The 144179-nt window shown below is 36.9% G+C and overlaps 1 protein-coding gene across 6 annotated transcripts; it reads left to right on the top strand.

Annotated features, from left to right (window-relative positions):
* Positions 1-39976: 39976 nt before the first annotated feature.
* MME (membrane metalloendopeptidase) lies at positions 39977-133778 on the top strand. Of its 6 annotated transcripts, none has more exons than XR_013991956.1 (24): positions 40486-40825; positions 45086-45255; positions 45991-46026; positions 74837-74998; positions 75948-76028; positions 76116-76211; positions 76340-76458; positions 78167-78232; positions 88906-89040; positions 91034-91135; positions 92974-93110; positions 93220-93313; positions 94462-94590; positions 95355-95453; positions 98015-98095; positions 99431-99534; positions 113305-113363; positions 118868-118987; positions 120429-120562; positions 120693-120758; positions 124105-124200; positions 124537-124613; positions 130257-130445; positions 133494-133778. XR_013991956.1 is itself a non-coding variant. In XM_081028907.1 (23 exons), the coding sequence occupies exons 2-23, from the start codon at positions 45096-45098 to the stop codon at positions 130354-130356; spliced, it is 2253 nt and encodes a 750-aa protein (XP_080885033.1). In that variant the 5' UTR covers positions 39977-40567; positions 45086-45095; the 3' UTR covers positions 130357-132455. The 6 variants fall into 6 exon arrangements, 4 of the variants coding, with proteins under 4 accessions (XP_080885033.1, XP_080885035.1, XP_080885036.1 ...); XR_013991957.1 differs by lacking the exon at positions 40486-40825 and adding an exon at positions 40926-41286; XM_081028907.1 differs by lacking the exon at positions 133494-133778 and having other exon boundaries at positions 39977-40567; positions 130257-132455.
* The last annotated feature ends 10401 nt before the right edge of the window (positions 133779-144179 follow it).

Below are 144179 nucleotides of genomic sequence, written 5' to 3'. Positions count from 1 at the left end.
AACAAGGTATCATTTCCTTTATCAATCTAACTAGGTTTTTTAAAGGTAGTCACAAAAATCCTACATATTCTATAACTATCTCATTAAGTGTCTTGTTATAACCATATGAATGAGATCTTTTCTTCCTTTTCTCTTAACATGTTATTGTTTACTGTTAAGTAAGGTTCTGACTTTTGTATATTAATTGTGTGACTAGCCATATTGCTAAAACTTATCAGTAAGCACACACATACACACACACATTTATTAATTGTGAAAAGGTATTTTTATGATTGCTTTAAATTTTCTAGAAAGACAATCTCACCTGCAAATGATAATTTTCTCCCTGTTTTCCATTTCTTTTTTTTCCTTCCAGTACCTATGCCTTTTATTTCTTTCTCTTGTTTAATTTGTATTGGCTATTACTTCTTGAACAGTATTAATGATAGTGGTAATACTACGAATCCTTGTCTTTATTCTAACTTTAATTGTAATGTTTACAGTGTTTCATCATTAAGTAGTTTTAGTATGCAAGGTATTTGTCAAATATCTTTAACACTTATTGGAAATAAAATAATCATTTTCCTCTTTTAGCCCCATATCACGAGGAATTATGTTAATTTTCTAATGTGTAGACAACTTTGCATTCTTGGGATGAGCTTCACCTGTCCAGGAAGTAATATTTCTTAATTGATCATTTAATACTATTTGCACATGAAAAAAAATTTGTGTCAATATTATGAATGAAAATAGTTTGTAATTTGTGGGGGAAAGCAAAGTTTGGTATCATTTTTCTGCTGAATTAGTAAATAAAAGTTGAAAGCTTTTTTTGCAAATTTGGTTTGATTTCTTCTTTAACAAAAGGTCTTTTGAGTAAAAGTGTAAATCTTTACTATTTCCTTTCTTCTATGCACTTGGGATTTATTAATATTTTGCTCCTTTTTATCTTATTAAGGTGGAATGTTAGGCATTAATTTTAGATATTTCTTCTTTTCTAGTATCAACATTTACGCATAAAGGTATAAGTTTCTCTAAGCACAGCTTAGATATATTGTCTTTTGTTATATTGTCTTTTCATTACAATTTATATCAAAGTATTTTCTTATTTTCCTTGTTTTCCATAGTATTCTTCAAGTTTATCCTGTCTGGCGTTTACTGACCTTGAATTTATAAATTTATGTCTTCAACCAAATGTGACAAGTTTCAGCCATTTTTCTACTTTATTTTTTGGTGCCTCTATATTTCTTGCACTGACTCTCTGGAACTCTATTTACATATGTTAGACCTTTTGATATTATCTCATGTTTCCCTGAGAGCTGAATTTTTTTTTCTTCGATATTTTTCTCTCTATTCTTTAGGTTGGATAATTTCTGTCGGTTTATGTTCAAGTTTACTGTTTTGTTCCTCTGTCATTTCTATTCAACTCATGAGCTTATCTAGCAGTGTGTTGTTTGTTTGTTTGTTTGTTTGTTTAAGACATTACGTTTACCATTTCTAAAATTTCCATTTGGTTCCTTTTAATAGTCTCTCTCCACTTATCTCATGAGACTTTCTCTCATTCCATTCTTTTCAGGAGTGTGTTCTCTACATCAAGTTGCATAGTTATTTAACAACTGCAATTAAATTCTCTGATAGTTCCAATACCTAGGTAATCTCAGGGATGACAGCTATCCATTGTCTTTTTTTCTTTAGAATTAGACACATATATTTGGTTCAGTTTATGTAAAGTAGTTTTCTATTGTATCCTGGATATTGAGAAAGTTAAATTGTGTAGAATGTAGGCCCTATTGTAATTCTCTGGAGAAACCAATATGATTTAAACAGTAAGATCTGTCTTATTTCTGTGAGTGGTAATTCAAATCTCAGTTCAGTTTTCTGAGCCTTTGCAAATCTCTTAGATCTGACCCAAGGATTTGTAGTTCACGGATTGGTACAAAAATTTTTTGAGTAGTCCGTTTTCAGTTCAATTCATTTAAGCCTTTATTTGAGTCTTTCTTGCATAAACATAATGGGAGGGAGCATTATTCGTGCATTAAAGTTGAGACGTGCATACGGTTCAAAACTCAGTTCCATTTTGAAAACCTTGCTATGTGTTGGTTAAGGTCTGAACTGTGCATGCATAGATCAGGAGTTAGTCTGAGAGCTGTGGGGATATATAGGTATACAATTAGAAATCCCCTTCTCTGTTATTTTTTTCCTTTCCACGATTACCCCCTTAATACACAGTGTTCAGCATGTGTAGGCCCCTGTTCCTGATTTCTATGGAGGCTACATTTAGAGCAGAGCTACAAAGGAAAGATAAATTCATAAATAAATGGGAAACTTATCCTATGTAGAATATTACACTCAGTTTTTGCTCTCCTATCTATGGTCAAATCTATCTGTTTTTGTTTTTTTTCATAGTCCTTGACTAGTTCAGACCATTTTCGTTGGTTGGTTGTTCAGAGTTTTTTCATTGTAATCAGTAGGAGAGATGGGTTGTATTTCCTGAGATTTTTACATTTGTTTAGAGATGCCCTCTTACATGATAATACTTGCATAAATTTTTGTATTAACTCTTTCCTCAGAGTTCAATAGAGATTGCCTCACTATAAAATCAGGGGAAATCTCAAGTTTCCTGAACAGAACTTTTTTATACCTACATTCTTGCAGAATTCTTTGTCCTTGCAATTCAACAAATTCTTCAGAATATCCCCTAATAACGAACCCACTGTATCAGCTTTTTCTAGAACATGGTAGGCCTTTTAATGTGTAGTTCCAGTGCTTCCTTCTTCTTATAAAAAATATTCATTTTTCTATCTTTAAATACTTTTTCTATTCCAGTGTTTAGTTTATATTATTCATAGATACTGCAGATCTTTGTGTGGAATTGGTTTTGTTCTCCATGTCTATTACATGCCCTCTAATTGCTTTAATCGTTGTCTCTTTCATATCAAATCACTGTGATTATCCCAAGCTTTTCCTCCATTTCAGAAACTCTGTTTTTAACAAGTCTCTTCTAATCCCTACTAATTCTAATTTATTCATTAGTTCTGTATTAAGCACGCTTTTTTTCCTTAGCCCTGAAATTTCCCATTTCACCTTTTTATGCTGCTTCATTACTTTAGTTTTTATTTTATTTTTTTTACTCAATTCACGTTCTTCTTAATTCTTCTATGGTCAAATCTCTTATGACATGTGTAATGTTGAAGTATTTGTAATGGAAATGGTATGTTGAATAGTGTCCCCTAAAAATTTATGTCTGCCCGGAACCTCAGAACATATATAACTTTCTTCGGAAATAGGGTTTTTGCAGATGTAATTAAGCTAAGAATTGAGATAAAGTCATGCTGGATTAGAGCACTCAATCCCATGAGACTGCCCTTATGTGAGACAGGAAAGGACAAACAGCATTACAGAGAAGGCCAGCTACATATGGATGCAGAGGTTGGAATAATGTGTCTATAAGCCAAAGAATGCCAAGGATTTCCTGCAACCATCAGAAGCTAGAAGCAAGGAAGGGGAGAGTTTTTCCCCTTCCCCTTTGAACTCCAGAAAGAACCAATCCTGCTGATACTTGATTTTGGATTCCTGGCTGCCTGATCTATGAGAGAATGATTTTTTTCTAAAGCTACTCAGTTTATGGTCATTTGTTATAGCATAATTAGGAAACTAATACAAAATTTGGTAATGGAAAGTGGGGTGCTACTGTAACAAATATCCAAAAATGTGGAAGTGACTTTGGAATTGAGAAATGAATAAAGGCTAGAAGAATTTGGGGGCACTTCACTGAAAAAGTGTAGTTGTCTTGAAAAGATGGTTGGTAAAAATATGAATGTTGAAAACAATTCTGGTGAGGGCTCAGAAGGAAGTGGGAAGCATGGTTGAGAAAGCTTCTATCATCTTAAAGAATACATACATCATCATGAACAGAATATTGGTAGGAATACGAAGATCACAAGTGCTTCTGGTGAGGTATGGGAAAAAATATTTATTTATTTGTTTGTTAGGTTTGACTTTGGTAGAGAAAAGAACAAAATGATCGATTCTGCCCTATTTCTACTTGGGGAAAAAAACACTGTTTATGTGGTTTCTTTCATTGGTTTATTTTTAAAGAAATGGGATGAAGAAGAAAAAAATTTCCTCCTCCCCTTTTCTGGCTCTTGCTACCCCCCTTTCATCCTGACAGCCATTCTCTTACCATTTTTGTTCTATTTTGTTGTTGTTGTTTTGCTACAAGTCCACATTCCTATTTGCAATTCTCGGTTTGCCTTTGTTTGTTTGTTTGTTTGTAGTAAAGTCTCATTACAAACACACACACACACACACACACACACACACACACACACACACCAGAACTTATAAGCAATGAACTTGTATAGTTAGCTGAAGATATTTCCAAGCAAAGTGTAAAAGGTTCATCCTGGTTCCTCCTTCCTAGTTATTGTATAATAAGAAAGGAAAGAAATAAGTTGAGGGAAAAAGTATTAAAAAGGAACCATAACTTGATGATTTGGAAAATTCTCAGCCCACCTAGATAGCGTGCTCTAAAGACAGGACAAAGGCGTCTGGATCACCTCATGCTGAAGAGATTGGGCATGTAACATATGTAATGCATTAATCCAATCAACAATTTCACAGAACCCAATAATAGAGATAGAGTTATCAAATAAAGATCTGTAAAGGAATTTCTTGTCTGATGGCATGAAATTCTGTGAATTGCATAGGAGACCACTAAGGCTTTTGAGAATGTTATGCCTGCAGAAATACTGCCAGCCTGGACTGAAAGTGTCAGAGATGGAAAAAAATGAAGAAAGATTGTCAGACTTCTTGGATTCTATAAGCAAAAAAAAGGGGGGGGGTGTTAATAAACCTACTCAGCTGTAAATATGTGCTAATCTTTAAGACAAAGGAAGAATGACTCAGATGCAATGGCAGAGCCACAGATGAAAAGACAGAGCACAGAGAGAACAGGACCACTGCCACAGGCTGAGAAGTGAGGCCACTGCCGTATGCCCAGAGGGAAGAGCATTAGGCTTTAGAGAATTATTCCCAGGTTTTCAACCTGATGGAACTTGTCTTGCTGGATTTGGACTTGCTTGGAACCAGTGAAAATTTATTTCTTCCAATCTCTCTTTATCAGAATGTTGTTTTTATGCCTGTTCCACCATTGCATTTTAGAAGCAGATAACTTGTTTTCTTGTTTCACATGTCCACATATAGACAAGATTGCCAGGGATTGCCAAAAATCACCAGAAGCTGTCCTCCAGAACTGTGCGAGAAAAAATTTATGTTGTTTTAAGTCACCCAGTTTGTGGTTATTTCTTATGCAGCCCTAGGACCCTAATACAGTGTGAAATTTACTTTGGGTTTTTTATATGATAGATTTCATCTGTTGGGGTTTTTTAAATACTATGTTCCTTTTTTCAATGTATTTATTGTAGTGCTTTTTAAGTAGATTTCATGCCATTTCTTCTTGTCTTAATTATTACTCATTTGAATTGTTCCATCAAAACCTTCTTTTGGTCCTAAATAATTTTGGTACCTTCTTCTTGTCTTCATTTCACGTGTCCCAGTTTTTCATTCCTCAGAGCTTTGCTATGAATGCCCTCATTTTCCTAATTATGCACGAATGAGAAGAGCTAAGTCCAGCTCTGGGCAACCACAGGTAGAAGACCTTCACTATGCACTCTCTCATAGCAGGTTGCTAGAAATTTACTATATAAGAAAATGGACTAAAGACTTCAGGGAGCATCTCACAAAAGAAGATATTCAAATGGTCAAGAAACATACAGCTAAAATAAAAAAGACAGTTTGCAAGGATCTGGAATAATCGGAAATCTCATAGATTGCTGTTATAAATTCAACCATCTTGAAAAAAATTGTTTGGCAGCATCTGTCTAATAAACCTGATCACATGTATGCTCCATGACCCAGCAATTCAACATCTAACTATATACCCGACAGAAGTGTATTCATGTGTTCACCAAAAGACATATGCAATAGGTTTATAGTATTTCCAACCTGGGAACTGCTCAAATACTTCAACTATAAAATGGGGAGGGGGAGTGTGATATGCTCACACAATGGAATATTATACAGTAGTAAGAATTAATAAAATAAACGTGGCCGCATCTGTGGTGGTGGAAACACCTACGGCATCTGCAGCTGCGGAGATGCAGGGGATCCCAGGATGGAACAGAGAACACAAAAGCCAGGAGGTGGACTCTTTCCCTGCGTGGGCTCTTTCCACAGTTGATCTCTCGTGCCGAGGGGGCAGCCAGTTGGGCCCTAGGTCGGACAAAGGACACAAACTCCATATCTGGGCCCCTCCCACACCCGCTCTTCCAATCCTACCTCTGCCCTTCCAGAGATGTAAACTGGCCCCTGAACTGAAGAGTAGTGTCAGATTATAGAGGAGCCTTAATACTCAGGCTCTGGGAAGGCTGGCTGGCAGGAAGCACTGACCCAGGGAAGAGGCTGGGAAGAGTGTAATTTTTGCTGGTCTAGAAGAGAAGAGACGCCTACACCCCCAGCTACCTTTTCTGGCCTGCGGGAGGAGTGTGACACAGCTGGGCTGGGAGAGAGAAGACCCCTCCATCCCCAGCCCCCACCCTTTCTGGCCTGCCTAGGGTGGGGCAATTACAACTGCGGAGGCACACCCAGGGATCAGCAGTAGGTGGCAGAGGCAGCTCTGGGCTTTCAGCAGCTCAGAAATCTCCCGGCCGCCACACACACACACACACACACACACACACACACACACACATACACACACACGGAACTGCCTTAAGACTCAGGAGAACTGGACACAGGGCTGGTGATGCTACCCTCCATGCACATAGGTGCATGCAAGGGCAGAAACTGCACTGACTTTGTAGAAACTATCACCCAGAGCCCTCAGCCCCACGCATCTAAATCTGCAGTCCCAATGTCACTCTGGGCACCAGGTGACCGGCTCTGCCTGCACAATACACAAAGGACTCTTTGGTACAGCAGAGGACAACCTGGAGATTACTTGGTGGGCTTAAGCCAAGATTGGCGCTGCTTTTTTTTGTTTTGTTTTTTCATTTTTTTGTTTTCTGTTTTTTGTTCTTTGTTTTGTTTTGTCTTTATATCTTTGATATCATTGCCTGTGTTGAGTGGGGGTTGTCAGTTGTTTTCACATGTGAATGTATTTGATTTTTTCTTTGTTGTTATTGTTGTTGTGTTCGGTGATTTGCTTTGTTCTGAAATTGCCCTACCAGGGCCCAGCTTAAGAGGCACACGATTCAACATACCCAGAGGTCAACTCCAGACCAAACCAGAGTACTACCAGGTTTGACCTACAAGTGACACACCCAGAGGGAATTATCTACAGGCACAAGAGCCCATAGAGGCCAAACCACAGTTACGTGGTCAACCATCACATAACAGAACACCCTGCGGTGGGCAGAAGAAGTTTCACAACTAGTCAGCCTAGGAATTAACCCCACCTACTCACAAGCGAAAAGCAATTAAAGATCTTCTTTAACAGGACAATATACACAACACAAGAGTCACATTTGGAGCACACGCAGAGGAGAACGAAGTAGTGCAAGTCAAATATAAAGGACACATACTACATAAGATAACCCAGCAAGAACTAAGAACTCTAGGGGATCTACCTAATACATCGAAGCAAACACAGAGAGTCAACCAGAATGGGGAAACAAAGAAACATGTCCCAAATAAAAGAACAGAAGAAACCTCCAGAAATGGAACCAAATGAAACAGAGGTAACCAACCTATCAGAGACAGAGTTCAGAACACTGATGATAAGAATGTTTAAGGAGCTTAGAGACAACATAAAGACGGATAGAGAAATCATAATGAACAACCAGTTAGAAATAAAAAACACAGTTACTGAAATAAAGGACTCACTTGAAGGAATTAACAGCAAGTTAGATGAAGCAGAGGATCGAATCAGCAACTTAGAAGACAAGTTAGCAGAGATCACCCAAACAGAACAACAGAAAGAAAAAAAGAATAAAAAATAATGAAGATGGTTTAAGAGACCTCTGGGATAACACCAAGTGCAACAACATGCGCATCATAGGAATACCAGAAGGTGAAGAGAGGAAGCAAGGGATTGAGAACATATTTGAAGTAATAATGTCTGAAAACTTCCCTAACCTTATGAAGGAAACCAACATAAAAGCCCAGGAAGTGCAGACAGTTCCAACCAGGATAAACCTAAACAGGCCCACACCAAGACACATTATAGTTAAAATGGCAAAGCTTAAAGACAAAGAGAGAATCCTAAAAGCAGCAAGAGAAAGACAGAAGGTTACGTACAAGGGAACTCCCATAAGGCTATCAAATGACTTTTCTACAGAACCATTGAGGGCCAGGAGGGAGTGGCAGGAGATACCCAAAGTGATGGAAAACAAAGGCCTGCAACCTAGATTGCTTTATCCAGCAAGGCTATCATTTAAAGTTGATAGAGAGATAAAGAGCTTCCCAGAAAAAAAATAAGCTAAAGGAATTTATTAAAACCAAGCAAGCATTGCAAGAAATACTAAAAGGACTTCTGTAAATAGAAGAAAGATGAAAACAATCTAACTACAAATTGAAAAATGGCAATAGCTATGTACCTATCAATAATCACTTTAAATATAAATGGATTGAATGCTCCAATCAAGAGACATAGGGTGGCTGAGTGGATAAGAAAGCAAGATCCTTGTATATGCTGTATACAAGAGACTCACCTTAGATCAAAAGACACACACAGGCTGAAAGTGAAGGGTTGGAGTAAGATATTTCATGCAAATGGAAATGAGAAAAAATCTGGAGTTGCAATACTTATATCTGACAAAATAGACTTTAAAATGAAGAACATATTAAAAGACAAAGATGGGCACTATATAATAATAAAGGGATCGATCCGACAAGAGGACATAACCCTAGTAAACATCGATGCACCCAACATAGGAGCACCTAAATATATAAAACAGATATTGACTGACATAAAGACAGAGATCAACAGTAACACTATCATAGCAGGGGACAACAACACACCTCTGACAACAAGGGACAGGTCTTCCAGACAGAAAATCAATATGGAAACAATGGCCTTAAATGACACATTGGACCACTTAGATTTAATCTATATTTTCAGAGCATTTCACCCCAATGCTACAGAATACACGTTTTTCTCAAGCACACATGGAACATTTTCCAAGACAGACCATATGTTAGGCCACAAAACAAGTCTTGATAAATTTAAGAAAATTGAAATCAAACCTATTGTCTTCTCTGATCACAGTACTATGAAATTAGAAATGAACTACAGGAAAAAAAACTGGAGGACACACCAATTCGTGGAGGGTGAATAACATGTTACTAAATAATAAATGGGTCAAACAGGAGATCAAGGAAAAAGTCAAAAGATATCTCGAGACAAACAAAAATTGAAAACATAATGACTCAAAATCTGTGGGATGCCGCGAAAGCAGTCCTAAGAGGGAAATTGATAGCATTGCAGGCCTACCTAAAGAAACAAGAAAAATCACTAATCAACAATTTATCTTCACACTTAAGGGATCTGGAAAAAGAATAGCAAAATAAGCCCAAAGGGAGTACAAGGAAGAAGATAATAAAGATCAGAGCAGAAGTAAATGAAATAGAAACCAGAAAAACAATACAAAACATCAATGAATCCAAGAATTGGTTCTTAGAGAAGATAAACAAAATCGACTAACTAGCCAGACTCATTAAAAAAAAAAAGAGAGAGGACCCAAATTAATAAAATCAGGAATGAAAGAGGAGAAGTGACAACAGACACAGCAGAAATATAAAAAAATTTAAGAAACTACTATGAGCAACTATATGTCAACAAATTTGACAATCTGGAAGAAATGGACAATTTTCTAGAGGCGTACAACCTTCCAAGGCTAACTCAAAAAGAAACAGAAAACCTGAATAGACATTACCACCAGGGAAATTGAATCAGTAATCAACAATCTCCCAACAAACAAAAGCCCTGGACCAGATGGCTTTACAGGTGAATTTTACAAAACGTTCAAAAAAGAATTATCACCTATTCTCCTCAAGCTCTTCCAAAAAATCCAGAAGGAGGGAAGACTCCCAAACACTTTTTATGAAGCCACTATCACCCTGATTCCAAAACCAGACAAAGACTCCACAAAAAAAGAAAACTACAGGCTGATATCTCTAATGGACATAGATGAAAAAATCCTCAACAAAATATTAGCGAACAGAATTCAGCAATACATTAAAAAGATCGTACACCATGATCAAATGGGATTCATCCCTGGTATGCAAGGGTGGTTCAACATCCACAAATCAATTAATGTGATACACCACATTAACAAAATGAAAAATTAAAATCACATGATCATATTGATAGATTCAGAAAAAGCATTTGATAAAATCCAGCAGCCACTTATGATAAAAACCCTTAAGAAAGTGGGAATAGAGGGATCAGATCTCAACATAATAAAGGCCATATATGATAAACCCACAGCTAACATCATACTCAATGGGGAAAAGCTAAAGCCATTCCCCCTAAGATCAGGAACAAGGCAAGGTTGCTCACTTTCTCCATTTCTATTCAACACAGTGCTGGAAGTTCTAGCCACAGCAATCAGCAAGAAAGAAATAAAAGAAAAAATAAAAGAAATAAAAGACATCCAAATCGGTAAAAAGGAAGTAAAATTGTCATTATATGCAGATGACATGATACTATATGGAGAGAACTCTAAAGACTCCACCAAGAAACTATTAGAGCTGATAGATGAATTTAGTAAAGTAGCACGATACAAAATTAATATTCAGAAATCATTTGCATTTGTATATACCAATAATAAAACATCAGAAGGAGAAATTAAAAAAAAAATCCCATTTACAATTGCTTCAAAGACTATAAAATACCTGGGAATAAATTTAACCAAAGAAGTAAAAGATCTGTACTCAGAAAATTATAAGATGCTGAAGAAATGAAAGAAGATACAAATAGATGGAAACACATACCATGTTCATGGATAGGAAGAATTAATATAGTTAAAATGTCCATACTGCCTAAGGCAGTATACATACTCAACTCAATTCCTATCAATCCACCAACGACGTTTTTCACAGAAATAGAACATACAATCCTAAAATTTATATAGGACCATAAAAGATCCTGGATAGCCTCAGCAATCTTGAGAAATAGGAACAAATTGGGAGGTATAAAGATACCTGACATCAAATTATACTACAAGGCTACAGTAATCAAAACAGCATGGTACTGGCATAAAAACAGACACATAGATCAATGAATAGAGAGTCCAGAAATAAATCCATGCCTATATGGCCATTTAATCTACGACAATGGAACCAAGAATGTACAGTGGGTTAAAGACAGTCTATTCAATAAATGGTGCTGGGAGACCTGGACAGACACATGCAAAAAAATGAAGCTGGACCACCTCCTTACACCATATATAAAAATAAATTCAAAATGGCTTAGAGACTTAAATGTAAGATCTGAAACCATAAAATTCCTAGAAGAAAATATAGGAAGCAACTGCACAGACATTACCTGGAGTAAGATTTTTACTGATATATCTCCTTGTGCAAGGGAAGTAAGAGAAAAAATAAACATGTGGGATTACATCAAACTAAAAAGTTTTTCACAGCAAAGGAAACCATCAATAAAACAAAAAGGGATCCTACTGAATGGGAAAAGATATTTGCCAATGATATATCTGATACGGGGTTAATATCACAAATTTATAAAAAACTCACTCAACTCAACTCCAAAAAAACAAACAACTCAACTAAAAAATGGGCAGAGGACATGAAGAGACATTTTTCTAAAAAGGACACACAGATGGTAAACAGACATATGAAAAAATGCTCCAACTCACTAATCATTAGAGAAATGCAAATAAAAACCACAATGAAATACCACCTCACCCCAGTTAAAATGGCTATCATCAATAAATCAACAAACAACAAGTGTTGGCGCGGATGTGGAGAAAAGGGAACCCTTGTGCACTATTGGCGGGATTGCAGATTGGTGCAGCCACTATGGAAAACAGTATTGAGGTATCTCAAAAATCTGAAAATGGAATTACCTTATGATGCCGCAATTTCACTCCTAGTTATCTATCCAGAGAAATCCAAAACTCTAATTCAAAAAACTTTATGGACTCCTATGTTAATTGCAGCTCTATACACAATAGCCAAGACATGGAAACAACCAAAATGACCATCGACAGACGACTGGATTAAAAAACTGTGGTACATTTATACAATGGAGTATTACTCAGCCATAAAGAAATCTTACCATTTGCAACAACATGGATGGACCTAGAGAACATTATGTTAAATGAAATAAGTCAGACAGAGAAAGACAACTACCATATGATCTCACTTATATGTGGAATCTAAAGAAAAGAATGAGTGAATGAACTAATCAGAAACTGTTTTGGAGATATAGAGGAAAAACTGAGGGTTGCTAGATGGGAGGGGGGGTGGGGATAAGGGGGAAGGTGAGGGGATTAGAAAATAGTCAGTAACCACAAGATGGCCACGGGGTTCTGAAAATTAATTTGGGGAATGTAATCAATAATGTTGTAAAGATTTTGTAGGGTATCCGATGGACACCTGTCCCATTAGGGAGACCACCTCAGGGATGATGTAGATGCCTTATCACTGCATTGTACACCTGAAGCTGAAGCTGAACAATAATGAATGTCAACTAGAAATTTGTGTGTATATGTATATATGTGTATATACATATATATATATATATATATATATATGCGCATATGTGTGTGTGTGTGTGTGTGTGTGTATGTACTTACAAGAAGTGGAGTACAGCATCAGAATAGAGACAGTGGAAACGTAGTGGCCCTGTGCGATGTCAGAGGGTTAGTGGATGGGGGGAGCTGGGTTCACACAATGTGAAGGATATAAAAGATAAACGTATAAGTATTACTTTGTCTTGTGCACCTGAAACTAATAAAAAAAATAAAATAAAATAAAAAAATTTAAAAAAGAATTAACAAACTAAAACTACGCACAATAGTATAGATGTTATTGTCAGCAAACATAATGTTAGCAAAAAAGAGAGAATATGTTTTAGACTGAATGTTTATGTCCACCCAACGTGCATATGTTGAAACTATTGTAACTATATTTGGAGATAGGATGTGTTAAGGTTAAGGTTAAATGAGTGGGGCCACAATCCGATGGAATATGTATTTATAAGAAGAGATACCAGAGAGCTAGTGCTCTCTCTCTTTCTCTCTCTCTTTCTGCCATGTAAAGACACAGCAAGAAGGTAGCCATATACAAACCACAACAAGAACTCTTACCAGAAATGAAATTGGTTGGAAACTTGATCTTGGACTTTGAGCCTTCAGTACTGTGAAAAAATGAATTTCTGTTGTTAAAGACACTTTGTCTATGGAATTTTTTTATGGCAGCCCAAGCAGGCTAATACTACCTATTACATGGTTCCACTGTTTATATCCAGTTCAAAATCAGCTATAGAATTAGAAGTTATAATAGAAGTGGATAATGACACGAAGGGAGCCCAGGGAGACCTCTGAGATACTAGAAAATGTTCTGTTTCTGATGGAACTGCACAGATGTCTTACCTTTGAGAAAATTACTTCTGATTTATGTGCATTACACAAAAAACCATAACAAAAATTTGAGATTTTTAAAGGTTTAGTGTCTTAATTCACCCCTACTAGTCAGGCCATAGATTTTTGGTGGGTTTTTTTTTGTTTGTTTTTTTAACATAAAGCTACTCTTAGGATATAGCTCATTTTCCCCAGTTCAGCAATTTCAAATAGGGAGTTCCAGATCAATTCTTTATTATCTTTCACCAGCTGTCATTCACAATCCCTTCAGGTTTTTTTGGTTTTTATTTTTAACTATAAAACATTTGTTGATAGAAAAGAAAATTGTTTGGCTTTCATTTGCAGTTCCCCAAGTGTCTCCTCCCTCGGAGGATTTTATCTTCTTTTCTCATTTGGCGCCCTTTATACTAGATCTAAAAGCACTATTGACAGATCAATTAATTTAGGTGATAATTTTTCAGACTTCTCTATACAGCTTGCCTCCCAATGGGTGAGCCCTGATGGGCTTCCCTGCCTCTGGTGCATTGGAAGATAATGGTTTATATAAGTTTGGGAAGAAGAATGGTCGTATCTAGTCACATCTGAGTCTATGCATGTCTCTCTCAAATATGACATTCTAGTCAAAGCCGTGGTAATACAACTGGATTCCTATTGTGTCCTCTTATAAGGTGAATAAATTCTTATTGAATTTATGCAAATAACAATATTGCCATGAAAATGAGAGCACTTACTGTGAGTTTCCAAATTCTGGAAGGATCAAGTAGGGAGACAAAGACAAATGCTTCAGTTCTACTTACAAAGGTATAATTTACCAACTTGCTCTAAATCATAGCTCGCTTAAAAAAAGTTTTCCTTATATCTGGAAAAAAAAAATTTAAGAACTAGCAATGTTTCAAACAAAAAGTCTTAAAAACTGTAACTGTTCTTATAAGTTTATTCAGTCGTATATAATTAAACTTGATTCCAGTTTTTCCATTAGTTCTCCCAGCCTTGCCTGATAATTGAGAGTGATAGCGTCAGTGATAATTCCAAGATGTTTGCAAGGCTGTCATCAAGGCTTGTATGATTCGCTCAGGGAAGTGGGTGCCTCAAATCACTAGAGATTTTGGAAGGCATAACCCAAGTGGGAAACACAGTTTCTTTGACACTGTGAAGACATCAGCCTTTTTCGGCAAGGGAAGCCATACAGAAAACATAAACACAAGTCCATACTGATAACCCAAATTAAGTGGCGTTGAATGAAGTCTAGCTTAAATGTACGTACTACAGTAGTACCTCGGTTTTCAAACGTCTCCATTGACAAACATTTCGGTTTACAAACACCCTAAACCCGGAAGTAAATGCTTCAGTTTTCAAACATGGCTCAGAAGTCGAACATGTCACATGGCTTCCACTGAGTGCAAGATTCTGAGGCCTAGCTCTCGGCTGTTGAGTCCTGAGCACCCGCGCAACACGGAGGTGGTATTTGGGCTTATTTGGTGACTGTGTGCAATCAGTCTGTGCTCATCTCATCTCAGGAGCCCTCTGCCAATTACCCCTTGCTGTGAGAAATGGATAAAAGCTGCAAAGCCAAGAGAATCATTAATAGAACAACAATAAAAGTGAAGAAGGAAATTCTTTCCAAACATGAAAGTGGAGTCCATGTACGTGACGTGGCAATGCAGTTTGGTATTGCTAAATCTACAGTTTTTACCATCTTAAAAAATAAAGAAACTATTAAAGGAGCTAATGTTGCAAGAAGTGTTAAAACACAATACAAAGAACACAGACAATTGAAGAAGTGGAAAAGTTGCTTTTCATATGGATAAATGAAAAACAGTTGGCCAGTGACAGCATTTCTGAGAGCATAATTTGTGAAAAAGCTTTATATTTGCATGCTGACCTCATCAAAAACACCCCTGGAACAAGTGCTGAGAGTGATATTTTCAAGGCAAGTAGAGGGTGGTTTGAAAAGTTTCAGAGGAGAAGTGGCATACACAATGTGGTGAGACATGGTGAAGCTGCCAGTGCCAACAAAGAAGACGCCAGCCAATTTGTTTTGGAATTTCAAGATTATGTAGAGGCAGAGGGTTTCCTTCCCCAACAAGTTTTCAACTGTGATGAGACAGGCCTCTTTTGGAAGAAAATGCCAAAGAGGACCTACATAACAAAGGAGGAAAAATCATTGCCATGAAACAAGCCCATGAAAGACAAGCTAACCCTTTTATTTTGTGGGGATGCAAATAGGGATTTTAAGTTGAAGCCTTTGCTAGTCTACCATTCTGAGAACTCCAGGGTATTTAAGAAAAACAATGTGATAAAAAGCAAATTGCATGTGATGTGGAGGGCAAACAGCAAAGCTTGGGCAACCAGGCAATTTTTTATGGAGTGGGTTCATGAAGTGTTCGGGCCAACTGTAAAAAATTACCTCCAAGACAAAAATCTTCCAATGAAGTGCCTGCTTGTTATAGATAATATTCCAGCTCACCCCCAGGCTGGGAGGACAAGTTGATGGAAGAGTTCAGTTTTATCATTGTAAATTTTTTGCCCCCCAACACGACTCCTCTCATCCAACCCGTGCACCAGTAGGTCACATCTAATTTTAAGAAGCTTTACACCAAAGCACTGTTCCAAAGGTGTTTTGAGGTGACCTTGGACACAAAGCTAACCCTCAGAGAGTTTTGGAAGAATCATTTCAATACCTTACATTGCTTATGTCTCATAGACAAAGCATGGAGGGATGTGTCTCACAGAACAATGAAGTCAGCATGGAAGAAACTGTGGCCGGACGCTGTCCCTGAACGTGTATTTGAGGATGTTGAAGAGGACGCTCCTATTGTTGCGGATATTGTGTCTCTGGGAACGTCCATGGACTGGGAAGTGAGCAGTGATGATGTGGAGGAGTTAGTGGAGGACCACAGGACTGAACTCACCACAGAACTTCAACACATTCTGACGGAGCAGCAACAGGCGGCCACTGAGGAGTTGTCTTCAGAGGAGGAGGGAAGAGAAAGTGTTTCTACAGCACTGATCAAAGAAATGTGTGCAAAATGGGTTGAAGTGCAAATCTTTGTTGAAAAATATCACCCTGATAAAGCTGCTGTAAGTCATGCCACTAACACTTTCAATGATAATGCTATGTCTCACTTTAGACAAATTTTAAAACATTGGAAAAAGCAAATGTCAATTGAAAAATTTTTAGTGAGGAAAAGATCCAGTGAGTCTAAACCAGGTGTCAGTGGTGTAAAAAAACCAAGGGAAGGAACGGCAGGAGAGGAGTCACCTACAGTGATTATGGAAGAAGGCGACAGAACACCTGAACAATACTCACCTATTGTGATTCTGGAAGAGGACCACAGAACACCTGAAGGACAGTCACCTATTGTGATTCTGGAAGAGGACCACAGGACACCTGAAGGACAGTCACCTATTGTGATTATTGAAGGGGACCCCCCATCCAAACCTTGACTATCATCAGTGCAGGTAAGAAAAATTACGTTTTCATTTTTATCATCTACAGTACTGTTTTTACATTGTGTTTACTTATTATTGCTTTTACTGTACAGTATATTGTGTTTATTGCTTTCATTGTGTATCATTTTATGGATCTATGGTATCATTAGATATAGTAAAATTCATGCTAAATTGCTGTTTTGGGGGTTGATTTTAAAGGTCTGGAACAGATTAATCCATTTTGTATTACTTTCTATGGGAAACTGTGCCTCGGTTTTCGAACGTTTCAGACCTCGAACAGTCTTTTGGAAGGGATTACATTCGAAAACCGAGGTACCACTGTATGGTGGATGAAGGCATGCAAAAACTGAAAAAAAATGAGGTTTTCCAGGGAGCAGTAAGAGCAGTACAGAACCAAGCAACTGTCTTGGGTTTCCCATAGCCCTGACTGTTCATGTAATTTACAGCCATCGTTTACTTAGGGTGTATTACATGGGATACATGTAGGTGTATTACATGGGTAAACAATGGTTGTAAATTAAATGAACAGTCAGGGCTATGGGAAACGCAAGACAGTTGCTTGGTTCTTTACTGCTCCCTGGAAAACCTCATTCTAGGAGCCCTTCTTTAATACCTCAAAGTTACTCCCAATTACTCCCAGGTTAAAACTCTATTTATAATTTGAATTTGGGGAAGTTTGTCCATATTTATCAAAAATTTTAGATATTTGAATAAATAGGATTGTAAGTCATTATGAAACAATATTAATTATCCATTTAACAAAAGTGACAAAAGATTTCAAAGACAAATCCTGAAGTTCACATAACTGTTAGCAAAACATAGTTCTTAATATTGAGAAAAAATCAATTTTCTCAAGTAATCAAAAACCTGATTAAGACAACATAAAACAAAATTATTTTGACGAAACACAGAATCTTTCCTTTCTAGACAGAAATCTTTTTCACAATATCAGTAGCAGACCAACAGTCCAAAAACACTTTGTCCTTTTAGCAGAAAGAGAAAAACAAATTCAAATTTTGTATCATCTTACCTTTGATATTTAAATTCATTTACTTGATTAAATTTATTTCAGTTCTATTCAGATTGACTGCACATAAAATTTCCTTTCTCAAGATTCTGTTTTATATTCAGATTTTTGTTCTGTTTTTTCTCTTTCCCATTCTGAAATAACCAGCCTCACTTTGGGACAAAATTACTTTTCTTTCTCTCAAAAGTATATCTCTATATCTCATACCTATTTTTAAAGCCAAAACATATCCTATTTTTCTTGAAGATCTAGAAGGTGTCTGATTTTCCTATTATTAATTTTGTAGCTTTAATTACACATATTAGAATTCTTAACCTTTAATTTCTAGCAAAAACTAAGAAGTAAACAATTGTGAACTGCCTGTTACAGCAGTATTCTTTAGATTGACAAGTTTATAAACATATATCATAATTTCTAGAAATATATATTTCCTCAGCACATTTTTTTAATGTGGCATAAGACATGTTTACTAATAGACTCAAATATCTTATTTCCTTTATAATAAAAAGCAAAACATAGATAAATCTATATTAAGTAATTAAGGTTTCATTATTTTATCTTATTTGGAAATGGTTTACTCATTCAGTGAATATTCAGCATTTAATTTAGCTAGCAAAACTTTAAAGTTTCAAGTTAGGAAATGAAATTAGCCAACCATTTTTAAATACACATCCACTGTAATTATTGCCAAAGAGTTAATCTAAAAAGAAAGATTTTATCCCACTTACTTTTATTTAATTTACTTGTTCTTAACAATTAAGTTTAGATTACATATGAAAATTTTATTATACCAAGTTTTTTGTTGTTGTTTTTCTTTTGTTGTTGTTTTTTGGTTTTTGGTTTTGTTTTGTTGGGATTTTTTTGCTGACAAATTTTGCAAAATCGATAACATGAACTTGTTTGAATAATAAACTCAGGTAGAATAAAAGTATTATTTAAGGCTGATGACTCTATAGACATGCCGATTTAACCAAACAAAACTCAAACCAGCTCTAGTATCTTGTGATTCTGAAAAGCATTTGGGTTAGTATCTGTTATGTTTTTGAGAATTCTCAATAAGTGCTTATTTGTTTAAGTCAATTTAACAGAACTCTTTTTATACATTAACAATACCAGGCAGAGGTAGAAAATACCACATAACACACATGAACATATAGACAAACACAATCAGACACCTCCTAGTCTTCGTTTTAAAATTACTGCCATAAAATGGGTATGGCAGTGTAAAACAACAGTTGAAGTCAAACTGTGTTTCTGGCAGACGGAATAAATTAGGGTTACCTGGTTAGATAGCTAAAACTTTTTCTTATTAATATTTGTGGAGAAAACAATTTAAGGTTTGTATTTGTTTTTTGCAAGGAGCGTTGGAGCCAGAGTAGCAATGTGTGCTTAAAAAAAAACACAAACAAACAAAAATCCCTCATTTACTTTTTTTTTCCTTCAGTCTTAGGAATTGGGGATGATAAAGATAGGTGGGCTTTAAACTGCTTCTAGAGTTGCATTTCTGGTGTTGCAAAAAGGTTAGTAAAATAAAGACAGCTAGTCCCAATTCTCCCAAAGAATTAACTTAAGTGACATCACAGGTTGACCTACCTGTCTAACTACGTCATCCCTAATTTCCTTCTTTTCCTCTGGCTATATAGTTTTATTTTAACTTAGGGAGGAGGGTTAGAATTCCAATTCTGCCAAATTTCTGATCAAAAAGTTGTTAAATTCTTTCAAATATCTAGTCAGGTTTCAACTGAGACAAACAGTAAATACTTCTAGCAATATTAAACACTTCAATAGGCCCAAGTGGGCCCAAAGTTGACTGTCTTCTAGAGTCTTTCCCTCTGATAGCCAAAAGAAAGACCTTACAATCTTCCTGTTCCAGTTCCCTAGAGAGACACAATGTCTATTTCTACAATACACTCAGGAAAAAGAGATGCAATCAATTAAACTTAACATCACTTTTTTAAACATGAAATCTGTTTAAACATTTCAATTCTCATAGTCATGTCAGTCCTTACATCTCTATAGTTTTTGAATATAATGGCAATGTGAGTCAGCAGTCTGTTTTGGTACCACAGTTCATGAATTCCCATATCCAGGAGTTCCAGAAATTTCTCTCTTCTACTTCCTGAGCATTTTACCCACTCTTGAGTTAAAAGTCTTTGGGTCCCCAGTGAGGGGCTAGCCAAGGACCCTGGCCCTATTATCAATCTTTAACTTGATGTAACCAACTGTTGCCCCAAGAAATTGTTGGGCAGGTTTCTCATTGCAACCTCTTCCTTCCAGTCTTTTAAACTTGTCCGTGCTGGGATAAATAGAGCAGACTCGTTTGGGGCCCTTTAATGTTGGGGAGAGGGGGCATCAGGGGTTCAGTCTGGCCCATTCAGCCTTTAGTAGTGCTGTACTACAACTGTTGTTTTAACCCTATCAATGTCCATCTTATTTAGCCCACTTTTATTTTTATATTAAATGCAGGATAATTGTACTTCTGACATCCTAATTTTTACAATATCTGCAAATATCGGAAATATCGGAAATAGGAGGGGGTCTGAGTAGATTTTGACTTTTATTCTAATTTCTGTCCTTCCATCATATTAAGAGAATATTAATGACCAGCTATTATAAAAATTTGAGAGCTCTCTAAGGAAAACAAATTCTTTTTTTTTCAATTTATAAGTTTCCTTTCAATTAAAAAGATCCATTGTCTGGCCCTGACAGTAAGATCTATAGTGACTCCTTTTATGGTTTTACCTTTTATGGTTTTACCAAGGAAGCAAGAAAATAATCAGAGAAAACAAGGTCCTTTGTTGCACAGGCGTTAAGGATACTATACAGGTGCTACTGGAATAGGATTTTCCCAGTAGGAACAAGCAGCCAAAGTTAACAAAGACCCCTTATGGTCTGGGGCCCCTTCTGACAAACTCCCCCGAGAGTTGGCAGGTCCAGGCAAAGAGGACCAATAAGGCTATTATGGCTAAACTAAGGCTTGGAACCCCAGTCTATTTGATGGGCCACCAAATGCACCCCGGTAAGTGCACCTTCCTTCTGGAGATACCAGAGAAAATATTCTATTTGGTCATAAAAGCCAAGCTCTCAGGACATATATCAAGATGCAAGGAGAGACATCAGACAGAGACAGAAAAAGAGAATTAACAAAACCCATGAATACTCATACCAAATACCAAGAGTCAGTAAGCCCCAGAAACTAGTTTCACAAGTATTTTCTCCTGCCAATTTAAATTTAGAAGAGAGGAAAAGAGTCTCACCACTTCCACTTCCACTGGATCCTGCAGACAGAAATTGGTTGTGCGTTAACACGGTAAGAACCCTTACCTTCTGCTGGTTTGTGTCAGACACCCCAGGATCTCCTCATCTGCAGTAGCCCCATGGGGAAGCATGGGGGTCCAGCCAGTGACTTTATCTGGCTCACAGCACCAACTGTGGGAGAGGGGAAATTTCCTCTACCCTCAAGGTTCTTCCGGCTGGTCTAATAATCAAATAGACATGAGACAGGTTAACAAGAAAAAAGAATCAAACTTAATCCATACACATGTATGGGAACCCTGTATATATGAGACAGTCAGAGATCCCACATGCACGAGAGGTTCAGAGACAGAAAGGGAAAAAGAGTCTGTAAGACATTCTGACCCATTGCAGGGAGAGCACATGTTCGATAATTATTAGTTTGCCCTGCCATGTAGATAGATAAAAAGTCATTTCTGGTTTTAACTAGTATCATCAGCCAGGCTCCTAATTTAAGTTTTTCTTGATAGTTAAGGGGAAAGAGCAGAAGTGTCTCCTGAGGCTGCAGGGTCTCAGTTGCCTTTAACTCAAAATAATCCACATACCACTGAGGCCCAGCTGAGAGCGGCTCATTAGGAGCCCCTAAAATTTCATACTCTCAAAAAATTTAGTATGTTTTCCTCAGGGTGATCGTCCATGCATTTTTCTTCAAACTGTGGTGACTGTGTGTAGGAGGAGAAGAAAAGAGCGAAGGGGTGGAGATCAGTTATATATTTTAGGCTTTAATTCATCTTCCTTCCCTTACGACTTAATGGATAAGTGGAGGATGGAAGCTTCACAATGACTGTCATATTCTGTCTCTCTTTCCCTGGCTCAGTTGTATATCTATTTGTTTGACTCCTGCTGCCATATTAAAAATCTCTTTCATGCATGTCTGTAATTGTTGCCGTTTTAAACTTATTTTTAACATTTTTTTCTTTTTGTTTTTGGAGAAGGAAGAGTTGATCATATAACTATGTCAACCCAGAAAGCTCAGGCCAAGTTTACTTAACTACAAACTGATTTAGCTACCATATATTTTAAGATGCATCGGTACATAGCTAATTTTCAAAAAACGTGTATAAACCCCTATAAATAATCATAATAGTACACGTGCACAGTTAAGTTTACACTATCGAAATCTTTAATAAAGACTCCTGGTCATAATTGACCCAAAATGTTATTTAGTAGAATTCTATCAGTTAGAACCCTAAAAAAGGAAAAGAGCATTGCCTCTCTTCAAAAGATATTTAACTGCTGCATTTTTTCTTGTTGAAGGCAATGATAATGTCCTATTTGCTGTTCGCTGCCCAACCCCATCACCAGCAACATGGACAATGTCCAGTTCTAAATAAATATTTGTGGATGAATATATGTTAATGGATGGGGATGTAATCAAAACAAATAAAATATAAATATAGCATGCTAATGTTTGAAAAAGAGAAGAATCATCTCTTAGCTATTTCTTTACACTATTTTAAAGTAGTTTGCCAGCATTGTACCCAAGAGCAACTAAGCATTTAACTTAATACGAAAAATTAAAATTCAAGACAAAAAAGTAATTTTTAAAATGGCACCAGAATTCAATGGAAAATGAACCAGTAAAGAATAAGTAGGTAAACAAAACCATAACCTGACTCTTAAAATGCCAAAACATGAACAAATATTTTTTAAATCTCATCACCTATTTCCAATACTACTCCAAGAAGAGGAAAAAATGTGAACTTGTTGAAACACTATTCACCACAAAGAATAAAGGTTTCATAACTCAGTTATTTCAAATCCTCAAAGAATAAATGATTCTTCTGTCTTTTAAGTGTTTCAAGATTATAGGAAAAGAAGCATCACTTCCAAATGTATTTTATGAGATTAGCATATTGATATCAAAACCTGGCCAGAATGACATTAAAATACCTAACACTTATAAAGAACTTTTTGTATAACAAGCACTATTGTAAGTGTGCTGGGAATATAAATCCATCTAATTCTCATAAAACTCCTATGAGATAGATACTATTGTTATCACCCTTTCCATGTAAGAAAACTTAGATACAGAGAAGTTAAGTAACTTCTTCAAGATCTCACAATTAATACATGGTAGATCTGAGATGGTACCCAGATAACTTGGTTCTAGAAGATAAGCAAATAGCCATTATACTGCCTGCCTCACATAGAAAACATAAACTACTGGCGTATCTCATTTATGAATGAACATGCCAGCATCTGAGATAAATTACCAGCAAGTTTAACTCAAAAGTGTATTAAGTTACACACACACACACACACACACACACACACACACGCGCGCGCACGCAAAATCTGACAGTTAAGTTCGTAAACTCATCCTAGAAAAAGTGCTACATAACTCATTGCTGAATATCACTGTTGTCACCTTTGAAGTACTTCCCTTGGGAAACTATGAACCAAAGCCAGTGCCTAGCCCACCTTTTAAAGCAATTTTGGAACTCTTTTTCGGTAATGGCCATCAGAGCTGCTGTCATATTACCCTTGATGTCCTGAATGTCATCAAAATGTCTTCCTTTGAATATTTCCTATATCATTAGGTAGAGAAAGAAGTCATTGGTGGCCAAGTCATGTGAGTAGGGAGGGTGTTCCAATACAGTTATTTGTTTACTGGCTAAAACTCCCTCACAGACTCCCTACAGTGTGAGCTGGTGCATTGTCATGATGCAAGAGCCATGAATTGTTGGAGGAAAGTTCAAGTCGTCTAACTTTTTCATGCATCGTTTTCAATACTTCAAAATAGTCAACTTGGTTAACTATTTGTCCAGTTGGTACAAATTCATAATAAATAATCCCTCTGATATCAAAAAGGTTAGCAACATCATTGCAACAACTTGGTGAACTTAATTGTCAGTACATGTGTGTCTGTGTGTGTGTGTACGTACCAAAGTAGGGTTTATTCAAGAAAATCAAAGATAAATAGTGTAAAAGCTAATTATATAATTTAAAAATTCTGGGTAAATTGAAATTTTTATGTAGTCAATTCAATCAGCAAAGAGAACAAAATAAGTCATATGTATGTACATATTATCATCAAAATTATCATCATTCACAGATTGTATAGTAAATACAGAAAATAAAATGAAAAATATTTAATAATATGAGATTTCAGTAAAGAGGTTGTTGGATAGATTTGGGCAGAGGGCAACTAGACCCAGAATCTCAAATATGGAATTGTTTAATCAGTTGAGAACTCTCTTGTGCAATAAAGATAAGAGTAGAAGGTGGCCACAAATACATACCACCTAAAATTACTTTGGGCCACTAGGTCATAGGTTGCTGACTCCAGGAATAGACTTTCATATCTGCCCTTTGGGAGACTGGGAATAAGAATGATGTTCTGAGAGGTTGCGGCAAAATTAAATAATTTCTTACATGTAACACAGCCTCTTTAATCTGTAAATCTCTCTTTGGTCTGACTGAAAGTTGAAACCCCATTATTAAAGATCCTTCTCTTTAGCTGGAAGCTTTCTTAATGTATTAAGTGAAATACGTATGGTTGTGATGGCTTACTAACTTTCAACAGGCATTTCCACCTTAGTGCAGGTAATTTAAGGCAAGTATGTTGGACATTAAGATTGCTTCCATATCTTGGCTATTATGAATAGTGCTATAATGAACATAGGGATGCATATACATATCTTTTCAAATTAGTGTTTTGGATTTCTTCAGATAAATACCCAGAATTGGAATTACTGGGTCATTTTTATTTTTTTTGAGGAACCTCCATACTGTTTTCCATGATTACTGCACTGATTTGCAATCCCACCAGCAATGCACAAGGGTTTCCTTTTCTCCACATCCTTGCCAGCACTTGTTATTTGTTTATTTATTGATGATAGCCATTCTGATAGGTGTGAGGTGATCTCATTTAATTTGCATTTCTTTGATGATTAGTGACATTGAGCATCTTTCCATATGTCTATTGGCCATCTGTATGTCCTCTTTGAAGAAATGTTTATTCAGGTCCTCTGCCCATTTTTAATTAGATGATGATGATGATGATGATGACGATGATGATGATTATTGTTAAGTTGTATGAGTTCTCTACAAATTTTGGATATTAACTCCTTATCAGATGTATCATTGGTATCTTCTCCCATTTTGTAGGTTGTCTTCATTTTGTTGATGGTTTTGTTTGCGTGCCAAAACTTTTTAGTTTGTTGCAGTCCTATTTGTTTATTTTTTCTTTTGTTTCCCTTGTCCAAGGAGATATAGCAACAAAAATGCTACTAAGAGCAATGTAAAAGACAATGTGAAAAAAACATTGTCTGTTTTTTTCTAGGAGTTTTATGATTTTGGGTCTTACATTTAAGTCTTTAATCCATTTTGAGTATATTCTTGTATATGGTATAAGAAAGTGATCTAGTTTCATTTTTTTTACATGTATCTGTACAGTTTTCCTAGCACCATCTATTGAATAGACTGTCTTTACCCCAATGTACATTCTTGCTTCCTTCATCATAGATTAATTGATCGTATAGGCATGGACTTATTCCTGGGCTCTCTGCTCTGTTCCATTGATCTATGTGTCTGTTTTTACGCCAGTACCATGCTGTTTTGATTACTATATTATAAGGTAGTATAGTTTGATATCAGGTAGCGTGATACCTCCAACTTTGTAAGAAGAATACAATTTAATATTTCTTTTGCCGTGGATCTGTTAGTAACGAATTCTTTTACTTTATCTTCATTATTGAAGACCATATTTTTTAAAAACTTTGAAGACTATCTTTCTACTCACTGCCTTTGGGGCATCTATTCTTTATGTTGAAAATTCAGGTATCAGCCTAATTTTTAGTTATTTGAGTTCAAGAGTGTAAGTCCCAGTCATCTGCAAGAAACAAATGTAAGTCCTGTGGAGGAAGGTAATATACTAGGCTTGTCACAAATTTTTGTGACAAGCACTCTCCAGCACTCAATCAAACGTAACCAGGCACATGAGAAAAAAAGAGAATAGAAACAAAACTTGAGAGTTTTAGAGCTCTAAACGTTGGATATTTTAGGCTTGTCTGATACAGCATTATTGGTGTATTAATCAGCTATTTTTTTTTGAAGACTCTATCTTATAACCACACTTCCTATTCTCACAGACCTACATTTAACAGGACATATTTTGTTAAGTTCAGCTTAGCATCAGTGACATTTGAGACAAAAGAATTTTACAACAGCAAGGAGTTATTGAAAGTTTTTGAACAGCTGAGGAGTGATATAATCCAAGCTTCTGTTTCAAACAGTCAGCCAGGAAGTAAAGTGAAATTGTGGTTTCATAAGGGTAATTGTTAAAATGTTAGTATACTAACATTTATCATAATATAACAAGTTAGTATAACAATCCAGAAAAATAAGAAAAGAGTGTTCATGCTGGCTAATTTTGGCGTTGGGAATGGAATATGGAGGAAAGCTCCAAGAGATCTTGTGGAGGTAAACATGTTAAGACTTGCAAACTGACTGTATGGGGAGTAATGAAGCAGTCATTAAAGACCACTTGGATGTGTGAAGCTTAGATGAAATAGGGCAATGATGATTCCACAACATTTATGGGTTCACAGGAGCATGCGTATGTGAAATGTCCTGAAAATGAAAGGAGAAATGCATCTACTCAGGAAATACAGTGGACTCATTGATGTAGGTAGTTTTCTGCCATGAGATCACAGATGAAATAAAGAGAATGGGTAAGAACAATCAAGGAAAAAATAGTAGAAAGATGAAAAGAGAAGGAAAGATGCTTTACTTACATCGATGTAAGAACGTTCAAACCTGTAGAGAATTTTTGTAAAAATTTATTTGAATCAAACAAAAGATATGCCTGGCAGCAAGATCTCAACAGACTGAGAAAAATGCTTCTGAGAATAACAGTTTGCAGTTTCTTTGATGCATTTGAGATTAAGGAGGGAACATAAGGAATGTTATTGGAAGGTGGGAGAAAGCATGGCAGGGATCGGATTACAGAATATTATGTGTTCTCTTGAGGGTGGTCACTCTTTGGAAGGTAGGTCAAGGTGAAAGGGTGGTCAATATTGGAAGGAAAGGTCTGAAAGGGGGCACTTCAAAGGTGTGTTCACCTAGATACACAGAAATACCGCTTAAGGCAAAGATAAAACTTTTATTAAGGAAATTATAGGACTGGGTGTGACTACCACCTTGACCTGCCCAGGTAGAAATTTATGATCAGATCACCTTGTGAGATTACTTTACATAAAACCCCTTTTACATCCACATTTAACAGACACATAGAGGAAAAAGAGGACAGCAGAGGCCAGTGTTAGCACAGGGACAGCAGTGTTTGTAGAAGCTGAGAGCTGCAAGTTCAAGAAATATACATGTCAAAGACTTTCAAAGGTCATAGGTCTCGAAATAATAGGATACATTAAAGAAGATTTTCCGTAAGAAAGGTGAGAGGATTAGACAGCCTGGGCCGATTGAGACTTAAGAGAGGTTCGTGCAGGCCCAGGATCAGGCTGAGCCTTCATGTGACTGACTTGGAGGGAAGATGAGCCTCTGTAATTGAAGAGAACTAACCTGGCCCTTTCGCTTTGAGCCACCTTAGAATAATATTAATCATTCCCTACAGGAATGTGGAATTGTGCCTTAGTGATTTATTGGGGATATTAGAGGAGGAAAAAAATTCATACGTCACAGGAAAACCTTTTTTACTTTTATTAACACCTACTTCAAAGAGTTGCTGGAGAAATTAACCTGACCCTGAATTTCTTAGCAGGAAGAAACTCACTGAGTTTTAAATGTGTAAAAAGCAACACGGTGAGTTTAATGGACTAGGAATAGGCTCCACTACCTTCATCTATTTTATTTTATTTTATTATTTTTGTTTGTTTGTTAATTTTTTTAATATTTGTTTCAGGTGTACAAAACCATAGAATGATTAGACATTACACCCCTCACAAAACGGTAACACCCCCCTACTACCCCTCTGACATATATGTGCGTGTGCGTGTGTGTGTATATATATATATATTTAATATGTACATATATTTAATTATAGTTTACATTCAATATTATTCTACATCAGCTTCAGATGTACAGAGCAGTGGTCAGGCATTTGCACAGTCTATGAGGTGATCCCCTGGTAAGTGCAGTACCCGTCTGGCACCCTACATGACCTTTACAACATTGTTGATTACACTCCACATACTGTATTTCACATCCCATGACTATTTTGTGACTACCAGGTTGTGCTTTCTAATCCCTTCATCTTCTCCCCCATTCCCTAACGCCCACTCTCACCTAGCAATCCTCAGTTTTTTCTCTGTGTCTCTGAGTCTATTTCTGTTTTGTTTGCTTGTTTATTCAGCTATTTTAATACCCTTATACTGGCTCAGTTTGGCAAGAATAAGACCGAGCCTATCCCTTATCTTTGTGATGTCAGGCCATCCAAGCAGAAACACCTTATTGGGACCTGCCTCCCCACCCAGCTCCAGAAGCAGTAGAAAATGGACATAACAGAGGGAACAGTAAAGGATTATTTTCCCTCAGGAATGTAACTGTGCCTCTACCAAAAACCACCAGGTATCACAGGTGGACTAGGAGAACAGATAATAACTCTTCTATAATAATACAATTAATACGATAAGAGCTAAAATAAGACAGACCACATTTTAAAATATTTTTGGAGCTATCTTTCAATTATATGCAATTTTGCTCTAGTCAAATAGATCCTGTTAATACTTTCACTTCTTTAACTTTTCTGGCCTTGTTTCAAAAGTTCCAATGTATTAATGTGTGTTGAACAAACTGTTGTGGAATAGCATTCCCAAATCACTACACTTGAAAAGATTTTTTACATTAAAAAGCATCTTGTAAAAGTGAGCAGTTAGTGTTCTTTAGGATTTAACATTCAGACATTTTAAACATTCTAATAAAAATATACACTGAAAGCCATTGTCTATATACATTTGCATGTACAGATCAGGTTATGTTTTAAAGAATTTTCCTTTCACTTGGCTTTAAAGAATGCAGGTGAATGTAATAATCTGCATTGATAAGAAAGTCTGATGAAAAGGATTAAAAATGATGGGGTTAAAGATAAGTTTTACCTTTGCAAATGGATTGGTATAGTATAAAGCAGAAAACATAAGAGTCTATAATGAAGGTACTTTTCTTTCACTTGGCACTTTTCCTAGAAACATTACGTATCCAAGAGAAGTTAGAAATCGATTACATTTAGAATATGATGGTATCAAGATAAGAAGCAAACTTTCCTACTCAGAGGTTGCTTAGAAGCCGCATTTTTCTTTATCTTGCTTGTCCTAGTTTTAACTATTTGTAATCAGCACCCCCACCAAAGGTCAGAGTCAGAAAGAACTGGAGATTTACAGGTAAACTGTGCCAAGGTTGAACAGCTGTCCCCAGTCTGGGTTCTTCCTGTGGCTGCTGTTGTGTGGTACTCAACTCACCACTCTTACCAGCTGTCCACAAGAAATGCATCAGAGAGGTCTCATGGGAGTGAATCAGACGCACATGTCCCTTGGTATGTGTTGATGGACATCTTCAAAGAGCCTGCCACAGGCAGCCCTCCCTCCAGGCCAGAATTGATTCCAGATTTGTTGAATGCCACGTGTCCAGCAAGTTGTGCTATGAAACATTTCTTCCTTCCCCTTTCTCTAGATGTTGTCAATGAGGAGTTTTGGAGTGTTGCTAGGATGAGACATGCAGTCATCTTGGAGATGTGGGGCAATGAGCACATCCCTGTAGCTGAGCTTAGTCACGTCCTCATAAGAAAGGAAAGTACAGCCTGGCTCCATAAGGAATTTCCTACGGGGCAGTATCACAGCTATGAAACACTTTAGCCAGAGAATAGGCTCTATTCCATGTTTTGACTTTTAATTTTCAGTCAGTCAGTTACAGCCAATCAAAACACTGCTTGTTGAGTGAAACTTGAAGTCACAGTGTTTCTGAGTCTTTTTGTCCCATCATAGTTAATTATTGCATTTGGCACATAACAAATATTTAGATGTTTTGCTAGATTGTCAGAAGTAACAAATGTCTCATTGTTATGTTCTATCATATGACAAAAATGCTACAGTTTCAACAAGATGTCCAACATCCTATCCACACCTCACCGCCGCCACCACCACCACCACCACCACCAAGTGTCCCCTAGCTCAGTGAAGTGACAGATACACCTAATTGTTCAAAACTAGATTCTAGATTCCTTCTTCTTCACCTTCAATATTTAAAAAAATCACTAAGCTCTGAGGATTCCACCTCAAAAAATTGCTCCTTTAATTGCCTTAGATGATTTATTTATTTATTTATTTATAAAACAGCTCTTGTTATATTAGCATTTTCTTTTTAAAGTTTTTTTTTAAATTAACAAAAAAAGCTAAAACAAAATAGTTTGATCATGTGCTAAACGATCATGGTAGGCAAATGGTCCTTTTTTGATTAGCTGCTTGATTTGTTATAATAAAATTAAACTATTTAATCTGAATATAAATTATTTTTGTTGACAACTATTAGAAGGGAAAGAGAAATTTGGTGGGTAATCTCCTCTATTTTCAAGTTGTTCTGATGATTAGAAAATTTTTCCTCATGACCATAAAAATGAATCACAATACTGAAGTCTGCTGGATGCCATTTCTCAGCTTTCAATATGCATTTCATATTTTTAAGATCATTCATCTTTTAATATTGGCCTGGTTGGCAGACAGAGTTCATCACTGGCCCCAGCCCTTACTGATGGTGCCAATCAAGACACTGTGTTCAGAGGATTCTGAGACGACCTTAAGACTCATACAGTATTTTTCTAAAAGATCTTTGCTCCTTCTGTCCACGCCCAATGTTACCATCAATGTCCCACAGACATCCTCATGTAAAACACTGACTTTATTGCTCCCTTGCACCAATTCCACCATCACTTTCGAATGCATGCAACAAAATGGAAGCCGTTTGCAGGGCATACGCATTTCCTTACTATCTGGTCCCTACCTCTTCAGTCTCCTCTCAAGAAACTACTCCCCATCACTCTTCTGTCCCCAGGCTTTTCATACTTGAGCAATACCAAACCACTTGAAGTCATCAAAATATTGCAGTGTATCTCATACAATATTCAGTGTTCTCTATGTTATTTTTGTCTTAAAGGCTCGTATCCTTTCCTTTATCTAGCAAATTCCTCGAAACAAATAAAAAAATGTGTTAGAGGTGAAGTATTCTGATATACCCATTGATAAAAAGTTACCCTGTCACATATTTCAAATGAACTTTGTATGTAACTCAGTTATGAAGATTTCCATGTTATGTTGTAAATGTTCGATTGCATTTCTCTTACGCACTAAACTATGGCTTCCCCGATTCCATAATCATCCTATCTCTTCTTTGTATCTACACAATCCGAAATACGATTTGCTTGCTTTCTCTCTCAACACTCTTTTTTGAGTGATCCATATTGGTTTGTTTAGCTGTAGTTGGTTATTTTGCATTCTGTGCCATATTTAGTATTCCATTGTGTGCATGTCATACAATGTTTTATCCATTCTTCCCTCAATGAACTTTAGTGTTGTTTCTAGTTTTTAAATTATTATTATAGACAATGTTGCTATGAGATCTTGCACATATCTCCAGGTGCATACATATAGGCTTTTTTTCTAGAGTATGTATCTAAAGGTAGAATTGCTGGATTAAAAATCATGTGCTTCTTTAGTATTTCTAGACAATGTTTTCCAAAACCATTGGCTAAAGTGCAATTGGCCTGTCAAAACTTATATTGGCCTAGACCAATAAAATGTAATGTCTGAGACTATCTATTCAATGAAAATCAGTAGTATCTCTGCCAGAAAACTTTCTACCTTTTCAGAGTTTAAAACAGCATGGTTAATAGGAAGTCTACCCAAGGAGTGCACCCCAGTAGAATCAGATAATCCCTAGTACAGCCGGCTAGCCAAATCCAGTAGCGGTCAGTAACCTGCTTTTGCAGAGCCCTCAGGCTAAGATTGTTTTTGTTTTTTACATTTTTTAAGTGGTTGTAAAAAAAAAAAATTGAACAAACATGTGTAGACAAAAATATTAACTGTGTGGCCTTTTACAGAGCTAATTTCCCTACCTCTGTACTAGCCAATGACCAAAATTCCATTGAAAAGATAGCCAATAATCTCTTTTGCCCTTTACGAGGACATTTTTTTTCACTCCTGGCAGATTGTATAAATTTACACTTTACCGGTGGTGTATAAGAAGTCAGGTGAGTAAAACTTGGTTTTGTCTTGGAGTTTTAACTGACACTCACCTATTAATTAATGAGATTGTGTATTTTGTATGTAATGGTCATTACTATGTAGTCTTCATTTTAATGCCTGTTTGTCTTTTCCATTTTGGGGGGATTGTTTGGCTTTTATTTGCAGTTCTTTATGTACTCTAATAATTTTCCACTTTTATGTGTTGGAGTTGTCTTTTCCTAGTGCATTGCTTGTTTTTCTATTTTATTTTCAAAATTTTTTTTGGCAAACAGAAATACAATTTAATTTGTAATTGAATTTATCAATCTTTTTATGTTTTGAACTTTTGGGGCTTTGAAATCATTCCTTATTACAAAGTCATAAAGCTCTCGTTTCTTTATATTTCTAACTTTCTTTCTACATACTTTTAACACTGTAAAAAAATTTCCCTTATCACGTTTAAATCCTTAGTTCATGTAGGACTCATTTTTTGTATGGTGTAGAAATGCAATACTTTTTCCATCTGCAATTCGTATCACTATTTTAAAAATTTTAAGTCCTTTATCTATCTGTAATGTCAAATCTGCATATATCAAGTTTTCTTTTATGCATGAATCTCCTTTTTCTATCCTTATTACATTCCATTGATCTATTTTCTTTGAATCAATAAAATACTGTGAGTTAGTAAATTACCATGAACATTATAAGTCTTGTTATCTAGTAGGTTAAATCCCTTTTACTGTGTTCTTTTTCAGGGTTAACCTGTCTATATTTTTCCCTCTGTTCTTCCATAAGCATGTTATAATCAGCTTATCATATTTCTAAAAAAAAAAATCTGTTGGGATTTGATTGAAATGTAATTTAATATTAAGTTGATGCAAAAGTAATTGTGTTTTAAATGGTTAAAAATAATTTCAAAAACCGCATCACTTTTGCACCAACCTAATATATAGACTAAGGAAAACATTAAACTCATATTGAATATTCAACTCCAGGTACCTGATTTGTCGTTCAAGTTACATAGTCTTCTCCAGTATCTTTCAGTGAAGATTTGTAACTTACACATTTCTTACTGATGATCACTGTATTTTCAAACAAGTGACAGTTTTGCCATTAATTACTTAGTTCTTCCCTTCTTTTTTCTTTTCTCTTCCCTCTTTCCTTTTCTTTCTCTCTTTCCTCCCTCTCCTCTCTCTATGTTTCTTTCTTTCTTTCTTTCTTTCTTTCTTTCTTTCTTTCTTTCTTTCTTTCTTTCTTTCTTTCTTTCTTTCTTTCTTTCTTTCTTTCTTTCTTTTCTAACTGCATAGTCTAGGCTCTCTAAATATAATACTTACATTGAATCAAATTTGTATTCCTAGCTTTTTGAGCCATTTTTGTACATTGCCTACATTCAGTTTGCTAGTATTTTGTTTCAGCATTTTTTGCTTCAAAACTTATTAGTTTGATCTTAATTTTCCCTTCAGATACACTTCTGTTACTACTGTCAAGTTTATATTAATCTCATAAAATGAATTAGGAAATATTCCTTATTCTATTCTTTAGGAAAGTTGTGTAATAATAGAATTACCCATTCCTTTGAGTTAAGGTAGAATTTACCTAAAAAAATATCTAGGCCTGTATTTCTTTTCTCTCTTTATGGTAAGATTCATAATTGTTAAATTTATTTAATGATTATAGGATTATTTAGGCTCTCTATTTCTTCTTGAATGAGTGTGTGTGATTTTTATTTTCCTAAAAGTCTGTCCATTTCATATCATTTTAAAAAAAATATTGGATCTAGTAGCCCATAACATTCTCATTATCTTTTAATTTCTGTTTTATCTGTAGTTTCTTCTTTAGTTCATGCCTCATAATGTTTGATTTCAACCTTCCACCTATCCATCTTAAATAGTCTTGCCAATTTTATTTGTCTTTTCAAAGATCCAACTTTGGATTTGTTGATCTTCCCTATTGTGTATTTTTTTATGAAGTTATTATTTTAAGAAAAGTTATTCCTTTCCTTTTACTTTCTTAGGATTTATTCTTTTTTTTTTTCTAACTTTTTAAGTTAAATGTCCACCTCATTAAATTTCAGCTTTTTTTCTTCTACAGTAAGAGCATGGAAAACTATAACTTTCCATCTAGATACTTAAGTTGATATCGATATGCAATATGTCATTGTTATTCAGTCATAAGTTTTTAACTTTCATTATGATTTCATCTTTGAGTCACATCTTATTTGTTAAAAAACAAAATTCAACTGAGTAAATTTTAAAGATCTTATTATCTGAGGTTTTACTTTCTGTGGTTTCAGTTACCTGCAATCAACTATGGTCTAAAAATACTAAATAGAAAATTCCAGAAATAAACAATTCATAAATTTTAAATTTAAATCATCTTGCTAAACTGATTACTCTCCTTTCTTGTAAAATTTAAAATCTATTTTATCTGGCTACAATATTGCTACATCATCTCTCTTTTGGTTAACATTTGTCTGATCTATCTTTTTCCATCATTTTGCTTTCAACTCTTTTAAGTCTTATGTTTTAGGTATGTCTCTCAAACAGAAGATAGCTGGATTTTGTTTATTTATTGTATTACAAATCTTTGTCTTCTAATTGGAGAATTAGGTCCAATTATATTTATTGTGATTAATATATTTCTACCATCTTATTCTGTACTCTCTGTATGTCTTTTTCTAATATTTAATTTTTTTCTCTTTTCTTATCTTCCTTTAGATTGCCTTTTATTTAATTCTAGTTTTTTTCTCTCTGCAATATTTGACCTTATGCATTCCATTTCTTCTTCTTCTTTTGTTTTTTAGTAATTACATTAGTAATTACACCTCTCTTACTGATGATCACTGTATTTTCAAACAAGTGAAGTTTTGCCATTGTTTGCTTAGTTCTTTCCTTCTTTTTTCTTTTCTCTTCCCTCTTTCCTTTTCTTCCTCCCTTTCCTCCCTCCCCTCTCTCTATATATTTCTTTCTTTCTTTCTTTCTTTCTTTCTTTCTTTCTTTCTTTCTTTCTTTCTTTCTTTCTTTCTTTCTTTCTTTTCTAACTGCATAGTCTAGGCTCTCTAAATACAATACTTATGTTGAATCAAACTTGTATATGTAAAGTCTAAAATTAATATCATTATCCTCCTTTCCAATGTTTGGGATAAAAAAACTTTTCTCTACCTTTCTACATTCTTCCAACTGGTCTAATAATCACATCAACATGAGACAGATTAATAAGAGAAAATAACCAAATTTAGTGACATACATACATACAGGAACCCCACATATATGACAGAGTCAGAAACCCCATCTACATGGGAGGTTCAGAGACAGGAAGGGAAAATGAGGTATTATTTGTTAAATGTCATAGGGCTGAGAGAAAAAGAAAGAGGCTGACAACTCCAGCATTACATCAAAAGTTAATTGAGGGGGGAATACATATGAGGTACGTCACTGAGATGCAGGTACTAAAGCATTATATAGAACAGGGCAGGATAAATATGGGTACTGGAGCGTGACTTGTCTCAGATAAGGGAAAATGCTTACCTTGGGCAGGGCAACTGCCTGTTCCAGGAGTCAGCATGCCATAGGAGATAGAGGAGAGGTCAGTCAGACAGTCTCAAAGGGGATTTACAGGAAACAATCTCTGTCTAGCCTCTATCTAGTTCAAAGGTCTGGCAGTTGTCACGTCATAGAACAGTCTCTCCTCCACAGGTATACATGACATTCTGAGCTAAGGATGCAGCAAGTCACCTTGGGGCTTCAGAGGAGGAGGAAGTTCATTGGCAGGATAGGAGGCGCAGATGTTCAGTAATTAGATGTTTGCCTTCCCCTATATAAAGGTCATAAAAAGTTATCTCCGGTAGTAACTCTTCTTATGGGCAAGGCCCCAAATTTAAATTATCTAAGAAAGAGGTAAAAATTTTCCATGAGCCTGCAGAGTCTCAATTGCCTTCACCTCAAAATAACACCAAAGTGGCACATCTTGGGGAGGCCTGTTTTGTACCCCTTCACAAATAACAGAAGTAAGCGCTTTAGAGTGTTTTAACTTTAATTCATACTATCTTGAATTACATACCACGATTGTCCAATACTTTTTATCCCGATACATTGTTTTATTCAATGTTTGCTTAGATTTACCTATGTTGTTACTGTATTCTTTGCTTATCATTCCTTCTTTCATATTAGATCTTCTATCTAGTTTCATTTTGTTTCATAAATTCATTCTCAAGAATTTCCTTTAGTAAACGTTAAGTGGTAATAATTCTCTAAGTTTTTGGCATAATCTAGCTGAGACCACTTGATTATACATTTTTGCCTTGGAAGTTTTCAGGCCACAACAATTAGAATAAATTCTACATCCTAGACTAAATCATCTAAAGTCTGGCTTGCCATGAATTTTCACCAGAAGCTTTTTGGTATAAATGTACCTGTCTGAGTCAAGGCATAGGAAAGCAAATATCTTTATGTTTGTGGGCCAGGGTATGGGGAGTAGGAATGGGGTTTGAGTTTTTCTAGTTCACCTTTTCACTGCACGTGTTTCTTTTCAGTGGGTCAGTTTTATGTAGGAATCTCTGATCTGACTTTTCGCCTTATTCTGTGCTAGACTCTGCATGAAGCCCCTGTGGCACTTACAAATCCTGTGAAAATTGAAGTTCTAGGTCTTCTAGGTTTGGTATGACCTCCTGAGATAGGTAGGTGCCCAAGGGCGGTGACATCTTTAGCACTCACATACCTTTCTGGATTTCTGGCTCCCCATGTTTAGGGCTTCTGAGGTTTTCTTTTACATTCTGGCTGGCTCAGTGGTGCATTTAAAGGGCCTTTTAAAAATACTTTATCAAGCATTTGTAAATGTTGCATACAAAGGCAGCTTTTAAGGATCTACCCTGCATCTTGCCAGAACCAGTGCATTCCACTCTTAATAACTCATACGGGACAGCCATGAGGACTATTTTCTCCTCCATCCACATAACTCAAAAAACTTCACAACCTTGGACAATATCTGTAACACCGGTTTTCTGAGTTTCCTTACTGGGGGCTCTTTATTTGATTTCTTTAAAAAAACAAAACAAAACAAAAAAAACTCTTCTTAAGCTTGCAAAACTTTCTTCTGAAAGAGATTTAACATTCTTGATTAAAAATTCTTAAATTTCTGTAAACTTTAATGAGATTAAGACCAGCTGAAAGTCAGAGTCTAAAAATAACTTTATGCATTTTCTTTTGCTATATATTCTATATCCATTTTTCCCCCTGTGAAATATCCCTTCCAAGAGTGAATCTTTGAATTGACTTACTACTGGTTTCTTCTCTTGCAACAAGATAAAACTGTAAACCAAAATTAATTTTAGAATGTAATAAGGAATAAAAGCATTTATTTGAGCAAAAAGAGCTGCAGCCTGGAAGACACAGATTCAGGTAGTAACCTAAATTGTGTTCCGCAGAGAGAAAAGAGAGGTTCTTTATAATTTTCCTGCCTACAGTTCCCTTTTTAGTCTATTTTATGTAAATGAATTTTCCAAATTATACACTTCTGGTAGGTCTAAATCGTGCAATTCTAATTGGTCTGTACTGATGCAAATAAGGATATAATTTGTGTAGTTCTGATTGGACAGAGCTAGTCTCAGTCCATTGGTCAAAAGAGGAAACCAGGGCTTTCCTGCAGTGGTTGACTTAGACTGCATAAACAAGCATGGTAAAGTGCCGGAAAACTGAGAGTTCAGTCTGAGGCTCTTGCTGGTGTACAGAGTACTGAGGGAGCCCCTGTCAGCAAATGGCCACTAGACTTTTATTATTCATAAAATTTGGGCCCTTCGTTGACCATGGGGATTACATCTCAGCAGATAAATTCCTTTTCAGGGTTCACATCAAATGAATTTTTCTTCTCTGGGGTTCACAGTACTTATAACTGAATAGTCTGATAAGTTTTCATTAACAAATCTTTAAAAAAATTTAAATCAATTTTTCAACTTTCAGCTCTAAGTCTAGAGGCACTGTAAACAAATCAAACCAACTTATTTTCCACTGGTGTTCATGAACTGCATAGATATATTATTACCTTTCAAAGGAACTTTTTCTGTTTAAATTTTTCTGCATATAAGAAAACAAAACCTTGTTTGAAAAGTTCAAATTGAAATGTTAAGACCAAGCATATGAGTTTATTGCATTTCCTGTTGATATGCAAATTTGGGGATTATTCTGGCCATGGCATTCCCCCACCACCAATATTCATTGTTATGTTAATCAGAGGAAATGTATTACATTTTTAATGCATCTGACTCCTTATGAAGAAACTGAGGACTGGCTACATAAAAAAAAGAGAAAAGAAAGGAAGAAAATACATTTCTAATTCATTCTAATTCATTGCTGATTATGTAAGGTTGAAATAACATTTTGGTAATTCAGCTGAAGGGTAATAAAAATGAAGCATTGAAGTGTTAGAAGATCTAGATTTCTCACTGAAAGAAAGTATTTTAGTAAATCACTGTTCCATGCTTCAATCCCTTCTGTAAAATGAGGATAACAATAATTCAGCATTTGAGTCCAAATGAACTGGGTTCAAATTCTAGGTGAGGCATATCCCAGTGGTTTTAATTTAGCCAAGCTCCTTATGTTCATTTGTGGGGTAATTACACTCATATTTTCGGTTGCTGTGAGGATTAAGTGGTATCTGCAACACACACCACGAAAGAGTAAAGCATAGAGTTATGGAGAGAGTGCTTTTGAAGTCCATTCATTGGATTTCTCTATATTAATCTAATGATTGTTTTAACTTCTTTTAATGTCTCTCCATTGCATTCTATTAACTATTTCATTAGCAAGAACCACTTTTTCTCCTTGCTTTCAGCTTTCTCTACTATAAAAAGGATGTAAAACTTATGAGTGCAAAGGGTCTCTTCTCTCAAGCAGTGAGTCGTTTTGATGTTAAAAGCAGATAATTGCAAGTTCAAGAAAACCCACCAGTATTTCAGTATGTTGGCAATTATATGTGATTCAGAGAGGGAAAAGGATCAATGATAAAGCTACTTATATACTTGGCACTAAATATTGAAGCTAAAGATTAAAGAAGCAAAAAAAAAAAAAAAATCAGGGGAAGTTCCGCTCTTCTGAGCCCCTTGACACTCATAGTTATTTAAGGCAGCTTTTGTAAAGGAATAGCCCTTGTGCAAAAAGTTTGTGTGTGTGTGTGTTTTTTTTTTTTACCCCCCTTGAGAAGGAATCACAGATCTTACATGAAAATATTGTGCTGCTTGGCTGCATTAAAATAACAAGGGTCCAGACACACTTTAGCTTCTTTTTCTCTGACTCTCTCACTCCCCATCCCAAAGCCCTCAGGTACACTCATTACAAAATTCCCTAGAGTCAGGAGGTGGGAGTAGCGAGTTGCAGTACAGACTATAGCTCTTGACATACTGGTCTGACCAACAAAAAGAAAGGAAGGGAAGAAAGAAGAGAGGGAAAGCAAAGAGGGAGGGGGGAAAGAAAGGAAGGACAGAAGGAAAAGGATAAAGTGGGGGGGGCAAAGAAAATAAAGAAAACAAAAAGGAGGGAGGGAGAGAAAAAAATTAAAAAATGAGAAAGGAAAATTGTTTGGATGACGAGAGGAAAAGGAGCAAGAAAGAGAACGAAAGAAGACTGTGAGAAAAAGAAAGGAGGTCCAACAGGAAAAGAAATAGAACCTTCACCAGCACCACAGAATCTCCCAGAGACAATGTATTGTGTTCTTGAAAGCCCCGAAGCTAAGCAATTCCAAGAATGTTTGGCAAAACCCTTTTGGGAAGGGTGAGGTGGGGTACGGGGCGGAGGGTGTCTTTCTCACACACACACACACACACCCGGCCCCCACACGCGATGTGACAAGATCGGGGAGACCTAGCGGAAACCTTCAGGTCACTCAGAGAACTGCTCCTCGCGCTGGTCCTGCAGCGGCGAGGCGGGTGGGGGGTGGAGGGGTGAGAGCGCCGAGACGCGCGGGGCGCGGAGATGAGCAAGTGGCGAAGCTTGACCGAGCGCAGGCGAGAGCAGCCGCCCAACTCCAGGCGCGGGATCTGCTGAGAGGCCACGGTGAGTCGCTCCGGGTGCGGGTCCGAGGGATGCCCGGGGTCCCCGTCGCCTCCGGGCCCGGGCCGAGGCGGGCCCGTAACCTTTCCGGAATCTGGCCTGGGCTCGGCGCTGCTCCCCGCAGCCTGGAGCCGGCGCCGCTCGGGGCGCGCCTGGGCGGACACACGGACCGACCCGCGCTCGGCGGGGCTCTCGGCCCCGCGCGCTCATTGGTGGGGATGTGTCTGCTCAGCAGCCTCCAACTTCTCCCGAATCCCACTGGTGAGTCCCAAGAGAGCGAACTGGCACCTGGGAGCGGGGGGAGAAGGGTCCGAAGGGCGCGAGAGCCGGGGGGAGGTGGGGGTGTGGGGGGGGTGGGACCGGAGCGGGGAGGGCAGAGCAGCCGGGGGGAGCGTGTGCCCTGGAGGCGCGCCGAGCAGGGTCAGCGGACCAGGTCCTGCGCGGTCCGAGCGCCCGGGACTCCGCGGCCGTGGGCGAGGGAGGCGTGCCTGGAGACAGAGCCGTGCTGGGACCTGAAGAGTGGGGGAGAGGGGCCAGAGGGTGACCTGCAGGAGGGCTCTGAAGTGCGGTCAGGTCCACTCTTCAGGTTCATTTCCGTAGCTCTCGCCTGGGTTATGTTTGGTTGCCGAGATCAGCGCTACCGAATTGCAGAGGGGCTGATTAGGAGGCTGGAAATTTGCCATTCCGTTGAACAGACACTGGTTTATTTTTTTTTAAGCAAGGTTTGTTTTCATTTTGATTTCTGTCGGGTTTTCTCCTCATTTGTAACTCACTTTTCCATTTCTACTTTTCCTAACCTGAAGATCTTTTCATTATCCCACCTCCGCCTCTTGCTTAGAATTTTAGTTTCCTGTTATATAATGTATGCGGTTAGCGTACTTAAATCACACAAGGGTTGGTTGGCAGGAGTAGGGGGGGAGTGCTTTTGTGGATAAAGTTTTCCTTACTCGGTCTCAATCTATTTGTAGTATGGGAAAGTAAGCGTAATTGCAACCTAACGTTCTTTAGCCACTTGGTAAAGTCTGTGTTTCCCCCGTATATGATGCAAATGGTAAGTTTATTAAACTGAAAAGTAGTACCTGGCTTACAGTCTCAGTATTTGGGAACTCCTGATGGGAAAAATGGGCCATGAAAGCGTGTAGCTTCTTCACTGTGTTGCATTATTGCTGGCTTCCATCACTTTTAAAACAATTGTCCCATAGTTTCTCAGATTCAATGCAGTGACTTTCGTTGTTGCACAGCTATACTGCATTTGGGAGTAGTGTGATTGGGACTTTGTGTCCAGAACTTCATATTCCGGGCCCACAAAACACCTACAAATTAATGTCCAGGGGAAAACAAGGAGATGATTTCTCTTGAGTACCTGCCTCCTTACTTACTTGGTTTAAATATGAAACTTTTTTCTCCTGCTTTCTGTGCCTCAGTTTCCATAATACAAACTATAATTGCATGGCGTACCTTCAGGCACTTGCCGAAATGTTAAGGTGGTAATGTGCTGTGAAGATGAAAATTGCTTAGGTTTATAGACTTCCCTTTAACAAACCAGTGATTCTCTAAGTTCTTTGATTTGACTATACGGTAAAGTGATGTGTATACTCAACTGGTATAAGCACTGCTGCTTTGTACTGCTTGGAAATTCAGCTTCTATATAAGCAAATCATGTTTTCTTTCAGTGATGTTGTCAAGCTGAAGTTTGCAGGGTTCTTTTTTGGGTTAGATCTCCTAATTCTCTATTTTCTCCTTCTGTGGAAGTGTCTACTATTTGGTTTACGCTTTCTAACGTATCTCCAGTTAAGCTGAAATATGTTGAAAATGTAGGTATGTTTTGGCATATCCTGTTTATTATGGGACTACAAGTATCTGTCTATCTCTATCTCTCTATCTCTCTAATCTCTCTCTCTCTCTCTCTCTCTCTCTCTCTCTCTCTCTCTCTCTCTCTCTCTCTCTCTCTCTCTCTCTCTCTGTCTTCTTTTTTGTGTGTAATTGCTCTCATTTCCAGCGCCTCTCTCAAATGGGGTTGGGTGTGGTTGAGTTGCATATTCAAGTATCTGAGGGGTTGATGAAATGTTTCATCCTGAGGTTCAAGATTCTGACCTCTATTTTCTTAAAAGAAAATACTGAATCCACTGCAATTAACTGGAAATGAAGAACAAAGTTAATTTGGGAGATTCAGTTTGCATCATTTCTGCTTTTACTCAGTGTTGTTGAAAAGGGTTGCTGCTTAGAAGCAAATGACTTAGAACATTTGCAGAGGGTTTAGGAGAAGGGCAGATGGAGAGTTTGCAGGTGATTCAAAGATGGCATTTTTTTGACGTAGGTAAAAGGACTAAAGAGCTTCAGTCACTGCCTTCATTTCCCTGTAACAATTTCTGCAGCCTTAGGTGCAGAACCATTAATAGCCCAGATGTTTTCCTGCAGAAGCCTGATGGTGCTAAAGAGCACCTTTAATTTAACCCCGTGGCTGCCCTGGTTCCTGGCCCTCAGTTTTCCTGGAGAAACTGAATGTTGTTTCTAAGAAAGAACTAAAAAGAGAAGTGGGTCATATTTATACCAATGTTTCTTTAGATTGTCTTCTGAAATATTATTAGAGTAGTGAGATAAATACTCAAGAAAGGGAAATATTTGTGCAAATGTGATTAACATTTAGATGTTCTTTAGGTCAGTCTTGACTTCTTCTGTGGGAACTAGGAAAATTATTCTTTTTATTATTTGCCTCTCTGTATGGTGTCCAAGTGTTAACTTTGTTCCCATCTTTTCTTTCCCCAACCACCACCCCTATTAAAACTACAAGGACTACAATCAATGTAATTCCATATCATAACCCCAGGGGCTGTGAAACTAAGCCAGCATGAGATACATAACCATTAAGGAAAACATTTTAACATTCAGGTACATTGCATTCCACGTTTATTGAGCAGACACAGTTTTCATGATCTAATAAAATATTTTTGTTTGATAGTCTGTCCTTGGTTATAGCCTCACGTAATCAAGAGAACAATATGCTTAAGACTTTGTATCCAGAACTTTAAAGCCCAGCTGTGGTTCACTTATTCATAACTCATTGGGGAGATTAAATTCCTAGTTGTCTGCTGGATCTCCCATGGCACACTTCACATGTAGATCCTGTTTCTACTTCATCCTTTGCCTCAGTTTCCACCAAACACACCCTCTGGGAATTGTGTATGTTCATCAAAGATCTTCAACTGTAAGAGCATTTCTGAGCAGTCATTACACCTAGTAACTAAATTATACGCCTAATATGGAACTAAATTATATGTTTAATTTGTATCATGCTGTACAAAGCTAATCTGTTAGTTTACAATGCTCTTTACAGTCCTGCAGAAAAATTGAAGTTGTCCGGGCTTAGGTGGATGACCCGTAGAGAATCAACAGGCCTCTAAAAGAAACATAATGAAATCTGATATTTTGGCTTATAACCCCTAAATTTTCCCCTAAACTTATGCAGTATGATCTAAAGTGGCTCTTATTATATGATGATACAATTGTGTTTCAAACAGTGACCAAATGTATTCTTTAGAAAGAACATTTACTAGTTGTGTAGCCTTGGGCAAATTACCTGACTTTTCTGTGCCCCAGTTTCCTAAGACATGGAATTGGAATGTTAATATCCACCTTACAAAGATTAAATGAATTAGTACATGTAAAACACAAAGAACTATGATTGACACATGGGAAGTACTCAATAAATGTCAGCTATTATTAGAAGTATTAATAGTAATTTAAATACAAGTTAAATATCTTAACCACCATTACCCTGACCTACCAGGTAGAATTTTGTAAAATTACATATTTTTTATCTTATTCAGTTGTGAAAAGAGACTATGGTTAATATTGTTCTTCCCTGGAGGTAAACCACTGACATTTGGTCCAGTGAGTGACCTTTTTCAAAATGTTGTCTAAACAGTTAATAGATACCCATATTGGCACTAGTCATAATTCTGAACTGTAAAATCAAAAGTTGTTTTTAAGACTAAACGATCACAAGTGTTTGTTCCTTTTTGTTTTTATCTGTATTCCTATTTCACATTATTGCTTAGTCAAAGCCTCAAAGAGTTAGTCTTTGATTTCCAAGCTTCTAAAGTAAGCTATAAGGAACAAGATATAAAATTCACCTTTGACATTGTCCAAAGTTCAGAACAGTGAGTTTAAAACTTTCCTTAATGATAGTACACTAATTATTTGCTTATAAACTGCTGAAGGAATCCTACGTGAGTATTTAACTGAGTCTCCTTGTCTAATTTTGCTTGGATCTTCTGTCATATATGAAAACAAAAACAAAAGGTTGTGACGGGAGCCTGTCAGATTCATCTAGCTCTATATTCTTCACTCTCAGAATCAAGATTTTGACTTTCGACAAAAAACTTTTATTTCTTATTTAAAATAAATTAACCTTTTACTTTTATTCAGCCACATTAAGTATTTGGAAAATTCTATATGTATTTTCTCTCTCTTTATTAATTTGTTATTAGTATTTTAAAAAAAAATTTTAATCTTTTGCAGATTTTAGGTGATGGGCAGATCAGAAAGTCAGATGGATATAACTGATATCAACACTCCAAAACCAAAGAAGAAACAGCGATGGACCCCGCTGGAGATCAGTCTCTCTGTCCTGGTTCTTCTCCTCACCATCATTGCTGTCACGATGATAGCACTCTATGCAACCTATGACGGTGAGTTCCCCCGATACCAGTGCACACGGAAATGCACAGGAGAGTGAAATCTCCATCTTGTGCTTTTCCTGTCTACCAAACAAATGTGTTAAGGAGAAAGACAATGAAAGACAGAGCTACAAAGATTCATTTATAAAATGTGACATCAATATGTCAAAACAATTAACTTGGACTAAAGTACAATGTCTTTTATGTTTGAGCTAACTTATCAATTGCCAAGTATATTTAGTGCACTTATACTTACTTTATGAGAATTATAATGTACAGTTTTATTTGATTAAAGTATACACAATTTTATAACCAACTTCAATTAGTCAACTTTTATTGTGTCATTGAAATTCAAAAGGGCTTTGTAGGAATTCTAAAGGCCTTTTGTAGGATTTGAGTCTTAAAAGTTTTTCACAATGAGGATTAGAAAAGATTGGTTCCTTAATGGCAAAAAAACATGGTTACCAGACTAAAACAATAGAATAATTTAAAAGACCTGTGGCTGGGTGGGTAGAGAATGTAATAAATACCTTTTTCTTCATAATAAAAATTTTAAACTTAGGATTTGCCTGTTTTATTTCTCTATGTTTTTTTGTCTAACTACGGACAATGGTATATATTATTCAGGTTTAGTTTTTGCTTCAAGGAATTGATTATTTAATTGGCAGTTTTTAGAAGAACAAGAGATAGGGAGAAATTAGAAAACTTGTATTGCAAATATTTATGCACATACCCTTCTTTTTGTAGATGGTATTTGCAAGTCATCAGACTGCATAAAATCAGGTAAGAAGATGACTTTTAAATAGTTTTATAATTAATGTATAACATTTAAATATCGAATGCTAATATATATCTCTCCAAGTTTGCTTTCTTGATGTTTTTATTCATTATAGATCACTCATTTATAGTGAAGAAAAATAAAAATGTATTTAAATAGCAGATTAACTAACTTGTTGAGTCTAAAAAGGAATTCACTGTATTCAGCCCTGGAGTGTACGGTAGGGTGATAGAGAACTCTATCGCTAGCTCTATGGAGTTAGAAAAAGAAAATCAGCTTGTATGAAATAGTGGGCATCATATCATTCAGTATGAAATTTCTCCACGCAAATCAGTAGAAGGATAAAAAGGGAGTAACAGTTAGTCACTTAAGCTACATGGAGAAATTGAGATTTGGGAGGGGCCTTGTAGTAGAGCTAGGATTTGGAAGTGGAGATACAGAAGAGGGCATTCCAAACAAGGAGAAAGAACAACAGGAATAAATCATATTGTGGAGATGCAGTGAAAATGTAAAATTGGTAGAGAGGGGCACATTACTGAGAGCTTTGAAAGTCCATGTTTAGTCTTGATGTTGTAATAACAGAGAAATGGTTATTTTCCTGATGAGATCACTCAACAAGGCAAGAGTTGAAAGATGATTCTAGGAATGCTAGGCTGGGTAGATCGAATGAGAGATAATAAGCCAGGGAGAGTAGGCAGGTAGGGACTGCCTACCTAATTCAGGTGTGAGCTGAGGAGGTCAGCCTATGGTGGGATGAGAGAGCTATGGGACAACATGGAGGCAGACTTGGATGGCTCCACAGAACTGACTTGCTAAATGAAGGATGTGGAAAATTTGAAAACCATGACGGCTTTTAAAACCTAAGGGATTCAGGAGAATGGTGGCAGTGCACACAGAAATAGAGAAGGCAGGATGTAAGTTTATTTTAGGGAAGGATGTGGTTAATATGGATTTGGCCATGTTGAGTCTAAGCTAGAGTAACATTTAGGTGGGGACAGACAGCAGGAAGGTAGAGATGGGGTGTTGGAGAATCTCTCATGTGGTAGATTTGGCATCTGTCAGCCCAGAGGTGACAGCTGAAGACTTGGGAGAATTTGAGTTCCCAAAAGGAGAAAAAAAGCTGAATTGAAGAGGACATCAGAACTTAGAGTAGAAGGCAAAGAAAAGTCAGAGAAGGGAACAGAGAAGTGTATGGAGCTACAGAAGTCACATCCATTAGTGTGTGGTGAGACAAAAAAAGAAGAGCATTTTGAGAAGAAGAAAGGTATAGCTGGACACAGCACCCTGGATGTGAACACAATATTAATGCCTTTTGGCAAGAGATTCTAAACTTCTTTCCTTCCAAGAAATAACATGCTCCAAGTGATGTTTAACCATTTTCTGTTGGATATTTTAAATTGTGTTTGTGTTATTCAGACCTTTGTAAAATAAAGATGGCTAAACATCTTGGGATTTTAGGTTATAGTCTGATATCCCAAATATGTGCCCTTTCCTTTTCAATATTGCGTAATGATGATGATCTTCCCTACTCGATCTCAAGTATACTAGCCAAACTCCTGAGACATCATGTAGGTAGATTGGGATATCAGCAACATAATAACAGGCACTTTCCCATCTTTGGGCTTTCCCAGAAAGTTTCTCTGTTACCCCGGGAAATGGTTGTAGAGGTACCTTGGCTGGGAGACGTCCATGGTCTCTATACCAGAGTTTTATGTGCCCAAATCGGCAGTTACCATTTGCTCTATCCCCAAATCCTCCTCCTCCTTTCTCTCTACCAGCTGCCGTACTATATGCTCATACCTATCCTGTTTTGAGACTTCCAGTTGTATAATGAGTTCTATGTCCAAGTTTCTCAGTTCTTAATACACTTGACATGTTTAAGTCTCTTAATCTATAGGTTCTCTTCCACACAGTCTCTTCTCCCTCTTACTCTTTTTTTCTCTTTTTGTTTTCTTGCATTTTGTTTTTGAAGAAACTAGATTCTCTGACTAGGTAGGTAGGCCTAAAAATCTGAGCAGATTCCTCTAGTGGTACCCACCCCAACGAGCAATGTGATATTTGGAATCTGGAATCCTAGATGTGACTTAATGTTTGGGAGTATGGCTTTTTTGTTTTGTTTTGTTTTTTTTATACTGTTTAGCAAGTCTCAGCTCATTAAAGTGTATTTAACCTGTATCCTTTAATTGTAGCTTAGAAATCATACCAAATGTAAAACACCTCCCTGAACTGTATCTTGGCAGATGAATGTATACAATAGAAATAGCTTCAGTGGTAAACAAGATTGCTGAATAGCTTTGTGTTTTTCTTCATTCTGCTGTGTTGGTTCACAATCTGTTAGAATACTTTCTACTCATAGTTCTTATTCTTCCTGGGTGGAAAAATGAAATTGAAACTCTCCCTTATGGATGCACGCACACACACACAGTTCTCTGCTGGTTAAGAGATCTTGTCTGCCACAGAAAATAAAACTATTGCTTTTGGAAATTGCTACAAATTAAGAAAACTCCAGGGGAAGTCTTAGAAAAACGCAATAAAGAAAGGGAGACAGTGAGAAGAGTGGAGTGGATGAAAAGGAAAAGGAAGGTGGAAAAAAAGATGTTGAAAAACATATAACGTCTCCTACTAGCAATTCTGAAGCTTACTTTAAAAGAATGGGAGAATTCAAACCTGAGCGCAGAAGTTCTTGAGGATTGGAAAATTAATTATTGAGACCCAAGGTCCTTACTTTACGTGGAAGTTGGTTCTAACTTAATTCTTTCTAACAGGGGAAAGGAATATCACAGTAAGTTCATGTAAGTCTTTTATCCTGAAAAGTCAAGGGATAGAAATCAGGCCATACCAAGGCAAAAATAAAATATTGCCGAAGCCTATGGGTCACCTTGTGTTAAGCACTTGAATCTGAACACCTATGAATTTAAATATTCATAATATGCATAAAATGATGTTTATAACAGACACTTTAAATTAACTTGTCTGTATGTGACATACAGCAGTAGGAAAAACTACACCTGACCTAAAATAAAACACTACTTAACAAATAACAAGTTAAGGCAGTGTTCAAAACCATGCTACTAAAGTATAAATAATATTATCCATCTCTTATTTACTAAGATTGTCAAAAACATGGAGTTGTAGAGCTTGTATGTGATTTCTCAAACTTCTCTATGTAAATCTAAATCCTGGAACCAGCTTCTATTGCAATGTAATCTTACTAACTCAGAATATTTCAAGGAATTTTAGATGCTTTCAATCAGGGGTTCTCAGCTTCATCACTGTCGACATTTTGGGCTGGATAATTCTTTGTTGGAGGCAGGCAACTGTCCTGTGCATTATAGGAGGTTTAGCAGTGTCCCTGGCTACTACCCACTATATTCCTAGTAGCAACCCGCCTCCCAGCTGTGACATCTAAAAATGTCTCCAGATATTGTCAAATGTCCCCTGGGGCAGCATAATCACTTCTGGTCAGGTACCACTGGCTTAACTGATCTCAAGAGATCATCTACTGTTTTTCCCCATGTAGTGACCAGTATAACGCCTCCCAGAGGTGTCCGTGTCCTATCCCAGGGGATCCTGTGAATGTGTTATTTTATGTGACCAAAGGCACTTGGCAGATGTGATTACATTAAGGATCTTCACATGGGGAGATTATCCTGAATTATTTGGGTGGCGTTACATAGTCACACATATATTATAAGGAGAAGGGAATACGAGGGTCAGAATCACAGAAAGAGATGTGGAAACAGAAACAAAGAAAGGAAAGGTGGCAGTGATGTGGCCACAGGCAAGGAATGTGTGGAGCCCCTGGAATCTAGAGGGGGAAAGGAATGGTTCTCCCCTAGAGTATCCAGAAAAAACACAGCCCTGTTGACCCTGTTTAGACTTCTGATCTCCAGAATTATAAGGTATTAAATCTGTGTGGGTTTAAGCCACTAAGTTTATGGTTATTTGTTATAGTGGCAATAGAGAACTAATAATATACCTCCCATAGTTCCTTTATTTTAAGACTATCTTTGAAGAGTTAAACACACAGACACACACACACACAGTGTTTCCTGCCAAACTGCTTTTTATTACTAATTGAGTTGTGTAATTTACAGGTATAGGGAAGGAATGTTAAATGGATTAATAGAGGGGTATAATAACAGAATGCCGGAGACTAATAATAGGATAGAATAAAATAAAAACAGAAGATAAATTGAATAAATATAGCAAACACTTTTTTGACTGTTTCTGAGTCTGGCACTGTTCGAAGCAATTAGCATGTATTAACATATTTGATCCTAATAATGACTCTGTGAGGTAGGGACCATTATACTTTCTTTGTACAGATGAAAAAACTTGGGTTAGGATTCCAGCACAGGAGGCAGCCTGGCTCCAGAGCCGGTATTCAGGACCACTTCTCCATGTTGTCTCAAAGGAGCTGAAAGTCTGTAACTTATAATACCCTACTCCTGTACAAACAGTATAAGAGCAGATTGCTTTCCCTCTTGATAGAATTTGGAGCTAAAAGACAGAAGATGACTCTCGAAGAGTTGAAATTTTTTTTATTAGTTTCAGGTGTACAGACAACATAGTGATCAGACGTTTTCATAATTCACAAAGTGGTAATGCCAACAAGTCTATTGCCCACCCGACACTGTACATAGTTATTAGAACATTATTGACTATATTCCCCATGCTGCATCACACATCCCCATGACTATTTTTTAAATTATAGTTGACATTCAATATTAATTTATATTAGTTTCATGTGTACAATGTAGTGGCTAGACATTTATATAATTTATGAAGTGATCCCCCCACTAAGTCTACTACCCATCTGACACTATACATAGTTTTTACAGTACATACTACTGACTATATTCTTCGTACTGTACTTTACATCCCCGTGACACCCTGTAACTAGCACTTTGTACTTCTTAATCCCTTCACCTTTCTCACCCAGCCCCCCAACCCCTCCCATCTAGTAACCATCAGCATCTAGTAACCATCAGTTTGTTCTCTGTGTCTATGGGACTGTTTCTGTTTTGTTTGTTCTTTTATGTTTTTCTTTGGATTCTACATATAAGTGAATTCATATGGTATTTGTCTTTCTCAGGCTGACTTATTTCACTTAGCGTAATATTCTCTAGGTCCATCCATGTTGTTGCAAATGGTAAGATTTCATTTTTTTATATATGTATGTACCACAATTTCTTTATCCAATCGTCTGTTGATGGGAATTCTGATTGTTTCCACATGTTAACTATTGTAAATAGTGTGGCAGTGAACATAATGGTGCATGTATCTTTTCAAATTAGTGTTTTGGATTTCTTTGGATAAATACCCAGGAGTGGAATTGCTGGGTCATAAGGTAGCTCTATTTTTAATTTTTTGAGGAACCTTCATACTGTTTTCCATAGTAGGAAAACAGTTTGCAATGCCACCAACAGTGCACAAGTGTTCCATTTTTCTACATCCTCACCAACACTTGTTGTTTGTTGACTTATTGATGATAGCCATTCTGACAGGTGTGAAGTGGTATCTCATTGTGGATTTTATTTGCATTTTTTGATGTTTGGTGATATTGAGCATCTTTTAATATGTCTATTGGCCACCTGTATGTACTCTTTGGAGAAATGTCTGTTCAGGTCCTCTGCCCATTTCTTGATTGGATTATTTTTGGTGTTAAGCTACATAACTTTTATGGGGGCCTTTTATGATTCCATATGTATATTTTAGGATTATTTGTTCTAGTTCTGTGAAAAATGCCATTGGTGTTTTTCTGTTGATTGTTTGGGGTAGTAAGGATATTATAATGCTATTAATTCTCCTATCCATGAGCATGACATATACTTCCATTTATTTGTATCTTTAGTTTTTCTCATGAATGTCTTATAAATTTCTGATCATAGATCTTTTACTTCCTTGGTTAAATTTAATCCTTGGTATTTTTCTGTTTTTGTTTTGTTTGGGTGCAGTTGTAAATGGGATTGTTTTCTTAATTTGTCTCTCTGATAGTTCGTTACTGGAGTATAAAAATGTAACCAATTTGACTATTCATTTTGTATCCTGCTCCTTTTCATTTATTAGAACTCTAATAGTTTTTGGATGAAATCTTTGGGGTTCTCTGTATATAGCATGTTTCTTGCACCTCTCTAGTAATCATCCCTCCTCTGGGTCCCAGGGTGAGTGCCTGTGAGTGAGTGACTCTGTGTAGGCCCTTTATGAGGATGTCTGGGTTACCAGCTGCCCTCTGTCTCACTGGGACAGACGAAGGGAATCCCCACTGATTTTCACTGCCAGATGTTATGGGACTCCTCTTCCCCACACAAGACTCCTAAGCTGGGGAGCCTGGTGTGGGGCTGAGGCCCCTCTCTCTTCGGGGGGGGGGGAGTGGGCCTCCGCTGCCGCTGCCGAGATGTCCCTCCCAGTGCTCAACCACTACCTGTGAGTTTGGTGTCAGACTGTTTCATGTCTCCACCCTTCCTCCCCGTCCGGATGTGGCCTATTCTTTATTTCCTTAGTTATAGAGATTTGTGTTCAGCTAATCTTCAGATGATTCTCAAGGTTGATTGTTCTATAATTTAGTTGTAATTTTATTGGATCCTGGGAGGCAGTAGGCATAACGTTTACCTATTCTGCCATCTTGGACTTTCCAAGAGTTGAAATATTTTAAGCCAGACTGAGAAAGAGGAGAATAAATATTGCTTAGACCCAGAAACCAGTTACTTTACTGAAAGCAGTGAGCAGCTTCATCGGTGATTTTAGTACATCAAATACAACATGAAACTGAGGGGTTTAAAAAGCCAATATTAGCAGTTTAGTCCTATACTCTCCAGGGGATAGAGAAGCCAAGGTACAGGAGTAATACAGTTTACAAGAGAGAACCAGACCACCTGTAGTGTTGTGCACGTTGTACACTGCACAATTGGGACATCCCTGAGAGACAAGCTCATGTAGAATCAAGGCCTGGATTAAACTTCTCAGAACTATACATTTCCTTTAATTCTCTACTAATCAGGCAAACTTTTGATGAATAGTTCATTATTAATATAAGGAAAGGAGGCATTCTCTTCATCTGAAAGAAATGTATATTCAGCATGATGAATATATTTACATTTTGATTTATCACCTTTGTGTGGCTTGAGCTATGACCCTTGAATTAATTGAAAGTTCCAAATATCTGGTCATTTCTACAAGGACTAGATCCTGGCAATGCCTCAGCAAAGTATCTTGGCACTGATTGGTCTTTTCTTGAGCAACAGGGAATCTCTGTCTCCCTGTGCAGCATGGTCTCCCATTTCTTGCCTATAAACACCACAGAAGCCTCCATGAAGAAAAATGGCACAACTGGAAAAGTACAGGAAGTACTGCAGACTGACTCTTGAGGGCTGCCAGCTGAGTTACAAACTTTCAGAGTAGGAGATGAGGTTATTTTATTACGTAATTAAGTTTGAAAAAAAGCATCCTTCAGGCTATAAAAATGCAGCAGGTATCTCAGTGGGAAGACTGCTGAAGCACACCTTTGTTAATTTAAATGTGGCAATTTGCTTCAGGCAGCTTCCCTGACACCATTCTTCTGACAACTGTATATCAATATTTGCTTTAAAAATTCCCCAGTCAAAATTAGCATCTGTCAATCAAATTCTTTCCAAGAAAGGGAGTCTATTATATGATAAATACACACATACATAACATACTTTTCTTACCTGCTGGGTAGTTTTTAAGCAGCAGTACACCATCATTTTTTTTTAATGCATGGTATGCATAAGGTATGGAAAAGATAGATAAGTTGAATTAAGCGGTTAACGGGAAAGAAAATTAGTCATGCATTGTAAACTTATTAGAAATCCAAAGTTTTGTTTTACAGCTGCAATAATTATCTATATGAAAAGGGGAGTAGATATAAACTGGAATTTAGGCTGGGATGAGGACCCCGTCTTTACTTTTAACATTTTAGAGTGTGAGATATGGGAAAGCTCCTCTGTAATTGAAGGGTCTTGCCCTGTCATGCTTATCATCAAATCTAAGCTACTTTCCAATAAGCCTTTGACATAATATGAAGCTCATGTCGATAAAAATTTATGGACTATTTAAGAAAAATTAAAAAAACAGAATTAAAAAGACCATAAGGGGGAAGTTGCATAGCCTTTGAATGGAAAAATTTCCTTCTCTGGGACTATTCAGAAAAAGAGATATGGGGTGCCTGGGGGAAGGGCTAGTTTTGATCCCATTTCTGACTGAAAACTTGAATAAATTCTCTCTGTTCAAAACCCCCTAACCCTATACCCACTAGGAGGGCTATCATAAAAAAGACAGACAATCTCAAATGTTAGAGACTGGAACCATCATACATTGCTGGTGGAATGTAAAATATTTTAATACGTCCCAGCTCAAAATGTAGAAAACCATTTTGGAAAACAGTGTGAACATTTTTTGCGAATTAAACATATGCTTTCCATACAACCCAGTACTTCCACTCCCAGGTATTTACCTAAGAGAAATGAAAACACATGTTGTCACAAGGACTTTTATGTTATTGTTCATTATTGCATTATTCATAGTAGCCAAAACATGGCACAACTCTGATGTTTATCAACAATAACTAAACAAAATGTAGTATGGCTATAAACAAAAATACTACACAACAATAAAAAGGAGAAGACTATGACACATGCAATAATATGGATGAAACTCAAAAACATGCTAAGTGAAATAATCCAGACACAAAAAACTACATGTTATGTAATTCTATTTATATAAAATGTCCAGAAAAGGCAAAATTGTAGAGGCAGAAAGCAGAATAGCTGTTGCTTAGGGCTGGGAATGGAGAAGGGATTGCTGCAAATGGGTACAAGGGAATTTCTGGCTTGATGAAAGCATTCTAACACTGGGTCATGGTAATGGTTGCACAACTGTACAGATTTATTAAAAATCATTGGGTCAATTTATGGTATGCAAATTATAGCTCCATAAAATGGTTAGGAAACCAAACCAAACCACTCTCATCCCTTTTATTCCATCTCTAATGTCCACTTATCAGTAATTATCTTGTAGTTTGATCTCATGCTTGCTATTTAATGTTGAGTCCATTCATTCCCATTTTTGCAATTCAAAATATGTGCAGTTTTCAATGCCTAACAAATCTTTGCTAAATAATTCAAGCCTCTCACTTTGAGTGAATACCTATTATTTGATTATATAATGCTATACTGATGAAAAATCTACGGAAAATAGTAAATCAACTAGGAAGTTAAAAGCGTTTCAGCATTGGACATTGGAAGCATTATTTGCATGCCCCTGGGTTTCACTTTCAGAAGAAGACAGAGATGTATGTGGGATAGGAGGACAAAGAGGACCAGCCATCTCTGAGTCAAAGTCAGAATTCGGGATCTACCAGAGAATAGTTACCAGGGATAATTCTGCTTCTGGACAAATGTGTTGTATTTTCATGCAGATTCTGTGAAATGTTTCCATTTTTACCTTGACTGCTAGTAAGTTGAAACTCAAATTTGTTTTGAACCTGTATCTTTTGGACCTCTTTGTGTACATTTGATTCACTAGCATTATTCCTGTTCATTTATTTTCTTTCTCATTGAATATATATGAGTTAATTTACATTATGTATTCCCATAAGGCCACTTTGAATTCTTTTACCAGCAATGTAGGTTAATAATTGGATGACTAGCCTATAGATAAATTCCACCAATAATATATGTGCAAGAGAAAGGCTATTAAATAGTAAACTTTATTTCAAAGACATGCACGTGTTATGAATAATTAAGGCACAATCTTTTGAGAGATTACTGCTTTTTCTTTTTCCTACTAAGCCTACTGAGCATGGGAGCACGAAGATGTCAGTTTTGGCCATATCCTGTGTTGGTAGTATGCGATCTTAATTAAGTCCGTTTAGCGTTCTGCATTTCATTTTCCTTATCTACGGAATTGGAATTAAAAGTGTCTCACTTTATAGAGGAACATTAAAGACGAATGATAGCCCATTTCATGTTACACATCCTTCAGGGAGATGTACCATAGGTATAATGCACAGATGTATTCCATTTAATGTGTTCTTCTGTGAACGTTGCCAATGCCCCCATTTAAAGCTATTTATTGAGAATCAAAAAGCAGTCAGTATATTTTTGAGGAGGAAGTTATGGCCAAAAAAAGAGAGAGGGGGAGAGAAGAAGAGAGAGAGTAGTACATTTTAGATATTCTCAGGTAAAAACGTGTCATTCCTTAGTAACATTTTCCTTGACGACTGCACTCTATCTTAGCATGGAGGGTGACCGTTTTGCCTGTGAGTCTGTACAAAGGAGCACATTCAGAAATGGGCACTTCGGATCCATGTTCCCTATAAAGCAGGAAGCTACCGACAGGCAACCCTGGATTTGAACTTGTGGCTATTCTGTGCTTGTCCTTGAAGTCTCCCACCATTAATCCTTTCCTCATGACTGACTAGCCCCTAAGAGTAAATAAGCCAGAGGCCTGGAGCAAGAGAATGACTAGATCCTTACTATTCAGAGTGTGGTCTATGGACCAACAGCCGCGGTATTAGCTTCAGCTAGGAACTTGCAAAAATGCAAATTCTCAGGCTCCATCTGAGACATATTGTATTGAATCTGCACCTGCATTTTTAGTCAAGTCACCCAGAGAACAGTGTGCACAATAAAGTTCGAGAAGTTGCTGAAGAATAATGATTCTCAGCTATGGCTGCTTATCAGGTTAATGTGGGAATCTTTAAAAATATGCCCATGCCAGATCTTCTCTCCTCCCTGACACACCAAGTTCCTATTCCTTCAGGGGTCTGGTTTCTGTTAGGTGTTGGGAGGAAAAGCAATTTCGGTAAATAAATGGACATTAAGGTATATAGGCATTCCCTGGACATTTGCATTTTTAAAAGAAGGTATATGTCAACTAACATCGTTTCAAGAGGTACAGACTATGCTACTCACTGAAAACTAAGGCTGAGTGGGTGAGACACTGGGCCTGTTTAACTGCTAGTAATGGAGAAGCTGAACCTGAAATGTCCTCCTGAATTTTTCCAGTATAATGCGGGCATGAATGCTTTCAAGGAGACTTCAGAACAATGTCTTTCCTCATCCATTTATTAATTAATGCATTTGTTTTTTCCCCCAAAACCATTCATTGAGCACCTTTTAAATACTGAGTACTTTTTGAGACACTGGGAATATGAACTAAGATACCCCTACCCTCAGGAAAGTGATAGTCTGGTAAGTATAACAAACCAAGAAACAAAATTACCATGTGGTTTCAGTAGTGCTATGGTAGCAGTAAGCATTCTGTGCTACAGGCACGCTGAGAAAAGAGCACCTAAACCACCTCAGTCACGGCAGTGGGCAGCTCGAGTAATTGTATAACCGGGCCAGAAAAGCCTTCTCCAGAGGACATGTCACCCCACTAAATTTGGAAAGATAATCCGAGATTGCCCGACCAATGGAGCAGAGGGCAGCATGTGCGTAGGCTGGATGCAAGACGCAAGTGAGGGCTTGGTGAGTGCAGGACTTCAAGTGGTCCATGGTGGCTGGAGTGTAATGCGGGATGCATCAGGCTAGCAAGACTTGAGGCCGGAAAAGTAAACAGGGGCTAGGTCATCTGCTTTGTGGGTTGCAGTTCCTCCTAGAGTTTATAGAAAATGAATATATTACAGGGAGCATCTGAAGGATGGTAAGCAGAGGTGTAGCATTTTCAAGCTCCCTTGCCATCTAGCTCAGACTTGGTGAAGTGGAGGCAAAGATTCACCAATAAAAAGGAACAATATTTCCATGTCCAAAGTGTGAGGGAGAGCTTGGCAAGATTGAAGAACTGAAAGAATAGCTAGAGGGCTAACTCATAAAGGGTATTTAGGAGGTTGTGAGAATGGGGCTGAGATAAGCAGGAGTTGGAACTTATAGTCCGTGTTAAAGTGTTTGGACCTGCTACTAATAGCAATGAGAAGTTATAGAAGGCAAGGTTTGAAGTGAGGCATGACTTGATCAGAATTGTTGAGAAAGATCACTAAAGAATGGCTGCAGGCAGGACATTAGGCTACTGCCCACTTCGGGATGAGAGCTAATGGGTGCTTCGATTTCAATGGTAACAGAGTGGAGAGAATGGATGGGTTTGAGAAATATTTAAGAGGTAGAATTCATAAGATAATAGTGTTTGTGTAAATACAGCAGGTAGTGCAAAAGAAGTGAATAAAGTATAACTCAAATTTCTGTCTTGGGAAACTGGAGATAAAGTGTGCTACCCACTGAGCCAGGGAACACAGAGCAAGAGCTGGTTTGGTAATGGGCTGGGGCCAATGCAGTGATAGATTCCCTGGGAGACAGTGTAGATCTGAGACACTGCTAAGTTCCATCTGTCAAAGCCCAGGGAAGTCAGGTGGGAAATAAAGATTTAGCCATCACCAGCATATGGACGATGTGGTTGAGATTTCCCAGGAAGGAAATGGAGATTCTCAAAGGGTACTGAGGAGGAGTCAGGAAAGTAGAAGGAAAATCAGTAAAGTGCAGCTGACAGGTTGAGTGAGATACGAAATGAAAGAAGAGAGGAAAAGTTTGAAGATTCAGGTGGAAGATGGAAAAATGGGTGGATCTTGCTCTCGGGATGTAGGAGAGGATATACCCAGAGAAAAGATGGCAGGACTGCTCTTAGACGGAGGAGGGCATCCTCTTCCTCTGTTACCTGGAGGAAGAGGCAGTGATGGTTTGGTTGCAAATACTGCGTTTGAAGGTTAGGAAGAAGAGTAAGCCATGTGGTTCATCATCCAGTTACTTCTGTTTTCTCTGTGAAGTCTGAGGCAAAATCTGCCCCTGGGAGTGAGCTGGCAGAGAAAGGAAGGAGAGTATTGAAAGCTGAAAAGGGGCAGTGTGAGGAGGAGTGGAAATGAAGGCTCACCGGGGCCATGTAGAAGAGCTGTGCACGGAATTGATGACCCTGTTGATGTTGAAGGCTATACTTTGAAATGGCATTAAACCAGGCTGGCAAGGGACTTTCCCAGCATCACGATTAATATCTTCAACAGATACTTATTGAGCACTGTTCTAGGTGCTGCTGATGCAGAAATGAACAACACAAGGAGCTTACAATCAACAATGAGACAATCAATCAATCAATCAATCAATATATAAATATCTTAGTCTAAAGTTGGAAGGGAAAAGGAAAGCAGCTGGATAGAGTCGGGGTAGGCTCATTTGCAGGGGGTAAGAGAATGAAATACTTAGGTGAGATGGTGATTTAAATGATGGCACCACAGGATGTAGCATAGGAGGTAAAAGAAAGGCAAAGAAGAAGTAGAGTGAACATAGGGTGAGTGTTCTCAGTAAAGTTGAAGAGGAGGCATAGAGACTAAAGAAATAAATTGAAAAAAAGAAAGAAAAACCTCTAAGGATTGGAAGGTCAGAGCACAGGTTACTCAAGTCAAAGAGTGCAGAAATAAGAACTGTTCTGGGTAATACTTTCAGGAATTACCATGAAAATTCATGTTACAATGTGGAGTAGAGGCGAAGGTCATGAGAGTCTAGAAACTTAAGAAATTCGTAAACTAGAGAGTAGCAGAGGATTTTTTGTCCACACGGTCCCTGATATTAGCTGGGAAGATGGTAGAACTTTCACAGAAGGGAAGACTGTGAGCGAGGTGTTAGTCTTTAATAAAGAGAAATGAATGTCAAGGAAGTTAGGAGATGACAGAGGTAAAATAGTCGAATCTGGGGTGGTCAACTGGCAGATGGCGTAGAGTGATGATTTGGGTGCTGCAGAGAGTGATAATAGAAGGCCCACGTTGCCTTTCAGTGTTGCGAAGTGTTAGAGGGAAAAAGAGCTTCAGGGGAAGGTGGTTTAGGTTAAATCAGAGAGCTGGAGGCAGCATTCTGTGAGTAGGCTTAGGGCTTAATACAGTCATGTCTTCTTGCCCCAGAGAATTCCAGAAATGCTCTTCTAATCCTGTTTTCTCTCATAACTTAAGCAACTTAATCCCTTTTCTTTCCTTCTCTAAAGAGATAAGTTTGCATGGTATACCCTTCTGAATGGAGGTAAATGTTTGCTGACAAAAGTAAGATTCTAGAATCATAAGATGTGCAACCCAATCTAGAAATTAGTTCAGACAGGTTAGGGTTTTTGGCTCTTATGTTGTCATATGTAATTATATCACCCAAGTGGGTAAAAGCAACCAGCAAGAGGAGATGTTGTCTTCATAAGTTGTAAAAATAAAAAACAAAATGAAAACACTATGCTGAACACCTGAAACTAGTATAATAATATTGAATGTCAGCTGTAACTGAAAAAAAAAACTTTTTGTTGTTGTTGTTTTTAAAAAGAAGAGATGTAGGAGGGCCACCTGTCTGGCATATTGTTGTTGAACTCCATTTGCTAGAATTAGAATTATTAATGAATTCATTTTTATTTATCTTTTCTGGCCTATTGTTGTTGAACTCCATTTGCTAGAATTAGAATTATTAATGAATTCATTTTTATTTATCTTTTCACTAGCCTAGATAAAAACTCAAAGTGAATCAATGGGTTCATATCTTAAAACAAAATGTTTGTTAATCATTCCTGAGAGGCAAGATCTTCCTTCAAAATTAAAAAAAAAAAAATTGTCACATTTCAGATATCAAAATGTCTTTTTAATAAACTCTTCAATCCAGAGTAGTACCTTAATTGTGAAGCTAATGAAAAAAGGGTTTGTTCACAAACAGACTAGATGACTGGAAAGTCAAACTGGAGTCAGTTAGGAACAACCACTAGTCAGGAGCGGATCTATTTTTCTATGCTTGACGCTTAAGGCAAAAAGCCAGCAAGCCAACTATGAAATGGTGGATATGGCCCAGGCCATATCTTTTATGTAGTTTCTTTGTTAATCGAGACTTTCCTGAACTTAAAAGAAATTCTTTTTTAAAGAATTCCTAAATCATTAAAGACTTGTGCTTTAACATGTGCTTGAGGATATTTCCAGAAAAGAAAGCTTTTGTTAAATCCATTCGCTTAATTTTCTAGTATAATTGAAATCAGGATGCTTCTGATACCTCTGCAGGCTGAAACCAAAATGAATTCGTTGTCCCCAAACACGTGTATATAGCAATTAATGACTTCACTAACTGAGAAACCAAGAAGCAAAATAATAATTTATTTTTTTCAGAGAAATAATTAAATTATATTTGAGTGAATCAAATAAAGGACACAACATACACAGAAGGTCATTAAGCGAACCAAAAATTTCTCGAAGCACTGTATATATTTTGTAGCAAGGATATGACAATATTGAAAAGAAATAGCTCAAGTGAAACCCCAAAAGTCCCCTGAAACTCACATCTATGCAAATATGAATCTTTTAAAAGAGAATATAAGATAGTAGCAATAGATGCTATGAAACTTCTCATGATATATTTCAACTGTGGTAATAAAAGTAAAACAAAGAAAATACATGGGAAGATTTGAACAGTTAACAAACTGGGTTCGTTCCATGAAGGGCGTGTGGCAGGATCGGGCGTATGGCAGGCCCAGGCACTCACTAAGGCTAAGGTCAGTGTCTCTGGCTCCATACCCAGTCAGTTTCACACCTGGTGAACTGCCTCTGATCCTTGCTCTGGTAAGTGGGTTCCTACCTTGACCCTTGGGATCTCACTTCTGGTTCAGTTCTGGAAACTGAGCTTCTGCATTTCTTCCATCTTCTGGGACTGAAATCCAACTTAGCTCTTAACCTCAACACCTTTTGCCAGACCCTGAAGAATTTTCTGGGATCACCACACACTGTCTGCTGTTTATAACTCCTTCATCACAGCTGCCTGCTGGCTTCATACTGTGTAGCTTCTTTCCATTGCTGTTAGCTGGAAGCTTCCTGTTTCTGATCCCTTGAAGTCTAAAATAAGATTCAGTCTCATTAGACTGGCTCAGACTACTTCTACCTGAGCCCAATTTATGTAAATGACAAGCATTTTATATGGAAGAAAAATGTTTCTTCATTTGCGGAGGAAGGGACGGCTCATTAATTTTGTTTGCCAACACACAAAGACAAGGATCCTGCTTTTCCCTCAACCACCAGCCACTACACCTATTAATGTGAAAAACTTAGGAGGGAGGAATCAGTTATCTTGTTTTATTTAATACAAGAAAGTCTAATTATGTGTGAACGTTCAAAATTTTTCAGATATTGCCTACCTGACTTTAAATGAACAATAAAGCCCTTTTTAATTCAAGTGTAGCAACAGAAAAAGAAACCAGTATCAAAATATTTAAAAATTCTGATATAGGACTTGTTTGATTTTTTTAAAGCTTTGAAATAACAGATGGTGATAAGTTACTTTAAGAAGACTTAATTAAATGAGAATGAAGGAATCTTTTGGAAAGTCATTATTGACACATCATTGTGCAAGGTGTTGGAAGTAGAATTTTTGCTTTGGGTGGAGGGTTACAATTATCATTGCTTTTATATTCTGTGGGTTACCTGGAAATACACTTGGAGCTATTTCTCAGAAATTGCGTGTCTCATACTGATAACTCATTGCATTGTTGATGGTCTAAGACTCCATCTCTCACCCACCCATGTGGTCATACAAATGATGCCATGATGTATGAACCTTACAGAGGAGATCAGAGGTAGCTTAACAAGTGCAATCCACAAGAATTCTGTCTGGATTTGTAAAGGGAACTCGTCCAAGTTAGGGCTCATGAAAGCCTAAGTTGACTTGACGGATCGTGTATTAAAGGGATGATTTAGAACTTTGTGACCAGCCATAAAGATAGATTGAAAATAAAATGACAGCTGTTCCCAGGAGATGGCCATGATGAGAATTTCTAGGACAAGACTGGCTGTTTCCTTAACTCTCAGCCAACTTAAATTGTCTTCCCTGTGATCAGATCCCTCCACTTCACTGGACAAGGTGACAAAGGCCAAGCCCCTGCTTATTAGTTCCCACACGTCTGCTTCCACCAATCAGACAGTCAGGGCTTCTCCTGAGGAGCTGAAGCCTTGAGAATGTAGCACTTCATCTTTTATTCATCCCGTATCCTTCCTTCAGAGGATGGCCTACCTCTCCCCACTCAGAGAGAGCCATTCTTCTCTCTAGTCCTCTTTCAGTTGCCTTTTTTGTCAAGGCCATTACCCACCTTCTCTGCTTGGAATACAGCTCACTACCTGACTCATGTATTTGTTGGATGGATGGATGGATGAAAGAAATGCTCTCTGTCTCCTCCATCTTTGCCTAACTAATTCCTTCTTCACTCCCAGCACACCCTATCTACTGCACACAGAACTTACATCTCACTTGTAGTCAGTTGTCCAATGTCTAGTTTTACCCACTATCATGTGTTGACTGTTTCTATCTTATTCATCATTGTTTCCAGCAATTAGCTAGGTGCGTGGCACAGAGTAAGTTGTGAATAAATATTGATTGAATAAATGAACATTTTATTCATTTTTTTAATATTCTCAGGTTCCTTATCTTGAGGTCCCAAAACCATTGTTATCAAAGCAAAGTGATTCCTCAGGGCACCTGGTAAATACAGACAACAGTAAAGAAGTGTTTTCAGTCTGGCTTTCTCCCACTTATACAGTCAGATTTTTTCAGTTCTGTATTTCTCTGTCAAGTCTCCTCAGTTTAGCCCTTTTCTGTCTGATCCCTACTGCCTTTGCTGGCAGTAAAGTCAATTATTCTCTTTTCAGGTGTTGAATTTACCTTGCAAATTCTATCCTCTCAAGCTAGAACTAGGTCAGCAAGGAAACAGTTTCTATATGTATTTCTCTTTCCCACTATTTTCCTGTTTCAGGGAATATCTTCAACTAATTTGCTACCCAGGTAAGTATTTCCAGCTCTCTGGGACTAAAATCTCCATTAGTCTGGCCTTTCTTTTCCGTCTCCAGTTCTCTTGCAGCTTCTTCATTCTCAGTAACTCATTTCTGCGCTCTTTTAATGATGCCCCTGTGTTCTCCTTCTCTTGGATGCCACTATTTAGTGAGTGTTGCTTTTCAACCATGATCCTCTAAGGCTCCTCCATCTCTTGTTGCTTCCTTCGTAGCATGCTCCTTCACATCCTAGTCAGCTCACGTGTACAAGCATAAGCTCATTTGCAGAAGCCCACTACAAGTGACTCTTTACCACTAGTTTACATATAAAATAGGAACTTTACTTGTCATCTGAATACTGGGAAAGTTTGGGAGTTGAAAATGAGAACTGAGTATAACAACTCTGCAGATATAAATACAGTTACCTTGTAGGAGTCCAGGTACGTTATGAAAGAAACAGCCTTATTTCAGAGGAAAACCTGTAGGCTCTGTGAGGGCAGGGGTTATGTCTGTTTTTTCACCAGGATATATCCAACTCTACATAGTGTCAGACATAGAGTGGTACTCAAAACTATTTGTGGAAATGAAATGGAAAGTTTCAGTCTTTTCATGCTCCACAAAGAGAAAATCTTTTTGGAGGAGGCAAATGATTTAGCACAATCCTCTCGGACTCCTATCATAGAAAAGAGCTATTTGTTCATTAAAAAATCTAAACATGTGGAGCCAAGACTACCTTGTGTCAACTAAATGCTTAGTTTATTGATATGTACGAAATTTAATAGCGCTCACTAGAAAAGAGACTTTTTACAGTTTTGACTTCATTTTAGGAAGCATTCTAAAATCATCATTGACCCAGTTTATCCTTCTGCTGTGACCTTTTTGCGCCAATCCCTAACCATAAGGAATGCAAAGGCAGAGGCTTTGAGTTACTCTCAGTAATTACATATTATTGAAGCCGGTCTGATTATGCTCATTCAGCAACATGTTCCAAGAAAACAAAATATTTAAGTGGGAAAAACATGGATATGTAATCTCATTGTTTCCCTTTCAGAGACATCTGCCACTGTCCAGGGACCTTGGGATCTACCTGAGAGTTACTAAGGGAACAACGTAGCCTTTTCATAACCGTCTATATATTCCCTTTAAAAAAGAACATGATTATTCATTAACATTATAATCAACACAAAGCCCTGATAACTAATTTTAAGTGATATATTATATTTAAATTGCAATGTAACCTCTAATAGCTTCTTGCTAGCAAAGAATCTTTTAGGATTCAAAATGCAAATTGGACCTGAAAAAGAAAAATTATTTTTAGACTTATAGGCACTTCAACCTAACTGTAACACAGTTTCGGGGTTTTCATTTATTAGCACAATATGTTTTTGGTTGTGAGAATTGGAGGAATTCCCTACTGGAAAATTATTGACTGTCCTCTCTTGGCTGTGAGCCATTCATTTAAATAGGGTATGAGATAAGACTGAAGAATTTCACTAATTTGGAGAGAGCCAACTGAGGATTATTATTGTGGGTCCATTAGACTTGGGATTTCTGTGATTATCTCAGCAATTTCTAAAATCCGGGGCCAAGTGAAGTGAAAAAGATTCATGTAGCTATACTCATGTTATGGCGCAATTAAAATTTTAATTGAGCATCAAAAAAAAAAATCCAAAACAAAACAAAAACACTGGTTGCTGTATAATTTAATTTGGATTCTCTCCCTCTTATTGGTGTTATTTAGAGTTATGCAGAATGATATTGTGAAAGAAAAAAGAAAAAATCAGCTTAAAATTAGACCTGAGCACAATCTAAACTCATATTGGTGACCTTGAGCATGTAACAACTCTGTACCTAGATTTCCTGAAAATAGGGGTAATATGTCCTGCTTTATAGAGTAGTTATAAGGAAGAAAAATAATTAAAACCAGCATCATAGTTAAGAGCTCAGACTCTGGCCACCAGGTTGGCTGTTTGAACTCAAACCTCCACTTTGCTTAACCATGTCACTTACAGTCACTTAACCATGTGACTGTAGGTACCAATTTCTACATCTCTAAAATGGGTACAAAAATATAGTTACCATATCGAGTTAAATGATAAAGAATTTAGAAAAGTGCCTCTCGTGAGTGACACATGTCAAACATTGACTTCATTATTATTATGATTACAGAAGTACCTTTGGCTGAACCCCAATGAAAAATCGTCTAGTTAACATTCTATATGTAAATCTGATAGAGAGTTCGTCTCTAAATATGATAGTGAATGTATTCTAAGTTAACTATTTATAGTCTTGTGCCTGTGCATGCATGTGTGTGTGTGTGCATGTGTGTGCTTGCCTATGCATTTAAGGTAAATTGGTAACATGTATATAAGAGATATAATTGTAAACTAGTTATTCATCCAGCTAGAGTGCACACAAAAAGGTCTCCTTTCTTGAGAGTTGTAGTTCTACAGAGTAAACTCACTGTGCTTGAAAACTTCCCTCAGGTTTACTTCTCTAAATCTACAGACAGTTTCTAGACAGTTGTACAGGATGGCTTTTCTTGGTGCTGATCAGTCAGACCGGTCTAAGACTGGACCTTGGCTTAGCTGAAACTTCAACAGAGGATGACAGAATGTTTGAATTAAGTGATAAACTAGAAGTCCAGATTACATTCAGCATCAGGTATTCCTCTGCCCTACCCTAACCTTTCTTCAACCGGGATATCACCAAAACAATTTGGGGAGAGGGATTTCATTTAAAAGTGAGGAGTGGGTCGTGGAAGAATCCAGGATGTTTATAATGAAAACCATTTGGTTTTTATTAGCATTAGTCTGTGTGCTTGCTAATTTTCAGTCATTTTCTCTTCAGAAATGGTCCCCCAGATTCTAGTTTCCACATTACTACCTTTTGAATGGAGTCCTTTGTGACCCGTTATGATTACATTGCATTTTCCTTGTGTTCTTTCAAAATGTTCTGACTTTGCCTTAGTTTTAGTTGGGAGATGGTGGGAGGGAGGAGGATGGCAGCAGGGGAATGAGGTCAGCAATACTTTCAGGGTGTTGTTAAAGGAGATTTTTAAATTGTCAAAAATTGCCTAGTAAGAAACATCAGGCTTAGTGTCTGTTAATAAAGCAAACATTTAGGATAGAGGGTTGGGTCAGAAATGGCTGTCCTAGGGTCTTGCCAAAAAAGCATTTGCTTCTGGATCTCCAACATTTCTCTGACCTCTCCTGGACACTTCCCGAGTAGTCATAAGCCAGACTGATTATAGTGATTTTAAGATACTGAAATGAAAATGGTGTATCGTTGGGGTCAAACAGCCAAGGGCTTAGTCAAGTTAGAGAGACCAAGTTGAAAACACATTTATTCACATACCATTCCCTAAACCTTACTTCCATGCAGAGCAAGAATAGTCAGTGAAGAAATTTTGCGTGAAACCGGGTATGTGCTGTATGCATTATAAATAGATGCCTAACCTATGTAAATATGTCTGACACTAAAATACATTGTGACCAGGAGTTTTAAAAATACAGTAGTAATTGAGAAAAACATTATTTGTATGCCATTTCCACTTAATTTTGTTGCTTGTGTTACACATTTTTCTGGATATTTCAAAAAGCCTCAAACTGAAAATGGACAAAAGTAGAGAAGATCCTAATTATTTACTAATTGCCTATTAGTTAATTTGCCGACTGGCTAAAATTTATTTGTGATCCCCAATTCAGTATTTGTGGTACAGACATGCTCAGGTTGGTGAAAGATTTGAATTGCTACACACACACATACCCAGCTGAGGTCCAACGAGGAGACTTAAACATGCATCCTGCTCTTGGTCGAGTTAGTGCCACATTTTTCACATTTTCTGTGCTTTTTGCTGGTGATTTCACTGTTTAAAATGGCTCTCCAGCACAGTGCTGAAATGTTGTCGGATATTCCTAAGCACAGGAAGGCTGAGATGTGCCTTCCAGAGAAAAGTTGAGTGTCATATTAACTCTATGCAAGCATGAGTTGTAGTGCTATTCATTGTGAGTTCAAGATATAAGTAATATGTCTTTAAATGAAACAGAAACACACATAACATATGATGATGTATTGACCAGTTGATGAAAATGTCTTGTGATCCGAAGCTCATAGAAACCTAACCTTGTGTTTCCCCAGGAGTCAATGATTCAGTTTTTGCGAATTCAGTGTTAGTGGTGACTTTAGAACAAAATTCCACTGAATAATGAGATGTGACTGTATTTGTTTTGTAATTCCCATAAATTATATTGCATTCTTACCAAAAGCAACAGTGACCTACTAAAGTAGGACAGACCAAGGATTGTCTCTTCTTGAGGTAGCCATATAGCAGGGTTCCATGGGAGCTGGAATTCCACCATGTCTAACCAGGTTCTGGTGACTGGTGGAGTGGGTGTGCTTCAACTCCTTTGTCTGTGGGGCTCTGGAGCCTTCTGAGGTAGAGAGAGCTCATCCTAAAGGAACAGAAAGTCAAGCTCAACAAAAGCATGCCTTGAACAAAGCCTTGGCCATCAAAGAGAAGTGATGCTGAATATAATGGAGTATTTGCCATTATAATCTCCCCCAAATCCTGGCCTCTTGGTCCTTGTGGTTTTTGGTAGAGGGAGGCATAGAGGTAAAATCTGAAAGAACTCCTCACCTCAAGGCATAAGGAGCTCTCCTTGGGACTCCTGTAAGACAGTGAAAAATGGAAGAGAGGCATTTTCCATGTATCCAACAGCTCCAGCACCAGAGGGAACTAGGTCGTGGATGGGGCCCGGGCAGGAGGTTGTAGAGGCCAAAGTCAGTATACAGCAGAGTGAAGGCCTGGGGAAAGTGGGATTGTACAGCAGACACATGTGTGGCTCCCTGTAATACTGTGCCAGGGACTCATACAGACTAAGGTGCACTTAGAAATATGGGTTGTCATGATTTGAGCCCATTCACACTCGCAGGCTGGAAAGGCAAGAAGAAATATGCCTGATTTATCTAAATATGGGACCATCTTTACTTTCTGATATTGAATTCTCTTGTCCCTATTTTCCATGTTTCTCTATTGTTTGTTCTGATCGTTCTCTCCTGACTGCACATTAGACCCACCCAGGAAGCCTTAAAAAAATGCCTGGAACACCTCAAAGATTCTGATTTAATTGATCAGAGGTGGGTCCTGGGCATCTGTATATTTAAAAGGCTTCTAAAATGATTTACGTGGTTAGCCAGGGTTGAAAAGTACTGCTCTAAAAACTTCACTGAGATTTTTTCCCTCCCCCTAATCCAGTGTATTCTATCCAAAGGTAGGTTAGTCAGAAACCCTGCTTCCATGTCTACCTTCTGGGTGTATCTTTGAGTACGAATGGCCTCCATGCCACTTTTCTGTCTGCTTGTCCCGCTGTGAGGAATTCATCAGTTTTTTCCCTTTCCTTCTTCCTGGTCACTACAGACCCTCCAAGTGTTGATGTTTTCTCCTGCCTATGACCCAGCACTAGTTGCTTGTGATAAGTCTGACACTGGGGAAGGAGGGCAGCTGTAACTATGAGAGTGCCAGGAAGAAGAGGAAGTCAAAAAGAGGCAGGGCTGGGGGAAAGAAGGGATAATTGGGAAGCAATGGGAAAGAGGAAAGGGAAAGAGAATAAGTTACTGTTTTTCACATGTTTCCATCTGCAGTATCCAAAGTATGGAGAGAAGAGGATGAGCTCAGAGTCACACATACCTAAGTACTAGTACTGGTGCCCCATCGTGTTTCCCCAAAAATAAGACCTAGCCAGACAATCAGCTCTAATGTGATGGAGCAAAAATTAATATAAGACCCATCTTATTTTACTATAATATAAGATGGGGTATAATATAAAATACCACGTCAAAAATTAATATAATATAATTAATTTATATATATTATATAATGTAATTATATAATATATTATATATAATTATATAATATAATTAATATAATATATGGAGCAAAAATTAATATAAGACCCCATCTTATTTTACTATAAGACGGGATATAATATAATATAATACCTTATATTATATTAATTTTTGCTCCAAAAGACGCATTAGAGCTGACTGTCTGGCTAGATCTTATTTTGGGGGAAATAGGGTAACTACTTGATCTTAGGGAAATTACTTAATCTTGTGCAGTAGCCCCTTCTTATTCAGGGGAATGTGTTCCAAGCCCCCAGCGGATACCTGAAATCATGGATAAGTATCGAACCCTATAGATACTGTTTTTCCTATATTTACATAGCTTTTTACTTAAAGAACTTTACAGCTTATCTTTGGCATATCCGAATTGCCGGCATCACTAGTCTTTTGTTTTGGGGCCATTATTTGGCAAAATAAAGGTTACTTGAGCACAAACACTGAGATAGGGATACAGCCAATCTGATAACGGAGATGGCTACTAAGTGACTTGTAGGCAGGGGAGCGTATCTACTGGACACTGATTCACATCTGGTCGAGATGGAGCAAGACGGCGCGAGATTTCATCATACTACTCTGAACAATGTGCAATTTAAAATTTATGAATTGCTTATTTCTGGAATTTTCCATTTAATATTTTTGGTTCTCAGTTGATTTCAAGTAATCGAAACCAGGGAAAGCAACACCACAGGTAAGGGGGGACTATTGTACAACTAAAAAGTGGTGATGCTGAGGGATTCAAAACGACCTGCCTGATTCAAACACCCCAAACATTTTGCCAGCTTATACCACATGTCCTAATCCATACCCACACAATAGACCCTTGGTAATGAATACAGTAATTAATAACTTCCCAGATGGGAGTTGAGCTTGTTTTTAAATTCCTATAGTCAAATAAGTTGGGAGAATGTTACAAGAAGATTAGTTTGGAAAATAATGGTATGTCATTTACTATCAGCCTGGAACATTCAGAATTGTCATTCATAAGAAATAAGCTCATTATTAGTAGAAGATTACTTTTTCGCCTTTATGTGACTATTTCCTTAAATTAAAAATAGACTTTTTTTATTATTGCAAAAGCAATACGTGTTTATCTAATACAAATTGGAGAGTAAAGATAAGCAAATAATACAAAATTAAACACACTTACAATTTCTCCACCCAGCTATAACTGCTGCACATGCCCTTTAGACTTTCTGGGCTTTTATGCAGATTTTTTAAAAATCACACTAAACTCTTTCTTTCACTTTACAAACATCTGGTCCGCAGCATTCCATGTCAATATATTTGCCTTTACTACATCAATTTTTATATCTTCTTATTAAGGTGAGTAATTTTATTTTTAAACACCACACTTGTTTATTCAGAAGTCACAGACCCACAGACAAGGAAACAACTGAAGAGCCCAGATGTGGCTATGTAGAGAGGTTGAGTAATTCAAAACAAAGGACAAAACATAAAAACAATTACAACCAGTTTGACAGTTTTGCGTCTGTTTCCTATGGCCTTTCTACCCACAATTCTACCGCTGACTTCAAAGAAAAGTCAGCACAGAGGAGGTCCGGAGGATAAGGTGCAAAGCCTGAATCAAACCCACGATAAGAGATTAAAGGGAGGGTGATCAAAGACCCAGCATAAAAGTGCTAGCCCGTGACTTGCCTTGGCCCATGGCCCCAAAATATTCCTCAGAACAGAGAGCTCTCTTTGAAGTGATTGGAAGCTCCCATGCCCAGATGAGTTCCCTGGTCAGAGGGAGATTTAAAACGTGGCGCAGGAAGGAGTTTGCAAAGTTGCCTCTTCCTATCTCTTGTCTGCATCTTCCTCACAAATTGTTTGAATGCTGCTTCTTTGATTTGTAGTCCAGAGATAAGTGCTTTAACTGTACTGGGTATCAAGTGAAGAATTCAGCCTAAGAGGAGAAGGATCATCGTCTTGTTCCTATGGGAGATCTGGGAAGTATAGATGCATTCACGTTGCAGTGGATTTGCACTCGTGAGCATATGTCTGAAACCACCTCTCCTCCTTTTTGTTCAGGGTGTTTAAAAGGGCAAGTGTTATTTCCAAATAGACAGTAAGATTTGTTCATTATTCTTGTTCATTCTACTTGTCCACTACTTGTCCATTGCTCTCTCAACTAAGTTTATTGCTCTTCATGATGTTAGGACATAAATCATCCATTTCCCCAGAGAGGGGAAGAAACTAAAAGTATTCCCCAAATGGCAGTAGCCTTTACAACGTTCAGCTTAAATTTTAAAAGTATTTTGAAAGACAAGAGTTACATAAAGTTGCTAAAAATGTATGCTTAGTACGTCTTTAGTTAGTACATCTTTCAGGCTCCAATTTTCTGGTCTTTCATTTTACATGATAATCTTTTATGTATTTAAGGTCTTTTTTTTCACTTCCTCTGTCATCATATTTTCATTCCCTTCAAAGTTCAAGAGAATTACTTTTTCTCTCCATCTTTTCATAGGTCAATTTTTGTAATCGTTACCCGAGATTTCAAGTGAAAGTTTTTACCGACAAGTCGGGATTGAGCACAATGTTAGGGTCTGTGAGAGAATGGGAATGTGCCTCCCCTCCTTTACCAGAAGCACAGGCCAGTTGAGGAGATAATGAGTTTTCCAACAACAACAACAAAAATGAAAATGATGCTAGTTGATACAAGCTTCTTCATGAAGAATGAAGATTTGAACTGGGCCTTGAAAATGCCTGAAATTTCTGAATGTGGAAAAATAAAAAACGATGTTTTAGTAGGAGTTGAGGCACCATGGTCAAAGGTGCAGAAGCAGAAAATTATAAGGCATTTCACAGCAGAAACTTAATACATTCATTTAATTGGGTCAGATGGCTCATATGAGGAAGGAATGAGAGAGAAGCTTCACTAGATATGTTAGAGAACCTGGATTTTATAATGAATGCAAAAGGATTATATTAAAAACCTTGAAATGGAAAATGGCATGCTGAAATGTTATGAAGACATCAATCTGACTGGAACACAGGGTGGGTGGGGTGGGGAGAGACCTGGGGCCATAGCTTGGGTGAAAGGGCAAGAGTAAAGCCTGAGAGAAGGAGGGAGGGCCTGAAAGAATGGAAATGGTGAGGAATGGAAGGATGAGATGGACTCTGGAGTTCATGAAATGAGAATTGGTCTCATCTGCAGGAGCAAGGGAGGAGAGTGTGTAGGAGGAAAGATTAGAGACGATTCAGGAACGTTGTCACACATAAACATAGTTGCACACCTTTTACTGAGGTGCAAGGTGATGGGACTACAAAGAGGTTAATTAAGTTCATCAACAGAATGGTTACGAAGGCAGAGTAACCCAAAGTAGCCTCCTCTAAGCATTAAAGACTAAGTGAGGCAATGAGCTCTCAGTTCAGAGAAATATTTCCTGAAGTTTGGAGTAATGGGAGCTTCAGGGAATAGATTGGACATAAGCTGAACCTTGAGTAGTGGATAGAAATTGGAGAGAGTGGGAGGAGTTAAAAGAGTCAGGTGGGGGCGGAGCAGAAGCAAAGGCACAAAGTAGGGAAATACAGGAGTGTTTGTGGCACTTGCCCTTCAGGTTGGAGTGGAGAGTTTGTATAAAAACAGAGAGGAAAAGAAAAGGGAAGGTGGTAGCTTTTGATTGGTTTAGTAAAGATTTAGAGGCCAAGTTAAAGTGTTGTAATTTAACCTGAGCAATGTCAAGCCCCTGACATTTGAGTAAGGGAGTGGCCAGTGCAAAAAAGAGTATTTGGGGAAGTTTAATCTGTGAAAGACAATGTGGAACCTGTGGAACGTATAAAAGCAGGAAGATAGTGCTAGCAAGATGAGTAGTTGGGTGACTTCTAGTCCAAAGAGAATGAAGACGTAAAATAGGTTGACACTGATTGTGGGAAGAGAACAGAAAAGAGACAATGTTGTTACTGATAAACCCAAGGGCAAGGGAGACATAGCTTTTTACCCAAGGTTTTAACCCTGGGAGGCCATGATAACAAATGTGCTGTATATCAAAGTATCAAAGTCCAGAGAAAACTAGTTTGGAGGCACCCCAGAGAGTTGAGTACTAACGAGATGGTGCCTGAGATGGCAGCTAAACAAGCAGGTCCAGAGGGTTAGAGGTAGGAGCTGGAGGCTCAATCGATTTACCATCCCAAGTTGAAAAATTCCACATAGCTCAGCAGTTGTGTGAAGTATTTTTAATTAAATAATTTATTTATTCAGAAAGTGAAGTATTTTTAAAAGCTCGTTTGAGAACTTACACTCTCTCGATACAGATGAATTCTCAATTGCCCTTTTGTTTTCCTTGCAAAACACTTGAAGTTATATGAGAAAGTGGAGAGAGCAGTGGGAGGGTTTTTTCACTATTCCAGGTGTAGAAATTGTGGGCATTGGACCTCTTGTACATAATATTCTCCCCTCCAGTGGTAATAATTCATATTTTATATATCTTCCTCTCAGTTGCAGCACCTAGTACAGTCTCAGTGTTTTGTATGTTGTAAGTACTCAATGTTGGTTGATTTGCATTTTCATTGCAGTTCTCAAAGATAAGAGTGGACATAAGAAAAACTAACAAGCTTTCAGCCAATTTTGTAATGACAGACTCTACATAAACGAATGCAAATTTGATGTCAAATTTGAATTGCAAAAATTTTGTAAGCCAGGTCCAAGAAGTAATAACCTTAGCATCAGATCTTTACTAAAATGAAAAAAAAAAAAATCCATTAACGATCCCTCATTCCTTGGAGTCTCAGAGACATTCAAAAGTCACAGCCTCTTGAAGAGCAGAGTCAGCAGCTAAAGGTATCGGAGTGAAGAGTGAGTGACTTTGTGTTAACCCCAGGACCAGGATGGCCAAAGCAGACCTATGTTCTTTTTTTCATCTGAGAGAGAAACTAGCAAGGACCTCAGTGATTTGGGAGAGGGGGTAAGATACAGGGTAGTAGGACCCAGACTTCTCAAGAGTAAAACCAACCAACAATATGGTAAAGGAGGACTGTGCACAGATAATATGAATCATTCCACCTTGAACTGACAGTTACATAAGAAAAAGGAGCATCAGGCCAGTTAATTGCTCATGAGGGGGAAAAAACATACTTGTTTTTTTTCTCAAACTATTTAAGAAATACACCCTTTGTTTTACCTCATCCTTTCCCCGGTCTCTCAGCTGCTCGACTCATCCAGAACATGGATACTACTGCTGAACCTTGTTCAGACTTTTTCAAATATGCCTGTGGAGGTTGGTTGAAACGCAACGTCATTCCTGAGACTAGCTCCCGTTACGGCAACTTTGACATTTTAAGAGATGAACTGGAAGTCATTTTGAAAGGTTAGTGGAGTTTGTGTCTCTGCATCACAGATTTCCCTCTTAATATATCCATTTTTTAAGAAACGCTCTTAGCTATTACAAGGAACATTGCACAAAATTGAAGTTGATAATCCCTCCATGTTTTATATACCGCCACCTGGTCACTGTGAGCGTAGTAGACACTGAAATGGATATGTGGGCATCTCTAGGCTTTCCTGCTTTCATTTGTAGGTAGACAAACAATAAAGCCCTATCCTCCCTAGAGATGGCATCTTTATGCCATTATACAGAAGAAGAAATTTAAGTGATTACCACTAAACACCACCTCCATGAAGTCACTGTGCTGAAGTCACTGTAAAACGTTATTAGTAAGACTTGCCTTCCCAGAGGTGGTATATTTTTTCTAACCCAGCTAAGACATTCTCCCTGGGAAGTTGAGAAAGTGATGTCTAGTCCTCTACTGTTCTCCACCCTCTGTCCTCCTCTTCTAGAAGTTACTTTGTCGAAAAAACGAGTTTTGCTATTTTTTATCATCCAAAACAAGAACAATTCGTTCAATTCATTTGGAGCATGAATAGTACAGCTACACAAAGGTAATTATTTTTCAGCCATCTAGAGGACTATCATATTAAATTCCAAATTCCTCTGCATTATTATTTCTCTTTTTAATCTCAGTTCCAAAGAAAGTAACTTCTCTATGACAGAGCAGTACACATCATTGTTCACAAAAAAAGATAATCTAGTCTAAAACACTTTCTTGTAACTTGGCTAATGAAACTAACTCCCAGTTTTGCGCTAGGAATAATGATCAGGTAAGGGGTTTGTTGTTTCCTGTAGGGTTTCAGCACAGGGAGGGAGAGAACATACAAACAAAGAAACAAGTTAGTTACTGAACCTGTGTTGAAAATGTTAATTGCAGCTGCAAATGAGCCTTTTATATTGATGCATTTTATTAAATGCCCGATTTCAGATGTTCTTCAGGAACCCAAAACTGAAGATATAATAGCAGTGCAGAAAGCAAAAACATTGTACAGATCGTGTATAAATGAATGTAAGTGCTCTTAATTTTATTTTATTAAGAGTGTCTATACAATCTACATACACTTCTTAATGAATTTATTTTAATTGTTTTCAAAAGCTGCCATTGACAGCAGAGGCGGAATGCCTCTACTCCAACTTCTACAAGACATATATGAATGGCCAGTCGCAACAGAAAATTGGGAGCAAACCTATGGTAAGGCAGTTTTCCTTCTTTAAAAAAAAAAATAATTTCCAATCAAATCTATGTTATTATTATGTTATAGTATCATATGAATGCACTAAAGCATCTAAAGATATATATTTCACCTTTCATTGCTTTAGGTACTTCTTGGACAGCCGAGAAATCCATTGCACAACTGAATTCTAAATATGGGAAAAAAGTCATTATTAATTTTTTCATTGGCACTGATGATAAGAACTCTGTGAACCATATAATTCATGTAAGTTCATGTGGCTGTCAGCCAAAGTTATCTTTAAATTGTAATAAAACTTCCACACACGTTATTGATATTTAGAAATAATGCTTATTCTCATTTGAATTGCATGAGCAAGGTGGTAATAAATTAATGCTCTGTCCCCGATATCTGGGTTCCCCATTTCTAAAGTATTTTCTTAATACTATGTTTTAGACATTCATCTCTTCTTCCTGCTTCCTTTGTTTTAGATAACTCTCCCTTCATAAAAATAAATGGTAAGAAATGAAAGACTTCAGGCCTGTCCTATGTAGAAAAAGCACCAAATTTCTTTGTATGTTCACATAAGGAGCATGGTCCAGTGTACATAAGTAATGCAGGTCTGGAAACCAGAAATTCCTAATTGCTTCTGAAAAAGAACATAGAGAAGGGATTTTGGACACAGTTTTGCTTCTCACTAAAGAATGTTTGTACTTTTTCCTCAATTAAGGTAAATAAAATGCCATTCTCTTAAAATGGCTTTGGTTAGATTTTTTTTAAGTGTAAACCATTCATTTAGGTTTATCTGAAGTGTCACTTAAAATGAGATTAATACTTAATGAGTACACTTGGATTGGATTAAAATACCTATAAAGCTTTTACACAGTCTCCTGTAAAAGAAACTAAACTAAAAGTTGCAGGTCATAGAATCATATTTGTGTCACTATTGCGTAAATCTTCATGGCCATTTTAATTAAAACCATGAAAGACATTGAATCCAGCTTTCGTCTACAGTGGACCCCTTTTCTGCCTTCCCACATTCTCTCCTTGGGCTCTCAAATGCGAACATCCTGCATGATCATCATGAGAGGATTTTTTTAAGAGGGTCAAGAGGTTGGGAAAGGAACAGGGCCCTCCTTGTAGAGATGTCTTTTGGCTCTTTCCATGCCAGTCCTCTGGATGATGTTTCTTTTGGCCCTGCGAGGATTCTCATTTCAACCCATAAATTCTGATTTGCCCCTGTACCCATCTTCTTACCTTGCAGTGCATAGGAAGTGACCTCACAAAGCTGTGAGTGTGTCCAGGTAGCTCTCACTCGGTATAAAGGTGGGCTAGACACAGTAGAGCAGACCTGAGTCTCCTCATTCACACACTCAGCTGGCACTGGCTCTACTGAAGTCTTGAGCAAAGCAGCTTTGGAGAGAACCGAGGTGTCTCCTCTATCCCTGTAGAGTAGAGGACCTCAAAAAAAATTCTGGCAAGATTCCACTAGCCAAAAAGTTCTAGAGTTACCATAGAGGTTTCCCATCTTTTATTTTTCTCCATCCCAGTTTAGCGTGAGGGTGGAAGAGAATGTCCCCCACAGTATCATATAAGAATCTCAAGAAGCGGGAACATCCTGGAAATGTGTAAAGTAGGAACTCCCCAGTCCTAAACTGTCACCTGTTTTTGTTTACCTGCACCATCAGTTCTGCATTAAAAATCCTTCCCGGTATAGTTTCTGTTCGTTTTCTTTGGTTTTCCTCAAATATCTGCAGCACAACTTTCCAGATTATCTAACTACCCATCAGTTTAACACTTAGAAGTAGTGTGAAAACCATTTTCTGATTATATATAGTCACTCAGTATCTAATTGCTGCATTTATGAACAGCAAGGACACTTGGGATCTTGCTCAGACGTAGGCATGCTTCTGTTTTGTCCAACTGTCTGTATCAACTGAATGGTTTGTTTTCACCTTTTGTACATTTTTTGTAGATTGACCAACCTCGACTTGGCCTCCCTTCCAGAGACTACTATGAATGCACTGGAATATATAAAGAGGTAAAAAAAAAAAAAAAAAAAAGTGAAATAAAAATAAAACAACAGAATTATTTGGTATAAACTGATATATAATGAAAAAGAATAAGGCTGAGGATAAACTTTAACCCTCCATGTTCTTTACTCTAGACAAATACTTAAAATCACACAGAAAAGTGAACTAATTCCCTTTTCAGTGGTAGAATGAATATTTTCAGTGAAATGAATAGAGGAATTTTAAGAAACAAGGAAACTTGAAATTCCTTATTTGTGTCTTTAGTCTTTGTATTTGTCCTATGACCCATTTTGGAAAGTCAATTTTACATGCTTTAATTCTGCCTATAAATTTGATCTTTTGAAAAATGAACTTTAATCATGGTCTAGAGCGGCACCAATGAGGACCAAGAAATGGTCCAGTCTGAGCCACATTGTACTCTGTGGCATGCTTCCAGAGCCTTCTGCTTTGACATTCACAGGATGCCGTAGGTAGGGACATCGGGTTCAAACAGACCTTTGCAGATACCTTCTGACTCAGACGTTGGTCAACTAGCCCAGCCAGGGTGCTTCTGACTGTCTTGCAGCCTTACCTCTCTCAGGCTGGTGTTTATGTGCTCCTGCTTATTGATGTAAAGGGACAAAAGAAGACAACTCAGTAATATAACATATTATCATATATCGGGGAAGGTTTTGGCTCTATAAATGTTTTCTTCCTAATTATTTAGTAGCTCAGGAGTAAGTGAAGTTTCCCTTTGACGATCCTAATGGGTCACAGTAGTGGTGTGGCTGAAATTACTCCCTAGTTGAAATGATTAGCTAAATAGGTTTATGCTAAGTGTTTATTTTGCATAATTAAGTTCAAGTAACATGGAATAAATGAACTATAAAGTGTCTTTTTGAAGGGCTACACAATATTGAAATGAAGAAAAAGATGTATTATAAAAGACCACAATTAATAGTGCAGACAAACAATTAATAACACAGACAATCAAATGGGTGGGGGATACTTGAGTTTATTATAATCTAGTTACTGTGTGGGTTGCAACTATTGGTTTTACAAGCCTTCTTATTGCAGAGTTGAGGGTGATTGAGGAATTTTGGCTCATTCTACATTTTCATCATCATCAACTGGATGCCTTTCATATTTAAGATCATGTCCTAAAAACATATCAAATGTTTTCAATCCTAAAAATATACCAATATTTTTGTATTTTAACATTTCTGATGTAAAGATACCCAGCAGTCAGTATATACATTTGATGTGGTAAAGTTTCTTTTTTGTTGCTGTTTTTTGCACAAGCTGTGAAGATGATGGTGTATTTGTGCATTTCGTATTCAATGCTACCTCATAACCTAGAACAGGTCACAGACTGGCAGTCATAGGCTTGAGTCTGATAGAGAGGCACTTTTGTGTACCTTGCAGTTTCTTGTTTATTTTCATTTGGATTAATTGCCAATATTTTAAAAAGTTGAAAGATTTCACTTGAGAATCTAAATTTCTTGATAAATTAGTAGCACTGGAAACCCTGGGCCTGCATTGCCACTTGGTAGCTGTTGGGCAGAGCTATGTTGTATTTGCCCCCTTCGGGTAAGGCATTTGTTCTCATCTGCATCCATATGGTTCATTGATTTATGTTGACTTCCTGGTTCCTGAAGCATTTAAGTTTGTGATTTTCTTGGGTCCTAGCTAAGCTGCAGTAACAGAGACCTCAAAATACTGTAGCTTAAACAAGAGAGAAGTTTGTTTCTGTTTCCCGTTACAGTCCAAAAGTCAGCAGGCAGTCCAGTTGAGGTAGGAAACTCTGTTTCATGGGAATGGCCAGAACCACAGCTTTCTCTGACCTTGTTGCTCGAACATCAACCTCTTCTAGTGTTTTATATTAGTCTAACGGGTCGAAATTTGTTCAATAGTGCCTTGTTCACATTTCAAGCCACAGGAAAAAGAAAAGAGGGAAATTGTAAACAAACGATTTCTTTTATGTAAGTGACGAAGAAGTGATGAAGAAATTGTATACATTCCATTGGTTAGAACATTGTCATGTGGCCACAACTAAATGTTAAGGAGGCTGGGAAATAGTCATAAGCTGGGTGCCACGTATGTGCCTTATTCAAATTGGGTTGATGGGGAGAGAGGTTCCATTACTAAAAAGAAGAAGGGGTGCTTAGATATCAGTGACATTTAGCAATCTCTGCCACAGTTTGCATCTACTGGCCTGGGAAATACTATATCTATAGCCAAATAACAGTGGTGATCAAATCTAGGGTCAGTAATACGTTTATGGAGACTATGGGTAAGAAATCTGACGTTCAGAGGTTTGCCCTAGAACACTCAGCAAAACAGTAGTAGAACTTTTGTCCCTGTCTATTGCTCCTTCCAGTTCATCTTTCCAGCTTCATAAGAATAGTATTTCATACTAGTAGAGTTCTTTAAATAAGAAAATGATTTAGAAAACTCAGCAGCATTGGCACTTACAGTCTGGAAGTTATTATCAGCTCAAATTAGGTGCCCTCACATGCTCTGAATTAGACTTGCAAACAGAATATGCTTGCGGCCTTGCCGTCCCTCCACAACTATGGCTATTTGGTCACTGCACTCTTTCCTGCTAAGCTCAGACCTCAGAATCCTTCTCTACTTAGTGCTCCAGACAACCTCCTTCCAGTTGAAGGCAGTTGGCATATAAGAGAAAATATAATTGTCATCCTGGAAATGCGTAATTACTAGAATATTTCTGTACCTTATGCAAAAAATTCATTCTTTTGGGGTTGGGGGGAAAAGGGAGAGATTCATGGAAAAAATTCCAATTTTCTCCTTATATACCCCATGATATTTGTTACTCTTTCCCAAACACTACTACCTGTAATCCCTCATTTGGTTTCCTCTGCATTCCCAGCCAACTATCAAATAAAAATTAATTCCAGTTTTCAACTATTCTGCTATCTCTGAAAGAAGTCAACTCTTTTAAGTATTTTTTCTTAGTATTTTATTGCTTCATGGAGAAAAAAATGGTAAAAAGGATAGGACAACAACAAAACAACACTGAGTGTAGAAGTTAGAAAGCTGGAAGAAATCTTATCATCGATTCAGGATATCACTGGTCTTCATTGATTTTCTCACCTATAAGCTTTTATATATGCTGTTCCTTTTGCCTGGAACATTTCACACACACACATGCCCAGCTCTCTTCCTTTTCTCTTACCCTTGAAATCTAAGTTTGAATTTTGCTTCTTCATGAAGGCCTTTCCTGTAACATTTGACTAAATGAAGATACCTGTATGTTTCTATAGCACATGGGTTTCTGTATACTTTTTTTACTTAATGTCATTTTTTTTTTCTAGAAAACTGTAAGTTTAGTGGGAGCACTGTCAAGTCTCACTTATCCTTTGCTTTATTCCCAGTACCCACATTGGTTAGAAATTATCAAATAAATATTGCTGAATCAGTGGGTGAATAGTTAAGGGGGAAATGGCAGGGAAGAGAGGGAAAAAAAAGAAGATAGAAGAACCCAGTCTCTTAGGGGTCCCTCCTAGTTCCTCACCTTGATTCTTGGGGAAGAATGAGTTCTAGGGCATCCATAGCTAATGGAATATCTTTCCTGAGCATCTTTCAAACATCTTATAAGCCATGTATCCCTTCTCTTCTTTTCAACCTCCAGCTGTTTCTCTGCTACAGTCAATTTGCCTGAGATAGTTACACATTCAGTAAGTTTTATACTTTTGCATTCCACTTTACTTCATTGAAAATAACCAAGAGAAGCTTTGAGATCTGACATGAGTTCACCAACTTTTACAACAAAAGAGGTGCCCTGTCTTTGACTCAAGAAGCCTGGTTTCTTTGCCTGTCATTCTAGCCAATGATTTTCAAACTATGTGGAGTGTAGAGTCTGGTTCTGCAGATGTGCCTCAGGGGTTGGGGAGAGTCATTGATCAAAAGCACCCTAATCATAAATCTCCTTAATCAAAAAACATTACCTAAGCCCATTCCCCAGGTCCTTTTTGATCCTGCTTTTCAGAATATCCAGCTCATCCAGGGAATCTTCTTCCGTAATTCTAAAACTTCTTATGAACAATGAAAATAGCACCTACAGTTACAAAAAAAAAAAAAAAAGCCCATTTCACTTCACAGAAGCATATTTTTCACTTTCGATACCCTAGGAATGGAATTGTTGTGTTGTGATATTTGTATGGCATTCAAAACACAAAATATCTTGTTTCATTATACCACGAAGTTATGGAAATAGATAATGCATTTTTTTCAAGCACCTCCTTCTTTAAAGACAAAATCTACTTTTCTCTTGTTAAAAGGCCTTTCAAACCTGTTATGTGCTTTTATTTCTGGCAGTTTTAAATGTTATATTTTGAGAAATGCATGGTGTATTCCTCTGGTTATTGTTCTAAACTTAAATACCTGAGTTCCTTTTAGTTTTCTGTACTTTCCCTTTTCCTTAAAGATATGCTCCCTTAAAGAGGGTGCATATCCTAAGGCCATAGGAACCCAAAGATTTATGTTCTTATATTATTTACATGACAGACTCGTAAGTTTTCTTCAATAATTAAGGTTCCTCATGCACAGACTTTAAGAGCTAAATGGGACATTAGAGGACTTAGTCCAACCCTTCATTTTTCAAATGAGGAAACAGAGACCCAAAGAAGTAAAATGACTTGTTTAGATGCCATAGATCACAAGATCCATGTGTCAGCTAGGAACATTAATTGTAAGCAACAGAAACCTATTCTGATTAACTTAAAATTTTGCAAAAAAAAAAAAAAAATTGTTTTTGTCTATCTCACCTAACTGTAAAGTTCTCGGGATGAACCAGGCGTGGTTGGTTCCAGAGGTTTAATTGAGTCATCTTATCTTTTCTTTTCCCATTCTCAAGGTTCTAGTTTCTTTTATGTTTGGCTTCCTTCTCTTGCACTTTGTCTCCATGTAAATCAAAGATAACCATTGGAAGCTTCAAAATATAGGAAAAAAGAAATTTCTTCTCTCCTAATGGCTATCGATTTATCAGAAAAGGACCCTGATTGGCTCTGCTCGAGCTATCTGTTCTTCTCTCAACCAATCACTATGTGATTTATCAGAAAACTAGGTTCTCTGATAAATTAGTTGGTAGTGCCAACTCATTTCTATGACTCAAGAAGGGAGGCCCCGTGGTCAACAGCTCTGCCAAGAGGAAACAGAATAGAGGGTTCTGTTGTGAGAAGATAAGGAAAAAACGCTATTTATTGTAGCCCACCTTACCATTTTCTGTCTCCTGGTTCCCAATATAGCTTTCCTTCCAGATGGTGCTATTTCTACAAAAACAAAACAAAACAAAAAACCCTGAGAGCAAATCTCATTTAAAAGTAATAATTAAGCCAGCTCATGTTAATGACACAAGTTGCCAAACAAGACTGAATCAACATGATCTTTTATCATCTATAAAAGTTTATCATTTAAAACTGTTAACTCAGTGTTCCACAGGCCAAATATTAGGTAGAAGACCATATAGACATCTGTGTGAATACTGAACAAATACACATACACTGAAAATTGACATCTTACCAATTTGGATGTACCTGTGTGTCCCTTGTTGTGTAAAGTTTCCTTTTCTAGGAGATAAATAGAACTTCCTAAATGTCATGGCAGAAGGAACTGTTCTCAAAATGGGTTTATCAAGAAGCTGTCATCCTGGATCTCCCTTGTTAAAGATATAGAACCTGATTTCTTCTGAGGTGTTCTGATAACCTGAAGTGATGATTTAATGACACACTACCTTGAAGAGCAGAAGTAGTGAGATTTAAAACAATTCTACCCCTTATGAGGGTATACATTTCTATGCTAGGAAAATAATATGAAAGAAACCCATGGCCCGTAAAAAATAATCATCCTAAGTTTAAAGTTTAAAATGGAACCAGTTAAATGCTTCATGTGATAAAGTACTTGTACACTGATTCCCTGAAAGGAATGATGACTGTAATTTTCTTGAAAAATCACCCACCTTCAGAAGAGTCTCTGAACTCGGCACTGAGAATTAATTGGAATTGGTCTCAAAACTTCCTCTTCTCTACCTCTTTAGCCCATCAGGGCTGTTATCTTGTCCTCCATTACAAAGAATCTGTAGGTGAGGAACCCAAAATGTTTTTGAGTGTAAATAGGTTATAGATATATTGATGGTCTGTGTCTGAGTAGGTAGAGTAGGTGAGGGTAATGGTTCCCAACTTTGTGTGTGCAAATGACAGGGTTCTGTGTAGCCATACCATCCTGTATACATACTGCAGGAAAGTCCACCATGATTGATTTTACTTGTTTATACATCAACAAAATATTTATTTGAACAGACCATTTCAGGGCTAAAAGAAACATGAGAAAACCACTGGTCTAGCAGATGAGAGCCTGAGGAGGTGAGACAAGGGTTGGAAAATAGGAGCTCTGGTATGTAATGCTGTGGAGCCTGGCAGGGGAGAAGGGTGCCAGAGTCGTGAAGACATTTAGAGCTTTTAGAAAAACTGGGGGTTCATAAAAAGTGAACACGTTCTAGGCATGAGGATAAAGGACTTGGAACATGGTCAGAATGGTCAAAACCAGAAAGAGATGGCCCAGGGACCAATATATCTGACTAAGAGAAAACACAGACCAGGGAAATTCTCTAAGCTGTGCCTACTCAGGAGACAGCACAAGTAGAGATTTGCAGTCCTATAGATGAGCAGGTACAAGCTGACACTGACTGAAACCTGGAGAGGATTTTGTTTGCCCGCTTACCCAAATACAAACTGAGAGCAACTGCTCTAGACTTGGGCTGAAAATAGAAGTCTGATGACATAGGAAATGAGTGAAACTTACTTATGTAGTATACTTCAAATTTAATTTCAGCTTTTTTCGTTCAAAACGTGGTCATTGAGCTTCTACTGTGTGACATATACTTTTCTATGCAGTGGGGATACCAATGAAACAAGGCAGGAAAGGTCCTTTTCCACATGGAACTCATGTTCTAATGGGAGGAGCCAGACAACAAAGACACAAGTAAATAACTTAAGGAAATAAGATAAATGGAGATTGTGTTATAAAACAACTAAAACAAGATGATATGACAGCAAGTGAATTACTAGGATAAGTGGATAATTTAGATGTAATTTGATTTGGTTTTTTAAAAAGATCACTCTGACTGCTGCTTGCTTGACTTGATAAAAACAGATCCTGCCCGGGAAACTGTTGACCTCATTTTGTCCTTTCCGGACACCAGGTAACTAAAAGTCAGGAGATTTCACCCAGGTCAGGTTATCTGTATTTAACAAAACAAAAATGAGCTTTTTAACTTGGGACTTAGTGGCTATGACAAGAAAATTGTTTGAGATGGACTGAACCAAGTTTGTAAAAAGAACTACATGCAGCTTTCCAAACATGTGCAGCAAACCTTAGAAGTTACACAGTAACTTCTCATGAATCTGCAGCTTCTCCTTATTAATAACCTGATGAAAGCTCCAAACAGTCCCCATGCTGTTTGTGTTCTGTGTTTCTCCTGCTCAAGTCTCTCTGTGCTGGCAGCTGCATGCTCCCTGCGGAAAGGGGGGAAAATTCCAAGCCTTTTTGATAGGAAATATGTCTTCCTTGCTTATGTCTTCGGCGTTTTCCTCCAGAAAACTTTGTGTAATGTTAGTAAGTATCCCCCAGTATCAGTGGTAGGAATAGTATAGTTCTGTGACTTTTCAGTCACTTCATGCTTCATATTATATCGGTTTTCTTCCTAAAAAGGAGAAAGCAGAAAATTGGTAAGAACTGGTGTCCCGGAATAGAATCTTTGGAAGTGAAACTCCTGACGCATAGGTTGTTGGCACACAAAGGTACCAAATATCAGCCCACCTGACTGTGGAACTATCTGGTTTTCACTGGGTCTTGCTGTTACTCATTAATAAAGATACTGAAGTTTGAAGAACAATAGCTAAATGGCGTCATTCTCTTTCTCTATGGCAACTCCAACAAATATCAGCTTTTTTCCCAAGCGGAAGGAGCCCAACTTCTGAACAGAACTAATGTATAAATACCATCAGTTGGTCCTGCAAAATGAATTGAGTTCTAATTAGAGTAACAATTTATGGTGTTGGGTATTGATAAATATCATCTCATTGAGATTGTGTAATTTAAAAACTCACAAAACTGCTATTATGGATTTTATCCAACCATTTAAAACCAATTATCATCTTTGGACCTGCTATTTATAAGCACTGGGGTTTACAATGTTTTTTTTTTTTAATGGAAGGGCTACATAGATATTTAGACATTTTTTGTGTTTTTCTGTTTTGTTTTGACATAAAGTGTTCACTACATCAAGGCCGCAGCGAGGCTACCTTGTGACTCAAAGAAGATAGGTGACTCTGGCCCTTCTCCTAATAACTAATTGCTGTCTTAGTGACAAAAAAGAGAAATTGAATTTCAATTTTAAAAATATTCTGGCCAATGTACTATTTAAATGTTAAAATATGTGTTGATTACCTTTTCCTCAAATCATGACAATTACTACCATTTGGCATTTTACATAACTAGATGTATCTCCAGGAAGAAAATTAATACCTTAAGGTAGAATTATATCTCATAGGAAGGATTCAACAGCAGCAGTAAGCCTGGGTTCTGACAGCTACTATATAAATTTGGAAGCTGGAAAAGTCAAGATACAAGGCACATGTTTTAATCAGTCGCATTGGAATAGTTGCCAAGTAATGGAGCTCATTAAAGGAAATAATGTGTTCTATTTAGCTGTATAAATATTTAAGCCTCCCAGAATCTGGTGCTTCCAGTTTTCTGGGGAACTTGACCAGCTCAGCCTACCAGAAGCATCATGCATACTTGTCTCATGCCACGTTCCATAGGCTTTAGATACATCCAGAAGAAGATACTGGAGTAAAACTAGTTTGCAGATTCAACAAAGTGCAAGAGAGCATTCTTTTTAATTGTTTTCTCACCTGATTAACAAAAAAAAAGCATCCCGTAGAGTAAAAAAATTCAGTAGGTTGATATTGGAAAATTCAAATCACCATTTCCTTCATAGTCAGTACTAATTCCCTGCTGAATGCAGATAAAATTATATGATTTGAAATACAGTTAATTCAAAACACTGCATGCTTATATTTCACAATAGTTGCTCCCATGAGGTATGAACTTAGACACATTTGTTTACTTCAATGTGAAACAAGAATTCTGATTACCTTTGAGAAGAATGGAGTAGACAAAAATACACATAAAAATATTCTATTATCCTGTTACCTTCGTGATTAGGTTTTTTAATACAAACTCACAGCTGAAAAATAGTGTGTTCTACTGAGTAGCAGATCCACAGATAGAGACGCTAGCCAGACAGCCCCAGCATCGCAGGGTATCCATGAAAGAGAGAAACCCTCTCCCCAGGGAACTGTTTTCTTAGCATTTAGTAAATGTCATGGATTGCCAGTATCTAAACCTTACTTAAAGGTGTCCTCTTGACTTTCAAATTGATAAAAACCCTGTACATTTTGCTTAGATTATTGCTTGATAAAATATTTTCATCTCCTTGTAAGTTTTATGTTTGATCCTCTTAATGAGTCACTCATTTAAATTCAGATGTGCCTTTGCACTCGCAATGAATGTAAACAGACCCCATCACTGACAGTTGATTAGCAGAGATATAAAACCCTCTTGAAATTGTGAAAGTGTTGAGCTGTATAGCCTTCCTTTGTATTTACCTTATAAACAAGTCTTAGAAGCCTACAAGTGCCATCTATCCCAAACTTGTGTGACATGGCTTTCCTAATCATGGTTGATTGTCGTCAAGCTGGTGCTGGGAGCTTGAGTTTTGAGTAAATTTTAATGAGGTGGGATCATCATTTATTTTCATTGTTGATAGGTAATAATGGCTAAATGGCAGTGGATTGAGATTTATAAAGGTGGCATTCAATCTCCTGGATTTGACGCCACTCTGAACTTGAATAAGGCATTTATATATTCTGTAAAAGGTTGATAATGTAACTAGTTTATAGCTTACTTTCACAAAGTTAAAATGTTTGGGAAGATAAAACGGAAAGAATTTGGATTCTTAGAAGAAAGCTGATATCCAAATCTATGCTATCTCAGAGATAAATTTCATAGTAATGGGAGCCAAGTATGGAATGAACTAAAACCCACAGATTTGTGTTGGAGGAGCTCATACGAACACAGCCTCATTGAAAAAAAAAGAAAATTGCTTTGCCAGAGGGGACACATAAAAATATCCTGATAATATTATATGGGTTTGTGGCCATCTCTTCAATGAATAGGTGAAAAAAATATACATATATGAACAGACAAAACTTGAGAAAAGGAAATTTGGTAAAGGAATATATTATTATTTAAGAAAAAAATACTAGGTTATTGCTTACCAAGTGTTTTGCAACTGCATTTTTATTAAGACAATATAATAACTTTAAAATAACTTGATTAAAATTGAAAATTACAAAATCTCCATAACCAAGCAGTTATAAATTACTTAGTACTTTCAAAGGGATACTTTATTGTTTTGCTCTAATTCAAAGACACCTTGACTTTTTAAGAACCTGTGCATGTCACTTCTTTTAAGACTTGAGAAAGGATTTCCATTTACTGTGCTTTATCTGTTACTAAAAATTAATATTGAGTTGAAAATAAATTTTTAAACTAAAGCACTGTGATGAATATTTAGAATGTTTGACAGCAATTTATTGTTATTTATTTCTTGCAGGCCTGTACAGCATATGTGGATTTTATGATTTCTGTGGCCAAATTGATTCGTCAGGAAAGAGGACTGCCCAGAGATGACAGCCAGGTTTCTTTGGAAATGCATAGAGTTATGGAATTGGAAAAAGAAATTGCCAATGTAAAACACATAATCTATGATACAATGAATAATATTAACCACTTTTTTTTTTCCTTTCTTCACTCACGTATTTTAAGAGTAAAAGGTGCATTTCCTTAACCAAGAGATAAAAATGCATAGCTCAGTAATGGATCGTTGACTTTAAGAGGACCTTTGAAACTGTAAAATTTTATAGTAAACTGGGTTTCTGACATCCAGTCAAACATCTAGGTTTGACAAATATTAAACTAGATACACTTAGTCACCTGTTATAAGTGGATTCTACTTAAAATTCTACTTATAGCTCAACTGTTGCTGAGATATCCTGGAGGCTTAGGACACATTTGATTGCTAACTGTTCAGCAAAGCTTTTTCAGTCTTGATACTTACAACTTTACTTTTTTTTTAAAGTTTATAGTGATCACAGAGATTGTCTCTATCCCTTCGCTAAGAAGTATTAGCCCCCGAATGTGGCCCCATGTGATGTCCCTGAGTTCAGACTGTAGGCCGCTCAGCTCAGGGGAGATCCTATAGGAAGAGTTTATCAGCAAAGCCCTGGGGTGTATTCATGAATTTCCTCCAGACCCACAGGAACCATTGGAGTGTGAGTTGGCACTTTCTTGTCTGACTGACTGGGTCTGCAGTCTCAAGTGAGTGAACTCTCTTGAAGCAGGATCCAGTTTATCAATTGAACCCCTGGTCAATTTCAGTCTAGGATCCACTGAGCTCTCTCTGATATTGCAAAGAACAACCTGCACTCCTAAATCCCTGTCTGCTTGCCACCGTCATCAGAATCTTGAAGACTGAAGCTCTTTGAGGGCAATTTTAGCTTTCCTGGGGCTACATGAAGCCAAAAATCCCCAATCAGAACGAGACTTTGCTTGGAGCTGCAGCTGGATGAATGGCAGTTTGATAGGTTACATGTGGTTCTGTGTTGAAAACAGAATTATTAGAGGAGAACAGTTTATTGCTCTGGATTTTTACCACTTGCACCTTCCCCGAGCATGTTCTCCTTCTATACGCTTCATCTCTGTGGTAGTTGGATCTTACCTCAGAATTATTTGTGTCTATATTTTCTCTCTTCTCTGAGACTTTAAGATTGGGGTGGTGTCTTAGTCATCATTGAATCATCTATGTATCTCTAACAGTGTCCAGCTTATTTTTGCATGCAGGAGATGTTCAGTAAATAATTTTTTAAATAAATAAATAAGTGATCTAAAGAGGAAATTGGCACCATTGTCACTGAAAAATAATCCTAATTTAAAACTTTTACCTTTTGTTGCTTCTCACTTAAAATTGCTTTTACTTATTTCAACCATGAATTGGCTGGGGGCGTTGTTACTGCAATTTTCTGTTTTGATTCAGTTAAAAAATAAAACTGGATGCTGTTAAGAATAGAGCACTAAACTGATTGGCAGGATGGGAGGAGACTCTCAAAAGTAGAAGATGCTAGTACTCTCCTCAGATAATTTGCAATCTAACTGTTCTATGTACTAGGAATTGTTTTTCTCTCACTTGTTTTAAATTCTTGCAGAGACCATTGTAGTCTTTTTTGTTTTGTTTTGTTTCGTTTTACTGTCTGAATTTTAACTGGGACACTGAATGGTAGCAGTGGGGGATGCAAGACAGTATTTGATAAATTGGACATGACTGTATTCAAAAAAGTTATTGTTATATGAAACAAACACAGCTGAGCTGGCCATTAGCCATAGAAGGAAGAAGGCCTGCAAATATTGCTTATGTGGTTTGGCAGTTCTCAAATATAAAAAGATTTCTTTTTTTTTAATACCCAACACTGTAGCCGAATCTTGATAATTGTTACTGAATATACTTAAAATCTTTTAAATGTCACTTTCCTTTTTGATATGACAAAATAAATTACAAAACAAGCACAAAATAGAACTTAAATCAAATTATATTGTACCTATCCCATATTTCTTTTTCCCTCAAATATAGTTATAGTTTTCTAAAGAATTCTTAGTTCTAAAATAATGATCAAAAATTAAATCCATAGGCTACAGCTAAACCTGAAGATCGAAATGATCCAATGCTTCTTTATAACAAAATGACATTAGACCAGATCCAAAATAACTTTTCACTAGAGATCAATGGGAAGGTAAGTAGCAAGTTTTATGTATTCTCTTTGTGCCATTTCTAAAAATTATAATATTGAAATGCAGTTTGTTAAAATTCAATTTCTTATTTATTGAAATAAATTGAACATCAAATGAACTTAGATGACACCAACCATTTGACTTCATGACGAGACCTGGAAAACAACTATTTAAAATTTTTATGTTTATATTTATATTTAGTTAGAGGGAATTTCAAAGGGAAAAGTTCTTTCAAAGAAAACATTAAAACTGAAAATTCTTCTCAAAGACCATTTGATAGCCATCAGACTTGGACAGTCAAATAATAAAGCACTAAATTTCCTTTCAACTCCTAAAAAGAATAATTTATTCATAGAACTTGCTATGTTCTTATCAAGGCCATCTATGGAGGTGTTCAGAGCAATAATGGAGAAATAGAACACAAGAAATAAGAAAAATCTGTCTCACAGATTCCATTTATAAACAGCAATTGATGTCCTTTTGCTTAGTTGTAATTTGTTAGCTGGTATCTAATTATCTCTTTTGGGGGCTGTTCATGTATACTTGTGTATTAGTTGATGCACACAATTGGGAAATAAAGCAATATCCATGGGAAAATCTACAAACTGTCACAGTCAGTGATAGATTCTTTTTGGCACTAACTATAATAAACAAAAACTTTTAAAAAGCATAATCTACTGAGTTAATAATTTCTCAAATAACTTTTTAATATAGTATGTGCTTAATAAATATGTTTTGCAAGAACAGTCCAAATCATCAAAATATGTGATCAGCATATTGATATGTGTACACACACACACACACACACAAACAAAAAAAAAAACACACGATGCCAAAAAAAAATGAATACACATTTTAAGAAAGGAAAAAACTGTCTTAAAATTGTAATACAATGACTGACACTAGCATTCGTTTGATTAACACCATCTTTTGAGTGAACATCATACTACACATTGCTCCCATAATTCAATTCAACTTAGATAACATCTCTTAAAATGTGTACATTTTTTTTGGCACAGCCGGTGTATATATAATCATAGAGCCTAAAATATTGATAATCTTAAATGTTCTCAAGCACTGAAATGTGGCATGTCAGCCAGGTTTGCATGATCTCCACTTCTGCTGTTTTTCTTACATCCAATGGTGGTTGAATAACCACAATTCCCATTTAAAATATAATAGACAAGATTTCATCTTTTGGCAACTCCAAACCTAGTTTCCGAAGTATAAAAACTTCATACCTATAGGCCCACTACTGGTAGTTTAAAATGTGTTTTGTTTGGCTCTATTGGACCACCTGTGATGTATGTATGTATCTGTGATGTATTCTATACTTCTGCTTTGACTGCACTTTGTTTTAATTTACAACAGGATCTTCACTGAGATGTATTACTGTAGTTGAATGGATTCTTTACTGATATCCACTTTTAAAAGATAAACATTTAAAAAAAGATAAACATTTTGTACCCATTTAAATCTTTTTTGCATAAACCAAGGAAGTTTTATTTTCTAAGCTAAATTTTTTCTTCTTTTTTTATTGGTTAGACCAAGAAGATGACATTGAGCCTAATTTCTAGTTGTATATTCTCTACGCTTTGAGGCTTTTCCTCTGTTCTTAAGTGGTTGGTTTAATTCTGCTATCAAAACAATCATGACGCAGAACTAATTTTTATTGAAAACCAATTTAAACAATTGAGGAAAAATCCCAAACAAGTATCAAACTGATGACTGTGATGCCACTGACATCCTCACCATGTCTCACCCCGTAACCATAACTGAGTGTTGGAATCAAGAAGAGAAATCCATAATTACTAAATGTTTTGTGCCTGCTTTCTTCCAGTCATTCAGCTGGTCAAATTTCACAAACGAAATTATGTCAACTGTGAATATTAATATTACAAATGAGGAAGATGTGATTGTTTATGCTCCAGAATATTTAACCAAACTTAAAATCATTCTTAACAAATATTCTGCCAGGTAGGTATGTCAGAGTGCCCATGTCCTCAGAGTTTACATTTAATATCACTCTTTAGAAGCTTTACAGCCTCATCTTTTCTGTTGCTGGGTGGTGGGTTTTTTTATACAGAGATCTTCAAAATTTAATGTCCTGGCGGTTCATAATGGATCTTGTAAGCAGCCTCAGCAGAAACTACAAGGAGTCCAGAAATGCTTTCCGCAAGGTGAAGAAACAATCTCTCTTATCTTAAGACTTACAGCATAAAGAGATACATGGTTATGAAGGTGCCATGTACACTGCTAGAATGTGGTGAACTTTGCCAAGTGACAAAATGCCAAATGTTGATTATTTTGCCCACATTTAGCCTATGATGCTTAGAAAAGCCAGTTTTCATGGGCTTTGCCATCCTGTGATAATCTACTGTGGCATCATGATTGAAATGCCCTGGAAGGATATGCATTTGGTTATGTGAGCAGTTCATGAAAGATACTGGCTTGGTTTTTTGTTGTGTTAAAAGTAATCGCAGGGCTCTGTCAATTAACTTGATTTTACAGGTGCTCATAGCACACTAGATATACACACAGATGGACTACATTGACGTGGACACTCCACTGAGAACAAACCTACCTGGAGACAACCTTAAGGCCTTTTATTAGGCTATGCCTACATCTAAACAATCATCATTTAGACCTGTTGTGAGGGGAGAGGGCAGGAGGCATTGAGAAAGGAGAAATTGTAGCATATATATTGGTTGATGTCATGGAAAGGAATGAACTCTAATTGATTGAAATCTTTTTATTTTATCCTTTAAAAGAAAATATAGACACATTTTTGAAATTAAAGAATGTAAAAATGGTGTTTCTCTAAATTTTCGTTACCTAAGTTTGTCTCCTTATTGATTCTTAAATGTATACATATGTAGTTCTTTTAAGTATTGGAAGTTCAGCTAAAACATTAAAAAAAATAAAAATATGTTTTCTTGTATACCAGATTTTTCCCCTGTTACGTTTATTGAACATTACTTCACATTTTTGTTTATGCCATGGTAACAGTGTTATTTTTGTTTGTTTGTTTTGGGGGTTTTTTGTGGTTGTTTTTTCTAAAGCTGTCTGGAAGGATATTAACTTGTAATAGCCAGAAGTTCTATTGGGATAGGTACTGAAAATATACTTTATTTTCAGATCGTATATAAATAAACAATTCAATTGGATTACATTTTATCATAGGCAAGGACAATGTGCCTTGTGAGGAGAAGCAATGACTATTGCAAGAACTTAGGAGACATAAAGAATAGAGTCCTGTGAGGTTTGTGCTCTTACCATGCTATAACCGTCTGCCGATCAAATGCCATTTCCTTTTGCTTTCCCATAGGCCCTTTATGGCACAACATCAGAAACAGCGACTTGGAGACGTTGTGCAAACTATGTCAATGGGAACATGGAAAATGCTGTGGGAAGGCTTTATGTAGAAGCAGCATTTGCGGGAGAGAGTAAACACGTGGTAATGTTTTCAGCACATTCTCAGATATTTGTTTTTATTGATAGGCAATTACAGTCGTCCATAATTTGGCTAAAATTTTATTCATTGTCAGAGAGTCTTTGAATTATAATTTACCATTATTTCCCAGTAAACCCCATCCTCCCTCCCCCAAGGGTCTGGTTATGTTTCTGATTCTAATATTGATTAGTCTAAAGCCAACTGTCCATTTTCCGGAAGCAATAGATTCAGAGTACCCAGTCACATGTTCTATTGATATAATCATTTATAAACTCTTCTATTAACAAAATTGCCCAAGAATCCATGTTTTCTTAAAAATCTAGAAGGTGAATCTGGGTTTATTTGAAGTGTAGGAAATGTACTCTATTTTTCATTGTTACTGAAATGAAATCAATGGAGCTTAAATATATGGTGAAAGAATCTATGGAAATGCTGCTTCATGCTTAACTTCAAATAGTAATGACAGCTAATATTTTATGTTAGTCCTTCTTTTATGATAATGGAAACCATTACATTCTCAACATGATTTTTTTAAATGTGCATATTAAGGCCTATTTAATCATCAGTGTTGATAGGAGCAATATTGCTTTAAAAATATGTTTATCCACATATATCCATTTGTTTAGGTCACAGTTGTCTATAAATTTACATTTATTAACATGTTATTGAGTTGCATAAAGATAGCTTATAGCTCTATTTTTTTAAATTTGTGTTACAAAAAAAAATATTTAATGGCCCAAATTTCTCTACTGTTCTTTTAATTTAAGGTTGAGGATTTGATTGCACAGATCCGGGATGTTTTTATTCAGACTTTAGATGAACTCACCTGGATGGATGCTGAAACGAAAAAGAGAGCTGAAGAAAAGGTAAAAAGCAAGACAGGGCTACCAATCAAAGAAAATTTTCTTTATAGGGAAATAATAACTTTTAAGAAACTTTGGGGAAAAATCATAATCAAGGATTGCATAAAATAAAAGCAAGCTCCTTCAGGATGTAATATTTCCAGGAACAGTTTTCAATGATAAAATATTTTTTTTCTATAATTTTCACCTTTTATCTCTTGGCAACCAGCTTCTACTCTCCATATTCAGTTTAAAACTGAAAGATCCCATTTTCCTTTTTTTTTTTTTTTAAGGAAGATTTCAGAAAACGAGGAAAATCTTATGTGAACAAGAAAAGAATGAAAAGATACTATCAGTGGTTCATATTTTTCCTCCTCTTATGAAAGATATCTTTCATAAAGATAGCTCATTCATTCTCAAATATCTAAAAATATGCCCTCGATTTTTAATGTAAATTTCTAGCTAAAGTTTTTTGAAACATGCCCCATTTAGTTTTTTATATATCACCTGGGGAGAAAAAAAAATACTATATTTCTGTTCAAGCAAATGTATTTGAGTATTATAAGGTGCTATAGTTACAGGAATGTTGAAGGAGCCTTTTTATAACTATTCCTATCTATCCCCATTATACACCTTCTATTGGGACTTCTAATATTGTGCATAAGAATAAAGGTGATATTTCAAAGGAAATCTTAGGTTTAAATTTACTATGATCATTTGTCTTGATAACTACATAAAACTAGAAGGAACAACATGTCCAGTGAAAACTACGTGCTCTATGAGTATTCTCATGAAGCCTGATTATTCCTCTGTAGCTAGGGTTGCAGAAAGAACAGACTATTCTTTGAACTGATACAGGAATTCAAAAATTGTTATAATAAGAGGATCAAGCTATAGTCTAATTCTCTTTCAGGATTAAATCATATGGAAGGACTATCTTTTCCAGCACTCACAGAGCCCTGGGTGGGTTAGGTCTGGAATTTAGGTTCCCCCCCACACACCCCTATCCCCCAGTATAGGTACCTTTCCATCACTCTGACTAAGTCCTCAGAAATTCAGGCTGGATTTGCTCCGTTCATGTTCTAGCTATCCATGGTATGGTTCTGTTTGATATCGCCAATTGGATTGTTCTAGATCATCATTTCCCAAGGTGGTGTTACAAAACACTGGACTTGCCAAGATGTTCCACAAAAGAGAGTCCCATGGTCAAAAGAATTTAGGAAATACTTCCTGAAGGAAGGCGTTCCAGATCCCATCCTAGTCTAGGTTACATTGTCCTAGGGTGTGATTTTTATGGCACCACACATCACACTTGAGAGTTCATTCTCATTTCATTGCTCATCATTGACCTTTATGAGAAGCTCTCTGGTGGCAGAAATTTTTGCCTGGCATTATAGTCTCAACCTGGAAAATTGTAGACCCATGAACATACATTGAATAAATAAATGTACAAATTAATTCCTCCTCTTGGACACTTATAATAACCTAATTTTGACCCTAAGAAATCCAGCAATAAAGAAACCTGCGTAACGTTTTTGTCACAGTATTTATCCAATGTATTTGACAATAAATTCTTTTTATGTAGTAGCTTTTATTTCAGTAGAGTCTGAGTCTCTTAGGACACTCTTTCAGGAAATGTCTTCTAGAAAATAAAATACCATTGAGAGGAGGCTGATTTGTAATGAGCCAATGGTGTGGAAACCTGTAAAAAAATGGGCTTGGCTTAACTGACTTAGTGATACATATCCTATCCAATCTACTGGGGAAATCTTGGCCTTATAAAACAGACCTGTAACAAAACCGTATCCATTTTTTGGCAAACCAAGGAACTCAGAGATACAAGCTTAATTCTCCATGAAAATTTTAAATTTAAAGAGTAACATGATATGATAGAATCAAAAATCAAATATCTTTGAGAAAAATGAGAAATAAAAAACAGAAAGAATAAGTAGTAAACAAGCAGTGATCATAAAATAATAAAAATAAGCAATTTTAAAATACGCATAAAAGTTAGAAATGGCAGTAAGCAAGTAGGAAATATGAGCTGGTAACAAGGAAAACCCTTGTTAATGTCATTCATTTAACTTCGAGAAGCTAGATACACAGCTTTGGAGACTGAAAGAGAACATAAAAATCTGAGAACCAATATTCAGGAAGAATATTAGCACTAAACCTGTAAGTCCATATCTTTTTTCAACCAAATCAGTTAAGTGGAAAGATCATTGTAAGCTGCTAGAATGGAAGATTTAAATATTACCCTCCTGTAAACTGAAGAAAAAGGCCTTTCAGAGAAAAATTTCATGAAAGTACAATATATGTGGAACAATGACTTCTCAGCTTTTATTTTGATTTTCCTGGGAAAGCCGCAGCCAATGAGAATAGGGCAGTAGAAGCTGAATTTCAGACTGGTTTATTTTGAACCCCAGAAAGAAGCCACTCCTAAGATCTCTGTTTAAGTGTTGTCAAATACTCTTTTTGTAAACAATATGGGTTAAGTTATTCAGTTGATATTCATGAGCAAATTATAATGTTTGCATTTGAAAGTTACATAATCATCCTAACATTCAATATTGTAATATTCATAGGCCTTGGCAGTTAAAGAAAGAATTGGCTATCCTGATGACATTATTTCAGATGATAACAAACTAAATAATGAATACCTTGAGGTAAGTCTCTATAAAAGCTGTGGGCTAATGTCACCCAGGGCTCCTGCAATGTCTTTTCTGTCGACAACGTAATAGGAATTATGTGACATAGCCTAAAACCAGAAGTTTTATTATAAAAAGCCTTTAATACTAAAGACAGATCAGCGTTTGTTTTAGTTTTAGACTTTTATTTCATTTCCCTGGTCTGTATTTGGTTTCTGTTATTTTGGTTTCCATATATCCCATTTTAAGAGCAGTAAGAAAAGCATGGTGTCCTACCCTGGATTTAGAGTATCCAGGGTAGACATCCAATTGCTGAACAACAGGTAGAACTCAGGCTCCTTATCTGTCTTCCACAGTGCTGAAAAGTAAAATCTTCAGATTTCCATCTACTTTCTAATCATTCCTCCACTGGATAATCCTGGTCATGCATTCTCTATTTAAAAAACAAACAAATCTAATATTTGGGAACCAGAGACTATTTTATTCTCCTCTGGTAATGTAACAAGGAAAAGGGAAGAGAGTTAATTAAAGTCATTACTGTACTGATTTCAGATGAGCTGAGGGTCCTTTTGCTAACCTTGTGGTCACCACAACGACTTGAAACCCTGGTGACGACAAATTCATTCTTGCGCAAATTCAGGATGACCATGATTTCTAATCCATTGATTGCTAGTCTAACACGGGATTTTGGAAGCCACAGTGTCCTCTCCTGTTGCATTTGAAAGTTACATAGTCATCCTAACATTCTGTTCCATTTGCAGAAAAGCTTGACTATTCCTTTTAAATGAGCTGGCTACAGCATGTTATCCTGGAGACCTTATCAGAGGACACTAGTGGCTGAGACTGTAGACTCAAAGCTAAACTGTGCAAATCCCAACTCCGCCACTCAGAAACTTGGGCAAGTGCTCTTGTCCATGCCTCAGTTTCCTCAACTTTTAAATGGTGATAACAGCCCATCTTTATAAGATTCTTAAAAGGATTAAAAGAGTGTAATCTATATTTAAAGTTCCTAAAACAGTGCCTGGCACACAATAGGTGCTCTTAATCGCTGCTTATTAGTGGCATAATAAGAATATGTTATTATCACATCAGGTATGTAAGAATGAATATCAATATAGTAAGGCATGCCTAACACTTGGTTCCATTTAATTAATTATACAAAAAGATAGACACAGCTAGAACAGCAGTGACCTGTAATATACAACTAGTGAACTAAATCCTTCTTGGGTAAGTTTTAATGATCTCCGTTAAGTTTATTAACTGATAGAATTTAAGAAAATATCCCCTATGTTTTTAGCAAGTTTTGAAGATACTTATTTTAATATTTTTCCCCCAATTTTTTATATAACATAGTTGAACTACAAGGAAGATGAATACTTTGAGAACATAATTCAAAATTTGAAGTTCAGCCAAAATAAACAACTAAAGAAGCTTCGAGAAAAGGTGGACAAGGATGAGTATGTATATTCCAGTTTCTAATATGTTCATTCAGAAGAGGGTCTTTTCCTTGTTGGATTCAGAGAAAGAGCCTGACTTAGAATACTGTTAAAAAGTACAACTATCCTCCTTGTATGGTGTACTTTTAGGAGCATCGAAGAATATACTAAAGATGAGTCAGGGATTTAACCAAATTTAAAACTCTTTTTTATTAAGGTGTGTGTCCTCATTTCGTTGGTTTCTTTTCATTTTATTGCCTGTCCTCTCTGCTTTTTTTGTGGACAAGTTTTCTTGAGAAAGAACACCTTAATCTAAGTAACCCATAGCTCCTTCAAGCCTTCCCTGAGGCCTTACTTACTGTTCTCAGAGGTTTTTTTCTGCCCATAGCCCCACCTGTTATCAGACAGTCATTCCACAACCCCCGCCCCTTCCTAGATTGTTCCGTGTAACACTTCTCTTACCCTAGTGGTAACCAAATATGAGATACCAGGAATCACTCTTGTTCGTAGCCTTCAAATACTCTTAATCTCTGCTTATTAGTGGCATAAGTACTTCACATTAACGATTAGTTTCGTGTTTATTTTTCAGTCAAATGGATGTGTCTAACATGTTTATCGACATTTATGTCTGTGCACTTAAATCCCTAGAATTGCTTATGTTGACTTCTCACTAGGCTCTGAGTTCCTAGAGAATAGGGTCTTTTCCTTTTGATTATTCAGCACAGTGCTGACTGCATAGAAGGTTTTCAGTTAAAACTGAATTAATGAATGAGTGAGCAAGTGAAAAATAAATATACTAACTTGATTTGTGTGGTAACTGAAACAGTAACATGCCAGTGAGGTGTTTGGTTCATTTATGCATTAATTTATTCTTCCATATATTCATTTATTAAACTAATATTTTAGAACACTGACTAAGTCCAGTTGAGCACTAGGAAAATCAAAGGTGAACTTTGATTATATTACCTTACATTATAACAGCAGAAGATAGTATTGAGGAGGGGAAAAATCCCTTCTTGAATAATTCTCGAGTTCTTATGCCTGGACTAATAATAAAATTGACGTAAGATTAGGTTAACAGAAGAAAAAGCAATTTAATACATGCACATGGGAGATCTTAAATGATACTCTGAGAATTGATGAACCAGCCAGCTGTTTTAGGCAAAGAAACAATAAATTTGTGAAGAATTGGCAGGACAAAGAAACTTAGGTTTTTGTGTTCATTAATAAAGAATCTATATGAAGTTAGGGTTTGGGTAGTAAATTAATTAAAAAAAAAAAAGCTTTGTTTATACAAGCTTTTTGGCCCTGAATTCCTTAACTCTAGGGGTAAGGGTATCTCTCTCAGCCTCTTGGAGCAAAGAGGGCACTTTGCACAGGAGAGATTTATTTCATGCATTTAAGGAGACAAGAGAGGGTCAGTGTGCCCTTCTTGCATCAGCTGCTTGTCAAATAACTTTAATTCAAAGCAGTTGACATTTTGGGGTGTCTTGCCCTGAGCCCCAACAATAGGAAAGACATAATGTAATAAACTGTACGATTGGAAGGGAAATGTTGTGCCAAGAAATGTACAAAGTGCAGTACACCAAATACAGGTTGGACAAAATTCCTAAATGAAAATCCAATACATTTCAGTCCTTACGTAGGTACCCTGAAAGACTGAATTTTTTTTTTTTCTGACCTCTGGGTTTATACTGGAGCAAAGGTTGTGTTGTCTAATGCTATCAAAGGAGCTGCAAATGTCAGAGAATGTTTATTGTCTGAGCTGGGAACAAAGGAAGGAGAATGGGTGCATATGTTGGTGTTATAATCCGTTATCAAATTCTTTCTCTAGAAACCCACAGTCATCAGAAAGAATACTCTGTGGTTTAAATTTATAATCTGAAAAGTTTCTTACAAGTTTGAATATTTTCATTTCTTTAAACTACATATACAGTGCTTGCTTCAGCAGCACATCTACCAAACTACGTATACTTACATTTAATCATTGTTAGCACTATGTAAATTATCTACAGACAATATTGTCAAATATTCTTTCTGAAAATTGCTAATATAACGTGCATCCATATGACACCAGAAGATTTCTTTATAATTTTAAAAGCAGTTGTTGAAATATTGCTTGATATTTTCTTTTGAAGTTGATGTAGTCCCAGTTCCATAATTATTTTGTATTAATAATATAGTTTGCACTTTTCCTTCCCTTTGATCATATGTGTTGATCCTCTGTGAGTCCTTTTCTCTTTACCATAGCTAATCAAAACCCAAACTATATTTTAATGAATGTTTAGTTACTAGCATGCATAGCTCCGCAGTGCTTTTTCGATCTTTCCTATGATCTTCTGATAGTCAATCACAAGTGTAATATGACTTCTAAGGTCTTCTCTGCTGTACCAGGCTAGTTTTTCTTCCTTCCCCATCTAATGATTGTATACTGACAAGGGTTCAAAATTCTGAGTGACATTAGAGTCACCTGAGGATCATTAAGAACAGTACTCCTTACCCAACCTCACCACCCTAGATCGTGACGTGCTTGCCTGTGGGTAAGGACCCACGTACAGCAAGTCCTTGAATAACGTCGTTTTGTACACTGTGGTTTTGTTATATATCATTGATTAAGTAGGAACTTTTAATTCTTGTTTACATCAATGAGCATATGGTAAAATTGGTTTCTTTAAATGTTTCACCGCAGTTCCAAGAACCTATCGATGATGTTAAGTGAGGACTTACTCTACTGGAATTCTTTTTAAGTACCACTCCCCTCCTCAAGTGAGAACCCTTGTGTTAATGTTAGTTCATTTTTGTATTGAATCATACCTGTTCATGTTTAGTTTTGTGAAATTTTTTTTATAAGATAATGCCTTTAATTTGGCAGTTTAGGCTTAAAATTTATTTTTTGTCTTCTAAAATATTAGAAGCAGTTTTGATAGTGATTGCATCAAATTATTGCATGTGCCCTATAGAACACAACATAATACATTTTCTCATTTTGTTGAGGTTTCTTACAGTGAAAGTTTCTGACTTATTTTGTACTTGCTTAATAGTAATAAAGTCACAGTGTTTCCTTTCCTTTTTCTTTTCTTTCTTTTTTTTTTTTTTTATGTAGTGTCAAGTTCAAGTCCTCCCTGTGTGTGTTCAGGCAGATAACACCTATTGCTTCCACTTTGTTCACATAGCCGGTAGTTACCTCTCAGCGAATTACATTTTCAGATGCTCAAGTCCTCATTCCCAAGGTTTTACAGGAGAAATAGGTGTCTGTACCCACAATTGATGGGACAGAAATGAGAAACACTACTGATTGTTGTAGGCTTATATTATTGGGTATTGTATAGAAATGATCATGCATTAAAATTTTAAGGCAGCAATTAATTTAAATAAGTTCAGTCAATTAACCAAATAGTAAACTTCTAGACCTTTTCTTTTTCCACTACACATGCTCTCACTGGGAAAATTTGTACACTTCTTGGTATCTTCTACCATTATTATGATCACTGAATATTTGTATTTGGCCCAGGTTCATTTGCTGGGCTCCAAACCCAAATGTCTAGCTGCCTATAAAACACCTCCATGTAAGTGTTCCATTAACCCTAAAAACATAGCATTTGCCATTTTAAGCAAAAATTGATCATCTTTATCCCCATATCTCCATATTTCCCCATGTTTTTCAATAAATTCTGTCTTACTGTTACCAAGATAGAAACCAGGGGCTCATCTGACCATGCTAGACTGATCCTTTTCTCTCATCTCTGACATCTGTGTAATATCTACTTTAACTTCTCATCCACAAAAAAAGAAAAAAGAAAATGGTTCACATCTACTGTCTGCTAGTTAAATATTTCATAGGCATTGGGACTGGGGGATCTCCATCTTACCATCTCTATTTTCACTGCCTTAATTCAGACATTTCTCATTGTTCACCAGAGTTCTTACAGTCTTTTTCCTAGTTTTATCACCAACCATCTCACATTCCTTCAGCTTATTTTTCTTATTACTGCCCTAGAGAACTTTTAAAGGCACAAATCGAGTCATATTATTTCCTGATGAAAACCTTTCACTATGTCTCTGTTGCCAATCTCATGAAGTGGTGATAAGGCTCTATGTAACTCCCACTAGCTCTCCAGGATTCTTTTAGATTCACCCTCCCCTCAGCATTGCCTCAAAGATACAGCCATAGGAAGTACTTCCAAGTCATTGCTCCAGCTTTCCCTCCTCCTTGTCCCTTACCTTGGACGACACGTTCTTTCCTTGTTCATTGCACACATGGTTTGACTCGACTCAAGCATTACCTCTGGACTCATACCACCCCATCACATTTTTCTCTCTGGCTTGTGCCTGCATTGTACCATGTTTCAGTCACAGCACCAGTACATTTTATTACATTGAGCTTGTTGGAAGCAGAAACCATGTATTTGTGCCACCAGAGCTTGAACGTTGATGAACAGAAAATACAGACTCTTCCTCAATGTTTATGGAGTGCATAAATGGCAAAATGGCCGTTTTGCAACAATGCTGAGTTCACAAAGTAAACTTTGTGAACTCAGCCACTAAAGTAAAGGTTGCCACATTTAAGCATTTCGCCATGATGATTAGTGAAAATATGCAACATCATCTTTGCTGCTCTCTGTTCAGCAAATTCAAAAGTTTGAGGAAGTCTGCGTGTGATGTATTTGAGTTCATCATTTGGCTAACAAGGCCTCCTTCTGTCCATTTAACTAGTTGGCAACTACAAAGGACAAGGCTTTCGATTTCAAAAGCTCGTGGTTCATGTGGTTTCTGAGTGCCTGGCATGAGTTTCCAAAATTTTCTCTAACATTATGTTCTCTGGGGATTTGGTGCCAGACTGTAAAGAATTTCAAACATGTCATATTATCAGATAGGAACGGTGCTAAATTGAGAGCACAATATTCGTTAGCAACATTAATTAGCTCTACAGTGACACACCACTTAACGACAGGGTATGATCTGAGAAAGGTGTTGTTAGACAATTTCATCGTTGTGTGAAGCTCAGAGAGTGCACTCACACTGACCTGGGTGGTACAGCCTATGATACACCCAGGCTCTATGGTATAGCCTGTTGCTCCCAGGCTCCAAGTCTGCACAGCAAGTTACTGTACAAGACAGCACAAGTTTACATAAAGCACAAGAAGAAATGATGCAATCAAGAGATACAGTAAACAAGAGATGTGTCAGGCTGTTGCCAGTGTGACATGGCATACTATTACAGCGAAGATTTTGTTTTTAAGTAGAAAGAATATACTCTAAAATGACAATTCAAAGTATAGTATAATAAATACAGTGTAGTGAATCCTAAATAAACCAGTAACATAGTCATTTCTTATCGTTATCAAGTATTACATATTGTACATAATTGTATGTGCTATGCTTTTATAAGACTGGCAGCTCAGTAGGTTTCACACCAGCATTGCCACAAACACATGAGTAATGCCTCGTACTGTGATATTACCAAGGCTACAATGTCGCCAGGCGATAGGAATTTTTCAGCGCTATGATAATCTCATGGGGCACCATCATATATGCGGTCCATCACTAACCGAAACGTTATGTGGAACATGACTGTATGAGGTCACATCTATAATGTTATCTATAATGATTGACTTCCAGTAACATGATTATTCACTTGAATTCCTTTTCTTGTTTTTAGATTTGATGTTATTTTGTTAGTGTCTCAGGACAAAACTTTTCTATAACATAATTGGAACAGGTGCCAGTGTTTGTAAGTCATGGCCGTTGAGCCATGGAGTTACTTTTTATAAACTACAAAGACTTATTTCATTACTGAAACTTTCCTGCTGTTATACAGCAAAATAAAAACACACTGACATTGACAGCGGCCAATTCAAGAAACATGTTACTGAGCAGCTGCCATGCGTGCAAAGCACTGTGCTATAAACACTGGGGAGGATGAAGACGTGAATAAGATACAGCCCTCAGCTCAAGAGCTCACCATCTAGTAAAAGAGGCACATGAGTTACAATTAAGTCTGATGAAAGGCAGAGTTGGTTGGTGCTATTACAAGGAATCAAAGCGCTAGGACAGCACTTTTTTCAAAAGCACAATTAAACCTTTACTTATTAGTAAAACATTCCCTGGAAACAACATGTCAGCATTTAAATTAATATTGAGGTGAGCAGAGGATACTGAAAACAAAACAAAACCCTTGGTTCCTTTCTATCTTCCCTTTCATTGCTTTAAGCCTGCTGTTTTTTCTAATTGGATGGTAAGGAGCCCCTGAAATAAGTGGTACTCCTCAAGCTGGTAGCCCCAGCTGTGGCTCTATATGACGCTTCCTGAAAGGCCAGTGCCGCCAAAAATGACAGGGAGGTTGGTACCCTGTGAAGTGACACTAGTTTTGCCACTGCAACAAGTCAATAATACTCTTTCAGTGTCACAGTTCTGCCAGTTGCTACCTGTGGTCTTTCAAAAGTCATGTGGTTTCCTTTATTTATAAAATAACAGGTTGATTTAGATGGTATAGCATCTCTAAGATTCTTTCCAGTATTAGAATTCTATGACCTTTACTGTGAAGTTTTGATAGGTGTCAGTACGTTTTCTTCCTTGGCTTCTCCACATCAAGTGAGCTGAGAGGAAAAGAACATCTTCTTGAGAGGTGTGGAAGTACCTCACCACTTTCTAAAATATTCCTTCTGATTTTGCCCTTCACTGACGTTTCTAGAATCAGTCTTCTTTCTAAGTAAGTCCTGTATTGGTGAACTTAATTATCAAAAGGAAAATAGTTACAGAAAACTTATCTGGGTAAATGAGATGGCACCGAGCTGGAGCGTTAATAAGACTTATCCAGCATAGATGTGAAGAGTGCTAGAGATTTTAGACACAACTGAATCTCCATGAGTGTAGATTTATGGGGAAGATTTGTACAAAAAGGTTATTTGGCTCAGCAAATACTACTCAGCCAGAAAGACGAAACAACAGATAGTTAGATTAAACTTGGACAGATGACTCTTAAGTCCCCATGGCAGTATCCACATGGCATGCTCATGGTCTGCACATGTTGTCATAGAAGAAAACTTTACATTTTCATCTTTTATACTCTCATTAAACCAACAGACTTTGCAGTATTCCAATGTGTTTTGGGGTTAAGAGCAAAACATATTTTATCAGTAAAAATATTTCTTCTTTTGAACTAGCGCCCAAATAGGATTTTGTTTTGTTTTATTTTCAGAAGAGAAAGGGGAAGTAGAGAGGGATGGTAAATAATTTCAAGGTTTAAGTTTTAAACTGGGAGAACTTTGCAAAAGAATTCTGGGACTTTTTTTTAATGCCTGTGTACCCTGTTGGGAGGAGAATGTCCAGATGGCACGTGGCTTCCAGTTGCTGTCGCTCTCTACGGTTTGCATGGCAGCAGGGCCTCCCCTAAGTCCTGGCCTCCACCCTCCCCGGGGTCCTGGAGGAGAAGAGTCTCGAGACCAGGAGGACCCATTGACATGCCTAGGCCCAAACATGTATGGAGTGCTTGTCATGTTCCCAAACACTGTTCTAAGCCCTAGAGATACAATTAAAAACCAAACATGAAGTAAGCAACTAGGACTACATCAAACTAAAAAGCTTCTGCACAGCAAAGGAAATCCTATATCTGATAAGCAGTTAGTGTCCAAAATATGTAAGGAATTCCTACAACTCAACAAAAAATAACTAGTAACCCAATTTAAAAATGAGCCTAAGGACTTGAATAGACATTTCTCCAAAGAAGACATACAGATGGCCACCAAGTATATGAAAAGATGCTCAAATATCACTAATCGGACAATGCACATCAGAACCACAGTGAGAGGTCAGGATGGCTATGTACAAAAACAAACAAACAAACAAAAGAATGTGAGAATGTGGATGAAACACGGATGAACCTGAGGACATTATGCTCAGTGAAATAAACCAGACAGAAAAAGTCAAATACAACATGATTCCATGTATACGAGGAATCTAAAATAGTCAAATTCATAAAATCAAAGAATGGAATTGTGATATTCAGGGGCTAAATGTGGGAAGTTATTAATCAACAGGCATAAAGTTTCATTTAAACAAGATGAATAAGTTCAAGAGATTTGTATAGCATTGTACCTGTAGTCAACAATAATGCACTGTACACTTAAAATGTGTTAAGAGGACAGATTTCATGGTTGGTCTTATGACAATTGAAAAAAGAAAAAACCTAGAACATCTCTGCCTTCATTGAGTCACCATCTGATGAGCTATATAGATGGTAGACTTAAAATGTCATTATATCATTGCTAAGGGTTAGATGAGATGGACGAGGTTTCAGTTCTTTCCTGAAAGATCCCAAGATTATTCTAAATCAGGAGGAAAAAGTCACCAAAAGAAAATTCTGACAGAAATGATCCACCCACCCATATATCTCCCAAACTGGGAATTTCTCAGAATTTGGCACATCACACACATGAGGGTGCACACATGTGCATATACACACACATAAAGTTATTAAAGACTAACAAGAGTGTGCTTCTTGCCAAACAGAACTTCACACAACCAACTGATGACTTCTAGGAAGAAAATCAGAGTAGTGATTTCTATCGCCCTTTTTTGAAAGAGAAGTAGATTCTCAGAGCCCTGGCTCTCACCTTTTAGACAGTAAGATGATTCACTCAGAGTACTTCAGTTATATGAACAACTCTTATGCAATTACAATGAACCGTTTAATGAGGCCCTTTGGTCCTACTGCGCTTTTGCCTGTGGGTAAAAATTTATACCTTTTAGAACAGTGGAAAGAACTGTGCTTGGAGTCAGGGAGCCATGGCAGGTGGGATGGTGGGAGGTGGGAGTTAGAGGGAGTGGACAGCCTTGAGTTAAGATTTCTGTTCTGAAGCTTAATAGCTGCATGAGCTTAGACAACCTACATAATACCTCAATGATTCCTTCATAAACTGAGGTTAACAGCATCTACTTTTTCCCTGTGGCATTGTTGTGTTGTGTGTTGTGTAATGTGCCTGCCACATAACTTAGGTGCTCATTATAGTAGCTGTTGTTGTGATTGTTTGGTCATGATGGGACTTCAGGGTGGTGTAGAAGCCAGTGTCCTAAAGCTTGTTAGAGTCAGCGTGAAGTGGAGAGATTCAGAATAAGCCACCCAGGAATGTGCCACTTTGACGGAGATTATCTTAAACTGAAGACAATCAAGGCCCAAAAGATTCAGAAAAAGCTTTCTTCCTCCGTTAGCTACATAAAATAATTTATGGAAGGCCTGGTCTAGGGAGAGAGTTAACACTAGAGATAACTACAAAGAGTATGGGCTGGGGGGCACTTACATGTGGTAAACTGGGGGGCACTCCCAGGGGACTGTTGGTTTAAACTCCTCTCAGTGTCCCATTGTCTCTGTGTGGTATGGCAAACATTTGTTTATCAAATATTTGCCCTTCCCATCTTTCTGTGAATTGGGTTCTTTCCCTTGGAGTCTCCAGGCCTCTAACCCCTTCTCCTTAGCTCAGGATGGCATATAAGTCTCAATGGCCTGATTGTCTTTGGGCCTCATGTCTATGTGAGTCTCCTGTACATGCATAATTAAGTTTGTTTTTCTCTTGTTAATCTGTTTTATGTTAATTTAATTACTAGGCCAGCCAAAAGAATCTAGAAAAGTAGAGAAAAAATTGTTCCTCCATTACAGAAGCAACTTAAAAATGAGCACTTTCATTTTTAAAGAGGTTGGCAAGAAAATGGCATTCATCATTGTACTGAAATTTTATGTATGATTCAGATCAACAGCTTAGAAGTAGGGGATTTGATTGCAAGATAAGAGGGTCCTCTCTCCTTCGTTTACATATTTTCCCGTTTCATCACTTAGTTTATAAGTATATTACGAAAAAGAGTTTGATTACCATAGTTTCTACCCCTGAAAATTGGAGGTGTCACCTATCTTATGTGGATGGTTTGAAAGATGAAGTTATATAGAAAACTTTGAAGTCTTGATGAGAATATATTAACAAATGTAAAAGATTACAGTGGTTATTGTGATTACAAAGTGAGAATTCTCCTTTCCAGGAGTACTTGAGGAAGACAGAGAAAACCACTATATTTTGTTGATGATTTCAAAGGAGTTGCTTCAAGCCCACTAGATGCTGAGAAATTGAACACTTTCAGGGAAAAGGGCATTAACCATTTTGTTGTTTTAAGGTTTAAAGTTACACATGAGTGGGTGAAAGAGAAGTTTTGTTCCAGGTGCTTTTGCCATCCAGTGGATTTATTACATCCAAAAGGCTATAAGATCAGGCTGTTGACTTCTGCATTTCTTTCCTGCTATAAAAATGATGATTGTGTGCTTTCATTGTATCACCACTTAGGTTCTTCAGGGTAATAAGTGATGGAAGAGAAACACCTGGTCCCCTTCTCAAGAGTGTTTCAGTTATATTTCCCATCTACATTGTTAGTTCAGCTTTGAGAGCCATCCTACCTATAGTGGCCCTTCTTTGTTCCAGTGTTGAAAGCCCCAAAGAATAAGTTCACCTGACAAAATTATGTTTCACAAGTTAAAAATAAAGTTTTCTTACTTCTTGCTTTCCCACTCTTTGCTTTCTACCATACGACACACATCCTTACTCCTACACATGCAGACCACGAGAGGCAGGAAATGAAATCAAAGAACAGGGTGATGTTTGCCTCATATCTCAGGTTTGATACCTGCTCAAGGGACTTCATAGTATCTGGCTGCCACACTTTAAAGGTACCTTCAGGTAGCCGGCCCTACCCATTACTTTAGGACAAGAATCACCAACCACCATTTGGTTTTCTCTTCTGTGCATTTTCTCTTTTCTGTATTGCTATTCAGGATCGAATTTGTCTGTGTTCTATAAATGGAAGTTTCTCCTGAAACTTTGAGGCTGTATCCAAATGAAACTACCTTATAACTTTTGTTACATCATCATTTAATTTGAAAAAATATTTTCTTCGCAACATTAATTTAGCTTTTTGACCACATATATTGAACATGGAGCCTGTAGCTGTTCTCTTCACTTTTTTAAAGATGTAATGATCAAATCACAATACTTTGAGTTCTGATCATTCCCAAGGACAATAGTCCTGTGCAACTGAATCTGGCTAAGTTACCCGGGGGTGATCTAAGGACACAACGTGCCAAATCTCAAGGAAGAGAAGGCAAACATTAAACACTAGCATTCTGTGAACCTCACCACCATAATTCTAATTTTATTTGAGGGCTCTGTGGTCATAAATAGCTACCTATTTTCTTGAAGGTATAATTCACAGTGGACATTTTAATATGGAAAAACCTCCCTGCCGGAAAGTTACAAACATTAATCAAAATGCAATCTTAAACCCTTTAAAATAATGTAACAGCAGTTCAGGAAAGCACCAAAACAAAAGTTATGACATTTACTTCTACAAAAGCAATCAACATGAAATGGTAGTACAAACTTCATTTCTCTATGTCCTGCTTTTGAGATCTATTGCTGTCTACAGCATTACTTTCATATGCTTAGTTCCTTTCGTCTGTAATATACTTATTTAACACTTTTTTTGGCGTGGCACCTTTTGTATTTCATTATGAGCATTGTGCCTGAATCCAGTACCAAATAATTTGCATATTATTTGTGCTTATCCGTAAAAGCCCATGCGGCGTATATTATCACTACATCAGAAGTTCGTAATTGAGAAACTGAACCTTAAAGCAACTGAGACCTGCAAACATGTTAAATTAACTTTTATAATAATTAAAAGTACTTATAAGCTGTTTATGCATAAAATCTACTGCCATATTTCCTATCAAAATGTTGAGGACGCATCAGAAATACCTTTCTAAAGTCACTGCAAGAAAGAGTGTGTCTCTTCAGGAGTAGGAGCACATTTTCCATTTTGCGCCCACGACAGATAACTTAGAACCATACTTGAACATGAGTTGTAATAACTGTGTGAATATATATATACACACACACACACGAGTATATAAAAACATAGGCCTAATACATCATTTTTGCTGATCATGATTTTTATTTATATAAATATTGTCTTTCATAATACTTTTTGGTCACACAAACAAAATCTACTTGTGTTACATAGTTTCTGATCTCTGGATTTTAGTCGAGTACCCCTGGGTTTACAAATGCATGTTTTTGTTGTGAGTCACCACAAATCATGTGGAAAGCAAGTGGAGTTTAATTAAAATAAATAAAATGTTATGCTTATAATTATCAGCCTTCAAGAAATTAAAATATTGATGATTCAGCTGTAATGAACTTAGGGAGGATGCTATGTCAGTCCCACCATCCTGTTTGAAAATGCTTTTTCTCTATTTAAAACAACAACATCAAACTAAAGAACAAACACATTGATCAACCATTGCTCCCACCCACACCGTCTATCTTCAAACTTATTTTATTCCTAAAGAAAAATTCACAGAATGTTATCTGGATTTCTTTTTTTAAGTCCAAAATCCTTTATATAAATGTCTTAGTCGTGTTATTGGAGATAAAACCCACACTTGATTAGAATTTATCAGACATTTGTTATATATGGCCCTCCCTTGGTTATTTTTAAGTGATCAAAACAGAACTCACATCTGACATCCCACAATAGTTACTGAAATTGTAGCTAAAATGATGATTTGGATAGCTGACTTTGTACTTCTTACCTTGCAAAGCACCGTCTGGAAACAGTTCTGATTTAACCTCATTGTACTAATTCCTGTAAACTGTTTCTATGAGTAGGATAATAATTGCCACACTAATTGTTCTCCTGAAAGTTGAGTAACTACAATAAAGCCATTAGATAATAATATATGATTGTCTTAAGATTGTCTTAAGAGGTTATCTGAAGTCAGTTTCCATTTTTTCAATTAGTATACAAGGATATATAAATACATATATATATATATATATATATATATATACACATATGTGTGTGTGTGTGTGTGTGTGTGTGTGTGTATGAACAGAAATATGGGGAACATTGACCTATTCTTTAGCTTAATGCTGCTCTCAAATTATTGTCTGGGAGCTGTTTTTTCCCCCATTTTCTAGTTCAGTCTTGTATTACAGTTATTTATGCATCTTTCTCATCTCCTCAACTAAACTAGTCTTCTGAAGTCAGAAGTTGTATTTTATAAAATCTGTACTTTCTATACAAAGCCTAAGTCATGGTGTACTCAGACAAAGCCATTTAAGAACCAACTGGATTTTATTTTACAGTCATCATACAAAAATGTACCTCTGTACAATTAGTTGGAATGTCTATTTTTAAAAACATAATTTTAAATGGCAGTGATCAGAGGCACATTACCCAAAACTAACTACCTGTGAAGGGTATATCCTAGTCTCCAAAAAGGCTCTTTGTAAACTAGAAATTTAAATATTTTTAAATATACTTGAATCTGAAATTTTAACTACCTCTACTTCAATATTCTGTCAACTGCTCCAGAACTGTTGACCATAGTTACCTAGTATCAGGAACATAAAGCTAAACACATTTCAATATAATCTTAATACATTGCAATTTCCGAAGACATACATTTGAATGGGGTTTGTACTGTCGGATGCCTGACTCATTTGCATGAATAAAAATTCATGCAAATAAAATAGCAGATTGCAGACCTGGATATATTTTGATTTTTCAAGAAATAGAAATGCTTTCAAATGAGCTTCCTCACCTAGTGAGCTAATTTTAATTTGTTGATCATATTTCAAACAGAAAGTTAAGAGTCATCTAGGAATAGCAGTAACAATGCTTTTATTGTGGTGAGCAGATTGAATCAGAGAATGTATTATCGTTTGTAATGATTTCTTATGTTTTCTACAGGTGGATCAGCGGAGCAGCTGTAGTCAATGCATTTTATTCTTCAAGCAGAAATCAGATGGGTAAGGTCTATTCCTAAATAATTCTTTAATATCCCTTTATTATTTCCAACCTGTAGTGAATTGCATGACCAGCTTATTATAGTCCCCATAAAAGCACAGCTGAGGCTGAGTTGCTGATTTATTGAATATATTTCTTATAAGTAAATACATTTAGGTACCTCTTTCACTATAATTGCAAATTTTAAATTAGTACAAATCACATTAAATAGTTTGTTTTTTACAGTATTCTCATTTGTAGCTAAATGGTTTATTTTATTTCTAAGTATTTTTATTTCTAAATACTTTTCAAAAGTCCCTGATATCTCTATGAAGTTACATTGACTGTAGGACTTCCTAAGGTTCAACATGTTAAAATGGTTTAGGATTCCAATAACCAGCTTTTTGGAGGTTTAATTTTCTTGGCAATTCTGTATGCTGGCTCTGGTGGATATAGTCCTGTTCTGTATTGTCGTTTTGTTTGTTTGTTTCTAGAAGATTCCAAGAGGCTCAGAAAGTTGTAAAGTCAATTGTATTAGATTGAACCATGTGAAATTATATTTACTTAATCACTGTTGACCAAAAAAGAAAAAAAATTTCATATGTTCCGTAATAACAATATGGCAGAAATATGCATAGAAATTAATACATGAGTAAATGATATAATGAATAGCTAAATGGCCTAATATAACTAAGATATATTTTATTCCTTTCTTGGGAAGTCTTTGACATCTTTAAACTCTCTCTTAAGTATCATATAAATGGGCCAATTTTCCCTAAGGGTTTTTAATATCTAGAAAGGCACCCAACTGGTTCAGTATTAGCAGAGATATTCTAAACAATATATCCAGCTTCTCCAGGTGTACTCGGTCCAGTCCTTTATTTCTAAGTGTAGTGAAGAATTAAAAGGAAAGATAATTTCAGCATTATTTAAACTACTCTTTTTGTATCTCAGAGTCTCCCCTAAGCATCATTTTTCTTAAATTCTATTACTAATTACATTAGAAATAATGAAAAATCCTGCCACATTTTACCATTGGTTAAAAAATAAATTTTAAAAGAAATGATAACCCTTATTTTATTTTAAAGTTAGATTATACCTTTCCCCATTGCTTTTAAACCTAGGAAGAGTTAGATTAAGAATTAAGTTAAATTAAGAAGTTATCTACATTTTCTTCTAGTATTTTTATGGTTTTTATTTTTGGAGCAAATCTTTAATCCATTTGGAATTTATTCTGGTATGTGACATGAAAATGAATTAGAACCAGAAAACGTTGTCTTCATATAACGTGTAGATAATAAGTAAGGCATGTGCACGGGGTTAAAATCAATTAGTTCAAAGTCTAGACTGATACGTTTCATAGCTAGTGAAATAATAACCTAAACTCGGACTAGATCCTGTTTAATGATCAACTCAGAACCCATGCAGCCTTTCCTTTGTATGGTAGTCCTAGAAACCATTCAGACCTTTTCTTAGACGTGCCTTTATCACTGGAGAGTCTTCTCTTTAAAAACCTTTTTTTGATATTCCACTATTCTGTCAGTGTAAGATATAGTTCATTCTGGGCTTGGACTTAAACAGGATAAGGATAATTAACTTGGAATGGAATCTCGAGGCAATGCAAGGCAGCCTGGACTTTGGTTCTGCCTTAGGGCAGACTAGGGATAGAACTTCATTTTAATCCAACTCAGGAAGGGCCCTGGATCCTATCAGACCTAGTGCTGCGTCATCCCAACAAGAAGAGCCAGGTAGACTCTCTGTACGGCCATTCGGGCATGTGTTTTCCTTTATCCCTTCTCTAGAACTGGTCTACACAGTTCAAGACAAAACGGGACTTAGTTTTGGCTCTGATTTACCCCATATTTTGGGAAATTGCTAAAAATTAGTCCATCAGAGATTCTCTGATCAGAAAAGACCTGGGAATGTTTTCATTTTGGATTTAATACCTTCAAACCAAACAAGCACACAGCAAACAGAAAAAGGAAAAAGTGGCCTCACATTTCACCAAGTAAACAACTATCCTCTGAATAATCAAGACTTGGCTATAATAAGCATTCTTAATATATAAGAGAGACCTTTTAAAGATTCTTAAGATAAATTCATCTGATGGAAATTTAAAATTCGAGAAATTCTTAACCTCTTTTCATATGCTTGTCTGCTAATAATAGCAGTTCAGAGAAAGGGAAAGTGTCATGCAAGAGGAGAAATCTTTGACATGTAATGTTTTCTCCTTGAAAATTCATTTAAATCTTCAAATGGGCATTGTCTTAACTAAAAATAATTGAAGATCTTATCTTCTTATTTCTTCTAGATAAAAGTGTGTGTGTGTGTGTGTGTGTGTGTGTGTGTGTGTACCTACATAACTTTTGCAACACTGTCTTAATGGATTTGATATCATTAGAATTGGGATGGAATAGCTTGTGTCTCATATATGACCCTCCCACACTCACACAAGCACCTTAAATTAGATTGCGTAAAATTAGATTGGTCTTTTTGTGTTATGGTAAAAAAGAGCTTGTTTTATTATCATACAGGGAGTTATTCATATTAATAATTTCTACTTTTTAATTCAGTTCCCATCACTTTTTGTCATAACTCATACATGTAGGCTACATTCCAAATTTTATGCACTTCCACCACTTCACATCAATAAAAAAAACCGTCAACTTACAGGACAGGATGGCACACTGAAAGTGTTTAATTTATTGCTTCCTATTCCTTGTGCATTTGCTCCGTGGAGCTCTAGAAACTTTTCATGCAGGTAGGAAAGTTGCACTCGAATGTTTTGTAAAATATTTCTCTGTAAGTTCCAAGCACTACTCAGGCATCTTATTAAACCTGAAAGTCTTATCAACGGACATAGTCAGGTCAGAGTGAAGTCTTATGACTGTTGCATTCTCTTTTTTCATTAATAATCAGAAAGTTTTCTTTTTTATTTTTAGGAAATCTATGGATTATTTATATTTAGTGTCTCAGCCTGGATGGTCTATTGTGGCCTTGAGATAAATTTTCTAAAGTTGTCTTGTTCTTTCTTAGGAGTCTTATTTTCAGACTTGAAAATTAAGAGTAAATATTTCCAAACATATTCCTGTTCCATTTAACATAAAAAAAGAATGTTTAATTTTTTTCTACCAAAAAAATTGATTTTACCCAATTGCAATCTTAAGCTTTATATCAAAGATTAAAATTAAATTGTTTGCTCCCTTAAAAAGATAAACTAGGAAAGTGAGGGGTTGAGGCAGGGAGAAACAGTCTTTTGTTTCATGGACCAATGACTTATTTAATTAACTAACTTGTTGACATCCATGAGCATAAAAAATGCAGGCTAAGCAGTTGGTTATTATCAACAGTTGTGAAGTCTACTAGTAACAGTGATAAGGCTAATGGGGAAAATCACAGATATTTAGCTGACAGAGTAAAAAGAAATCATACTTTGCAAAGCAGAACTTGAAAACTAGTATTTAATATGAGCCATAAAAATCTTATCACTTGCCTGAAGAATGGTGGATCGGGTATAATTAAAGCAGCAGGATCTTTACAGTCAATGTTTAGTCTTGTTACCATGTTTCATAAGAGCATTTTGTATAATGTGTGGATTTTAATCAAAGCACATAGTGTGGGAGATAGTGTTCACTTTAAGTTAATAAAGTACTGCACATGATTTTTATGTATAAGCTAAAAATAATTTCTTGGCACTTTTGATAGCTCAGGCAGCTACATGCGAGGTATAACTTTCATCAAAATTCACCAAAGTGTTTATTTTATTATTATTATTATTTTGTCATTTTGAATGTTACAGCAACTTGAAAGATTCCTTTTTAAAGGCCTGGAGAGCACTTAAATTGCCCAGCTTATTTTTAAAGTCCTCTGGAAATATCTAATAGTTATCCCTGAAACATGTGTAAGGCTATGTCATATTCACCCCACCAGAAAGACAAAGAAACAATATTTTCTACGCTGTGTTAAGTAGATCTTAAATTTCTTAAAGTCAGGGCCCTTCTCGTGTATTCCTGGTATCCCACATAGCAATGGCCCAAGGCTGAGTGTAATAGATGTTTTACTAACGATTTTATTACACAGCATAATGTTTCAGTTATTCAGTGAATGCTAGAGTTTTAAAACATGAAAAATAAAATCATGAAGTTATGAATATTATATATGAGGGAGGGGGAGGTCATGAGGGAGACAAAGAATTAGGGAAGGACCCTGGAGTCAGGCCAGGAAAAAGATTCTGTGTTTTGTTACAGAGCCATAATAAGCCATCCAGGGTTTTTTAGCAAGGGAGTGGTAATGGTCAGAGATGCGCTTCAGTCTGGGGGCAGGATAGATTAGATGTAGGATAGATTATAATTGGGTGAGACAGGAAGTGAGAAGACCAAGTGGGAAATTAATTCTTAAGACAAGGAATGAGAGTGTGAGGTAGGATGGTGTCAGTAAGACTGAGAGGAGGACAGAAACAGAGGAACTGCTACTAGAAGGAAGGGATATGATGTGGTCTTTTCCTAAGCAGACTACACAAGACTGTGTAAAAGAAAGGGGGCATCTAAGATAAGTAGAAAATGTTCACTTTGGATGAATGAGACCCTTCAAATGCCATTAACAGAAGTAATAAAGTCGAAAGAGTATGACTTAGAGGGGGAAGTGAGACGTTTGATGTTTGACACATGAAATTTAAAGAGGTAGTAAGACAGCTAAGTGTAGAAATTTAGCGAATTAATGTAGATGTCAAGGTAGACATATAAAAATTGTTATTTATTTACTAAAGTTTTTAGGACACCATAGTAAATTCATTTATTCGTTTGCTTATTATTGGTTATTTATTTATTCAACACACTTTCTAAGCACCTAGAATGTTCCAGGCAGCATCCTATTTTTTAGGTACTGGAGATAGTGAACTGGAAAAACAAATGAACTCAAAAACAAACCAACATGTATATGGACACACAAATCTCTGCTCTCAAAGAGCTTATAATTGAGGTGCTGGAAGGTGGAGCAGTCAAGAAAAAGAGGGACAACAACCATAAATAAGGAAATAAATATGCGTATTTATGCCTTGATGAAAATAAAATATGCGTATGTGATTGGGGGATACCTTCAATTGAGTGGCTCTGTTTATCTAGTAAGTTATGGTAGATGGATAAAATGTTAGCGATAACATTGAAAGTAATACTTGTGTTGTTAAGTGGCTATTTCTCCCAAATATTTGCAATGAGAAAACAGACCTTCTGAATGAAGATGATCCTTTCCCCTTGCTCTAAATTCCTTAGAGCAGAAAACAGTTTAACACAGGCTGTCAAGTGAATTGTGATTATAAATCACAGATTATGGTGCCGATCCAGGATGAACTCTTTGTTGTCATCAATAATAAAAGACCTGCATTTATTTCTATCACAAAATATTTTTGTATATAATTAAGTTAAATGGAAATACTGGAAAAGAGCTTGGCAGGCAAAAAGCCAACCCCAGGCCTGCCTGCCATCACAAAATAATGCCATACATGATCCTTAACCATCTTCTTTCCTTGTAGTCTTCCCAGCTGGCATCCTGCAGCCCCCTTTCTTCAGTGCCCAGCAGTCTAACTCCTTGAACTATGGGGGCATCGGCATGGTCATAGGACATGAAATCACCCATGGCTTTGATGACAGTGGTAAAGTGCAGTTGACCTTCCTTTGACTGAGATAGAGCCTAATAAACCTAATGAAAAGTTATTATAATTTATCAATACAAAACACATTGATTCACTTGCATATCATTGACCTAATCATCACTATACTTTTAGTGTTCCTTTTAAAGTGTCGAGAAGATCAGAAATCCCTAATAGTGAGGTAAGAAGTATGTGCTTCACACTGATACAATACAACAAATATTCACATTGAGAAAACATCAAGGATAACATTTGGTTTTATTTCATGATGGTTTATGTCTTATCTCTCCAGACTTTTAGAGCGCAGTGTCTGTGTCTTAAAATCAGTAAGATGTCCATAGTCATAAAACTCTTAAAATGTTTGTGGTCAGGGACTTCTTCCTTTTTAAATTTTTTTCCCGTCTTATATTTGCAAACAGTAGGCACTTAAATATTTATATGCTGCAAAATAGATTTTTGATTGGCAAATGGATTTTGAGTTTCACTGGTATTTGAGAGTAATATAAGTAAAGTCAGGAGATATGAAAAGAGGTGAGAGTAGAAGGTATGATAAAGATTGGTTTGTAAGGGGAGAGAAAATAGGAAGAAAACAATGGAGAGAGAGTAATTAAGCCTTAACTAGACCTAACTTTAGAGAGCCAGAGAAAGAACAGGAGACAGGAAGGGTATAATTTTGAAAAGGACTTACTAAGTGTCTGATAACTAAATTAACTAAACAGTAATCTTCACAGGTAGGTACTAATACTTTTTTTCATTTCTTTTTAATGGAAAAAAATAAAGGTACATAAAAGACTTGCTCAAAGTTACTAAGCTAGGAATTGGTGGAACTAGGATGTGAGTTCAGGTAGTTTGTCTTCATAGCCCTTTTCTTACTCACTACATCATAGACAACTATTAAAAAGATGATGTAATTCAGTGTCAAAATAGATAAATGCTATCGTAGCTCAAAAAACAGGGAAAGAGCCATGTGCTTAGAGTTAGCAGGAAAGTTCCAGAAGGAAAGGTGACTTTTTCTTTGTGCTTGAAGTAGAAGTAAGCTGAGTCTACAAAGTGTCGTGAGGGTTTGAGATATGAAGTGAATGCCAGAATAAAAATATTGACCTTTTAAAATTTCAAAACATCAAATTAAACAGACTTGGTTCAGGTGAAAACCATGGAACAGAAACAAGGCACGATTTTAGGAGTGTTTATCTGGTGACCTCAGCTGAGCTATCAAGAGCCAAGTGGATGAAATATTTGGATTAATCCTAACGCATTTCAGCAAAAAGCCCTGGCAGTCCAGGTTTCATCAACTCTGGATGAGAAAGCATAACAAGTTCCTCTCATTATTTGTCCAATTTAATGTTCTCTCACACATGGTATTTCAGTGCTTACCATTTAAATTAAAGATACCTTATTGTAAGTTTTGATATAATGAGTTCTCGTTTTACTTAAACAAATATAGGCAGACATTTTAACAAGGATGGAGATCTCGTTGACTGGTGGACTCAACAGTCTGCAAATAATTTTAAAGACCAATCTCAGTGCATGGTGTACCAGTATGGAAACTTCTCCTGGAGCCTAGCAGGTGGACAGCACGTATGTCATCAGCCTTCTCATGAAAAATTTTAGATACGGTCAATCTTAAGTGAATTATGGATGCTTTTGCAACAATCAGAATACAGTTAAGGGTCTTTTAAGCATATGTTTTTGTTTTATTTTTTAACAGCTCAATGGGATGAATACACTGGGAGAAAACATTGCTGATAATGGAGGTATTGGCCAAGCATACAGAGTGAGTAATAATATTTTCTTCCCATTTTAGTAGTTGGAGTATATATTTATCATATTTAATCATTCATGTAAAGCCTTTTGCAAAGGACATATATCATGTGAGCAATAAATGATGAAAGTGGGAAATACGAGGAGGAAGAGGATTGTTACTGTGCTACCCGGCAGGGGCAATACAGTGTGACTGAGCCGAACACTAGACACTGAGGAGAGGAGGAAACATGCAATGTTACAGCAACAGAAACGAGGAGATATGCAGGTCCACAGAAGAGGTGACCTTTTTCTGCGAAATAATCTCTGAAATAAATGTATTACAAAAGATGCTCCATTATAAAAGGATTATTTCAGAGTCGTTGATCAATGTACTGAACAGGACCCTCAGTTTTCACAAGTGTAGCAGTATTTGGGAACCATCATCAGCGTAATCCACAGGCGTCATGTTAAACCACAGTCCAGTTACAATGATACAGTGAGGGACTGAGTGACATTCAGCGTGTGGCCTTTTAGTCATCCAAACTATTATAGCCAGAGGAGATTATCATGAACCATCCCTTAGAATCTCGTTTAGCCTTCCATTCATTTTTGCATTTGAGGGCTTTCCTATGTATTTTGCACTACTCTAGGTGCTGAAGACACAGCTACAAACCCTCCATAAAAATTGGCCTTATTTGATGGTTTAAATAAGAATTAAAATAGATACCAAATACACAAGACAAAAGTAGGGATTTTCACAAAAAGTGGAGGAATACTGGCCTTGGAAGCAACAATGAGGAGTGAGGGTAATTTCCAATGTTTCTTCCAACCCTAAGATAACCCAGATGTGGAAGAACCAGCAGAGTCTACTCGAGAGAATACAGGGGACAAGGTGTCTCCAGGATAGAATCAGGCTTCTCTAAGGAGAAGACGGATCAAATGTTCCACAGATAAACGAGGATGTAGGATTATTTGTTCACCACAGAACTATTTGGGTTAGAGGGGAGAAGGAGAGCCTCAGTGGTTGGGTCAGGAAAGAAGAAGCATCAAAGCAGTGTGGGAAAAATGACTGCTAGGGCCGGTGACTTGGCAGAACATGGATAATGAGACTGTGAGGCTTGAGAGATTAGCTGGCTGCAAAGTTTGCAAAAGAATGAATCCTAGCCATGTCCCGGGAGATCGTAGATTACTGCTTTATTGAATGCTTGGTAATTTTTTTACTGGATGCCTGACATTGTGCATTTTACCTCTTTGGGTGATGGATATTTTTGTTTTCCTATCAATATTCTTGAGCTTTATTCTAGGACACAGTTAAATTCCTCAGAAATGGTTTGATCCTTTTGGATCTTGCTCTTACAACTTATTAGGTGAGACTAGGAATGTAATCAAAAAACAGTTATTCTCCAGTGCTGATGCAAGACCCTACTGTGTGAATGTTGAGGTCCTTCATTTTTGTCAGGTGTGAGTACCAGGCATTTTTTTTTTAAATTTTTTTAATTGAGGAATGTTGGGGAACAGTGTGTTTCTCCAGGGCCCATCAGTTCCAAGTCAAGTCGTTGTCCTTCAATCTAGTTGTGAAGGGCGCAGCTCAGCGCCAAGTTCAGTCACCATTTTCAATCTTTAGTTGCAGGGCATGCAGCCCACCATCCAATGCGGGAATTGAACCGGCAACCTTGTTGTTAAAAGCTCGCACTCTAACCAGCTGAGCCATCCAGCTGCCCCTCCAGCAGCTCAGCGGCAGCTCATTGTCTTCAATCTAGTTGTGGAGGGTGCAGCTCACTGGCCCATGTGGGAATCGAACCCGCAACCCTATTGTAAAGAGCTCATGTTCTAACCAACAGAGCCATCCAGCTGCCTCTAGTACCAGGCATTTTTATCTCTGATCCTTGTGCTTCGTTCTTTCCCTAGCCCAGGGTAGTTTGCTTATATGCATACTCACATACTCAGCTGAATACTTGAGGGGACCATCTGATCTCTTAAGATACTCTAATCTGTGCAGCTTTCTCCTCTTCAGTACCCTGTCCTTGAGTTTCTGAACTCTCAGTTCCTTCTCCTCAGCTCAAGGAGTCCCTTGGACTCTGATTAGGCTTTCTTTCTCTGCATTGTAGCCTGTATATATATGCTCAAGCAATAAGCTAGGGCAATCAGGGCTTGTCTTATTTGTTTACCACCTCACAGAGATCACACTCTCCTTTTTCCTGATGTCTAGTGTCATGCAAGTCATTGTTTCATATATATTTGTCCGTCAATTGGTTGTTTGAGCAGGAGAGAATATCCAGTCCCTGTCCCTCCAACTTGCCTGGAAAGAGAAGGCGTTGGGACTCTTAATACTCCCATGGTTATTCTAATATGCAGCCAGATTAAGAATCACGGCTGTAAAAATCCGGCCAAATCTGGGTTCAGTGGACTTCCATGGAGATCCTCCCCTAGAACAAGTACAGAATTATTAAGCAAATCACAATTGTGCAAATATTTTATTATACACGAAATTGAAACATTTAATGGCCTGACCTCTGCTAGATGGTGAGCTCTCTAAGAGTGAGCAGGTTCAAGTATCCCCCTTTTACCCAGCATCTTTATATAGTAGAGACTCAATAAATTTATGTTAATGGCAAGTAGAAAGAAGGGAAATAGATCTTCTGCTTATCTAATTGATCACTTTCTCTTATATTAAATTGGAAGTGATATATCTCAAAAACTTTGTTGTCAACCTATTTCTTAAGTATATTTAGTAGAGGCAAACTACATTTTTCAATAGTTTCCATTAATCCTTTAGAATTGAGAGCATTTTCTGATATTCAAGTAATCTAAATTCCTTCTTCCCAATGTAACTGAAGTTCAGTTTTGCCTGGTGTTCAGGGTGCCAAAATAATTGCTCATCCTTATTTTTAGAACCATAGGATACTAGGCCTCTAAGTGATCTTAAGAGAATCCCTTGACTTTGGCAAGAATCATTCAAAGTCTAGAGTAAGTATATTTTGCTAAGAGTAGTAGCTAAGCTAAATATAGCAATTATAGACTCCCTTGGCAATCCATTCTTCCAACTATCAATAGCTGGACTTATCTATTAATAGAACAACATTTAGATAAGTTTTTCATTACTTATTTAAGTCATCCGTTCATTCAACTAACATTTATTGATCATCTGACATGTGTTAGCCTCTTGTGACCTGTTAATCAGTATCCTCTTCTTCTCAGAGCATTTATAAATTCTAGTTTTCTTTCTAATCCATGAAATAGTTATAGGTTGCCATATCTAAATACATTATTATGATGATTCTGACACAAAAGGTTAATTACTTGGTTACATGGCATGTGTGTGTATGTGTAAATTTGGAAAGTATAAACATCATGTTTCTGTTTCATCAAATGCCTAGGCCTATCAAAATTATGTTAAAAAGAATGGCGAAGAAAAATTACTTCCTGGACTTGACCTAAATCACAAACAACTGTTCTTCTTGAACTTTGCCCAGGTATTGTACCTTACTTGATTGAGAAATATGAAAATTATTTTGAATTATAGTTTTATAGTTAGATATCGCATGCTGAGTTTTCTTGTTTTAATCAATTGTGGCAGGTTGTTGTTTGACTTGACTAAATCTGATTAACAGATTGTCAGATCAGATTAATGACAATTATGCTCCTGGTTGCCTATCTTTAAACATTATTTAAAGGGTAAATTGTTAAGGAATATAGAATTCCAATTCAAGTTTTACAATAGGAAGTTGATTTTCCCCCTGCCTGCCCAAACAAGTAACCCTTGATTAAAGCTAAGCACACTGCATTCCTTTTTCTATTCCTGTCCCTAGGTGTGGTGTGGGACCTACAGGCCAGAATATGCAGTCAACTCCATTAAAACAGATGTCCACAGTCCAGGCAATTTCAGGTACGTGGGTTAGAACAGCAGTCGAGGTGCTCCGATACTGACTCCATTACTTCTAGTTTTGGAAACCGGCCTTTTCTAACTCTGATTCTATAAATTTGGAAATCTAGCAGTTTGGTTTGTTTCGTGTTTTTTTTTTTTTTTTTTTTAATTTTGAGAGTTTCAGATAGGATCAACAGAACACATCAGGGTAAATGTCCTATTTGTACAAGTATAGCCCTTACTGCTTGTATCTTAAGAGTACACATGATTTAGGCTCCGTGCTTGATGGATTCCAACGAAGATTTCACCTTGGAACAGTGGCTCTATTTGAAGCTACCACAAAGATATTCCTAAGAGGCGGTGAAAGGTTTAGGCCTAGCACCACTGAGTAGCTAGCTGTATCAGAGAAAGATTTCCATTCGACATAAAGGGAAACTTTCTGGTACTTAGAGGTTGTCTCTCATGGAATAAAGTTATTGCCAAAGCTCCAGGAGAGAGTACCTTGAAGTAGAGATCAGAAAACAAACCATCAAGGACACTGGAGAAAAATGCCCTGCAGAATGGAAGGTTGAGTTAGAAGATATCTAAAGTCCTTCCCAAATCAGAAAACCTAAGAGATCATTGGATTGAAAGAGAATCACTCTAACCAACATTTGAATGTTATAGCCTAAATCCTTATGTATCCATTTTAGGGTGAAATTCCTAATACTACCCTTTCCCCAGGTCCTATAATATGTCATCACTGATTTGCTGATTAACAACAACCCTTCTCGGGCAAGAATATCTGCAAAGCAAATTTAAAATTCTGTAAGATAGTTGGAAAACAGCGTTTGAGAACAAAAGAGATACAACTGGGCTGAATTTTAAAAGCCCTTCCTAAATAAACATAAACATAATGCCCACATCATTCACTCCTAAGGAAAAACCATATTCAATTGTGAAACAATAAAAGATGACATTTAAAAATTAAAGAATTTACTCTTTTTGTTCTAGTATCATCATTGTCATCATCCTCATTTAGTATTTGCCTTAACAGTTCTTTCAAAATTTATTCACTGTTTATTGTATGTCCATTATGTGTGTAATCCAAGCCAAATTTAGTTTTGCTAGAATATCCAAATTAACTGCGTTTTCAGTGATGAGCAACAAAAGTCACTGGATCCATTGACATTATGGTTTATCCCAGTAACTTTTAATTTCAATTTTTAAAAGCTGTCTTTTTTCTTATTGAAGTCTTTGGAAGTTAAGGTGTAAGAATCTACTTCTGAGGAAAACTGTAATTATAAACTCACGTAAACTACCATAACAATCTAAACTGTTGAAACTCTGCCCTGCATACCTCATGAACTAAAGCATATGTCCATTGTAACCTCAGGGAATTTAAGTAATATTGTAATATCTGGTATATCTGGTGTCCTCGGAGAATGGGGGTTGCAAATTCATTTTTTGACAGCTGAAATTTGTCTCTTGAGTAGTAACATTTTTATCTTAACCACTGGATTAAAATTTCTACGTTTAAAATACATATTCTATTTTCTTGCCTTGCTAACACAGTATCTTAAATAAAACCTAACTTTTTTTTTTTTTTTTGACGATACAAACTGTTGTCATGACTAATAGTTATGGTTTTGCTGTTTATTGGTTCAGTGAAATCCTCACACTACCGTGTGGGCAGCTATTTATTCCTACACTACAGAGCCACCCATGGTGATGCTTTTAAATTTTTCATTTGAGCATTTTATTAAGGTTTTGTTTGTTTGTTTCCTCCCTAGTTCTCTTTCCTGTTACAACATTGCCTACTTTTGGCCATCTCATTCTGCCATTCTAATTAACTCAGAAAACATATCCCTACATTTGTATGGAAAAAATGAATGCATGCTTCAAAGTAAGATACATTTGAGATCCAACAAGGGCTCTGCCACTTTTGAGCTGTTAGTTAACCTCTGTGTCTCAATTTCTTGATGTATAAATATTAAAGTATTAAATTAATTTAAGTATTAAATTATTGTGAGAGTTGCTAGGAGGATTGATATTAATGTATCTGAAGTGCCTATTACATGTGTGAGTTTGAAAATTAGTACTAGGATTGGTTTTAGATAAACTAATGAACAGAATAAGAATTTCTGTGAATAAAGTAACAAGACCTTCGCAATATTCTGTTAGCTGACGGTCAAGGGCTTTTTGTTGTTCATTTCTTATGTCTAGATAGTTGAGAATGTCAATAACTGTTTACTCACTGGTTAAGTGATATGTAGGTACATGTAACTGTTTCCTACCACCAATTTTAAACTGAAAATAATTTTATTATAAATACGTAGATTTTTTTATTTGTAAAATATTTATTAACTTATTATAAATATGTAAAATTATTTGCAACTTTCATTTTCTTTGTTCTGGCCCAAAAGATGTCTCTTTGACTATTTTTCATTCAAATTAAGAGGAGTATGTGTGTTTATTTGTTTTTTTAAAGGGTAAATGGAATGCCAACCTTTTGTCAAGGAAATTATTTTCTCTGGAGGTAAAGGGATTTCCTTGGCAAAACTTTGAGGTTACATTTAGTTTTGGAAACAGGCTGCTTCCTGGCTGGCTAAAATAAAACATATTTTTTAAGGAAACTTGCAAACTGAGAGACATTGAGTGGCTGTTGAAAAATGTGTCTAATGATTTATGTAGAAATTTCTGAAATAGTGAATGAAGCATATGCTGATCAATGTGAACTTACTTTAAAAAGAATTAGGAACATTAATTAATGGTAAAGATTTGGTAGTTTATTCATAAATAAATCTAATTAACTAAACGAATTAGGAACATTAATTAATGGTAAAGATAGGATAGTTTATTCATAAATGAATATAACTAAAAGAATTATGAATAGTAATTAATGGTAAAGTTAATTACCATTAATTGGACAGTTTATTCATAAATGAATCTAATCATTCATTTAAAAGTAGTAACAAAAGGTTGTCAGAGGATCCATTAATTGTAAAAAGCTCATACACCTGCATAATTCAAAATTCCAGTTAATTGCAGACACGAGTAGTCAGAAAAGTTATAGGATACAAAGTCCATTCTGAGTCACACGATGTTCAACTCCATATCTCTTAGATTTTTTGTTTTTTGTGTTTTCCAGTTTTAATGAGAAATAATTGACATACATACATCACTATATAAGTGTAAAGCATACAGCATAATTGTTTGATTTACATGTATATTATAAAATGATTACCACAATAGGTTCAGCTAACATCCATAACTGGAAGTGTGTACCTTTTTAGCCGTCTTCTTCCAATTCTTCCTCCCCTGACTCTCCACCTAGAGATGTTTTTAATACAAGTGATTATTTGCCAAGGGAATAAACAGCAGCAGTAAAATAAAAGTTTATGTAATAAAGTAAAAAGTTCAAAGTAAATCACTCTAAGTAATAATCAGCAAAAGCCTTTATTATCTTCTGTTATTATAAACACAAACTCAAAAACTATATAGTTTTCATATAGCATGAAATGTTAATGAAATATGATCCTACTCTCAGAGAAGGGATTCGTTTTTTATTAATAATGTATTCACTCTTTAAAATAGATTATTTATGTCATACATCCAAAGATTTGATGTTATAAACAACCAAGCAATAACCAGAATCCTAGGAAAGTAAATGAAGCCCAGGTACATTGTTGACCTAATTATTCAGAATCACATTATCTAAGTGAAGCCTTTGGCTAGAAAGAGAGGTGATAGCATAGAGAGGGAGACCTGAGTGTACATTAGATCGAGTATTATTGTATTGCTAACTCCTAGGGGTGGAAGATTCCTTTTAATCTTTAGGACTCCTCTGGGAGTTCTAAAAACCAAAAAACGTTTAAATCTTCCTTGAAGGATAGGGGAGTTGTGGCGGGAGGTATTGAGAGGTAGTCGATGTGGTAATGAGTGACACATTAGGAAGTCAGACTTTGAGAAATTCGATATGGATCTTTCTTTCCTAGAATGGGGATAGGGAAAGGAAATGCTTTCTTTCTGTCCTAATTGGCCCATAGTAGCAATTAAACAACAAAAATACTAAGCAATGTTTTTCTTCATAATACCCTATTTACTCCTATACGAGTCATCACCATGATCCGGTGACAGGTTCTTTCATCCAGTGTGTAATGAGTCCTGCAATATGCAAAGCACTGTGCTAGGTTTTGGGGGTACAGCAGGGAGCAAGGTATGCCTAGTATTTTGCCCTCATAGAGATTCCAGTATAGGGGTATGTCAGGAAGTAAAGGAGGAGAACAAATCATTGTAAACTGTGATAAGTGCGGGGACAGGGCTAGTACAGGTGGGAGGAACTAATCTGAACAGCATTTGAAGAAAGCCTCTGAGGAGCTGTGTTGAAGCAGAACCATGAAGGATGAGAAGGAGTTAGCCATGGAGTCGTTGGGGAGTAACTTGCCAGGGAGTGGGCTTGGCAGGAGCAGCAGGCTCTGAAGAGGGAAAGAACTTGGCGAGTTTGAGAATGGAAAGTAGTCAGTGTAGTTTGAGCCTAATGAAAAATGGGAAAAGAAAGGTACCATGAGGAGGCCAGGAAGGTAGGCTGGAGCCATCAGGACATTGGAGACTTTGGTGAGGTGGTTGAATTTTCTTAAAGCAAGCCTCCTGGAAGGCTTGAAATAAGGGAACTATGGAATTTGATCTAAATTTGAACGATCACACTGACTGCTGTGTGGAGAATGGGTTAGAGGGGAAAGAAGTGCTAAGATTTATACATGTTAGCACATCTACCAGGTATGGAGATCTCTGTAAATTAGAAGGGACTCGTGTCACTTGCTTCCAGTTGTCTCACTACTCCAGTCTGCTTGCTTCCCGGCGACCTACTCCCAACCCAAGATGAATGTGGTTTATGTTCCCAATGGGAGAAGAATGGAAGGAGCTGGTTCAGGATGGATGGGAAAACATCACTTCTGTATCGTTGTACTAACCTGTCTCTCCCCTCAAACGCTGCTTGGTGTCAACAGTGGGTTAGACAGTGTTGTTTTTGTCCATTGGGGCCAGAGACAAGAATAAATTGGCATTATGCCAGCCCTTTCCAGTTATTCAGGCTGAATCCAGTTTCCAATATTTATGGGGTTCTTTTGGAAGAAAAGAAAATAGTTATCATCTTTATTAAATCAACAAATACCCATTTAAAGTCTCATATTTAAATTATTGTGTGAGCCCTTTCAAGAGATAATGAAAAATCATGACTTTGTTCTTTGACCAAACTCTTCTTATGTTAACTGCAATTCCAAATATGAATTATACATTTATTTTACCAACACATAGAGGATGTTTTTAAATTAACTCCCCATGAAAATCCTAAGATGCAGGTATTATTATTGCATGCATTTTACAGAAAAGGAGACTGAGGCACAGAGGGGCTAAATAAATACAACTCATAATAAGGATGCAAGTTATACAATCTGTCTTCAAAATCTGGTCTCTTTAACTCCTATACTTCATTGCCTTTCCATTTAACAGTTCTGTTCATGAGAAGAACGGATTAATTCTACCAATTTCTTTTCTTGTTTTCCTTTTAAACTATACATTCCAAATTAACTCTCTTGGCCTACGTAGAGACATTCTATGGCACTCCTGCATGGAATGGACCTCAGTATCAAATGCTGCTGCTGACTTTTGTTTGTTTATTCACAGGATTATTGGGACTTTGCAGAATTCCCCTGAGTTTTCAGAAGCCTTTCATTGCCTCAAGAATTCATATATGAATCCAGAAAAAAAATGCCGGGTTTGGTGATCAGAAGAAGCGGGGCAACCCTTGGCTAGACTTGTCAACACCACAGAAATGGGGAACCCTATCCAAGACAATGGGCCACAGAGGCCACTGTAATTACATGGGGATAATTAAGAGAAAGGAGTGCATCATAATAAAAATGAAGTTAGATTATTCTGGAAAAGGGGTGGAGCTCCGGGTCTACTGTCCATCAAATCAATCATTTCGCACTGTGTAAATAATGCTTAATCTCTAAAGATAATATTACCATTCATTTCTGTTTCTCATATGATCTGCCAGTTTGATGTTGTCTCTTGAAAACAGAGTTAACTACTATGTAGAGTGGGATTTCTAATCAAAGGGAGAAAGAAGAGGTTGAAGAAGACTATTGGCACCAAAAGCACAGCAGTAATGTGCGAGTTAAAAACTCATTGCTGAAGTATTTGTTTTTACATTTATTTGCAACATTTATGCTCCTTCAAATCTCTTCCAAAGAATTCTACATACTGGGGGCTTGAGACTGATAGAGTTTTAAACTAACTGTGCCAACCATCGGTTATTCATTCTGAGATCACTTTATTTGAGGCACTTAGGGCTGACATGAATGTCTCAAACTGCTTTTTGTTGTACCTGCTTTGACTGATATCGAGATTCTTGAGGCTCCCTGAAATTTTCTAAGCAATTTCTTGATCTCTCTCTCTCTGTCTTTCTCTGTCTCTCTCTGTCTGTCTGTCTGTCTCTGTCTTTCTCTCTCTCTCTCTGTCTCTCTCTCTCTCTCTCTCTCTCTCTCTCTCTCTCTCAAAACTTGGTCTTTTTAAGAGATTTGTAGTAATGTAAAAATAATAATTTTTATATTTAACTATTAACTACATTTATGACTAAGTGATTGTTATAGGTAACCATTGAATATTGAAGTTTCAGACTGAGATAAGTAGTTACAAACCAAGATCTGTAAAGTGATATACAGATGAAAATTTTGAGACTTTTTAAACTTATAAATCATATTGATGAAAAGATTTAAGAACAAACTTTGAGTTAAAAATTGCCATTGGACAGTTGTCTAAAGATACATAAGACCTGTGGTTTACAAGCAGGATTTTCAAAATTAAATCTGTCCCTGAGGTGGCGATAATAAAAGGGCAAAACTGTATCTATGTAGCTCTGCATCTCATCTTTTCAGATGCAAATATTTTGATAATAAATGGAAATTGTGAGCCCATTACTCACTAAGCCTGTTGTGCCAGGCATGTAGCTTTGGAACATGCATTTCTGAATAGAAATGAGGGGTTTCCATGCCTCTGACAGACCGGCTTCTAAAATTCTAACTCTGTAGATTTCTGAGAGGGGCTGGTCAGTCCCTGACAGATGATCTCTTGCGGCTTTTATGATCTGCTCTTTTCCTGTCCTGCTGATTGGTTTAGTTCATTTCATTACTTGATTAACATTTTACAAAAGAGATACACATCCAAGATCTTTATTTATCCCAACAAAATATGAAAGTGAGGATTTTGTGTTTTTCCTGTTTGTTGATTTTACCGCTTCTTGAAAAATGCCCATTTACCTTTTTTTAACAAAAATGTTATTGAAAGATAATATATAATACAAAAATTTCGTAGAGCATACGTGTACGGTCCAAGGAACTTTCTTCAACTGAACACAGCCCGGTAACCAGCACCTATAAGAAATAAAACATTACCTACCAGCTTTCTAGAAGTGCCTTCTCCCAACCATCAACCTGCAAGGACAACTACAGCCCTGACTTCTAATATCATACATTAGTTTTGCCTGCTTTTGTCTTTTATGTAAATAGAATCAATCAGCATGCATTCTTTTGTGTCTAGCTTCTTTCAGCATTATATTTGTGAGATTCATCTATATTTTTGCATTTGATTGTGGATCTTTCATTCTCATTGCTAAATAATATTCTGTTGTGTGACTATAGTGCAATCCATCCATTCCATTCTTGATAGCCACTTGAGAACTTTCCAGTTTGAGGATTTTAGAAATAGTGCAATCATGAACATGCTTGCATATTACCCTCTTTTTTTACTTGAATATTTAATGAACTCATTTCCGCAAGTGCTTCCTAAAGTTATGAATATTGAAAATATAGTTTCAAACTAATTGTGAATATTCTTATCCTTTTCCCCTTTATCACTACCACCATTATCATGAAAATTTTAAATATGTGTATATTTTCTTTAAGTAAACTGAAAATATTCATAAGTAATATTAGTAGTTGGAGCAATAGGAGTGGTCAGCTATGAAGAGAACTATCTTTGAATGGTTTAGTTTCTATCCTGTCAGAGCAGCTGAAGTCATGAAGAGCTACTAGTACAAATTATGGAAAGGCAAACTCTCCACTGCTAACTCTCTAAAATGTCAGGCTCTCGTCCATATGGAGGGGCTTGAGTGAAATGTTCTTGGAGGGGACTTCTCTAGTGTCTGGATCGCCTGTCTCTAGAAATATTGGATTTTCTGAGACTAAGGGACAGAACAGAGTCAGAAGACCAATACCTCCTCACCCCTCACATATGAGAATATTGTCCTCAGCACTGGGGTTGAGTTCTGTGGGGCCTTACGGTCTCCCAGTCATCTGGAGTTGTTCCATCAAGTAAGGCCTAGCTATAATCTCACACATAAATCCAATTTCACCATGGCTGACTCTTGGTCAATGAAAGAGTTTAGAAGCTGAGACATTACCTGTTGGGAGCCAATGTATCTCTGGGGTAAGGATAGGAAGACGTTCTCAGTGATACCTTGGTCAGGAGTCTGCCTCTGCTGCAATGTCCATGTGGATTCCAGGTGTAAGGTGGAAAGAATGTTATCGTGGGAGAAGATTCCTTTCTTCTAATCCTATTCCACCACTAATGTCAAGCTGACCTTTGGCATTTGATCTGTTTTCTTGGGCGTTTCCTCTTCTGCCAGAAATAAAAGAGAATTCTATCAGTAGTTCTCAGCAAGAGGAGAATGTATGCTACCTTACACGTAATCTGTCCCCCAGTTAAGAATGATTGGATAATTTCAAAATTCCCATGTATGTGCCTGTGTCTAATTTGACCACATTATAGTCCAAAGAAAAGGACCAAAGTTTTATTTACTTACAGTCTGTGCTGTTCTGTTAGTTTTCTCAAAAGCCTTAATTATTTCTGTTGTTACAGATGGTGTTCTCAAAGTAGGTAACTTGAAAATAAGACTCCACCCTGTCGAACATGGAAAATCAGGAAGTTTTCTCGGGTTCCAGTCTCAAAAATACAAAATAAAACGAGTTTCTTAAATACTACTGCTTTTCTTAAATACTGGCCTCCCCCAACCCCATTAAACCTTCACAGCATTTATGTCTTAAAAAATGTTCAAGCCAAATGGAGCTTTTATCTCTGTTTCTTATACTTCCTGCTAGCCAAATTGAATCTTTTTAAAAATGAATGATAATAAACTATTTTGCCAATATTTTCTTGTTTTCACCACCCCATTCTTCCAAAGATACCATGGTTTTCTGATCTAATGTCTTTTTAAAAGTTCAATGAAAAGGCTGGCAAATGCTGAGTCCCAGCATCTGGGAGTCTCAGACAGAAACAGATGGCTTAGGCAGAAGCCAAGTGTCATTGTGCACCGTCCCTGAACTGAGCAACTTGACTTTTAGTCGATCAGGTGAAGGGAGGAGCCACATGTGATGTCAAAGTGGCACATGTTTATTGCATTCTAATCTTTTCTTCAACAACGTTGTTTTCATTTCAACACCTTTGTATTTTGCATTTCCTCAACAACTGAGAACCACTACTTTTATTTTCAACTCATAGCCAAACTACTGTGCTTCTATTGTTTGACAAAGCAGATCCTCCAAGTTGTGCCAGGGAAGCCTGAGAGAAAAATGAGCACTGGCTCTGAAGGAAATGATGGCCTCTCCACTTCGGCAGGGTAGAAAGACGAAGTCTAGCCACTATGACTAATTTTTGTATTTCTGGATTCCTTTGCTACCCAGAAACTAACAATTTTTCAGGTATCAATCATGTTAACGTCTGATTCTACTCCTATAAATGCACTTGGTACCATCTCTGTTCCAATCATCTCAAATTATAATGCATCTTAAAAGTTTATATCCAGGAAGACAAAAATGGAGTTAAGCACCTGGATTATCAGTTACCTTAGCGTAATTCCTTCAACACACGTACATCAATGCTCTATGTCGTCTGAAATACAACATCAAAGATATAATGCTCAGATATTTATGGGAGCTTTATAATATCAAAGAAAGGGAGAAAAAATTAAATAGCAGGAAACGTTTGATTTGTTCAAAGAAAATATGAAAAGGGTGCAATGTTAGATATACATTAGAATATCAATTTTGTTTAAATATTGTTGTATAGAATAAGAGTTGGAAGAATATATGCCAAAAATTAATAGGGGACATCTCTGACTGGTGGTATTACAGGTGATTCTTATTTCCTTCCCCCCCGCCATTTTAACTATTTCTATAAGGTGAAAATATTATATTTTAAAAGTCATCTAAAAATTTTACTTGCAGGAAAGGAAGAAGTAAGGGAGCAAAGATGGAATGGAGGTAATAGGGATAATTGACTACAAAAGAGAAATAATTCCTTTGAATTTAAGATGTGTTCATTCATTTAACAAGCTATTCAGTTTGGTATCTTGGACAACTTAGACCCAAGGAATCTGGTGCACTGGATTTTGGTCAGCAGCTCCCCCCACCCTTGACAGGCTCAGTTTTATGAGGTGGCATTGACACACACTGCTGAACACAGAGCAGGGGAATTTGGCGGACCTTCTGCTGACTGTGCTTACAGTGGCTCTGTGAGAACAAAGCATGTACTGTTGAGGGTTTTGTTTTGTTTTGTTTTTCTGAAAATGCTAAAGGGTTGATTGATATGTCCATACTTTCCTACCTGGTCTTTCCCCATACAAAACCCCTAGTATTTGCCAAACCAATAGCAAGGTTAAAGACACAGCCTATAATTGCAACACAGAAGCCAGTAGATTATACAGTGAGCAGACTAAATTCCTCACCTGGTAGGCACCATGATTTACCTGGGGCTAAGATGCTCGAATTTAGAGGCTGAACAGGGAGGAGGCAGAAGGATACAGCTAATCCCAGGTGACTCACTGTTTACATGTGCTTATATTTGACTTTGGTTGCAAATGTGAAAATCAAACTTATGCTCATTTAGAGATTTTGTTGAGCCACTCTACCAAACGTGGGTATGTGTGAGTCATTGGGCCTTCTTTCCATGTGTCGACTTTATTATTGCAGACTGGCTTTCCCCAAAAGAAAACCATGATGGTCAGCCACACTCAGGCTCCAAGATTGTCTGCTTTCTTCCCCGGAGAAGGACAGGCTCTAACTGCAGTCCACATTAGACAAATCCTAGAGAAAACCAAATTGGCTTATTTTGGACACATGCTCACCCCTTTGGCTAGTGCCTGGGGGAATGGGCACGTTGTAGAAATTATGATTCTTGATCCCCCACAGAATTGGAGAAGAAGAGTTTCCCAAAAGAAGAAAAGTACCACTTCTAGAAAAGAAAGCAAACAGATGTTCAAAACACTGGTAATACTAGATACTTCTTAAATGCTTGGCAAAATATCTCAGTTTGGATTACATTGTGCATGTTACATTTTTAATACGTGTCAACTTTAATGTTGAGTGACAAAAATGAAGACTGTATTTTAGCTATATTTAGTATTTAAGAAAATTAAAATTATTAATAAAGGAGGGTGGCAAGGAGGAGAAATAATGCTTTGTTTTTATGGTAAGTGAGGTACGGAATCCAGGTTGTTTGCGTAAAGTTTCCATTTAATGTCACTGACCCGTGAATAAATGTTAGTACCTCTGATATTAGATAGTGGATTTGAGTTTCACACAGGTTAACTGATTTGTCCAAATTTATAAAGTAAATGACAAGTTCAGAGGCCAAACCAAAGTATGCTGAAGTCCAAAAATCTACCTAAACTTACCATCAAAGCTCTCTATTTCCTTATAAAATGCATTTTAGACTGTCAGATCAACTCACTTGTAGCTAATTAGTCCCAAACCATGTCTTTTAAGAAAAATGAATGAAAAAAATAAAATTTTACGACTATTTTTCTTACTTCACATAAACCTTTGTTATTTTTAAAAGAATATTAAGTATTTTAAACAATTACATCAGTAACCACTCAATGAGCATCTATATTCAAGGTACTACATTAGAAGCAAGAATGAAAATAGCTGAAAAAGCAAAAAAAAAGAAAACCAGGATAAAGTAGTATTCTTCGCCTGGCACTACGATTATCCACTACATTCGTTCTCTTATTCATTGAAACATCAGGCACCTGTTATGTGTGATACACTGTATCACACATTGGACGATTATCTCTACTGGACCCACTAAAAGACAAGAATAAATGAAAACATCTGGCCTTTTCACATAGTAGAGACATTTAAAATATATACAAATAAGTACAATTGCATGTGTAATATGCCAAGAGAGAAAGAAAGAAAAAGTTTGAGAATTCAGAGAAATTTTCTTTCCTAGCATGCATGCCAAAGACATTCTAGAGGAAGTACACTTAAGTTGCATTTGACCCTATGGATGGGATTTTGACAATTGGAAATAGAGGCAAGGAGATATTTTGGCTAAGTGTACCTCGTATACAAAATTAAGCAACAAAAGAGTAAGAATTCCACGATTATGTAGCAACGCTAGCTCTGGAAAAACAGCAAACGGAGGCATGCACTCTGAGACTGCTGACAGTTATGCACAGTTGGCTCTTTGACATGTCTTGTCCCAAGAAAAGTGTTCCTTATTTATTCAAGTATTTTATGCTCTTCTCAAATTGTATTCCTTATCATTCTACTTTGAAAGAAGTCCTGTGCATTTCTTGCATTTGCTAGAAGTTGTTTTATAAAGATAGCATTCATCTTGTTCCTGGGAACTTAGAATTCTACTCTTATTCCGGTCCTAGTGCTAAATCACTGCATGGAGCAAGTAACTAATTTTCTGCATTTCCATTGTCTCAGAATTGAAATCAGTGTTAGGATCAAGGCCTCCTCAAAACCAGAAGGTAGGCAGATGGAATGTTTTGCAAATCAAACTCCTTGGAGATGGCGAAAGATATCTTCATGCAGAGGAACTAGGCCAAAGTGTCATGGAAAAGCTGGAATCCAGCGAGAGCCAGATAGACCCCAGGACACTCAGGGTCAAAGCTTGGCTACACAGCTAGCATTTGGCTCCTCTAAGCCTCAATTTCCTCTTCAAAATGGTCATAATCACAGGCACCTCTCGGGGAAGGATGCTGTACCAGCTGCCAAAAAAAATTGTATTTTCGACTGCATTGAAATTTAATACCTTGATCATTACCTCTGACTTTTCCTTGACACTAATTAAGTCTGTGAGTCTAAAAACATAAGGACTGTTGGCTAAAAGACTAGAATTTTGGTGTGTGTTTTTTTTTCTTTTTACCATATTATCTTTTATGTTGCTCTAGGCGAGTCACTTGATCCCTTTTATATCATTTTTTCGATAGCTACTCTTGAAACAGAGAAGACACAAAACATGCAATTCTTAACAGCAAAGAATTTCTTTAAAAGTAAAAAGAGTAAAAGCAAGGACACGCGCAGAATAAAGGTGAAGTTTTAAGAGAGATGATAACTTGGGGAAATATAGTTTATGCAAGTATCTTCACTTTTCTCAGAAACTTTGTCCCAGAGACTTTGGGAAAATGATTTAACACCTTTGAAGCTTAGTTTGCTTAGAAGTACAGTGTAAAAATGTAGACACACTTTTGTCATTTAGGTATGTGCCATGTTTCCCCGAAAATAAGACCTAGCCGGACCATCAGCTCTAATGCATCTTTTGGAGCAAAAATTAGTATAAGACTCAGTCTTATATTATATTGTATAATACCCAGTCTTATATTATATTAAAAGAAGATCGGGTTTTATATTAATTTTTGTTCCAAAAGATGCATTAGAGCTGATGGTCCGGCTAGGTTATTTTCGGGGAAACATGGTGTAGGTAGAATAATGCCCACCTCCAAAGGTGTCCACATCCTAATTCCCAGAACCTGTGAATACATGTATGTTAGGGTGCAGAGCAAAGGGAAATTTAATGTTCCAAGTGGAATTAAAGTCGCTGATCATCTGACCTTAAGAAGTTGATTATCCTGGGTCATCCAGGCAGGCCCAGTATAATCACTAGGGTCCTTAAAAGTGAAGAGAGGCAAAAGAGGGTAGAGTGATGCGATGTGAGAACGCTACCAGCTGTGGCCAGCTGTGAAGATGGAGAAAGAGTGTCACAGGACGAGTGCAGGCAGCCTCTACAAGCTGGCTAAGGCAAGGGAATGGATTCTTCCCTAGAAGCTCCAGAAGGAAAACAGCCCTGATGGCATCTTTGACACTAGGAGACCCCTATCCAATTTCTGACCTTCAGAAATGTCAAATAATAAATTTCTGTTGTTTTAAACCACTAAATTTGTGGTAATTTGTTATGGCAGCTCCAGAAAATATGTAAGTAAATATGCATTCTACAATACCTCAGAATTATTTCAATTTTTTAAAAATTATGCTTAGCTTAGATAATAACTTCTAATGACAAAATATATGCAACAATAAAATCAGTCAAAAATATTTACTATTCTTCTAGTATATGTTATTAAATAGTGAGGTATATGGATACAAAATCAATTTGAGATAACTACATATGAGTTGCCATTATTCTAAACAAATATGAGTAGTCATAATTGGTTCACTCACACAAAGACTGAAACATTGGCCTTTATGAAATAAACATAATTCATCTTACAGAGGTTAGCTATTTGACACTTAACAAGTCTTGCCTATCACCCACCTTTCATCTCAGCATGCAAACTAATTAACCACTGAGACGACCGTCCTTGTATAAGCACTAATATGTCAGGAAAATATTTATGACTTTATCCACTAAAGTAGCTCAAATATAAATTGTTTAAGCAAGGCTTTGAGAAAATAGAAACCCAGGACCATGGAAATCATAAAGCAGCCTTGAGATTATACTGCACTTGGCACATTACATTTTCCTGAAAGTTTATTTATAGATATTATTTTTACTTTAGACAAGCTAATGAATTGCTATGTCTCGGGAACTTCTGCATTCAGCCTCAGGAGTCTGTCATGAAAAAGACCTATCCCCCTAATGCTCACACATTGAAGATAAAGAGATAGTCACACTGGCAAATGCATACTGTCCTTGGTAGCAACAAGAATGTTCCTGATTTTTTTTTAACACCAAAAGTTCTATATTTACGTTACTCAGGACTTCTTCAATACTTGAGTTCTGTACGGTGCAAAATGAATGAACAAAGCCCAGCTCATAAAGTGCTAGAGCCAGCTCTTAACCTGCTCATGAAAGCCGAGTTTTACATTTTCAAGAATTTTATGAGCTAGTTGATGTCATGTCAGATTCATAGCTTGAAATCATCCAGCACTATAAATCAGGGTTGGCCAGTTGGTTGGTTGGTTGGTTGGTTGGTTGGTTGGTTGGTTGGTTGGTTGGTTGGTTGATTGATTGGTTGGTTGGTTGGTTGATTTTTCCCAGAGAGCCAACTATTCAACATTTACAAGCACATCACTGGCTTTGACCAAAGGCAACTAACATTCTAGTAAGCAAAACCAGGGTGGCCATCTAAAGTAACACGATCTAAAGGAGTTCCTATGTGTGTTAGACACAGGTTTGTGTGTGTGTAGCTTTTCCCATACATGGCTGTAGTTTTCTTATTCTAACATGTTAGAATTTTCTAATAGATGAAAGCAAAGCACCTTGAGGAAGGGACATCTCTAATTCACACAGTGAGCTTATTGCTGCCGTGAGGGGTTAAGATATCAGAATATCTGTAATATAGGATTTAATCATGATGGAAATGATGCAGGAATTTGAATGAGACTCCATCCATTTGCACATATCTGCAAATGCTTTAGGAGAATGCGTCATGAAGCTAGGTCTTAAAGATAGATTTTTCTATGGGAAAAGAGTGGAATGAGAATTGCAAGAGACAAGAACAAATGAGTGAAGGGTAGTTACTGGGACAGTTTTTCGAAGAGCCAATTGGGTTGTCTAAAACTAACCAGAAGAAAATGCATTTTTCAAGGTAGTTGGGGGCCCGACTATGGGGATCTAGAATTCAAAACTAAGAAGTTTTCTTTATCATTGAATCTTCAGGGCTTGGTACCTAGTACGTTGTAGCACTCAAATTTTATTCTGTTTGGGAAACATAAGCTGAGTTTATGCCATTATCCTTAATTCTTCTACCACAACACATCTGATAAAATGTCTTCAATACATCCCAGCTAAGCTAATCCCAAACCTCTTCTTGCGTCATTTTATAAAGTGACTTTCATAACCTTTCCCCTGGTAAGATATTTTGCCAGACTAAAACTGAGAGGTTAAAGTTAAGAGGCTGAAGATAAGTAAACATAATAGGAATTGGGACAAAAGGCTGTAAGAAGGGAGATTGCCTTACTTGCGTGGCTCTCATCCTGCCATGGAGACTTGAATCAGAACCAGTAAATGGTACTCAAAGTCATGCAACACTGAAGAAACGTGAAGTGGAATGAAATGGGATACACTAGTGAAGAAGTCCAGTTAATTTCGACCTCAAGCTTGTCCCCTAACTAGAAAGTGGGCTACGCTAGAGCTCTTCCCTCTTCTGGGAATCCCAGCAAATGACAAAGGCCAAGGGTCGGGGTCATCAAGGCTTGGAGTTCTACCAGATAAACTAGATCAAGATAAATAGATGAAAGAGATCAAGAATGTTAACTGTGGGGTCTCTATTCATAAAGCAGGGAGAAATGGCAGAGAAAGCATCATGGTAAATGTCACCAAACTGTCTTGCTCTGTCTTCCCTCCCATCCATCCTGCAGGAACAAATTCCCGATGCTCTCAACTTTCTCCTAAATATTTCTGAGAGTCCTATGTTCCATGTAAAACCAAGTCTACTTCTCTTGACCACTCAAGAACTCCCTCCTCTCTGGCTTCAGTTTTCTGCAAAGACTTCTCCTATTAATGTCAATTCCTAATGCATCAGCTATGCTCCAAGGCCCACAAAGGGGGCTACTGCTGCTAACCTCCATCAAAGGGGAAGCCAGCCACAGCTACCTGTCTCCATGATACAGCTCTCAGAATGCTGAGGCTAGGCGCTGAGGGCACTGTCACCTGATTTGAGGGCTCTGTCTCTTGTTACTGCCAAAGATTCCAGAATAGGATTTTTCCATTGTTTCAATGATCATGTTATTGACATCTTACTTTGTCACATCCCACAAATATTTTTACTGGGGACCTACAACTCAAATTTCAACTCATGGCAACATTGTGAGTGACACACAATGCACCGAGCTCAGAATCTCCCTTCTACCAAGCCAAACTTTTGAATCACAAGTCTCACTTCCTTTAAGACACATCATTTTCTGGGGTACTCTAAACAAACTTCTGTTGAGCATGCCTCATGCCCAGACAAGGCTGATATTCAGAAGGTTGGCACCTAAATGGGTGTGCTATGTGTTTACAGCTGGCACCGATTCTGATTGGTCAGTGGGAAACATTTTGGCTAGTCTCCTGCCTCCAGGACTTCCTAAATCTTAGGGCAAATACATGGAGGCTCAGAGAACGCCACTTTAAAAAATATTGCAGGAAAGTGCATTTTCCATGCCTGAGTTCCTTAACAATGGGAAAAATATAAGACAGCTATATGATAATAAAGATATTGATTATTACTTTAGGGTGTGTCAATGCGTCTCATTTCCAAGGATGTTTACCATAGAACAGGGTGAACTATGACAAACTGATGTCTTTTGATACTGAAATGTGGGCAAAAGTCCCAATGTGGTTCGTCAGGTAAAAACTGCTGTGTCCCAGTTTCCATTCTCCTCTTCCTTTTTATAACAGAATTCCCAAGCTTTGTCTGAGCACATGGCCAACCAGCTACAGACTATATTTTCCAGTCATGGGTACACATGTGATTCTGTTTCAGCAAATAGAATGTGAATAGAAGTGCTGCATACAACTTCTGAGTCTTATGTGTATTAGTTAGGAAGGAGATTGCTTGCACTCCATGGTACAGATTGGAACATACAAATGTGGTGCCGATGAGCTAGTTTTCACCTGGGATGGAAAAGTAACAAGACAGATAGAACCTGGGTCCCTGGGCAAGCTCACTCTGGGCCTATTTTAGACTGTTAAATGAGAAAGAAAGTTTGAGTCTGAATGTTTTATTGGGAGGAGGAGGGGTCTTTCTGTTACAGCAGCTTAGTCTCTGTGCTAACAAATAAAAGGAGTCATTATAAAGCCATCAGCTTTTGGAAGAATGAAATAAAGATTTAAATATTTGCATATGAATGACCAGAAAAATTGTATGATACAACCTCAGGGACTGTGGGTCTACATAGGAAATAATACCTATCGAGAAGAAAAACTGTGGTCTTAAATTTTAGATGGTATACATTATAAACTTCATGACAGTCTGGAAAACAACCCTATTCAGGATTTCATATGAGAAAAGAGAATTCTATTAAAATAAAGAAAAGTTTTGATATCCTATGTAGCCACTTTTCTCATGTTAATTCCCAGGCGATTACAGTAAAATGAATAAATCAATAAAATTTGAAAACAATTGGAAGTGCCTGAGTAATCAATGCTAGCTACTGTAACAAATGCTCCCCAAACTGGAGAGCACAATCAAAATTTTGTTCTCCTTCACCTGACATCTAACGCGCCTGGGAAGTTTTCCCAGGTGGTTCTTCTCTAACCCATGACTGTTACCTGGCTCCTTCTTTTTTACCCACCATCTTAAAATTCTTTGCTTCCCACCACATGGATGTCGGAGTGGAAGGGTATATAGAGATAGGGCCTGAGGAAGACATACAGAATACAATGTCACCCAGGCCTAGACGTGAGAGCCAAAATTTTCACTCACATTTTATTAACCAGAACTAGTCACAGGTAAGACTGAGAATTGTAGGAAGCTCATGAATATTCATACGTATTTACAGTCCCTTCCACAGCAGTCATTTTGACTGTTCTGGAAAGCAACAGCCCTACACATGTTGGTTATAATGTATTGTTACCATAAATTCCTGATCCCCTCCAATTCTGTGAAACATGCTCTGAAGTGCAGTCTGTAATGTATGCCACACAGGAAGGATTCAGAGTAGTCCCCATTCTACAACGTTGGCCCGAATTTTATGGGAGTTGAGAGATTAAAATTTATTTTCTCATCATTTTATTTGAAATTCTTAGTGAAATGCTGAAATTACATCCTAACTTAGTTCCCAACCAAAATTAAATTGGTCTTTTCAAGATACACCCATAAACTGTTTTGTGCAATGATGAACTACCTTAAAAAAACATGTGGGCCAGGAGACAGAAAACTTATGCTCTCATCAGGCTGTGTCCCTAACTGGCTGTGTGCATTGGGAAGAATCTCCCTCTCTAGGCTCTGTTTCCTCACCTGCGAGAAAATAAGCAAACAAAACACTAATGGCTGGAGAGGAGGGAGTTGAACTAGATTTCTGGGGCATTCGCCACCTCTAGTATTCCATGGGTCTCTAATTGTAAACTTTATCTCTTTGATGATGTTGACAGTCTCAGAAACCAGGTATTTTAAGAGCTACCTAGACTTTGGGTATTCTTATTTTAGAAGATCTACCTAACTTCCTATCAAACATATGGAAATGCACTCAGATTTTACTGAAATATAATTCATGTGTAACTCTACGTGAATTTCATATTTGCAGCCAATAACTTTTTTCAAGTCTAAGATATTTTGCTGACCTTAACACTATGCCTATAGGGCCCAATGAAGCATTGATCCTCCAAAGA

Source organism: Rhinolophus hipposideros (assembly GCF_964194185.1).
Source record: "Rhinolophus hipposideros genome assembly, chromosome: 2".
Classification (NCBI taxonomy): Eukaryota; Metazoa; Chordata; class Mammalia; order Chiroptera; family Rhinolophidae; genus Rhinolophus; species Rhinolophus hipposideros.
This window is presented reverse-complemented; position numbering and strand designations above follow the sequence as displayed.

Excerpts from the sequence above, each read along its gene's own strand:
- MME (XM_081028907.1), top strand. The coding sequence starts at position 45,096 with ATGGGCAGATCAGAAAGTCAGATGGATATAACTGATATCAACACTCCA. Across the intron at positions 91,136-92,973 it reads CACTAGAGATCAATGGGAAG|TCATTCAGCTGGTCAAATTT; the intron begins GTAAGTAGCAAG and ends GCTTTCTTCCAG. Across the intron at positions 94,591-95,354 it reads CGGGAGAGAGTAAACACGTG|GTTGAGGATTTGATTGCACA; the intron begins GTAATGTTTTCA and ends TTTTAATTTAAG.